Raw genomic sequence first — 144179 nt, forward strand, 5'->3', positions numbered from 1 at the left:
CTTCTTTATATTGTTAATAAAAATCTATTTAAATTAAAAAAAAAAAAAATCGGATAGCACTTTTGTTCAGTATTTATTCTGGTAACTTTCAATAGAGCATGCGGTTTGAGCCTCCATTTCGTCATCTCGCTGAAGTTGTTATAATTATAAATTGTTGACTTCAATATTGAAATTCTTCATAAGATGATGTTTTGAAGTTAGTGGAGGTATTTTCTCAGCATGCTCTATTATTGAAAAATCTTATTTATCATCTCTTGCTCCCTTGCGACTATTAGATTTTGCTTTACGCTTACCTGCTATTATATATATCTGTTTGGTTTTGAGGCATTGTTTTATTTTTTGTATTTGTCTGTATTTGTTTGTGTTAATAAAGCTATAACTTTTTATTGAAAAGAATCCAAACACTCTTTGATTTAGCACGCAGTTTAAAAATTGCCTAGCTTATCAGTATGTTTAATGATTGAGTAGGGTGTTACCCATCCCACAGGTAGGGAAATGGGTCAGGGTTATATGTTTACATAATAAAAAACAAGTACAATAATCTTGAACAAAACAAGTCACCAACTGTGGTACAGGAGGAGAGAGGACCCTGCCCACGAGGGCTCACAATCTATAAAGGATGGGTGAGGATACAGTAGGCGAGGGCATACCTGGTCGTGCAGTGGTATTGTGAGGCGAGGGTTAATATAGGTTGTAGGCTTGTCGGAAGAGGTGGGTTTTCAGGTTCCATTTGAATGTTTCCACGGTAGGAGACAGTCTGATATGTTGGGGTAGAGAGTTCCAGATTAGGGGGGATGCACGGGAAAAATCTTGTATGCGATTGAGGGAAAAGGAGATAAGAGGGGAGCAGCAGAGTTTTGGATAGATTGCAGGGGTACGAGAGTTTTATAAGGGAGGCCACAGAACTGGAGGTTGCAGTAGTCAAGGAGGGAGATGTTGAGGGTGTTTTTGCAGTTTCTTGATTAAGGAATGTGTGGAACTAGGAAATGTTTTTAAGTGGAAGTCGTCAGGAAGTGGAAAGGGCTTGGATATGTGGTTTGAAGGAGAGATAAGAGTCAAGTATTACCCCGAGGCAGTGAGTTTGCAGGACTGAGCAGAGTGAGCAGCCATTGACTTTGATGGATAGTCCTATTGGGGGTGAGGGTAAGTGAGATGGGGGAAAGATAATCAATTCTGTTTTTGTCCATGTTAAGTTTTAGAAATCTAGTAGAGAAGAAGGATGAGATAGCGGACAGACATGGGATTCTGGTTAGTAAGGAGGTGATATCTGTTCCAGAGAGGTAGATCATTGGTAGATTTTTCAGAGGTTGTACTATACATCAGTACTGATGACCTCTCCTTCGGACAGATCATCAATATCAGACCAGAGAGGCTCAGACACTTGGCACCCTTACTGATTAGCTGTCTGCTTCTGCATTGGCTGGATGTGAATAGTGTAAATTAAAGTGAATGGGAGCTGATCTTAAGTACCCGAGAAAGGCACTACACAGTGTACCAAACTGCGTGAGTCTAATAATTTAGACTTATACTTACCCTCCGTTCTTCTGGCTCTCACTTCATCCATCACTTCACAGCCAAAAAAGCAATCATACTCAGAGTAGAATGTGTATGTCACGACACAGCTGTTTGGTGACCCGGGACCAGGGGCTCCTTCCCTGTCCCTAACACTAGGGGGCGCCCTAGCTCGCCCTTCTCCCCGGTGATACTTCTGAAGGTGAAGATGCCAGGGCCTCCACCCTTGCCTTATCTCTTCAGTTAGCCCTCCGTCTGTTCTCTTCCATAGTACACCAACCCGACAAGGCAACACAAACAACGGTTAACAGAAAACTCCAGGCATACAAAATATTCACTCACATATAACAGAGGAAAGCAGCGGGGAGTGGAGGTAGGGGAATAAACTAAAATAAGGAAGGATAAGGAATAACCACACATACAAACTGTTACATTCACGCCCTGACTGATGGGCGTGAGCTCTGGGGGTTTGTGGCCCCACTGTGCCATGAATCAGACTACCCTGGAAGCAGCGTGACTATGACAGCTGCCTTGGTCTTTTCTGGAGCCTCTGACGGCGAGGTCAGACTTGTGCAGCAGGCAGCTGCAGGCAGCTGCCAGGTGCTACTCCAGGGTGGTGTCTGGCTGTGGCTGCTGATCCCACTTGGAGAACAGGAACTCTAGGACTGGTGCGGGCATCAGGCAGGACTAGCAGATGAGCACGGATGAAACTCAGACGAGTAGGCTGGCACAGCTGAGACACAGAGCTGGCAGAGTCACAGAGCTGGCAGGAACGGCAGAGACACAGGGCTGTCAGGAACGGCAGAGACACAGGGCTGTCAGGAACGGCAGAGACACAGGGCTGTCAGGAACGGCAGAGACACAGGGCTGGCAGGAACGGCAGAGACAGGGCTGGCAGGAACGGCAGAGACACAGGGCTGGAAGGAACGGCAGAGACACAGGGCTGGCAGGAACGGCAGAGACAGGGCAGGTTGGTGTGGTGTATAAAGGAACAGGTAGAGACCTGCTCACACAGTAGATGCTAGTACCGGAACAGGCAGGAAAGAGTGGTGCATGACGGAACAGGTTTGGACCTGTTCACACAAGAGGTGCAGGTACGGATGCAAGCTGGAAGGAACAGGTTGGGACCTGTTCACACAGAAGATGCAGGTACAGAAACAAGCCGGAAGGAAAGGAGTTTGAAGGAACAGGTTGGGACCTGTTCACACAGGAAGAGAACCGCAAGGCTGTGGATAGGAGCGGTAGAGCAGCAAGAGAGCAGCAACAGAAGGTAAGCAGAGCAGAACTGCAAGGAATGCGGAGAGGAGCTGCAGCAAGAGATTTCTGCAGCAGAAGCTAAGCAGAGCGGAACCGCAAGGAATGCAGAGAGGAGCTGCAGCAAGAAATCTCTGCAGGAGCGGAGCAGAACCGCTTGAGTGCGGAGCAGAGGTAAAGCTGCAAGAGAGCGGAGCACAAGCAAAGTCACAAGAGCCACAAGGGTGTGGAGCATAAGCACACAGAGGACACGAGGTAAGACACAGCAAGGAAAGGAGCCACAGACAAGAAGACAGAGGTAGGACTAAGTTCAGACAAGGTAATGAACGAGACAAGGTGCAAGAACAAAGATACAGCAACCAGGATATTCTGCCTCCTGGAGGGCGGACAGACCAAAGCAAGGACACAGACACTGAGACCAGGATATACAGCCTCCTTGAGGGCAAACCAACAAGAACAAGGCAAAGCTAAGAGTAGAGCCTCCAGAGAAAGAGTAACACAGAGCAAGGCCTGGCAGCTCAGAAGCTAGACACTAAGTTTACACATTGCACAGGCCCAGTCCACAGGGTGGAGCTACCCTAAATACTGGAGGCCTCTTGGTAATTGGTCAAAAACACATTAGACAGGTGCGCCCTGATTCTATAAGAACCAGAGAGTTCTGGCACAGCCCCCCTATGCACACAGCCAGGAAGCATGCAGAGAGCAGGCAGAAATCAAGAGACACACAGCATACAGCTGGCAGCAGACAGAGACCACAACATGACCTGGAGCAGTGGGTAAGATGGTGTGAGAGATGAGAGGCCATGCTGTGATGCTAGCAGAGTTGTTACACAAACCAAGCAATAGTCACAAATAACATCCTGCAATAATCCTCAAATTTACACCTCTCCCTCCTTAAGCCATGCAGCAAAGGCTAGCTCTCACAAGGATTTGTGTTACAGCCCAGATTATAAAGGGGAAAGGAGTGGCTAACTGAGCTCAGCTGCGAACACAAACATTTCCAAAATGACTGATTAATCCCTGTTGTGTCAGAAGGAATAAACACCATTAAAATGAAGAAGTGCTTCTTAGCGCCAGAGTTAAGGTACCGTCACATATAACGATTTCTTTAACGATATCGTTGCTTTTTGTGACGTAGCAACGATATCGTTAATGAAATCGTTATGTGTGACAGCGACCAACGATCAGGCCCCTGCTGTGAGATCGTTGGTCGCTGGGAATGATCAGGACCTTTTTTTTGGTCGCTGATCACCCGCTGTCATCGCTGAATCGGCGTGTGTGACGCCGATCCAGCGATGTGTTCACTGGTAACCAGGGTAAACATCGGGTTACTAAGAGCAGGGCCGCGCTTAGTAACCCGATATTTACCCTGGTTACCATTGTAAATGTAAAAAAAAAAACAGTACATACTCACAGTCCGGTGTCTGTCACGTCCCTCGCCATCAGCTTCCCGCACTGACTGTGAGCGCCGGCCGTAAAGCACAGCGGTGACGTGAATCAAAACAAAACGAGAATCGAAGATCTTCGCAATCTGAAACTCATTGACAATGACAGGAGATGGTGGTAGAGGTGATGGTACTGAAAATGCAATGTATTTTTGAGGAGAGTTCGATGAAATACATTATGGATCCTAAAGGTAGGCGGTAAAGCAAGCCAAAATGCTACGGGATTGACGATGACTGCGATCTTATAAGGACCGATAAACCTGGGACTCAGTTTCCAAGATGGAACCTTCAGCCTAATGTTCCTAGAGGACAGCCCCACCAAGTCACCAACACACAGGTCTGCACCCACCAAACGTCTCCGATCAGCCACACTCTTATGTTTGGATCCCATCTTTCTCGCATTATTAGTAACCCCCTGCCTTATGGTAGTAATAGAAGATGAAAACCGTTCTTCTGGTAATCCAGAAGGACAATTACTATTAAATGAACTTAACTGAGGATGGAACCCATATGCCCCAAAAAACAGGGACTTGTCGGTCGATTCCTGACACGATTATTTACAGCGAATTTTGCCAATGGTAAATAGGTAACCCAGTCCTCCTGATTTTCAGATACATAACACCTGAGATATATCTCTAGATTTTGGTTAACCTAGACTGCGGGTGAAATGCGGAAGAAAATGACAAATGGATCCCCACGGGTGCAAAATTCCCTCCAATACTTGGAGACAAACTGCACCCCCCGATCAGAATCAATATCGGTTGAGATCCCATGTAATCTAATTATTTCCCTTATGAAAACTTGCGCCAAGGATTTGGCATTTGGTAAAGTGATAAAAATTTTTTTACTGAATTCATTCATTCATTTTACTGAATCTATCTACCACCACCAGTATTACAGTATACCCTACCGACACGGGAAGATCCGTGATAAAGTCGATCGACAAGTGAGTCCAAGGTCTGCTGGGAATATCCAATGGTTGGAGAGCTCCAGACAGGCGAGTATGAGAGGTCTTAGAACGCGCACAGACACTGCAGGCAGCTGCATACTCTCGGACATCCTGATGAGCACCAGACCACCAAAAATGCAAAGTAAGCAGATCAGCGGTGGCTTTATTACCAGGGTGTCTGGCCAACACAGAATCGTGATGTTCGCTAAGAACTATAAGACTGAGTTCACATTACGTTATAGACAGTCCGTTAGACGGACTACGTTACACCGTGGCATAACGCGGTGTAACGCAGTCCGTTAACCCCGCCATGAAGCCCTATGTCGAACGCATCGCTAGCGCACGCCCACAATGGGCGTGCGTTAGCGATGTGTAGTCATTGAGTGAGGGACCCTCGGATGCGGGCTGCAGCATTTCCGGGTCCGTCACCACTAGCGCAGATAGAGCATCTGCTAGCTCTATCTGCGCTAGCGCGATCACATTTCGGCACTTGCGTTAACGCAGACCGTTTCACGCATGTGTTGAACGGGCTGCTTTAATGCAATGTGAACTTAGCCTTAGATGGAGATTAACAGGAACACACAGTTTACCAAGTGGACAGGCAGCAGGAGAAGCCCCTGAGCGTCAACAACCTCTCTTTCCAGATCGGAGCATATAGATGACATAATCACCCCTTTTTGAAGAATTGGTACCAGTTCACACTTATTTCTTCCCCCAGGAAATCAAGGAGATAAGGCATCTGCCTTAATGTTTTTGTTCCCTGGCCTATACAGTTCAGACCAAAAGTTTGGACACCTTCTCATTTAAAGATTTTTCTGTATTTTCATGACTATGAAAATTGTACATTCACACTGAAGGCATCAAAACTATGAATTAACACATGTGGAATTATATAGTTAACAAAAACGTGTGAAACAACTGAAAATATGTCTTATATTCTAGGTTCTTCAAAGTAGCCACCTTTTGCTTTGATGACTGCTTTGCACACTCTTGGCATTCTCTTGATGAGCTTCAAGAGGTAGTCACCGGGAATGGTTCTCACTTCACAGGTGTGCCCTGTCAGGTTTAATAACTGGGATTTCTTGCCTTATAAATGGGGTAGGGACCATCAGTTGTGTTGTGCAGAAGTCTGGTGGATACACAGCTGATAGTCCTACTGAATAGACTGTTAGAATTTGTATTCTGGCAAGAAAAAAGCAGCTAAGAAAAACGAGTGGCCATCATTACTTTAAGAAATAAAGGTCATTCAGTTTGAAAAATTGGGCAAAGTTTGAAAGTGTCCCTGTAATGTGCTGCTGCAGTGCAGTATAGTGCAACCTCCACCAGGGGGAGCTGGTTAAGGAAAATAGGTTGTACACACAGAGCAGCAATACTGAACTAATACACAGGTGTCATAGGTAATGAAAGAGAAATCAGGCAAGCCAAAATCATACACAGAGAGATAAGCATAAGCGTAGTACTCAGGGGGAGTCAGAAGAATGGTCGGGGACAAACAAGTCAGAACCTACCGGGAACGTGCTAACCAAAACGTGAGACGCAAGACGAAGTCGGGATACAAGCCAAAGGTCAGAACAGGTCATAAAAGGGTACAGGCAGTCAGAGGCAAAAAGGAACACTAGTACAAGTGAACAGGCCAGGTGCTCAAGCCATGCAACATGAACTATAGCTGACACTGGTCCACAGGCTGCAGCGGACTTAAATAGCTCAGCCAGATTCAAAGTGAGGCAGAGGGGATTAACTCCCACATGCCCAGTCCAGAAACAAGACAGCTGAACATAAACTCACAACTGGTCATGACAGTCCCCAAGTACAGTGGCAAAAACTATCAAGTGTTACAAATAAACTGGCTCACATAAGGACCACCCCAGGAAAGGAAGACCAAGAGTCACCTCTGCTTCTGAGGATAAATTTATCCGAGTCACCAGCCTCAGAAATCGCAGGTTAACAGCAGCTCAGATTAGAGACCAGGTCAATGTCACACAGAGTTCTAGCAGCAGACACATCTCTAAAACAACTATTAACCCTGCTGTTCTGTTGGTCAAAAATGACCGACTTTGAACTTCAATATTCTTTAAAATATTCAAGATGCGGCTCTGAAACCCGTGGCCGACCGACCCATCCTCATTTAAGTCAATCAACCACAAGTTTCAGAACCGCATCTTGAACACCCCAAAAAATACCAAAGTTCAAAATAGGTCTCCCCAGACCAAACAGAACAGCAGGGTTAAGAGGACACTTTGTGTCCACTGCTAAGGACAGGCAACAAGCAGAAGAGACTTGTTTGGGCTAAAGAACACACGGAATGGACATCAGACCAGTGGAAATCTGTGCTTTGGTCTGAGTCCAAATTTGAGATCTTTGGTTCCAACCACCGTGTCTTTGTGCGACGCAGAAAAGGTGAACGGATGGACTCTACATGCCTGGTTCCCACCGTGAAGCATGGAGGAGGAGGTGTGATGGTGTGGGGGTGCTTTGCTGGTGACACTGTTGGGGATTTATTCAAAATTGAAGGCACACTGAACCAGCATGGCTACCACAGCATCTTGCAACGGCATTCTATTCCATCCGGTGGGCAGCACAGTGGCTCAGTGGTTAGCACTGCAGGCTTGCGGCACTGGAGTTCTGGGTTCTAATCCCACCTTGGACAACATCTGCAAGGAGTTTGTATGTTCTCCCCATGTTTGCGTGGGTTTCCTCCGAGTACTCCGGTTTCCTCCAACATTCCAAAGACATACTGATAGGGAATTTAGATTGCGAGCCCCATCGGGGACAGTGATGATAATGTGTGCAAAACTGTAAAGCGCTGCGGAATATGTTAGCGCTACATAAAAATAAAGATTATTATCCGGTTTGCGTTTAGTTGGACCATCATTTATTTTTCAACAGGACAATGACCTCACACACACCTCCAGGCTGTGTAAGGGCTATTTGCACAAGAAGGAGAGTGATGGGGTGCTACGCCAGATGACCTGGCCTCCACAGTCACCAGACCAGAACCCAATCGAGATGGATTGGGGTGAGCTGGACCGCAGAGTGAAGGCAAAAGGGCCAACAAGTGCCAAGCATCTCTGGGAACTCCTTCAAGATTGTTGGAAGACCATTCCCGGTGACTACCTCTTGAAGCTCATCAAGAGAATGCCAAGAGTGTGCAAAGCAGTCATCAAAGCAAAAGGTGGCTACTGTGAAGAACCTAGAATATAAGACAAAATTTCAGTTGTTTCACACTTTTTTAAGTATATAATTCCACATGTGTTAATTCATAGTTTTGATGCCTTCAGTGTGAATGTACAATTTTCATAGTCATGAAAATACAGAAAAATCTTTAAATGAGAAGGTGTGTCCAAACTTTTGGTCTGTACTGTATATGATAAAAAAGTTAAACCTGGTACAGAATAATGCCCATCTTGCCTGTCGAGGTGTTGCGACGTTTCGCCAATTCCAAATATACCAGATTCTTATGATCTGTGATTACAAAAAAAAAATGTGATTCTACCACTCTCTTATATTAGTGTGCAACACAAGGTGAAGGAAGTCATATCTGGACTTCATCAAAAAGACTGATTCACAGGACCCTGGACCAGCAGCCACAGCAAACTTCCTACTACCTGCCAGCTTCTTGGGTGCTTCTTCTGATCAGACTTTCCAGCACGACACACATCTGTCATGGTTGTGGACAGGGTTCCTTCCCTGTCCCCTCAGGGTTAATATTGTATGGCCTCCTTTTGGTTTGGGGAGGGCTATATTTATCCGCCTTCGACTGGGGATCCTTGTCAGTGATACATCTGTTCTGGCTGTGTGTCTGACCCAAGCACACCCCCCCTCCCCCCGGTGTGCTTGCATTCTGTGTAGTCCGTTTGCCTTCTTCTCGTGTATGATCTGGTCTGTTGTGAATTCTGTGGCTGAATTCACTCCTGTGGTCACAAGTGGTACTGCAGCTTCTGAGCTTCCTCCCTCAGGTGTTCTGGTGAGCTCGTTAACTGCTTCATTACTTAACTCCGCCTGATGCTGCTATCCTTGCTCCTTGTCAATGTTTCAGTGTTGGATCTGAGCTCCTGATTGTTCCTGTGACCTGCTGCTCTGTATAGCTATGTGCTTTTTGCTTTTTTGTTGCTTTTTTTCTGTCCAGCTTGTCTTTTGTTTTGCTGTAAGCTCTGAGACGCAAAGGGTGTACCGCCGTGCCGTTAGTTCGGCACGGTGGGGTTTTTTTTGCCCCCTTTGCGTGGTTTTGCTTTAGGGTTTTTTGTAGACTGCAAAGTTCGCTTTACTGTCCTCGCTCTGTCCTAGAATATCGGGCCCCACTTTGCTGAATCTATTTCATCCCTACGTTTTGTCTTTTCATCTTACTCACAGTCATTATATGTGGGGGGCTGCCTTTTCCTTTGGGGAATTTCTCTGGGGCAAGTCAGGCCTATTTTTCTATCTTCAGGCTAGCTAGTTTCTTAGGCTGTGCCGAGTTGCCTAGGTAGTTGTTAGGCGCAATCCACAGCCGCTTTTAGTTGTGTTTAGGATAGGATCAGGTGTGCAGTCTACAGAGTTTCCACGTCTCAGAGCTCGTTCTTGTATTTTTGGGTATTTGTCAGATCACTGTGTGCGCTCTGATCGCTAAGCACACTGTGTTTCTGGATTGCCTTCATAACACCTGTCATTAGCAAACATAACAGTACAAGGAGCCCTAACTAATGATTCTCAATAGAGGGAAAGAAAAAGTTCTGACATCATTTTTTTTTTTTTTTTTCTGCTCTGTGTTCACTTTTTTTTTTTCCCCTAGACATTTGGGTGATTCTGGACACAGGTGTGGACATGGATATTCAGGGTCTGTGCTCTTCAATGGATAATCTCGTTTTAAATGTACAAAAAATTCAAGATACTATTGATCAGAAATCTATGTTAGAACCAAGAATTCCTATTCCTGATTTGTTTTTTGGAGATAGAACTAAGTTTCTAAGTTTCAAAAATAATTGTAAGCTATTTCTGGCCTTGAAACCTCATTCTTCTGGTAATCCTATTCAACAGGTTTTGATTATTATTTCTTTTTTGCGCGGCGACCCTCAAGACTGGGCATTTTCTCTTGCGCCAGGAGACCCTGCATTGAGTAGTGTCGATGCGTTTTTCCTGGCGCTCGGATTGCTGTACGATGAGCCTAATTCAGTGGATCAGGCTGAGAAAAATTTGCTGGCTTTGTGCCAGGGTCAGGATGATATAGAAGTATATTGTCAGAAATTTAGGAAATGGTCAGTACTCACTCAGTGGAATGAATCTGCGCTGGCAGCTTTGTTCAGAAAGGGTCTCTCTGAGGCTCTTAAGGATGTCATGGTGGGATTTCCTATGCCTGCTGGTTTGAATGAGTCTTTGTCTTTGGCCATTCAGATCGGTCGACGCTTGCGCGAGCGTAAATCTGTGCACCATTTGGCGGTACTGCCTGAGGTTAAACCTGAGCCTATGCAGTGCGATAGGACTATGACTAGAGTTGAACGGCAGGAATACAGACGTCTGAATGGTCTGTGTTTCTACTGTGGTGATTCCACTCATGCTATTTCTGATTGTCCTAAGCGCACTAAGTGGTCCGCTAGGTCTGCCGTCATTGGTACTGTACAGTCCAAATTCCTTCTGTCCATTACCTTGATATGCTCTTTGTCGTCGTTTTCTGTCATGGCGTTTGTGGATTCGGGCGCTGCCCTGAATCTGATGGATTTGGATTATGCTAAACGTTGTGGGTTTTTCTTGGAGCCTTTGCGGTGTCCTATTCCATTGAGAGGAATTGATGCTACACCTTTGGCCAAGAATAAACCTCAATACTGGGCCCAGCTGACCATGTGCATGGCTCCTGCACATCAGGAAGTTATTCGCTTTCTGGTGTTGCATAATCTGCATGATGTGGTCGTGTTGGGGTTGCCATGGCTACAAACCCATAATCCAGTATTGGATTGGAATTCCATGTCGGTATCCAGCTGGGGTTGTCAGGGGGTACATGGTGATGTTCCATTTTTGTCGATTTCGTCATCCACCCCTTCTGAGGTCCCAGAGTTCTTGTCTGATTATCAGGATGTATTTGAAGAGCCCAAGTCCGATGCTCTACCTCCGCATAGGGATTGTGATTGTGCTATCAATTTGATTCCTGGTAGTAAATTCCCTAAAGGTCGATTATTTAATTTATCCGTGCCCGAACACGCCGCTATGCGCAGTTATGTGAAGGAATCCCTGGAGAAGGGATATATTCGCCCATCGTCATCACCACTGGGAGCAGGGTTCTTCTTTGTAGCCAAGAAGGATGGTTCGCTGAGACCGTGTATTGATTACCGCCTTCTTAATAAGATCACTGTTAAATTTCAGTATCCCTTGCCATTGTTATCTGACTTGTTTGCTCGAATTAAGGGGGCTAGTTGGTTCACTAAGATAGATCTTCGTGGTGCGTATAATCTGGTGAGAATCAGGCAAGGAGATGAATGGAAAACTGCATTCAATACGCCCAAGGGTCATTTTGAGTATCTAGTGATGCCGTTCGGACTTGCCAATGCTCCATCTGTGTTTCAGTCTTTTATGCATGACATCTTCCGTGAGTATCTGGATAAATTCCTGATTGTTTACTTGGATGACATTTTGATCTTCTCAGATGATTGGGAGTCTCATGTGAAGCAGGTCAGAATGGTTTTTCAGGTCCTGCGTGCTAACTCTTTGTTTGTGAAGGGATCAAAGTGTCTCTTCGGTGTGCAGAAAGTTTCATTTTTGGGGTTCATCTTTACCCCTTCTACTATCGAGATGGATCCAGTTAAGGTCCAAGCCATCCAGGATTGGATTCAGCCGACATCTCTGAAAAGTCTGCAAAAGTTCCTGGGCTTTGCTAATTTTTATCGTCGCTTCATCTGTAATTTTTCTAGCATTGCCAAACCATTGACCGATTTGACCAAGAAGGGTGCTTATTTGGTTAATTGGTCTTCTGCTGCTGTGGAAGCTTTTCAGGAGTTGAAGCGTCGTTTTTGTTCTGCCCCTGTGTTGTGTCAGCCAGATGTTTCTCTTCTATTCCAGGTCGAGGTTGATGCTTCTGAGATTGGAGCAGGGGCGGTTTTGTCACAGAGAGGTTCTGATTGCTCAGTGATGAAACCATGTGCTTTCTTTTCCAGGAAGTTTTCGCCCGCTGAGCGTAATTATGATGTGGGCAATCGAGAGTTGCTGGCCATGAAGTGGGCATTCAAGGAGTGGCGTCATTGGCTTGAAGGAGCTAAGCATCGCGTGGTGGTATTGACTGATCATAAGAACTTGACTTATCTCGAGTCTGCCAAGCGCTTGAATCCTAGACAGGCCCGTTGGTCGTTATTTTTTGCCCGCTTCGACTTTGTGATTTCGTACCTTCCGGGCTCTAAAAATGTGAAGGCAGATGCTCTGTCTAGGAGTTTTGTGCCCGACTCTCCGGGTTTATCTGAGCCAGCGGGTATCCTCAAGGAAGGAGTCATTGTGTCTGCCATCTCCCCTGATTTGCGGCGGGTGCTGCAAAAATTTCAGGCGAATAAACCTGATCGTTGTCCAGCAGAGAAACTGTTCGTCCCTGATAGGTGGACTAATAAACTTATCTCTGAACTTCATTGTTCGGTGTTGGCTGGTCATCCTGGAATCTTTGGTACCAGAGAGTTAGTGGCTAGATCCTTCTGGTGGCCATCTCTGTCACGGGATGTACGTACTTTTGTGCAGTCCTGTGGGATTTGTGCTAGGGCTAAGCCCTGCTGTTCTCGTGCCAGTGGGTTGCTTTTGCCCTTGCCGGTCCCAAAGAGGTCTTGGACACATATTTCGATGGATTTCATTTCTGACCTTCCCGTTTCTCAAAAGATGTCAGTCATTTGGGTGGTCTGTGATCGCTTTTCTAAAATGGTCCATCTGGTGCCCTTGGCTAAATTGCCTTCCTCCTCTGATTTGGTACCTTTGTTCTTTCAGCATGTGGTTCGGTTGCATGGCATTCCTGAGAATATTGTTTCTGACAGAGGTTCCCAGTTTGTTTCAAGGTTTTGGCGAGCCTTTTGTGGTAGGATGGGCATTGACCTATCCTTTTCCTCGGCTTTCCATCCTCAGACTAATGGCCAGACCGAACGAACCAATCAGACCTTGGAAACATATCTGAGATGTTTTGTTTCTGCAGACCAGGATGATTGGGTGTCCTTTTTGCCGTTGGCTGAGTTCGCCCTTAATAATCGGGCCAGCTCGGCTACCTTGGTTTCTCCATTTTTTTGCAATTCTGGGTTCCATCCTAGTTTCTCTTCAGGACAGGTTGAGTCTTCGGACTGTCCTGGTGTGGATTCTGTGGTGGATAGGTTGCAGCAGATCTGGACTCAGGTAGTGGACAATTTGATCTTGTCCCAGGAGAAAGCTCAACTTTTCGCTAATCGCAGACGCCGTGTGGGTCCCCGACTTCGTGTTGGGGATCTGGTTTGGTTATCTTCTCGTCATATTCCTATGAAGGTTTCCTCTCCTAAATTTAAACCTCGTTTTATTGGTCCGTATAGGATTTCTGAGGTTCTCAATCCTGTGTCTTTTCGTTTGACCCTCCCAGACTCCTTTTCCATACATAATGTATTCCATAGGTCGTTGTTGCGGAGATACGTGGCACCTATGGTTCCATCTGTTGAGCCTCCTGCCCCGGTTTTGGTGGAGGGGGAATTGGAGTATATTGTGGAGAAGATTTTGGATTCTCGTGTTTCTAGACGGAAACTCCAGTATCTGGTTAAATGGAAGGGTTATGCTCAGGAAGATAATTCCTGGGTTTTTGCCTCTGATGTTCATGCTTCCGATCTTGTTCGTGCCTTTCATGCGGCTCATCCTGGTCGGCCTGGGGGCTCTGGTGAGGGTTCGGTGACCCCTCCTCAAGGGGGGGGTACTGTTGTGAATTCTGTGGCTGAATTCACTCCTGTGGTCACAAGTGGTACTGCAGCTTCTGAGCTTCCTCCCTCAGGTGTTCTGGTGAGCTCGTTAACTGCTTCATTACTTAACTCCGCCTGATGCTGCTATCCTTGCTCCTTGTCAATGTTTCAGTGTTGGATCTGAGCTCCTGATTGTTCCTGTGACCTGCTGCTCTGTATAGCTATGTGCTTTTTGCTTTTTTGTTGCTTTTTTTCTGTCCAGCTTGTCTTTTGTTTTGCTGTAAGCTCTGAGACGCAAAGGGTGTACCGCCGTGCCGTTAGTTCGGCACGGTGGGTTTTTTTTGCCCCCTTTGCGTGGTTTTGCTTTAGGGTTTTTTGTAGACTGCAAAGTTCGCTTTACTGTCCTCGCTCTGTCCTAGAATATCGGGCCCCACTTTGCTGAATCTATTTCATCCCTACGTTTTGTCTTTTCATCTTACTCACAGTCATTATATGTGGGGGGCTGCCTTTTCCTTTGGGGAATTTCTCTGGGGCAAGTCAGGCCTATTTTTCTATCTTCAGGCTAGCTAGTTTCTTAGGCTGTGCCGAGTTGCCTAGGTAGTTGTTAGGCGCAATCCACAGCCGCTTTTAGTTGTGTTTAGGATAGGATCAGGTGTGCAGTCTACAGAGTTTCCACGTCTCAGAGCTCGTTCTTGTATTTTTGGGTATTTGTCAGATCACTGTGTGCGCTCTGATCGCTAAGCACACTGTGTTTCTGGATTGCCTTCATAACACCTGTCATTAGCAAACATAACACCAGTCCGTGTTCTCTTTCTGTACATTACTTTGTGATTCCGTGCTTACTGTCTGTTTCTAGCTCTGACCTTCGGCTTGGTACTCTTACTAATCTGTCTCCCCCGTTTGAACTGCACTGCTATCTCCGGCTACCTGACCTTTTTGCTACGTCCTGACCACTCTCAGCATCTCATCCTTTAGTACTTCATTGACCTCCTGGCTTGACTTCGGCACGTTCAGACTACTCTCCAGTGTCGCCGTTCACCGCCTCTACTCGGCGTCTGGTTCTGCCTCCGGCCCCTCCCCCGATGGTCAGATGTTTCAGGTCCTGCGCTCCAGCAGGTAAGCTCACCGCAGCGCTCCCCTCTCACCCCCCTGACCTTCTGTATCTCGTGCACAGACTCCTGCTGTACGTCTGCAGCAGGGTTCTTGATAACATCATGACATCTTGGTAGCCTCCTAATCAGAAGAGGCGCCCAGGATGCTGGCTGGTAGTGGAAAGTTTGCAGTGTTCTGACTCAACTGCCACAGAGTACCAATGTGACTGTTGTACCAGGGTCCTGCAAATCCTTTTGGTTAACTTTAGTCATTCCCATTAATTTGTGATGATTTATGGTAAGGATAGCACAGCTAACGTCTTCTGCTTCCGTTGTGACAATATAATTGAATAGTTTTAAAACTATTGCCAAACCATATAGCCTTAATCCTTTATGTAAGAAAATGCAATTATATTATCATCTCTACATTATATTATGCAGCATGCTAGGCAATTAATACTACAGCACCCTCCAAGGTTTATTGAACAGTTGGAATCTTCACCCTTGACATTTCCTCTTTCCCACTCAGTGTCCGCAGCATTTTGTCCATGTCTTGAACATGATGTACTCTAGGTTTTTACTACTGAAGTGAGATCTCCATGATTATGGTGTCATTCTGACCCGCAACCTGCAAATAAGGATCCATGACAGAAAGGTTCCATCGTGCATTGACTGGCACTGCTGCACTGCATCATCACCTGAGCCGTGGGTGTGTAGTGAAGGGTCTCTTCCTGCACTGTGTGGCCTGGTAAGGGAGGCTGAAAACGGTGACTCCTTGTAAAACTGGGTTAGCTTTAAGAATTACTACACATACTGACTTTCATTTTTGTCCTATTTTTTGTCCCATATATTTTGTCTTGGCCTGCCACTTCTGGCCTTAACAAGAACTGTACCTGTGTTCTTCCATTTCCTTACTATGTTCCTCACAGTGGAAATTGACAGGTTAAATCTCTGAGACAGCTTTTTGTATCCTTCCCCTGAACAACTATGTTGAATAATCTATGTTTTCAGATCATTAGACAGTTGTTTTGAGGAGCCCATGATGCCACTCTTCAGAGGAGACTCAAACAGGAGAACAACTTGCAAGTGGCCACTTTAAGTAGCTTTTCTCATGATTGCATACACCTGGCTATGAAGTTCAAAGCTCAATGAGGTTAGAAACCAAAAAAAGTTATTTAGTAAGTCAGTAAAAAGTAGGTAGGAGTATTTAAAACAAGAAAATGATAAGGGTGCCCATACTTATGCACCTGTCAAATTTTGTTTGAATGCAGATTGCACATTTTCTTTTAGTACAATAAACCTAATTTCAAGGCAGAAACATTACTGTGCCCAACAGTTATTAGATATATGAAACTGAAATAGCTGTTGCAAAAAAAACAATTTTTATAAAACATTAAGCTTAAGATTAACAGGGGTGCCCAAACTTTTTAATATAACTGTATCTATAAGAATGAACGATCAGTCCCGGAGGTGAAAGATGCTTATTCCTGTGATAAGATATAGTACAAAGTCTCTTATTTTCATGTGAACTGTTGATTTGTGAAATATAAGTGAAAATAACAGTTACTCTATTAGCTCTTCTAGTAAAGTTAGTATAATGTGATAATGAATCAATTGTCACTATGTGTCACGCTATGTCAAAGTCAGTGTGTAGCGTTGTCCCTGAGCTCACACCAGGTTAAGGTACAGCTGTGCTGCTTCTCATTAGTAGTCTCCACAGTATACATCACATGTGTTGTGCATGCATGCTAATGATATAATCAGATGTGTTTTCATGATAGGCTCAGCAGAAAAATATATTTGGCTATTCAATGTACCGTAAATAAAAGAAGATACATTCATATGTATCTTTGCTTTTTTTCATATGTTACACCTTCAAAATATAAAGTAGTATTTTATAAACTTTAAGAACAGAAATTTGTTTATGTTTTTATGTGAAAGATAATTCATACCTTAGAAAATCAAAGGTTTTTCACACTTCATAAGACCCTGACTCTGATATACTGTATCTAAGACCTCATTTAGATATCTGTATTGCACGTATGTATTGTTTCTTTTTTTTTCACGGATACAACACTTATCTATTATAATCTACAGTATGGTGCTGCTCACATAGCCATGTTTTTTAATGGACCGTCTGACTGTGCAAAACACAAGGAGACATGTCTGCTTTTTCCGGCAGCACGGATGACATGGGCCAATGTAAGTCTGTGCATCTGTGAAAAAAATGTGCAGAACATGGATGACATCCGTATGCCGTCCGTACTTAACATTGCTAAGTATAGGAGAAGCTTTTTCTTTATCCATTGGTGAAGAACACTGATGGTAAAAACGGACACACGGACTGTACACTGATGACGCTGGTCTCTTTTTTTTCACGGACATGTGAATGAGGCCCAACGCTACAAGGTCCCCAAAGTCACGGACAAGAGGCAAGCATATTTGGAACTCAATTTCAGCTCAATCATTTGGGTTTAAGTCATTAAGATTGAGATTAAGGGCTCACGCACAAGAATGTATACATCAGACGAGTGGTATCCAATGTTTTATCGGATAGCACTAGGACCAATGTTATACTATGGGGCAGTGCAGATCTGCGTTTTATTCTCATACCGATTTGGCATTAAAAAAATTGCAGCATGCTATCGTTTGCAGCGCAAATTGGATGTCACGCATCCATTCGGATTTCTGCAGTCATTCAATGGAGAAGATGGACAAATTTTGCTCTCCAAATTCTCTTCACCGGTGCTATTATTCTCTACTCGGAGAGCATCAGATCACAGTAAGCTGACATTTGAGCAAACTCAGCACAATGTTTGATCTGAGCATCATTAACATGATCGATCCGATTCTGTAACATGAGAGAATCTACGCCCGTGTGAGCGAGTCTAATAGATGAAAGCTGAATCATTTCTTTCACAATTAACTTGTTTTATTTTAGCTCAAGTAACCACAATGCAATGATACCATCACAAGTCTATATGTTGTACCAAACGCACCACACACTAATGATTATAATGGCATAGGATCCAATGAAAATCAAGTACAGACGATACAACAATGAGTCCAGGATGTAGCCAACTTGAACCCACTCTTCTTCTTGTGCCCGCAGCTGCTTCCTACTCTCCAGCATTTCCCGCACCATACGCAAGTTTTGACTGATAAGGGCGAGTTGTCTCTCTGCCCCTGGACACAAGGCCTCTGGGGGAAGAAGCTCCAGGACTGACGGTACAAACTCCTTTCGTTCTAAGAGAATATATATAACACATGATTTGTCATTAACGTATAGCTTTATCTATTTATTATACTACATGCATGGACTTAAAATGGGGATAAACAAAACTATAAATGTGTTCTAATATGAATTATGGATGTAATTGGTCTATCAAATATGTATTTTCTAAGTTACCCTTTTGTTTGCCGTGTGATCACTGGAGCTTTATGTGTTGAAGAAATGTAAATAAATGTTCTTTATAATAGTAGACGGAACTTTTATCAGGGCAGCACAGTGGCTCAGTGGTTAGCACTGCCGTGATGGGGTCCTGGGTTCAAATCCCACCAAGGACAATATCTGCAAAGATTGTATGTGCTCCTTGTGTTCGGGTGGGTTTCCTCTGGGTTCTCCAGTTTCCTCCCACATTCCAAAGACATACTGATAGGGAATTTAGATTGTGAGCCCCATTGGGGACAGCGATGATGATGTGTGCAAACTGTAAAGTGCTGCGGAATATGTTAGGGCTATATAAAAATAAAGATTATTTATACTAAGAAATAAATGAATAGAAGTGTTTTATTGTCTCATTAACAACTATGGTAATCCATGCAAGGCCAAAGATTAATTTGAAATAAAAAACCAGGATGAATAAGAAATTTTTTTGTTTAGCTATCAATTCAGGTGCAACAAAGCAATATATTTTTGTATTATTCAGTACTTCATTATCATATATTGCTTTGTTCTATCTCAAAAACTATGCTGCAGTGCTGTCTCACATTGCCAGTTCATGCACCTTTAGATGCTTAGTTGGGTAATCCACCCCCCCACCCTCCCGCCGAGTCTTGATGACAGTGTTTTCCGATCCTGGATAAACAGGGGTTACTTTAGAATTTGTCATTTTGGAGCAGGACACCTCTGGCCTTCAAAGTCCCTTCTGCCTGGTGATTCTTTGCCATCCACACTGGACATCTGGAGAATAGGTCAGCTGTTGCATTTTTCCCAGTCTCTCCCTCCTAGATCCTTCTATAATAATGATAAAACAACTTTTGAGACAGCTTGCTCGAGTGCAGGACTTCTGAGGCACACTTTGCCTTTCACCTATTTTCTGTTGATTGACCCTCCAGACCTTCCTGCCCCCAGGTTATAGATGTAGTAGGAGAGGGTTTTGGGCTTCTCCCTATCGAAAGGTCAATGGAGGCAAATTTTATAACTAACACATAAAGTGCCGATCTGTTCTCGTTTTCATGAGGCCACTTATACATTGTTATCTTGATGGAATAAAGTGCCAACTCGACTATACTCTATTTTTCCTACAGTAACTCTATGTCTTGGAGATGTGGTGATGAGGAAGGTGATCTACTACACATTTTATGGTCATGTAAGTTAATCACTCCTTTTTGGGACAAAGTACAATCAGTATTATGAAGGTTCACAGATCTCATGCTTAAACTGTCACCTGCTTTTTGTCATTCTCCATCACTGCAACATCCCACTAAAAATATATAGGCATTCTATACTGAGGCAAGTCATTGTGATGGTTCAGGTGTGTATCCCCCTTCTTTGGAAAAAAGATACTGCTCTGACAATTGCTCTTTGGTTCTCTAAAATAAATGAAATGATGTTGATGGAGGAACTGATTGCTACAGCTAATAATTCTTTTGACCATTTTTATAAAACTTGGTTTTAGTGGCTCGATTTTAGACCTTCTGTCAAATATTGGGCATATATTGAGAATCACTGAACATAGGACCCTTAGGGTATGTGCACACGTTGCGGATTTGGCTGCGGATCCGCAGTGGATTTGACGCTGCGAATTCGCAGCAGTTTTCCATGCATTGTACAGTACCATATAAACGCATGGAAAACAAATTCTGCAGTGCACATTCTGCGGAAAATACCGCACGGAAACACTGCTGTTCATTTTCCGCCGCATGTCAATTCTTTGTGCGGATTCCGCAGCGTTTCACACCTGTTCCATAATTGGAATCCGCAGGTGTAAAAACGCAGATGAAAACCGCACAAAAACCGCAGTAAATCCATGCTAAATCCTGTGGATTTTTCAGTATATGCGCGGAAAAATCCGCACACGAATCCGCAACGTGTGCACATACCCTAAGTCTAATTAACATTCCCCTCCCTGCCCTACTTCCCTTGTGTCTCCTCCACTTTTCTCTCCTTCTCTTTCCTCTATCTGCTTCTCTCTTGGCTTAGATATTACATTTGGTTCATGTTATGAAGAAACTTTACAGTATGTTTTATTGAATAATTGTTGATAAGAATTTAGCATGACTAATGATTTTGATGTCATGATGTTACGTCACATTCCTTACAATAATCTTTTTATTGTGCTATGTTACTTGCAGTTAATTACCAATGTGGCACACTCAATGCCTTAGGTCTTTGTTGTTTCTTATACAAGAAAGAAAGAAAAAAAATGAAGCTACTTAGTCCTCATTCAGATGTCAGTGATTTTTTCACATACACAAAAAATGGTCTGAGTACCATCAGAGTTTCATCAGTAATTTTCACGTAAAGGAAAACAAATACATTTCAAGGCATCTCCTCTCCATTGTTAGTTTAATCACAGAAAGCACAAATACTGCACACCGATGTCATCCGTGTGTTGTCCGTGAGTTACACTGACCCATAGACTTGAATGGGTGATTTTCATTTGTCACGCAACTGACACAACTCCATGATTTTTTGCACACACGCAGTCCATAAAAAACAGATATGTAAACATCCCATACACTTTTAAGGGTATATGTTCTAGCAATGAAAACCATAGATAGAACATGTACATGAAAAACGGACATCTGAATGGGGCCGTAAATTATCACACAGCCAAGACCCATCTCTACTTATAAACAATGAGTTGGGGAATTCTCAGGAAGGGAATTCCCTTACTAATTGTTTGTAAATAGAGAAGGGATCTTGGCTGAGCTGCAGTTGAAAGCAGCTTCTAAAGAAGCATGAATTGGCCATGTGAAACAGCACTACATCACAGTTTGTTAGAGAGAAAGATGCAAAATATGGTAATACAAATATCCATGATTTTGCAATGCTTGGAAGATATCTGAAAAATAAAAAAAATATTTAGCTACTCTTTAAGTCTCTGCCTCTTTTTAGCCATAAAGTGGATTTCTAACCAAAATGCAAAATGTTTGATATATAATCAGAAGTTCAGGCAGTAGCCACATTTTTTGGGTGCCATTATACTTTACTTTTCATCATTTCTGTGTTCAGGTGTGGCAGCCATTTTTGCAAAATTAACAAAAGGAATTGCTGGTTTATTGGTTGGCATGTTTGAATTAAAGCCCCCAAAACAGATTGTAAAATGTGCTTGTTATTGTCCATGATAACAAAATGATTGTAAAGCTATCATTCTGTCATATCATGTGAAGGTTATGTTTCTGGAAACATGGATATTACCTGTGATGCCAGCTTTGTCATGAGAGGGGCTTGGTGGTGGCAAGCTTGATGCATCTTCATTGGTTGGAGGCACAGTAACATTATTATTGGAGGATGTGCTATCATGATTGACATTTGGATCACTGTAACATATCAGCTGGGCTAGAAAACACAGGACAAATTTTCGGACCCAGAAAGGCACCGAGCCGTTCTGCAGAGTCCCTCTATGTAGCACATGGGTGATTATTACTGTCTCCAATAAACTGAGTACAAGTAACGCAAGGCAGACAGAGAAGTAAATACCTGTAGATGGTAAAATAAATATACCATACTCTAGATAACAAATATATATATACAAGTCAAGCAAAAGAATAAGTATTCAAGTATCAGTCAATTAGTTACAAAGCACAAAGAAACTTATGATTTAGATCAATATCCTTCCTCCTGATATATTTGCTTAGATCAATATGGTTCCTTAGAAAAAGAATGCACCATGTGTGCATACATAGGAGATATGAAAATGGGACTGTGAGTTTCACAGAGGACAGGGATATAAAGAGAAGTGTAGAAATTGTCTTTATGTAATAACAGGTAAAGAAAAGAAGAAATGTAATACTTGTGGTGTCAAACAATAATATGAAGTCCTACGAAGTGACTAGCAGTATATACAAAATTGTAAGAAGAGTCTTACCAATCAGAGGAGTCCCATTGGCTGTACTAGGGAGTAAGTCATTCATAATAAGTAGGAACACTGTGTATCCTAAGAGCAAGGTCATCTTGAAGGAGGCACGGTCAGTGCTGTGTGGTGGAAGGAAGAAGCTCAGTATGTCAATCAGCATAAGGAAGGCACTAGGGATAATAAGATTCACCACATAGAGGACAGGACGACGTCTAATCACCACCTGCAAGAAATAGAAGGGGGCAAAATTGGAGCTGTAAAGTTTTGTTGAAATTTACAGGACGTTTATTAATAAAAATATATATGTCATGCTGCTGCGGTGCAGTATAGCGCAACCTCCACCAGAAGGAGCTTGAGATAGAAGGGAGACTGCATACACAGAGAAGCACCACAGAGCAGCAGCACAGGTGCCACCAAGTGGCGAGAGAGTGGTCAGACAAGCCGAGTCAAAAAACAGAGGTAGAAGTACTAAAGGGATCAGAAGTACACGTGGTCAGGAACCAGCCAGGAGGTTCAGCAATGGTCAGGAGCGGATAAGACAAAGTCAGAAGGCAGAAGCAAGTCCGAATACAAGCCAAGTCAGAAACCAGAGAACAAACCGACAAACAAAGAGGGAAACGCTGGGAAAAGGGCAGACAGAGGGAATCAATAGACACGGGGCAATGTTGTGAATTCTGTGGCTGAATTCACTCCTGTGGTCACAAGTGGTACTGCAGCTTCTGAGCTTCCTCCCTCAGGTGTTCTGGTGAGCTCGTTAACTGCTTCATTATTTAACTCCGCCTGATGCTGCTATCCTTGCTCCTTGTCAATGTTTCAGTGTTGGATCTGAGCTTCTCCTGATTGTTCCTGTGACCTGCTGCTCTGTATAGCTAAGTGCCTTTTGCTTTTTTGTTGCTTTTTTTCTGTCCAGCTTGTCTTTTGTTTTGCTGGAAGCTCTGAGACGCAAAGGGTGTACCGCCGTGCCGTTAGTTCGGCACGGTGGGTTTTTTTTTGCCCCCTTTGCGTGGTTTTGCTTTAGGGTTTTTTGTAGACTGCAAAGTTCGCTTTACTGTCCTCGCTCTGTCCTAGAATATCGGGCCCCACTTTGCTGAATCTATTTCATCCCTACGTTTTGTCTTTTCATCTTACTCACAGTCATTATATGTGGGGGGCTGCCTTTTCCTTTGGGGAATTTCTCTGGGGCAAGTCAGGCCTATTTTTCTATCTTCAGGCTAGCTAGTTTCTTAGGCTGTGCCGAGTTGCCTAGGTAGTTGTTAGGCGCAATCCACAGCCGCTTTTAGTTGTGTTTAGGATAGGATCAGGTGTGCAGTCTACAGAGTTTCCACGTCTCAGAGCTCGTTCTTGTATTTTTGGGTATTTGTCAGATCACTGTGTGCGCTCTGATCGCTAAGCACACTGTGTTTCTGGATTGCCTTCATAACACCTGTCATTAGCATACATAACAGTACAAGGAGCCAGACTAATGATTCTCAATAGAGGGAAAGAAAAAGTTCTGACATCATTTTTTTTTTTTTTCTGCTCTGTGTTCACTCTTTTTTTTTCCCCTAGACATTTGGGTGATTCTGGACACAGGTGTGGACATGGATATTCAGGGTCTGTGCTCTTCAATGGATAATCTCGTTATAAATGTACAAAAAATTCAAGATACTATTGATCAGAAATCTATGTTAGAACCAAGAATTCCTATTCCTGATTTGTTTTTTGGAGATAGAACTAAGTTTCTAAGTTTCAAAAATAATTGTAAGCTATTTCTGGCCTTGAAACCTCATTCTTCTGGTAATCCTATTCAACAGGTTTTGATTATTATTTCTTTTTTGCGCGGCGACCCTCAAGACTGGGCATTTTCTCTTGCGCCAGGAGACCCTGCATTGAGTAGTGTCGATGCGTTTTTCCTGGCGCTCGGATTGCTGTACGATGAGCCTAATTCAGTGGATCAGGCTGAGAAAAATTTGCTGGCTTTGTGCCAGGGTCAGGATGATATAGAAGTATATTGTCAGAAATTTAGGAAATGGTCAGTACTCACTCAGTGGAATGAATCTGCGCTGGCAGCTTTGTTCAGAAAGGGTCTCTCTGAGGCTCTTAAGGATGTCATAGTGGGATTTCCTATGCCTGCTGGTTTGAATGAGTCTTTGTCTTTGGCCATTCAGATCGGTCGACGCTTGCGCGAGCGTAAATCTGTGCACCATTTGGCGGTACTGCCTGAGGTTAAACCTGAGCCTATGCAGTGCGATAGGACTATGACTAGAGTTGAACGGCAGGAATACAGACGTCTGAATGGTCTGTGTTTCTACTGTGGTGATTCCACTCATGCTATTTCTGATTGTCCTAAGCGCACTAAGCGGTCCGCTAGGTCTGCCGTCATTGGTACTGTACAGTCCAAATTCCTTCTGTCCATTACCTTGATATGCTCTTTGTCGTCGTTTTCTGTCATGGCGTTTGTGGATTCGGGCGCTGCCCTGAATCTGATGGATTTGGATTATGCTAAACGTTGTGGGTTTTTCTTGGAGCCTTTGCGGTGTCCTATTCCATTGAGAGGAATTGATGCTACACCTTTGGCCAAAAATAAACCTCAATACTGGACCCAGCTGACCATGTGCATGGCTCCTGCACATCAGGAAGTTATTCGCTTTCTGGTGTTGCATAATCTGCATGATGTGGTCGTGTTGGGGTTGCCATGGCTACAAACCCATAATCCAGTATTGGATTGGAATTCCATGTCGGTATCCAGCTGGGGTTGTCAGGGGGTACATGGTGATGTTCCATTTTTGTCGATTTCGTCATCCACCCCTTCTGAGGTCCCAGAGTTCTTGTCTGATTATCAGGATGTATTTGAAGAGCCCAAGTCCGATGCTCTACCTCCGCATAGGGATTGTGATTGTGCTATCAATTTGATTCCTGGTAGTAAATTACCTAAAGGTCGATTATTTAATTTATCCGTGCCCGAACACGCCGCTATGCGCAGTTATGTGAAGGAATCCCTGGAGAAGGGACATATTCGCCCATCGTCATCACCACTGGGAGCAGGGTTCTTCTTTGTAGCCAAGAAGGATGGTTCGCTGAGACCGTGTATTGATTACCGCCTTCTTAATAAGATCACTGTTAAATTTCAGTATCCCTTGCCATTGTTATCTGACTTGTTTGCTCGGATTAAGGGGGCTAGTTGGTTCACTAAGATAGATCTTCGTGGTGCGTATAATCTGGTGAGAATCAGGCAAGGAGATGAATGGAAAACTGCATTCAATACGCCCGAGGGTCATTTTGAGTATCTAGTGATGCCGTTCGGACTTGCCAATGCTCCATCTGTGTTTCAGTCTTTTATGCATGACATCTTCCGTGAGTATCTGGATAAATTCCTGATTGTTTACTTGGATGACATTTTGATCTTCTCAGATGATTGGGAGTCTCATGTGAAGCAGGTCAGAATGGTTTTTCAGGTTCTGCGTGCTAACTCTTTGTTTGTGAAGGGATCAAAGTGTCTCTTCGGTGTGCAGAAAGTTTCATTTTTAGGGTTCATCTTTACCCCTTCTACTATCGAGATGGATCCAGTTAAGGTCCAAGCCATCCAGGATTGGATTCAGCCGACATCTCTGAAAAGTCTGCAAAAGTTCCTGGGCTTTGCTAATTTTTATCGTCGCTTCATCTGTAATTTTTCTAGCATTGCCAAACCATTGACCGATTTGACCAAGAAGGGTGCTGATTTGGTTAATTGGTCTTCTGCTGCTGTGGAAGCTTTTCAGGAGTTGAAGCGTCGTTTTTGTTCTGCCCCTGTGTTGTGTCAGCCAGATGTTTCTCTTCCGTTCCAGGTCGAGGTTGATGCTTCTGAGATTGGAGCAGGGGCGGTTTTGTCACAGAGAGGTTCTGATTGCTCAGTGATGAAACCATGTGCTTTCTTTTCCAGGAAGTTTTCGCCCGCTGAGCGTAATTATGATGTGGGCAAATCGAGAGTTGCTGGCCATGAAGTGGGCATTCGAGGAGTGGCGTCATTGGCTTGAAGGAGCTAAGCATCGCGTGGTGGTATTGACTGATCATAAGAACTTGACTTATCTCGAGTCTGCCAAGCGCTTGAATCCTAGACAGGCCCGTTGGTCGTTATTTTTTGCCCGCTTCGACTTTGTGATTTCGTACCTTCCGGGCTCTAAAAATGTGAAGGCGGATGCTCTGTCTAGGAGTTTTGTGCCCGACTCTCCGGGTTTATCTGAGCCAGCGGGTATCCTCAAGGAAGGAGTCATTGTGTCTGCCATCTCCCCTGATTTGCGGCGGGTGCTGCAAAAATTTCAGGCGAATAAACCTGATCGTTGTCCAGCAGAGAAACTGTTCGTCCCTGATAGGTGGACTAATAAACTTATCTCTGAACTTCATTGTTCGGTGTTGGCTGGTCATCCTGGAATCTTTGGTACCAGAGAGTTAGTGGCTAGATCCTTCTGGTGGCCATCTCTGTCACGGGATGTACGTACTTTTGTGCAGTCCTGTGGGATTTGTGCTAGGGCTAAGCCCTGCTGTTCTCGTGCCAGTGGGTTGCTTTTGCCCTTGCCGGTCCCAAAGAGGCCTTGGACACATATTTCGATGGATTTCATTTCTGACCTTCCCGTTTCTCAAAAGATGTCAGTCATTTGGGTGGTCTGTGATCGCTTTTCTAAAATGGTCCATCTGGTGCCCTTGGCTAAATTGCCTTCCTCCTCTGATTTGGTACCTTTGTTCTTTCAGCATGTGGTTCGGTTGCATGGCATTCCTGAGAATATTGTTTCTGACAGAGGTTCCCAGTTTGTTTCAAGGTTTTGGCGAGCCTTTTGTGGTAGGATGGGCATTGACCTATCCTTTTCCTCGGCTTTCCATCCTCAGACTAATGGCCAGACCGAACGAACCAATCAGACCTTGGAAACATATCTGAGATGTTTTGTTTCTGCAGACCAGGATGATTGGGTGTCCTTTTTGCCGTTGGCTGAGTTCGCCCTTAATAATCGGGCCAGCTCGGCTACCTTGGTTTCTCCATTTTTTTGCAATTCTGGGTTCCATCCTCGTTTCTCTTCAGGACAGGTTGAGTCTTCGGACTGTCCTGGTGTGGATTCTGTGGTGGATAGGTTGCAGCAGATCTGGACTCAGGTAGTGGACAATTTGATCTTGTCCCAGGAGAAAGCTCAACTTTTCGCTAATCGCAGACGCCGTGTGGGTCCCCGACTTCGTGTTGCGGATCTGGTTTGGTTATCTTCTCGTCATATTCCTATGAAGGTTTCCTCTCCTAAATTTAAACCTCGTTTTATTGGTCCGTATAGGATTTCTGAGGTTCTCAATCCTGTGTCTTTTCGTTTGACCCTCCCAGACTCCTTTTCCATACATAATGTATTCCATAGGTCGTTGTTGCGGAGATACGTGGCACCTATGGTTCCATCTGTTGAGCCTCCTGCCCCGGTTTTGATGGAGGGGGAATTGGAGTATATTGTGGAGAAGATTTTGGATTCTCGTGTTTCTAGACGGAAACTCCAGTATCTGGTTAAATGGAAGGGTTATGCTCAGGAAGATAATTCCTGGGTTTTTGCCTCTGATGTTCATGCTTCCGATCTTGTTCGTGCCTTTCATGCGGCTCATCCTGGTCGGCCTGGGGGCTCTGGTGAGGGTTCGGTGACCCCTCCTCAAGGGGGGGGTACTGTTGTGAATTCTGTGGCTGAATTCACTCCTGTGGTCACAAGTGGTACTGCAGCTTCTGAGCTTCCTCCCTCAGGTGTTCTGGTGAGCTCGTTAACTGCTTCATTACTTAACTCCGCCTGATGCTGCTATCCTTGCTCCTTGTCAATGTTTCAGTGTTGGATCTGAGCTTCTCCTGATTGTTCCTGTGACCTGCTGCTCTGTATAGCTAAGTGCCTTTTGCTTTTTTGTTGCTTTTTTTCTGTCCAGCTTGTCTTTTGTTTTGCTGGAAGCTCTGAGACGCAAAGGGTGTACCGCCGTGCCGTTAGTTCGGCACGGTGGGTTTTTTTTTGCCCCCTTTGCGTGGTTTTGCTTTAGGGTTTTTTGTAGACTGCAAAGTTCGCTTTACTGTCCTCGCTCTGTCCTAGATTATCGGACCCCACTTTGCTGAATCTATTTCATCCCTACGTTTTGTCCTTTCATCTTACTCACAGTCATTATATGTGGGGGGCTGCCTTTTCCTTTGGGGAACTTCTCTGGGGCAAGTCAGGCCTATTTTTCTATCTTCAGGCTAGCTAGTTTCTTAGGCTGTGCCGAGTTGCCTAGGTAGTTGTTAGGCGCAATCCACAGCCGCTTTTAGTTGTGTTTAGGATAGGATCAGGTGTGCAGTCTACAGAGTTTCCACGTCTCAGAGCTCGTTCTTGTATTTTTGGGTATTTGTCAGATCACTGTGTGCGCTCTGATCGCTAAGCACACTGTGTTTCTGGATTGCCTTCATAACACCTGTCATTAGCATACATAACAGGGCAAGTCAGGGATCACAGGACAAATCAAGGGCTACCAGATTCAGGTTCACACAATGAAGGCAGAACTATAGCTGACACTGCCAGCAGGATGCATAGGACCTAAATAACAAACCTGAACCCAAAATAAGGCAGAGCAAAGTTAACCCTTGACATGATCCGCCCGGAAAAAGGGCAGACAGGATTAAACCCTGGAATGGATCATGACAATACATAACTTCTTTACCCTGCAGATTTTTTGCATCCCATTTGTATCTCATTCTGATGTAATCATAGGCTACTGAGTATTTTTTTAAGTATTGGATTTTAGGGGATTAAACGTCAGTATTCACATCTGATATTTTCATGATGAAAAAACACGAATAATCACTTTGAACCCCACTGCTACCTTCTTCCATGGTGATCAATGAGCAGCACGGTGGCGCAGTGGATAGCACAGCAGCCTTGCAGCGCTGGAGTCCTGGGTTCAAACCCCACCAAGGACAACATCTGAAAAGAGTTTGTATGTTCTCTCCGTGTTTGCCTGGGTTTCCTCCGGGCACTCCGGTTTCCTCCCACATTCCAAAGACATACTGATAGGGATTTTAGATTGTGAGCCCCAACGGGGACAGCGATGATAATGTGTGCAAAACTGTAAAGCGCTGCGGAATATGTTAGCGCTATATAAAAATAAAGATTATTATTTATATACTGTCCTGTCATCCAATGTACCATTAATCTACATGTGCTGGTTGCCCGTTTCCTGTTATTTATTTGTGCAATTTATCAGATTGCAAATACACAATAAATCCAATTACTTGAATTATATGCAAATGAGGCTAAAGATCTATTTGTAGATCTAAAGCCACTATCACTCCAGCTCTATTAACTCCTTTGCCTGAAGTCGCAGCATACAGCCTTTCAGGCAAGCAGAAGGAAGCAGCACTCAACACGGAATAGAGCTGGAGTGACATAGGTTTCAGATCTACAAACAGTTCCTCAGCCTTATTTGCATATCGATTCAAATGCTAATTTTTATATAACTGAGGAATGGACTGGCCATGTAAAGATATTGCTGGACTTGTCTTTGAAAAAGCTACATGAATATATAATTAGTGTTGGTGGGGTGAAATTTTGCTGACGTCAGTGACGTCAGGGAGAGTGAGGAGGTCACAATTCTCATCGCCATTTTGACATGCCATAAATGCATGAGATGGAAATAGCTTTTTAATATAGTATTTTAATTTTGCTGACCAAACAACCCCTGTAATATTTTATTTTTGGGAAATAGATATGTATTTTTAAAAGCAGATAATCTGTTTGCACAGACAGAAATGTAGGCACTGATAGACAAGTAGAATAGAACACTGCAGCAGGAGGCATAAGCAGGGTGGTCCAAAAGTAGGTGGACAGTATGTGTAATAGGGTTATGAAGGGGGAGATTTATCAAACATGGTGTAAAGTGAAACTAACTCAGTTGCCCTTAGCAACCAGATTCCACTTTTCATTCTTCATTGACTCTTTGGAAAATGAAAGGTGGAATCTGACTGGTTGCTAAGGGCAACTGAGTCAGTTTCACAGATCCAGTTTTCACAGTTAAATTCCCCCAAATCTGTTTTCTTTTCAGATAATTCAGATAACCCATAATGGCAAATAATTTAAATACAGATCAAAGAAAATGGATTTTAAGAGTATTGGAAATCTCAAAATGCTGAAACAGTTAGAGCAAATTGGGTTGAAACATTTGGTACTCAAGCCCCAAAGAGACAAACCATTTACTACATTCGTGACAAATTTGATGACACTAGCTCAATACTTAACGCTCCAAAAACTGGCCGACCCAAAACAGCCTCTACAGAAAATAATAAACAACTTGTTGCTGAAACATTTGTTCAGAGTCAAAAAAAAGTCCACCAGAAGAGTCTCTTTAGAAATGGGAATTTCATGAGCTTCCATCATCCAAATCCTGAAATCTATTGGGTGGAAAGCTTATCGTCCACGTCTAATTAATTGTTTATTGGAGGATGATGCAGACAGCTGCAATTTAGTGAGATTATGCTTAACGAAAATTAAGAAAATCCAGTAATTTTAGATGACAGTATGTGGAGTGATGAAGCTTCTTTCAAATTATCTGGCCATATTAAGTCATAATTGTATTTACTGGTATAATGAGATCATGCATTTAACATTAGAGCTGTGCAAATTGTGATGGAAAACAGTTTGAGCACCTGCGTTGATAAAATTAAGGCTTTTGTATTATTGTTCAGAATAAAATTTAATTGTCAATGTTATGCTTGTGTTAGTAAATATAATTTTATATATAATCAAAATAAATGTTAATATTTTCTGTCCACCTACTGTCACGCTCACGCCCTGACTGGTGGGCGTGAGCTCGGGGGTTTTGTGGCCCCACTGTGCCACAAACCAGACTACCCTGGAAGGGGCGTGACTATGACAGCTGCCTGGGTTTTCACTGAAGCCTCTGATGGTGAGGTCAGGCTGGTGCAGCAGGCAGCTGCCAGGAGCTACTCCAGGGTGGTGTCTGGCTGTGGCTGCTGATCCCACTTGGAGAACAGGAACACTAGGACAGGTGCGGGCATCAGGCAGGACTGGCAGAAGAGCACGGCTGAAACTCAGACGAGTAGGCTGGCACGGCTGAGACAGGGCTGGCAGAGACACGGCAGAGAACACAGGACTGGCAGGCATGGCAGAGAACACAGGGCTGGCAAGCAAGGCAGAGAACATAGGGCTGGCAGGCACGGCAGAGAACACAGGGCTGGCAGGCACACAGGACTGGTTGGTGTGGTGTATGAAGGAACAGGTAGGGACCTATTCACACAGGAGGTGCAGGTATGGATATGTAGTATGAAGAAACAGGTAGGGACCTGTTCACACTGGAGGTGCAGGTAAGAAAACAAGCAGAAAGGAATGAAGTATGAAGGAACAGGTTGGGACCCGTTCACACAGGAGATGCAGGTACGGTAACAAGCCAGAAGGAAAGGAGAATGAAGGAACAGGTTGGGACCTGTTCACACAGGAGATGCAGGTACAGAAACAAGCCAGAAGGAAAGGAGAATGAAGGAACAGGTTGGGACCTGTTCACACAGGAGAAGAAGTGCAAGACTGCAGATAGGAGCGGAAGAGCAGCAAGCGATAGCGTAGCAACAAAGGCTAAGCAGAGCAGAACCACAAGGAATGCGGAGAGGAGCTGAAGCAAGAGATTACTGCAACAGCAGAAGCTAAGCAGAGCTGAACCACAAGGAATGCGGAGAGGAGCTGCAGCAAGAGGTTTCTGCAGAAGCTAAGCAGAGCGGAACCGCAAGGAATGCGGAGTGTAAGCAGACTGAGAACACAAGGAAAGACACAGCAGGGAAGGAAGCCACAGACAAGGAGACCGAGATAAGACAAAGTACAGACAAGGCAATGGAACAAGCCACAAAGACACAGGGACCAGGATATTCTGCCTCCTGGAGGGCAGACAACAAGATCAAGGCAAGAACACAGCGAAAGACCACTAGAGAAGGAGAAACACAGAGCAAGGCCTGGCAAGCTCGGAAGCAAGACACAAACTGAGCTAACACATTGCACAGGCCCAGTCCACTGGGTGGAGCTGCACTAAATACTGGAGGCCTCTTGGTAATTGGACAGGAACAGATTAGACCGATGCACCTGATTCCTAAAAGTACCAGAGAGTTCAGGCACCGCCCCCCTATACACACAGCCAGGAAGCATGCAGAGGGCAGAGGCACAGAATATGGAGCTGGCAAGAAATAGAAACCGTATCATGACCTGGAGCAGTGGGTAAGATAGTTTGAGAGATGAGAGGCCATGCCGTGATGCCAGCAGAGTTGTTACACCTACTTTTGGACCACCTTGTATATAGTACTGTATGACCCAAGCAGTCACAGCGTTAAATTTAGCAGACAGGCAGGCTTTTTTGGAAGCCTGTAAACATTGGCATTTTTATATTCCAAGAACCCTTCCTTCTGTCTAAACAGTCATCTTGTTTAAAAAGCATGCTCACCCAGAATGTAATTATATCCCATTCATCAATGCCAAATTTCAGAATATCAGGGCCGCCTTCAATTCTTAGAAGCTCCCACTCTCCGCTTGTCTCCAAGTATTGTAGAGAGTTCTGAAGGATCTGTTCCACAGGAAGGGCCAAACCTAGGCGCACATCCCGTACTGCAAGATGAACAAAGAACACATTTGCATTGCATTACAATAAATATGGCCGTGTAATTATCTCTCATGTACAGATAAGTACCGAGCTGGAATATCAAAATTCAAGCACTCTTCCAAGCTTCTACATCGGGATGTTTCCTAAAATAAACATTATTTATCAGCTTGTTGGTTATATTTATCTGGAATACAGCAATAAAAATGACACTTGATTTGTAGTAGTCCAATTTTCTTCAGAAGGAACATATGGAGAGGTCTGTCTGTTGGACTATGGATAGTTAGGCTAATCCCTACTCCATTAGTATGCCAAGCTCTTATCACCTTATCAACTTACCTTATCAACTTACCACCCTGTTAGGCCGGGTTCACCTTTGCGTATGTTTGTGCAGAGTATATCTGCGTACCGATCCACATGCGTCTTGCGTACATAAATTTAACATTGTGCACGCAGTGACATGCGTTTGCATCAGTTCGCATGCATTTGCGTACATATGCGTCGTTTTGCAGGTGTGTGGCAAACACAACATGTTGCATTTTTTTAGGTGTCAAATATGCGCAGGCTTGCCCATGCGGATGAGTGAGTCAAAACAATGCATTACTGTCTATGGGAACACTTTGTCATGCTAGGACTGCGCATGTCCAGGAAATGATTTGACCACCTCCAACATGCGCATAAACAACGCAAACACATGCCAAATGCATTTAAATGCATGCACACACAGCATTTTTTTTGCGTCATGCGTAAGATCATGCAGAGTAAAACAGCCCATATCTGCAAGTTAATAGCGTTTTTGCTGGTGACAGGTTCCCTTTAACTCTGTGATGAAGAAGACAGACAGGTTTACAAAACTAAACTCTCGTTTGATGAAGAAGACAGAAATTTACGAAGCTCTCTTTTACTGGGTTTGAAACAAATGTGCAATGGATAACAGGAATAATGCGTAAGATTTTCATCTTTACAGGAGGACACTTGACGCTTGCTGACGGCACATTACTTGTGTAGAAATTTGCAAATGATCAACTGACTATGCTGAGAGCCTCCATCTTGCCAGTACAGGGTCACACAGGTCGATGTATTGTGCTATAACCACTGTACCTAGACTCTGTGGATTATGTGAAGGAGGTCTCCCAGCTACCAAACCTAGTGGACGTGCCCCAGCCTGGCTGAAACTGTATTTCTTCATAAAGACCTTCAGGTCTGGCTAATACTGAGACTTGCTTAAAAATTCTCTTTTCAGTAGGTGCCCCAACTTGCCTGTGATATGGAGAACTGCCACCACTGTTACTTGAATGTTGAAACGTGGTGTCTTGCAGGTCTGCTTTTCGCACACATCCAGTTATCGCTAGAACTGACTGGGGGTGTCCTTTCTTCTCTGTAGTTCTACTTAGACTAACTATAACATCAGGAACTAACTCCTACTGCCCACTTACTCCTGCACAACTATGGGTTGGCCCCACAGTTAACCATATCCACACCTGTACACAGGAAAATTTAAGCCTACATAAGGGTAAAACACATAAAACCACAGGTCACATTAACTTTATACAGTCAGAAGTCTTCATAGATGGTGTTCAGACATCTTCTCCACCTTTACACATTTGTGATTGAGTTGTGATTTCCCATGGCTTTTGGGATCACACGGTAGTTAAATTACTATACACCATCAGACTATTGCCTTCCAACCTCATACAGTGGTTTGTGAAAGTATTCACCCCCTTGGCATTTTTCGAGTTTTGCTACCTCATAATCTGAAATTTAACTGTTTTTTTTTTTTGAGGGTTTGTATCAGTTCATGTAAAGAACATGCCTACAACTGTGAACACTTGGTTTTCTTTTTATCGTGAAGCAAACAAGAAATAGGACAAAATAAGAAATAAAGTTTACTTAAACAAAATCACAGTACATAAACAGAACATAACGATGACAAGCTCCCGATTCCGCACATCAAGGAAGGGTACACGTCTCAGGATAACAGACTAAGGCAGGAGGACATCACGGGTTGATGAAGTCCTGGGTTATCTGGCATGGGCATACTAGGACGGCCTCTCTCTCGGGCCTCAGGCGTAGCACAGGCTCAGCAGGAGAACATCAGACACCGACCTCGGACAGACTTCAGACAAAGGCAAGGGTCATCACGGGTTGATGCAGTCCAGGGTCATCTGCCACGGGCATACTAGGATGGCCTCTCACTCAGGCCTCAGGCGTAGCACAGGCTCAGCAGGAGAACATCAGACATCGACCTAGGACAGACGTCATCACAGGGTGGACCCCGGGGAACCAGCGGAACATCAGGACACAGGCTGAACATCAGGACACAGGCTGGACATCAGGACACAGGCTGGACATCAGGACACAGGCTGGACATCAGGACACAGGCTGGACATCAGGACACAGGCTGGACATCAGGACACAGGCTGGACATCAGGACAAAAATGGATCTGGGTACTCAGCCCCCAGAGCAGGTGGAAGAACAGGCATCAGCTTTCCTAGAACTGAATGTAGGCAGAACAGGAGCTGAACACCTCACACACATGGCAAGACTCAGAAACTTAATGCGAAGCTCTGGCAACGCCCAACAAGAAAGAGGGAGTTTATATAGGCGCTGCCCCTCAGAAATAGGCTGGGGAAAGCAACTCAGGTGCACACACAAACCCTAGTAAAAGCAGGGAACTGTTGCTTAAGGCACCTGGCAGTGGCTGCAAGCCTGGGCACATGTGTAAAGTCATGCACCAGCTGCATAGGATCTCGCAAACCACGGTTAGCTTCCACAGCGGCAGCCAGAGACCACACATGCAGATGGTCATGCAGCGGAGCAAAGACATCACAACACATGTACAGCTACACAGCGGAGCAGGGAACTGAGCAGCATCAATACAGGTAACAGACAACAGTATCCCTGCTAGTTAGGGGGAGAGGAGCAAAGGGTTAAAGCAGAGACATGCAGAGTAACGCCAGAGAAACAAGGTACAAACCCACCGGCGTTACACATATAATGCTCCATACAGTATAATGGGTCCCATATAATGCTCCTTACAATATAATGGGTCCCATATAATGCTCCATACAATATAATGGGTCCCATATAATGCTCCATACAATATAATGGGTCCCATATAATGCTCCATACAGTGTAATGGGCCCATATAATGCTCCATGCAGTATAATTGACACCTTATATTGCTCCATACAATACAATAGCTCTATATATTGCTTCATACAGAATAATGGCCCCATATAGTGCTCCATACAGTATAATGGGCCCTATATAGTGCTCTATACATAAGAAAATAGATAATAAAATATTCACCTCTTCTCATTCCACGCAGCACCATTCTCCTTAGCGTCTTAATGCACTCTGCACTGCTCGGCAGAGGGCACACTGTAGCGACATCATTGCGCCCTGTGCCCTGAGACGTCCCAGAGAGTCAGAAGACGCTGAAGATACCAGAGCTGCAGGGAATCGGGAGAGGTGATTATTTGAAGAGGCCGGTGCCGGGCTCCCCTAACTCAGTGGCCCCATAGTGTGCTGGTGTTGGCGATGGCCCTGCTGACAGACCATATGACAGACCATATGACACTTATAGATTGCACAATGGTGGACTTCCTGTCACTAAGCATGTTACTTATAAAGGTAATTGCTTGCACCAGAAAATTTTAGGGGCTTCAACGCAAAAGTGATGAATACATATGCACATGCCAATTTTTAGTTATTTGATCACATAAATTTGATTTATGCCTATATTTTTCTCACTTCACCAAATTAGACTATTTATGGCTGATGCATCACACACAAATCAGATTACAAAAATATTTAAGCACAGGTTGTAATGTAACAGAATAGGTAAAACGCCAAGGGGGTCAATACCTTTTCAAGCCACTGTATGCCTGAAAAGAAGCCACTAGTTTTCCCCAATAATTTAATATGATTTACAGTGTAACCTGAGGTCCTTCATCAGTGGCAGTCAGAGCATATTTACAGGCAGAGATTATTTTCTCTTGTGTTGAAAAGGAAGGCGCTTGCAATGGCAGAATCACCTGTTTGTTAAGGGTAGAGATAAGCGCGGGACCCCACGTTGCCATATAAAGGGGGTTGCCTGTGGTGAGACAATAAGATTCATTGTCATATTGCTCTGACCATAACCAGTGGAAGTGGGATTCTGACAACCCCACAATCAGCTGCTTTAGCTCCAGGGTCTGAAGAATAGAAGCTGGTCTGCCATTCTCAGTTGTAGCTGTTGAATGGAGTTGTGATTTCAGCACAATTCACCCAATGTCCCCTGGAACTAACAACAGCTGATTATTGGTGGTTAAGGGTGTCTGACCCCTCTCCTCACCCTACCCTCAATCTGATATTTATGACCTATCCTGCAGATAGACCATCAATATGGTATGCACTGATAACCCTTTTAACACCCTCCGGGGAAAGTCAATTTGGTGACCTATCCTACCGTACATTATTTAACTTGATGTGTTCATTCTTTTTTTATCTATTTTTTAAACTTTGAGCTACATTTTCGTTTTTCCATGCCATTTCCCACATTCATAGGTTTGTGCATTAAGTCTTATTTGAATATATGATCCTGTAATACAAACCTGTGTGCATGTATGAACCAAAGGTCAAAGAGCAGTTTTGAACATCAAATGGGAAGTTGAAGATGCCTAGGTTGCATGAGCTGACCACTCGAAGCATTTTGTCATATCGCACACGTCCAGTGTGATTGACATATACAAAGGGAGTACGCTGTGACTTATCCTCATCTATGCTGAAGAAAAGGACAAGTACATATAAACATAATATATAAACAATGGAGTTTTACTTACAATACTTATTTCCATTATTCTCCGTCCTTCCCATCAGTGCCGCTACATTTTCTTTATCTACTGCCTTGTATGAACATTTTCAGCTCTATATAAAACATTCTTATTTGTCAAATCCGCACATAGCCTTTTCAGCTGGTTGATCTTTTTCCCAAGAATAGTACTTTAAGAAACTGTAGACTATTAATCAAAAAGTGTTTTGCCATTTTAGCTTTCTGTATAAGCCGGGAGGCTTGTAAGAACCCAGGGAGGACCAAATCTGAGACCATTGTGGGTCAGTAAGGGCAGAGCCGATATGAGACTCCCAGTGAGAGGTAGAAGTTAAATTACACCTGTGTGAGGTGTAATTGATATGTGAGTAGAGGAGTGAGATGGTACCTGGGGCGTGTGGATTCTGATAACACCTTTGTTCCAAAGGAGTGAACGTGTAAGGGTGGTATGGTTTTTCAGAAGTGCGGTAATAAAGCTCTTCAATTGTAAATAGCGGAATAATCTAATCAGTTTTTATGAAGAGGTAAGCTATAGGCTGGACCACGGTGAGTCATTGGACGTGGTATATCTCGATTTTTCCAAAGCGTTTGATACCGTGCCGCACAAGAGGTTGGTACACAAAATGAGAATGCTTGGTCTGGGGGAACATGTGTGTAAATGGGTTAGTAACTGGCTTAGTGATAGAAAGCAGAGGGTGGTTATAAATGGTATAGTCTCTAACTGGGTCGCTGTGACCAGTGGGGTACCGCAGGGGTCAGTATTGGGACCTGTTCTCTTCAACATATTCATTAATGATCTGGTAAAAGGTTTACACAGTAAAATATCGATATTTGCAGATGATACAAAACTATGTAAAGCAGTTAATACAAGAGAAGATAGTATTCTGCTACAGATGGATCTGGATAAGTTGGAAACTTGGGCTGAAAGGTGGCAGATGAGGTTTAACAATGATAAATGTAAGGTTATACACATGGGAAGAGGGAATCAATATCACCATTACACACTGAACGGGAAACCACTGGGTAAATCTGACAGGGAGAAGGACTTGGGGATCCTAGTTAATGATAAACTTACCTGGAGCAGCCAGTGCCAGGCAGCAGCTGCCAAGGCAAACAGGATCATGGGGTGCATTAAAAGAGGTCTGGATACACATGATGAGAGCATTATACTGCCTCTGTACAAATCCCTAGTTAGACCGCACATGGAGTACTGTGTCCAGTTTTGGGCACCGGTGCTCAGGAAGGATATAATGGAACTAGAGAGAGTACAAAGGAGGGCAACAAAATTAATAAAGGGGATGGGAGAACTACAATACCCAGATAGATTAGCGAAATTAGGATTATTTAGTCTAGAAAAAAGACGACTGAGGGGCGATCTAATAACCATGTATAAGTATATAAGGGGACAATACAAATATCTCGCTGAGGATCTGTTTATACCAAGGAAGGTGACGGGCACAAGGGGGCATTCTTTGCGTCTGGAGGAGAGAAGGTTTTTCCACCAACATAGAAGAGGATTCTTTACTGTTAGGGCAGTGAGAATCTGGAATTGCTTGCCTGAGGAGGTGGTGATGGCGAACTCAGTCGAGGGGTTCAAGAGAGGCCTGGATGTCTTCCTGGAGCAGAACAATATTGTATCATACAATTATTAGGTTCTGTAGAAGGACGTAGATCTGGGTATTTATTATGATGAAATATAGGCTGAACTGGATGGACAAATGTCTTTTTTCGGCCTTACTAACTATGTTACTATGTTACTATGTTATTTCTGTAGGTGGGAGTTTGTACTTTTCTTGGATGGCTGGGAATGGAATAATACCATCAACGTTAAATAGATGGTGGACTCTCGTAAACCCTGCAGCAACCGAAAGATGTAAGCTCCAGAGAGACTAATTTCCAGGGGGAAACTGCGAATTTCCCCATAGTGGGGCGAGAGGTAGGATGGGGGAAATTAAGTTCGAGGAATATTTTAGGGAATCCCATATTTTGAGTGAATGTGATAAAATTGGAATTATAATTTGTTTGTGTTGTGCTGGGATCCACTTAACTGACATTTTTGATCTGAAGGGCATTTTTTTGTTTGACAAGGACATTATATGTTTCTTATTGGACTGTTAGGGTTTTTTCAGGTCAGATTGTTGAAAAATATTGATTATATAATTATACTGTCTAAAGAACCCCTCTGCCCACTAGTATCTATATTGTATATATTTATATATGTTCATAACATTATCTGATCACCTATCGAGAATGCCTGGTCAGTCAGAGTATCCCATAGTATTTACGAATAGTAGGGTCACCTGTTTATCTACCATTGGGCACATGGTACCACTGCTAAAACTGCTATGTAACCCTGCTTTGAGCACAGTAGCCTCTGTACTAGTTCAGTTTTATATATTTACATTTTGTTCAAAATCACAAATGTTTTAATTGAGTTAAATATACTCCTTTGGTGTTTTACCCTTCTTTCTAGTGCTATTTATTTGAGTTTTTGCCCTGTTACTTGCCATGTTTAATATCAATAGGTATCCTGCTATACATACTGGTATTAGCCGCAGAATGTACACATACAAGCACAATTAGGCCGGCATCACACTGGCGTTATAAACGGCTGAGTGCAATGCGATTAAAAAAAAAAAAAAAATAGAAAGGCACTCGGACCAATGTTAACATATGGGGCAGCTCCCTGCAGCCGACTTTTTGTGGGCTGTTTTCCTCGGTCCGAGACAATCGCAGCGTGCTGCGATTGTCTCGGACCGAGGAAAACGCTCGGCTCACTCGCACCCATATAAGCCTATGGGTGCGAGTGAGACAGCGCACACCACTCGGATATCATCCGAGTGATGTGCGTTATAAGCGGACCCCCAGCAATGGAGGAGATGGAGAAATTAATTTCTCCGCCTCCTCCGCAGCTGTGCTCTGATCCTCCCTGTGCGAGAGAATCGGAGCACAGACGCATGACACTCGGCTCCTGCTCTGCTGCGAGCAGGAGCCGAGTGTCATTAGCATATCGCATCCGATGATCTCGCATCGGATGCAATACGCCAGTGTGACGCCGGCCTTAAATACACAACTGACAACACATACAACTCATAGACAATTATGTCAGGTGTCCAGATGTCCTCTATTGGCAGTGAAATTTTCTCAACTGATCCACATTTTGCTGGGGTCCAGGTCAAAAACTCATGCTGCCAAAACTGGACAAAATGAGAAAAAAATATTAAATGTTAAAACAGTAAAATATATATATATTTTTTCCCTTTTTTAATAAGAAGAAATTACAAAATGATATGCATGTATGAGAATGTCCCTCACATGAGACACAAATTAATGAGGATGTATGGGAGGAAAAAGAGGGTCTGTTTTTTGTTTTCTCAAAATTAGCCCTATGCTTGCTGATGTTTAACAGTTCTGAAAAAGAAATGCAGGCTGTGTTATATAGCTGCGACAAAAAATTTGCCATACCCTAGGTGACATTTCATTAGTAAAACACAATAATATGAAAATTATTTAAAACCGTAAAGCGCCGGCCTCCCTGCACGCTTCTCTCCTCCCCTGGCCGGGATGCCGATCAATCACTGCCACAGCGCTCGTCCCGCACTTCCTCCTTCTCCTGTTCCTACTGCTGTCCGAGATCTGTGCATGGCGTGCAGATCCTCAGACACTGTGCTTAGGGAGCGAGCACCGATGCTCCCTCCCTCTGAGGCTATGTGCACACGTTGCAGAATTGCCGCTGAAATTTCCGCGGCAATTCTGCAACTCCCTTCCGCGGGTATAACGCATGCAGAATTGGCATGCGTATTCCCGCTAAACACTAGCGTTTTGCAAGCGTAATTAGCTTGCAGAATGCTATCGTTGTCCAAGCGATCTGTAGCATCTCTTGGAAAACTGATTGACTGGTTGGACACACTAGTCAAACATAGTGTTTGACAAGTGTGACCAACTATTTATTATTGATGCTGCCTACGCAACATCAATAGTAAAAAGATATAATGTTACGAATAAAAAAAAAAAAAAAATCGTGATATTCTCACCTTCCGGCGGCCCCCGCAGCCTTCCCGCTCCTTGCGATGCTCCCATTCCCAGTGATGCTTTGCGACAATTACCCCAGATGACGTAGCATCACGCGAGACCGCTACGCCATCACAGGTCATTGTCGCAAAGCATCACTGGGAACGGGAGGGTCGCAAGGAGCGGGAAGGCTGCGGGGGCTGCCGGAAGGTGAGAATATACCTATTTATTATTTTAATTCTTTTTTTTTTTTAACAGGTATATGGTTCCCAGGGCCTGGAGGAGAGTCTCCTTTCCTCCACCCTGGGTACCATCCACAGATGATCCGCTTACTTCCCGCAAGGGGCTATGCCCACCATGCGGGAAGTAAGCGGATCAATGCATTCCTATGTATGCGGAATCGCCGCTATTCCGCACAAAGAATGAGCATGCTGCATATTTTTCACCGCGGAAAAATACACAGCATTAGCACAGCATTGTGGAATCTCATTGATTTAAATGGGCTGTGTTGTGTATGCGTTTTCGCCACGTTTGAGGCGAAAAAACGCGGCAAAATCGCATTCAATCTGCAACGTGTGCACATAGCCCTAAAGGGGCCAATGACTGGGAGACATTTATTATTTAAGGCACCTCCACCTGAATTGAGGTGCCAGTGCAATGTGTAGTGTTAGCCCCTGCATGCTTGCAATTTGTCAGGTCCCCAGTATCTGCCAGTCAGTCTTACTGTCCAGTGCCTGTGTGCACATACTTGCCTTGTCTCCCTGTATTTCAGCCAGACCAGCCTGCACCTGCCAGTGGTTATCTGTATACTAGCCAAATTAGTCAGCACCTGCTAGTGCTTATCTGTATACAGCCGTGAACCAGTCCACACCTGCCAGTGCATATCTGTATACCAGCCGAACCAGTCTGCACCTGCCAGTGCCTGTCTGTAGACCAGCTGGACTAGCCTGCACTTGCCAGTGCCTATCTGTATACCCGTCAGCATCCGTGGTTCCTGTGTTCCTGCCGTGCCAGCCTGTATCAGCTGTACTCTCCTACTTGGCCTTTCCAGCTTCTTGTCCCCTGGGGGTCAGCTGCCACGTGTCCGAGGTCTGTCCTTAAGTAGCACCTGGTGTTCATCGGGCTCTATGGGCGCTCTGGCCCCAACTCACTTACTCAGGAAGTCATCCCAAATTACCCAAAGCAAACCCCTCCTATAATTAACTATTTACACCACTGTGTGCTAGTGTACTATTGTGCCCCCATCTAGTGGACGGACGTGAAAACTGTACTTTCCCCATAATGCAACAATATACATTGTGCAGCAGCAGCTAGAATACTATACATGTGTACAAATACAAGTCACACAAATATGAATAATAATATGTACAACATTAATACTTAACCGGGACAGGTTTAGGGCACACAACAGTCCTTGTTACCCCTTACATATCAATATATATTTTTTAGATTGAAACCAAATACGTGCTCCTCCAAACATCCTAAAGTGGGTTTACCTCCCATGTGTAATTCCATGAGTGGGAGCTTCCAATTACTATTGTGTTTTGTAAACGGGACCACCAGATTACTAATCTCATAAAACATGTAATAACTAATATATCTACGGTAAATTAGAATGATTATGGCAACTTACCAGCCGTAGCCAAAGAAAGGTAGTTAGGATCTGAGTTTTTTCATTCTAAAGTGAAGAAATATAGAAATAGGTTGAAAAAGAAGAAACAAGAGGTGGTTGTTTCCGCTCTACATAGCACAAAAATTACTTTTTATCAAAACTATGAATTAACACATGTGGAATTATATACGGTACTTAACAAAAAAGTGTGAAACAACTGAAAATATGTCTTATATTCTAGGTTCTTCAAAGTAGCCACCTTTTGCTTTGATGACTGCTTTGCACACTCTTGGCATTCTCTTGATGAGTTTCAAGAGGTAGTCACCGGGAATGGTTTTCACTTCACAGGTGTGCCCTGCCAGGTTTAATAAGTGGGATTTCTTGCCTTATAAATGGTGTTGGGACCATCAGTTGTGGTGTGCAGAAGTCGGGTGGATACACAGCTGATAGACCTACTGAACAGACTGTAAAGTAAAGAAAAACGAGTGGCCATCATTACTTTAAGAAATGAAGGTCAGTCAGTCCTAAAAATTGGGAAAACTTTGAATGTGTCCCCAAGTGCAGTGGCAAAAACCATCAAGCGCTACAAAGAAACTGGCTCACATGAGGACCGCCCCAGGAAAGGAAGACCAAGAGTCACCTCTGCTTCTGAGGATAAGTTTATCCAAGTCACCAGCTTCAGAAATCGCAGGTTAACAGCAGCTCAGATTAGAGACCAGGTCAATGCCACACAGAGTTCTAGCAGCAGACACATCTCTACAACAACTGTTAAGAGGAGACTTTGTGCAGCAGGCCTTCATGGTAAAACAGCTGCTAGGAAACCACTGCTAAGGACAAGTAATGTCATGCTGTGACTGTCCTGGTGTGACACGACCTGGTGGGTGGTCGGTCACAAAACGGCGGTACACACAAGGGTACACTTTAACAACGGTGGGCCCTGTCGGTGGGGAACGGGGGAATGGGCACCTCCTGCACTAACCTGAGGCTGTGCCCTGATCTTGCTACCGTCCCTATATGGGTTATTTCAACCTATCGCCGACCAGGATGCCTAGTCCCTCACTTGCCCTGCTCTAATCCCTATGTAGGGAACTGGCAGGTGAGAGCACTGGTCCCACCGCTGCACTAATACAACACTGGGAAAGTTACAAACAACAAAGGGACAAAGAAACAATAACACCACACTTAGCTTTCTCTGCTGCAATGCACCGCACAGCAGAGTAAGGCACAAGGAATAAGTATTCAGCTGTAGAACAACAGCACTCAGCAAGCTCCTATTTCAGCAAGGTTGGTATCCATAGGACCTGTATAACCAAACTTCAGCTGATGCACCAGGTGACCTTTTAAAGGAAGGTGGGAGTGGTCACCACCCACAACAGCAGAGCAAGCTGCAATGCAATTACACCAGCGGCCACCGGGGAAAAACTGCATTAACCCCCGATGACCTGAAAGGAAAAAAGGTTTTAATCTGAAGGAAACCAGATCTGCCACAGATCCAAACCTGGATCGTGACAGGTAACAAGCAGAAGAGACTTGTTTGGGCTAAAGAACACAAGGAATGGACATTAGACCAGTGGAAATCTGTGCTTTGGTCTGATGAGTCCAAATGTAAGATCTTTGGTTCCAACCACCATGTCTTTGTGCGATGCAGAAAAGGTGAACGGATGGACGCTACATGCCTGGTTCCCACCGTGAAGCATGGAGGAGGAGGTGTGATGGTGTGGGGGTGCTTTGCTGGTGACACTGTTGGGGATTTCTTCAAAATTGAAGGCATACTGAACCAGCATGGCTACCACAGCTTCTTACAGCGGCATGCTATTCCATCCGGTTTGCGTTTAGTTGGACCATCATTTATTTTTCAACAGGACAATGACCTCAAACACACCTCCAGGCTGTGTATGGGCTAAATGGCCAAGAAGGAGATTGATGGGGTGTTACGCTAGATGACCTGGCCTTCACAGTGACCAGACCTGAACCCAACCGAGATGGTTTAGGGTGAGCTAGACCGCAGAGTGAAGGCAAAAGGGCCAACAAGTGCTAAGCATCTCTGGGAACTCCTTCAAGATTGTTGGAAGACCATTCCCGGTGACTACCTCTTGAAGCTCATCAAGAGAATGCCAAGAGTGTGCAAAGCAGTCATCAAAGCAAAAGGTGGCTACTTTGAAGAACCTAGAATATAAAACATAATTTCTGTTGTTTCACACTTTTTTGTTAAGTATATTATTCCACATGTGTTAATTCATAGTTTTGATGCCTTCAGTGTGAATGTACAATTTTGATAGTCATGAAAATACAGAAAAATCTTTAAATGAGAAGGTGTGTCCAAACTTTTGGTCTGTACTGTATATACGGTATATTTTTTCAAATTTCCTTCCTTTGTACCTGTGCATCATTTTTTACCATTTGTGTCAGTGTGTAGCTGTTGTGCCTCATTATTTCTGACCATTCTCTGACCTTCACCGTGCATTTTTTTTATGTCCTACCTTTTAACATATTTCTAATAAAATTGGTGGCAGGTTTCTTTTAAATACTAGAACGTACATACAAGAATTCTTACCACTCCAAGCACTGCATAGATTGTGAAGGAGATGTTCACACTAGTTGGACGGCTGTAATTGAAGGTTGGACGAAATGAGTTCGTATTAAACACACTCTGCAATGATTCATATGATGGTCCAGCTTCAGAAGCAGAACATTGTAACTCAGCACTTTCAACTGAAAAAATAGCAGGATATAAGGAAACACGTCAAACATTTTTTAAATTATGCAACACTCATTTTCCCAATTAATATAACAATTACGGTAAATCGGTTTTCCACTTCTATGATACTCATGATGACCTATTACTGGGATAGGTTATTAACATCAGAACCGTGTTGGTCCTCATCGTTCAGATGTTATCAGCTCTCTCAGTAACCTGATGTAAACAGTATATGAAACAGAACACCACTAGTTCGTCAAGCTGGTTAGTGGCTGCTGCCATGTCTGCAAATAAACTCCTATTCATCCCACCATGTTAATAGCAGCTGATCTGCAGTACCTAGTGGTGGCCACTACACAGTGAGTTGGACCGGTAAGTGTTCTGCTCCATAAACCGTTTACATTCAGCCTCTGCTGGAACATCTACTATAGGTATGCCGCTGTAGCTGTTCCATCAAGCCTGTGGAATTTAGGAAGTTTGATGGGATGTAAATGATATGAAATAGTAGACTTGGTAGCGCATATACATAGATAATACAGGGTTATTCTGATCACAATATGTGATGGCTACAGCTCACCTTCCCCTCCCTGCATTATGACCTTTGCATGCCTAGTATATTCTTTCATAGAAGTCAATGAGTTATCCACAGTCTATTTTTTCCAGTGGTTTGTGTGTCTGCTGTTAACAGAAGCTTGGGCAAGATTACAGCTCCTATGAACATATAAAGAAAATTGAATATACATTCAGAAATAAAAACAAATTCGAAAAAATTAATCTATTTCTACTTGGGTTCAGCTGTTAACATCTTCACGACCAGAGGTTTTTTTGTTTTTGCGTTTTCGATTTTTGCTCCCCTTCTTCCCAGAGCCATAACTTTTTTATTTTTTCAAACAATATGACCATTGTGAGGGCTTGTTTTTTGCGGCACAAGTTGTACTTTTGAACAACATCACTGACTTTATGATATCATGTACTGGAAAACGGGAAAAAAATTCCAAGTGCGGCGAAATTGCAAAAAAAGTGCAATTCCACAGTTGTGGGTTTTTTGTGTTTTTTTAACATTTTCACTAAATGCTAAAACTGACCTGCCATTATGATTCTCCAGGTTATTATGAGTTCATAGACACCAAATATGTCTAGGTTCTTTTTTTACTTAAACGGTGAAAAAAAATTCAAAGTTTGGCAAAAAAGGAAAAAATGGCTCCATTTCCTGAGACCTGTAGCGTCTCCATTTATTGTGATCTGGGGCTGAGGGCTTATTTTCTGCTTGTCGAGCTGCTGTTTTTATTAATACCATTTTGGTGAAGATTTGATCTTTTGAATTCCCGTAATTGCATTCTATTGAAATGTAGCGGCGATCAAAAAAAACGTAATTCTGAAATTTTGAATTTTTTTCTCGTTGCGTTGTTTAGCGATTGGATTTATTCTTTTTTTATATTGATAGATCAGGTGTTTCTAAACACTTCGTTAGCAATATGTGTATATTTGATTTTTGTTATTGTTTTATTTTGAATGGGGTGAAAGAGGAGTTTTGTATTTTTTGTATTGTTGTACTTTTGTATTTTTTTATACATTTTTAAACTTTTTTTTTTTTACTTTTTCCATGGGAAACTAGAAGCTGCACGACTTTGATCTCCTCTGTTACACACAGGTGATGATCAGATCACCTGTGTGTAGCAGAAATGCTAACTTGCTATGAGCGCTGATCGGTGTTCGGCGCTCTTAGCAGTCTGGCAATGACAAACATAGAGGTCTGCTGGAGACCCATCGGTGACCCGTGATCATGTGACGGGGTCACCGATGGGCGAGATTTAAAACGCACTTCTGGTAAGCGCAAATTAAATGCCACTTTCAGAAATTGACAGTGGCATTTAACCCCTTTACCCCCAAGGGTAGATTGTGAGCCCTATCGGGGACAGTGATGATAATGTGTGCAAAATGTAAAGCGCTGCGGAATATGTTAGCGCTATATAAAAATAAAGATTATTATTATTATTATTAAGGGTGGTTTGCACGTTAATGACCGGGCCAATTTTTACAATTCTGACCACTGTCCCTTTATGAGGTTATAACTCTGGAACGCTTCAATGGATCCTGGTGATTCTGACATTGTTTTCTCGTGACATATTGTACTTCATGACAATGGTAAAAATTATTTGATAGTACCTGCGTTTATTTGTGAAAAAAACGGAAATTTGGCGAAAATTATGAAAATTTCGCAATTTTCCAACTTTGAATTTTTATGCAATTAAATCACAGAGATATGTCACACAAAATACTTAATAAGTAACATTTCCCACATGTCTACTTTACATCAGCACAATTTTGGAACCAAAATTTTTTTTTGTTAGGGAGTTATAAGGGTTAAAAGTTGACCAGCAATTTCTCATTTCTACAACACCATTTTATTTTAGGGACCACATCTCATTTGAAGTCATTTTGAGGGGTCTATATGATAGAAAATACCCAAGTGTGACACCATTCTAAAAACTACACCCCTCAAGGTGCTCAAAACCATATTCAAGAAGTTTATTAACCCTTCTGGTGCTTCACAGGAATTTTTTGAATGTTTAAATAAAAATGAACATTTAACTTTTTTTCACAAAAAATGTAGTTCAGCTCCAATTTGTTTTATTTTACCAAGGGTAACAGGAGAAAATGGACCCCAAACATTGTTGTACAATTTGTCCTGAGTATGCCAATACCCCACATGTGGGGGTAAACCACTGTTTGGGCGCATGGCAGAGCTCGGAAGCGAAGGAGTGCCATTTGACTTTTCAATGCAAAATTGACTGGAATTGAGATGGGACGCCATGTTTCGTTTGGAGAGCCCCTGATGTGGCTAAACATTGAAACCCCCCACAAGTGACACCATTTTGGAAAGTAGACCCCCTAAGGAACTTATCTAGAGGTGTGGTGAGCACTTTGACCCAACAAGTGCTTCACAGAAGTTTATAATGTAGAACCGTAAAAATAAAAAAACATATTTTTTCACAAAAATTATCTTTTCGCCCCCAATTTTTTATTTTCCCAAGGGTAAGAGAAGAAATTGGACCCCAAAAGTTGTTGTACAATTTGTCCTGAGTACGCTGATAGCCCATATGTGGGGGCAAACCACTGTTTGGGCGGATGGGAGAGCTCGGAAGGGAAGGAGCGCCGTTTGACTTTTCAATGCAAAATTGACAGGAATTGAGATGGGACGTCATGTTGCGTTTGAAGAGCCACTGATGTGCCTAAACATTGAAACCCCCCACAAGTGACACCATTTTGGAAAGTAGACCCCCTAAGGAACTTATCTAGAGGTGTGGTGAGCACTTTGACCCACCAAGTGCTTCACAGAAGTTTATAATGTAGAACCGTAAAAATAAAAAATCATATTTTTTCACAAAAATTATCTTTTTGCCCCCAATTTTTTATTTTCCCAAGGGTAAGAGAAGAAATTGGACCCCAAAAGTTGTTGTACAATTTGTCCTGAGTACGCGGATACCCCATATGTGGGGGTAAACCACTGTTTGGGTGGATGGGAGAGCTCGGAAGGGAAGGAGCGCCGTTTGACTTTTCAAAGCAAAATTGACAGGAATTGAGATGGGACGCCATGTTGCGTTTGAAGAGCCACTGATGTGCCTAAACATTGAAACCCCCCACAAATGACACCATTTTGGAAAGTAGACCCCCTAAGGAACTTATCTAGAGGTGTGGTGAGCACTTTGACCCACCAAGTGCTTCACAGAAGTTTATAATGCAGAGCCGTAAAAATAAAACAAAATTTTTTTCCCACAAAAATTATTTTTTTAGCCCCCAGTTTTGTATTTTCCTGAGGGTAGCAGGAGAAATTGGACCCCAAAATTTGTTGCCCAATTTGTCCTGAGTGCGATGATACACCATATGTGGGGGGAACCACTGTTTGGGCACATGGGAGGGCTCAGAAGGGAAGGAGTGCCATTTGAATGCAGACTTAGATGGAATGGTCTGCAGGTGTCACATTGCGTTTGCAGAGCCCCTAATGTACCTAAACAGTAGAAACCCCCCACAAGTGACACCATTTTGGAAAGTAGACCCCCTTAGGAACTTATCTAGATGTGTGCTGAGCGCTTTGACCCACCAAGGGCTTCACAGAAGTTTATAATGGAGAGCCGTAAAAATAAAACAAAAATTTTTTCCCACAAAAATTATTTTTTAGCCCCCAGTTTTGTATTTTTCCGAGGGTAAAAGGAGAAATTCGACCCCACAATTTGTTGTCCAATTTGTCCTGAGTGCGCTGATACCCCATATGTGGGGGGGAACCACTGTTTGGGCGCATGGGAGGGCTCGGAAGGGAAGGAGCTCCATTTGGAATGAGGACTTAGATGGAATGGTCTGCAGGTGTCACATTGCATTTGCAGAGCCCCTAATGTACCTAAACAGTAGAAACCTCCCACAAGTGACACCATTTTGGAAACTAGACCCCCTAAGGAACTCATCTAGATGTGTTGTGATAGCTTTGAACCCCCAAGTGTTTCACTACAGTTTGTAACGCAGAGCCGTGAAAATTAAAAAAAAAAATCTTTCCCCCCAAAATTATTTTTTAGCCCCCAGTTTTGTATTTTCCCGAGGGTAAGAGGAGAAATTCGACCCCAAAAGTTGTTGTCCAATTTGTCCTGAGTACGCTGATACCCCGTATGTTGGGGGAAACCAACGTTTGAGCGCATGGCAGAGCTCGGAAGGGAAGGAGCGCCATTTGGAATGCAGACTTAGATGGAATGGTCTGCAGACGTCACATTGCGTTTGCAGAACCCCTAATGTACCTAAACAGTAGAAACCCCCCACAAGTGACCCCATATTGGAAACTAGACCCCCCAGGGAACTAATCTAGATGTGTTGTGAGAACTTTGAACCCCCAAGTGTTTCACTACAGTTTATAACGCAGAGCCGTGAAAATAAAAAATCTTTTTTTTTCCCACAAAAAATATGTTTTAGCCCCGAGTTTTGTATTTTCCCAAGGGTAGCAGGAGAAATTGGACCCCAAAAGTTGTTATCCTATTTGTCCTGAGTACGCTGATACCCCATATGTTGGGGTAAACCCCTGCTTGGGCACACGGGAGAGCTCGGAAGGGAAGAAGCACTGTTTTACTTTTTCAACGCAGAATTGGCTGGAATTGAGATCGGACGCCATGTCGCGTTTGGAGAGCCCCTGATGTGCCTAAACAGTGGAAACCCCCCAATTATAACTGAAACCCTAATCCAAACACATCCCTAACCCTAATCCCAACAGTAACCCTAACCACACCTCTAACCCTGACACACCCCTAACCCTAATCCCAACCCTATTCCCAACCGTAAATGTAATCTAAACCCTAACTGTAACTTTAGCCCCAACCCAAACTGTAGCCCTAGCCCTAACCCTAGCCCTAACCCTAGCCCTAACCCTAACCCTAGCCCTAGCCCTAACCCTAGCCCTAACCCTAACCCTAGCCCTAACCCTAGCCCTAACCCTAACCCTAGCCCTAACCCTAGCCCTAACCTTAGCCCTAACCCTAGCCCTAACCCTAGCCCTAACCCTAACCCTAGCCCTAACCCTAGCCCTAACCCTAGCCCTAACCCTAGCCCTAACCCTAGCCCTAACCCTAGCCCTAACCCTAGCCCTAACCCTAGCCCTAACTCTAACCCTAGCCCTAATGGGAAAATGGAAATAAATACATTTTTTTAATTTTTCCCTAACTAAGGGGGTGATGAAGGGGGGTTTGATTTACTTTTATAGCGGGTTTTTTAGCGGATTTTTATGATTGGCAGCCGTCACACACTGAAAGACGCTTTTTATTGCAAAAAATATTTTTTGCGTTACCACATTTTGAGAGCTATAATTTTTCTATATTCTGGTCCACAGAGTCATGTGAGGTCTTGGTTTTTGCGGGACGAGTTGATGTTTTTATTGGTAACATTTTCGGGCACGTCACATTTTTTGATCGCTTTTTATTCCGATTTTTGTGAGGCAGAATGACCAAAAACCAGCTATTCATGAATTTCTTTTGGGGGAGGCGTTTATACCGTTCCGCGTTTGGTAAAATTGATGAAGCAGTTTTATTCTTCGGGTCAGTACGATTACAGCGACACCTCATTTATATCATTTTTTTATGTTTTGGCGCTTTTATACGATAAAAACTATTTTATAGAAAAAATAATTATTTTTGCATCGCTTTATTCTCAGGACTATAACTTTTTTATTTTTTTGCTGATGATGCTGTATGGCGGCTCGTTTTTTGCGGGACAAGATGACGTTTTCAGCGGTACCATGGTTAGTTATATCTGTCTTTTTGATCGCGTGTTATTCCACTTTTTGTTCGGCGGTATGATTATCAAGCGTTGTTTTTTGCCTCGTTTTTTTTTTTTTTTTCTTACGGTGTTTACTGAAGGGGTTAACTAGTGGGCCAGTTTTATAGGTCGGGCCGTTACGGACGCGGCGATACTAAATATGTGTACTTTTATTGTTTTGTTTTTTTTATTTAGATAAAGAAATGTATTTATGGGAATAATATTTTTATTTTTTTTTCCATTATTTTGGAATATTTTTTTTTATTTTTTTTTACACATTTGAAATTTTTTTTTTTACTTTTTTACTTTGTCCCAGGGGGGGACATCACAGATCAGTGATCTGACCGTTTGCACAGCACTCTGTCAGATCACTGATCTGATAGGAGTGCAGGCTGCTTCACAGTGCCTGCTCTGAGCAGGCTCTGTGAAGCCACCTCCCTCCCTGCAGGACCCGGATCCGCGGCCATCTTGGATCCGGGGCTGGAGGGAGCAGGGAGGGAGGTGAGACCCTCGCAGCAACGCGATCACATCGCGTTGCTGCGGGGGGCTCAGGGAAGCCCGCAGGGAGCCCCCTCCCTGCGCGGTGCTTCCCTGTACCGCCGGCACATCGCGATCATCTTTGATCGCGGTGTGCCGGGGGTTAATGTGCCGGGGGCGGTCCGTGACCGCTCCTGGCACATAGTGCCGGATGTCAGCTGCGATAAACAGCTGACACCCGGCCGCGATCGGCGGCGCTCCCCCCGTGAGCGCTGCCGATCGCATATGACGTACTATTGCGTCCTTGGGAAGTAAAGCCCACCCCACATGGACGCAATAGTACGTCTAATGGCAGAAAGGGGTTAACTAGTTAACAGCTGCAGGTGGATTGCAATTCCACCTGCGGCTGCTGCGGGCACATGTCAGCTGTATATATCAGCTGTCAAGTGCCCAGAAAGATGCGGGCTCAACGACAGAGCCCGCAACAAACAGGGGGAGTCCGACATTAGCATGCTTACGCCCGATGTCGGAAAGGGGTTAAATGTCAAACAGTTGTTATATCCCCTTTAAAGAGAACCTGTCAGCAGGATTTCGTCTTATAATCTAAAGGTATGGCCATAATGACGCTGTGATGCTGATCAATCTGATACCTGGTGTAAAGGGATCAGCTTAGTGGCTGATGAATACTCACCTTGTGAAGTTTTCATAAAATTATGTGCTTTGGAGATTTGGAGAGCAGGATATTGGGGCAGGGTCTCCTGGTTCTCCCTCCCCCCACCAACCTCTTCTGGTTCTTTTACAAGTCACTGATTATTCAGTGACCTGCCTGCTTTTTAAAATTCTGCGCCATCCATTGTGCGGACAGTGCATACGCAGCGTGAGTTGGTGTCCGGTGTTCAGGACTGCAATAAAATGGCTCCAGAGGCGATCAAGATTTTGGCTCAGTAAATTTTACACTGAGCCAAAATCTCGATCGCCTCCGCCACCATTTTATCGAAGTCCTGCACACAAGCCAACTCGCACAATGATGGCGGTGTGGAATTTTAAAAAGGTAGGTCACTGAATCATCTGTACAAGAAGCAGAGATGCGGGGGGGAGAGCCAGAAGAAGACCCTGCCCCCACAAAAATGTCTGCTGTCACAGTATCAAACAATCTGATAATCCAGAGCCACAAAAGTAATAATGATCATGTTAACATACTACTTTATACAGAGTAAATAAGCTTTTGTGGATGGAAGTTAAATGCATATGTTGTTTCTATCTGACACATATGAGATAATGAATGGTCACGGTATCATAGTCCTAAAACATAGTGAGTAGATGTCTTACAACTAGCTATTACATCAACATATTTTCAGAAAGTGCCAGAAGGAGAGTCAGCTAGGAGAGCACCCCCAGAGTGCATGGGGTAGAAGACTCTGAATTTCTCCTTTCATAAACATAACCTAGAGAACATAAACAAATACCTTTTTCATGTCTAACAGAAGTTACCTAATGTATCATGGAAAAAAAATAATGGCCATGTGAAAAATTCCAAATTGTCTTACACAACTTATAGAATTTGCAAAAAAAAAAAAATATTTACAGGCCGATAAGAACAGCTGAAACTTGATGCTTATGTCATTGATTATCTCTATCTGAGGCCAGCTGAAAATCCACTCCTGTTTTAGGCCTCATTCAGATGCATGTTTTTCATAGATAGAACCTGTACCCATTATAGTCTACGGGGCTGGTCTTGTTTTTTTGCAGACCAAGTGGGAAGCAACAAAATACTAGAGTCTTTTCTGTTTTTGACCCAAGTCATTGATCAAAATTACTCATACAAGTCTATGAATCTGTAAAATCTATGTGTAACGTGCATTGTCATCTATGTGCTGTCTATTTTTAACATTGTAATGTATTAGAGAAGCTTTGCTATATATATATATATATATATATATATATATATATATATATATACCAAACAAAAAACGGAAGGCAGCACTCCAATGGATAATGAAGGTGAAAAAAGCTGTGAAGTTTATTTCAGACCCACATCCCTATATATATATTGTAGGGATTTCACTCACTCAGCTGCGACGGCTGACACTCAGGAGACGTGTTCCTTTAAAGTTCACTGGGTTTATTGCTTCATAAACCATGTGGCAAACAACAGAAAACAAATAGCCTTTGGTTCAGGTAAAGAAAAACAAGTGTCCAGTTCATCCGGCTCAGTCCTGAAGCCGTAACACACTCAGGAGGGTTTCACCTCCACACATACCTACCTGTGTTAAGCATTAGGCTTTCTTTTATATGTCTAACCACACCCAGAACCCATCACATGACCAGACATGTGGTTGTGACATCACCACAGGTCCTGAAACACATATAGGTAGCCATGGTTACATCACAGCAACAAGCCATCTATAAGACACATATCTCCCATCGATTAGACATCCTTTAGCCACGCTACATACCTCCCCCCTCTGCCTAAAGCCGTGGGGCTTGGCACTTTCTCCCACTAGACAAGGGATTCTTGACAGGGCATCAGCATTACCGTGCAGCTTTCCGGCCCTATGTTCCACATGGAAACAGAAGTCCTGCAGGGCTAAGAACCAACGGGTGACCCTAGCATTTCTACCCTTCGTTTCCCTCATCCACCTAAGTGGGGCATGGTCGGATATCAGTCTAAATTTACGTCCCAGCAAATAGTACCGTAATGTGTCGACTGCCCATTTTATGGCCAAGCACTCCTTTTCAACGACTGAGTAGTTCTTTTCAGACGAGGACAGCTTCCTACTCAGATAGAGAACAGGATGCTCCTCTCCATGTAGTTCTTGGGAAAGGACTGCTCCCACCCCAACATCTGAGGCATCTGTCTGAAGAATAAACTCTTTCTTGAAGTTTGGGGCCATCAGAACGGGTTGCTTACATAAAGCCTCTTTCATTTCTTGGAAGGCTGAATCTGTTTCTTCGGACCACTTAACCATTACTGATTTTGTCCCTTTTAGCAGGTCAGTCAGAGGCGCCGCCATTGTGGCGAAGTTTGGGATGAACCTCCTGTAATATCCCACGATTCCCAGGAATGCTTTAACTTGCTTCTTGGAAACTGGTTTTGGCCATGTTTGAATTGCCTCCACTTTACTGATTTGGGGTTTTATTTCTCCATGACCCACTATGTATCCAAGGTACTTAGCTTCTTCTTTACCCAATGCACACTTCTTCGGGTTTATTGTAAATCCGGCCTCTCTTATAGCATCAAACACCGCTTGGACTTTCTCCAGATGACTCTCCCAGTCCGGGCTAAAGATGACGATATCATCTAGGTACGCAGCAGCGTATGCCTTGTGGGGTGCAAGGACTCTATCCATAGCCCTTTGGAAGGTGGCCGGAGCTCCCTGTAGGCCAAATGGCATCCGGACATACTGGAAGCATCCATCTGGTGTAGAAAACGCCGTCTTCTCCTTGGCTTCCTGTGCCATGGGGATCTGCCAATACCCCTTCGTCAAATCCAAGGTGGTTATGTACCTGGCGGGCCCAAGCCTTTCGATGAGCTCATCAACTCGGGGCATGGGATATGCGTCGAACTTGGAGACCTCATTCAACTTCCTATAGTCGTTGCAAAATCTCCACTCCCCATCAGGTTTTGGGACCAGGACAATTGGGCTCGACCAACCGCTCTTGGATTCCTCAATGACTCCAAGCTTCAACATACGCTCCACTTCCTTGGAGACTATTTCTCGACGGGCCTCAGGAATTCTATAGGGCTTCACGTTCACGCGCACATGGGGCTCTGTCAGGACCTCATGCTCTATGACCTTCGTGTACCCAGGCAACTCGGAAAACAGGTCCCTGTTTTTCTGGAGTAACTCCCGGCATTGCTGTTTCTGGGACTCCGATAGCGTCTCCGCTATAGTAACCGCTCCAACCTCATCTTCTGGGTTGCTTAACAACGATGGAGTTACTGTCGGCTCTCTATCTTGCCACGGCTTGATAAGGTTGACATGGTATACTTGGAATGGTTTCTGTCTTCCTGGTTGGTGAATTTTATAGTTTACTTCACCAAGTTTCTCGACAACCTCATATGGCCCTTGCCATTTGGCCAAGAACTTGCTTTCCACTGTCGGAACTAACACAAGAACTCGGTCTCCCGGATTGAATTGCCTCACTCTTGCAGACCGGTTGTAGACCCTGGCCTGAGCTTCTTGTGCTTGGAGAAGGTGTTCTTTCACGATAGGCATCACCTTTGCAATCCTCTGCTGCATCAGGGCCACATGTTCAATGACGCTTCTGTGGGGCGTAACTTCGGCTTCCCAGGTTTCCTTGGCTATATCCAGGAGTCCTCGTGGATGTCGGCCATACAGAAGCTCAAACGGTGAGAAACCTGTGGAGGCCTGTGGAACTTCACGAATGGAAAACATCAAATAGGGTAAGAGACAATCCCAGTCTCTACCGTCTTTCTCTATAGCTTTTCTCAGCATGCTCTTCAGTGTCTTGTTAAATCTCTCAACAAGGCCATCTGACTGGGGATGGTACACCGAGGTCCTCAACTGGGAGATTTTCAGGGCTTTGCATAGTTCCCTCATCACCTTGCTCATGAAAGGAGTCCCCTGGTCAGTCAGGATCTCCTTCGGCAGACCTGTCCGGGAAAAGACATGGACCAACTCGCGAGCTATACTCTTTGAAGAAGAATTTCTCAAGGGAATTGCTTCAGGATAGCGTGTGGCGTAGTCCAGGATGACTAATATATACTGATGGCCCCGGGCTGATTTAACTAAGGGACCGACCAAGTCCATGGCAATTCTCTCGAATGGCACCTCAATAATGGGCAGTGGCACAAGGGGGTTCCGGAAATGAGGAGTGGGAGCAGTTAGCTGACATGTAGGGCAGGACCTGCAATAGTTCACTATTTCCCGGTGGCACCCAGGCCAATAGAACCTCTGCACAACCCGTTCCTGCGTTTTTTCCACCCCTAGGTGTCCACCCAAGATGTGTGAATGGGCCATGTCCAACACCTTCTGTCTATATGGACCCGGCACTACCAACTGCTCTACCAACTCCTCCCTTATTTTCGTGACCCGGTACAACAACTCCCTGCTCATTAGAAAATGGGGAAATCTTGTGTCTGCCCCCGGCTCCTGTACCACCCCGTCAATAACTGTGACATTATTAAAGGCTTCCCTCAGAGTGGGGTCCCTATGTTGGGCAGTCCCAAAATTTTCACCGGATACCTCTAACTCCAGAATGTCAGATGCAGGGGACACTTCCTCCTCATCTCCAGCCAGGACACAAAAAGGAAACCTGTCTGACTCTGGGTGTGGCACCACCCTTCCCGGGTTCACTGGTTCCCTACTCTTGCTAGGGAGCTCAGAACCTTTCCCCCACAAATCCCAAAACAAACAGAAATCCCGGCCAATAATTATAGGGTGCAACAAGTCCTGAACGACGCCGACTATGTGGGACTCCGTGCCACATGTCGTTTCAATGTTCACACTGGCCACAGGGTAGTCCTTTGCATCACCATGTATGCACCGCACTCCGACCTTCTTTCCCGGGAGCAGGTGGAGAGGAAAAGTGGCCCTCACCAGGGTCACTAGGCTCCCCGAGTCTAACAGTGCCGTTACTGCTTGACCGTTCACCTTCACGGGACATGCTTGAGGTCCCTCGTTGGGCGGAGAGTTCACACTGCAAGCTGGATACGCATAGTATGAACAACGGCGTCCCATGCTGCAGTCCATCTGCTCAGTGGTTTGGGAACAACGGGCAGCTATATGTCCTGGCTTGTGGCACCTCCAACAAATAATATCACCCGTGGGGAACTTGGGCACCACCTCCCCCGCCCTTTGTGACCTTGGACGCACCACCCCTTTTTGGGACTCAGCTGCCTTCTGGGATCCCCAGTACGGCATGGGCTGCCTCCCGAAGGAGCCTTCCAACCCTTGGTATCTCTCAACCAGTCCGATCAGCTCGTCGGCATTCTGGGGATCACCCTGGGCAACCCAAGACTGTATAGGCCTCGGGAGGGAATGGACAAACCGATCCATCATCACCCGTTCTACCATCTGTGCAGGCGCAGAGGACTCTGGCTGCAGCCATTTCTGGACCAGGTGCAATAGATCAAACATTTGGGAACGAGGTGGTTTGTCCCGGTGATAGCCCCAGGAGTGAACTCGCTGTGCCCTGACAGTCAGTGTCACCCCCAAACGTGCGAGAATCTCGGCTTTCAATTTGTGATACTCTTTGGCATCCTGCAAGGTCAAATCATAGTACGCCTTCTGGGGTTCTCCCGTCAGGTATGGCGCAAGTACCTCTGCCCACTGCTCTGGCGGAAGTTTTTCCCTCTCAGCGACCCTCTCAAACACCGTCAGGAAGGCCTCAACATCATCCCCGGGAGTCATTTTCTGCAATGCGCGTCTTACCGTTTTCCGGACGTGGGTGTCATCAGCCAAACCTGGGGTTGGGGCGCTCGCCTTTCCCTGGATGGCAGTTGCCAGAAGCTGCATCTGCTGCTGATGCTCCTGCTGGCTCTGCTGCATCTGCTGCTGGCTCTGTTGTAACTGCTGCCGTTGCTCCTGCTGGCTTTGTTGCATCTGCTGCCGTTGCTCCTGCTGGCTCTGTTGTATCTGCTGCATCAACAGCCTGTTGGTCTCTTGCTGCCTTTTCTCCTGCTGTGACTGCATCTGGACCAATTGTTTCAGCAGGTCCTCCATTTTCTCCGGCAATGCTTGCTGGCTTGCAACAGCCTTGACCCAGGACATTCAAAATAAACTCACGTCTCCGCTGGGAACGCTGCCCGCATTCTCCACCAATTGTAGGGATTTCACTCACTCAGCTGCGACGGCTGACACTCAGGAGACGTGTTCCTTTAAAGTTCACTGGGTTTATTGCTTCATAAACCATGTGGCAAACAACAGAAAACAAATAGCCTTTGGTTCAGGTAAAGAAAAACAAGTGTCCAGTTCATCCGGCTCAGTCCTGAAGCCGTAACACACTCAGGAGGGTTTCACCTCCACACATACCTACCTGTGTTAAGCATTAGGCTTTCTTTTATATGTCTAACCACACCCAGAACCCATCACATGACCAGACATGTGGTTGTGACATCACCACAGGTCCTGAAACACATATAGGTAGCCATGGTTACATCACAGCAACAAGCCATCTATAAGACACATATCTCCCATCGATTAGACATCCTTTAGCCACGCTACAATATATATACCATCCACCTCTCGTGTCTCCCCTTTTCCTCATAGTTTGTAAGCTTGCGAGCAGGGCCCTCATTCCTCTTGGTATCTATTTTGAACTGTATTTCTGTTATGATGTAGTGTCTATTGTCTGTACAAGTCCCCTCTATAATTTGTAAAGCGCTGCGGAATATGTTGGCGCTATATAAATAAGTAAAATTATTATATATATATATATATATATATATATATATATATTTATATACAGGGTGGAGCGCGGTAATTTGCTTTTTTGCACTGCATGCTGTGGCGGCACTGTCGGTCGAAGAGAGGGGAGAGTGGGTGTGGCTTACAGTGGCTGATGGGAGATTTGTATTCCTCTGCCTTTCAGTTGCCATCATGCAGTGGACACGTGAGGAGAGGTCATTTTGTGTTGAAGTGTATTTTTCAAATGCCCACTCGATCATTGCAGTGCAGCGTGCTTTTCGTTTACAATTCGCTGTTCCTCCACGTGGACGTGTTCCTGGACGGCAATCAATTGTAAATTGGGTGAATGCATTCAGAACAGCAGGGAATGTGTCATGTGTACGAAGGGGACCTGAGAGAAGGATTACAACACCACAAAACATCGAGAGAGTTAGAGCAGCAGTACTGCAATCTCCGAAACGCTCTGCTCGGAAGCAATCATTTGCTCTTGGCATTTCAAGACGTTCTCTCCACCGGATTCTTCATGATGAACTGAATTTTCACCCGTATAAAATGTGCGTGGTCCAACATTTGTCAGCATGGGACTATTTGACACGGCGGACCTCTTGTGAAGACATGTTAGCAACGATACCCCGTGACGCAATTGTGTTTTTTTCTGATGAGGCACATTTTCACCTCAGTGGGTGTGTAAACAAACAAAATATGCGTTACTGGAGTGAAACAAACCCCAGAGAAGTTCACGAGAGACCTCTGCATTCGGACCGCGTCACTGTGTGGTGCGCCATATCACGAGTAGGCATCATTGGTCCTTACTTTTTTCAGGATAATGGTCGTGCCATAACTGTGAACTCCGAACGGTACTTGTCTATGATACAGGATTATTTTCAGCCGGCTCTTGAGGCAATGGAACTAGAGGATACATGGTTCCAACCGGATGGTGCCACTGCACACACAGCGAGGGTTACCATGAATTGTTTGAGGCAAATGTTTCCTGGACGGCTTATCTCTTTGAGGGGAGATGTGAACTGGCCAGCACGCTTACCAGATTTAGCCCCATGTGATTTTTTCCTTTGGGGTTACCTGAAGTCTAAGGTGTATATCAACCGTCCCAACACCTTGGAAGACCTAAGGAACAATATTGAAGCTGAAATTGGCAGAATACCAGTGGACATGCTTGTTAGAGTTCATGAAAACTTCAGAAAACGTATGCAGCAGTGTGTGGATAGCGAAGGTCGACATTTGCCAGATACACTATTTAAAACCATGTAATTTAAAAATTCCATTACTGTTCAGTATAATTAAAATATAAAATAGATTTTTCTAATGATCATAATTTTTTTATTTCATTCCCAAATCAGCAAATTACCGCGCTCCACCCTGTATATATATATATTTGAAATTTTTTGGGTCACAATGTACATTTTTACCATAAGTGTGGTTTTTGTTTGAAAGGATTGAAAAAGATCAACATTTTCCAACTTCTACCTTTTTGACAGTGAAAAGTGGACAGCATTATGATGCCACACGGATAGCGTCAATTTATCTATAAAAAGCTGGACATGTGAGCATGCCCACAGTCTATAATGAGTACTTGTTTATAAAGGATAGAACACTATGAGAGTATTGGATGAGTGAAAATGATCTAATAATTCTTTATCTTATACTCATCATCGATTACAGGCTGTTAATAGCCAACTGCTGCATTCACAATTTTACAGAATAAATAACATTAATCTGCCAGCATTAATTTCTGACTCAGTGCCTTGAGGTTTAGATTATTGATACTTAGAATAGGCCAGTATTATCAGATCAGTGGGACTCTTCACACCCCATAAAGATCAGCACAAGTGTTGCTACCGTCGTTCACAAATTTACCTATATCTCTATAGAATAATAAACTGGGTAGCTTGTTTAAAGAATGATGAGATGCTTTTTTCTGTACAGAGTGAATCAAGTGAATTATGCCAAGTACTGCCCATACAGTGGGGCTGGGGGCCCAGATCAGTGGGGCTGGGGGCCCAGATCTACACAGGGGCCCACCGGGGGATTCCCCTGTGGGCCAGTCCAAATATATATATATATATATATATACTAGATGGTGGCCCAATTCTAACGCATCGGGTATTCTAGAATATGCATGTCCATGTAGTATATTGCACAGCCCACGTAGTATATTGCACAGCCCACGTAGTATATTGCCCAGCCACGTAGTATATTGCCCAGCCACGTAGTATATTGCCCAGCCACGTAGTATATTGCCCAGCCACATAGTATATTGCCGTCATGTATATTGCCCAGTCACGTAGTATATTGCCCAGTCACGTAGTATATTGCCCAGTCACGTAGTATATTGCCCAGTCACGTAGTATACAGCACAGAGCCACGTAGTATATTGCCGAATCACGTAGTATACAGCACAGAGCCACGTAGTATATTGCCCAATCACGCAGTATATTGCCCAGCGACGTAGTATACAGCACAGAGCCACGTAGTATATTGCCCAATCACGTAGTATACTGCCGCATAGGCAGCATCAATAGTAAAAAGTTGGGGACACACAGGGTTAATAGCGGCGGTAACAGAGTGCGTTACCTGCGGCATAACGCGGTCCGTTACCGCCGACATTAACCCTGTGTGAGCGGTGAACGGAGGGGAGTATGCAGGCGCCGGGCACTGGGCACTGACTTCGGGGAGTAAGGATTGGCCATTTTCTTCCGGACTGTGCCGGTCGCTGATTGGTCGTGGCTGTTTTGCTGCGACCAATCAGCGACTTGGATTCCATGACAGACAGAGGCCGCAACCAATGAATATTCGTGACAGACAGAAGGACAGACAGATGGAAGTGACTCTGAGACAATTATATAGTAGATACATACAGTATATGCACATACACATATACATTCTTATTGAAGAAAATTACTGTTGAAGCTGCTGGTAAAAATGTCATTGACCAAACACTGATGAAAATAGGACATTTTTTTGTGTACCAAAACAATCTGATATCTGATTGAGGCCGTATTCTCACAACTTTTCTGCTAATGACAGAATTTGCTGAATTTTTCATGCTGGAATATAATCTCATGCATGAATATATTAATCTTTTGTGATTCATACTGTAAATACTTCTCTTGTAGCAATAGCTCATTCGGGATGTGACCTGAAATACTTTCCATGCCTTTTTAGTCTTTATGTGCTGTTTGTACCAAGTATGTGCTTTTTTTATTATATTTCTGTAGGGCTTGGCCAAATCTATATATATAATTGTCTAAGGGTTTAATTGTCTGTCTGTCCTGGAAATCCCGCGTCGCTGATTGGTCGAGGCCCCCAGGCCTCGACCAATCAGCGATGGGCACAGTCTGCCGCGAATTCTGGAATCATCATTGTCCTCCACTGCTGTCAAGTACCGCCATTGTGTTGTCTAAGGGTCTAATTGTCTGTCTGTCTCGGAAATCCCTCCTTGCTGATTGGTCGAGGCCAGTATGTGCCTTTTTTATTATATTTCTGTAGGGGTTGGCCAAATCTACTATATAATTGTCTAAGGCTCACTTCCGTCTTTCTGTCTGTCCTTCTGTCATGGATATTCATTGGTCGCGGCCTCCGTCTGTCATGGAAATCCAAGCCGCTGATTGGTCGTGGCAAAACAGTCACGACCAATCAGCAACGGGCACAGTCCGGAAGAAAATGGCCGTTCCTTACTCCCCGCAGTGAGTGCCCGGCGCCCGCATACTCTCCTCCAGTCACCGCTCACACAGGATTAATGCCGGCTGTAACGGACCGCGTTATGCCGTGGGTAAGGCACTCCATAACCGCTGCTATTAACCCTGTGTGTCCCCAACTTTTTACTATTGATGCTGCCTATGTGGCATCAATAGTAAAAAAATGTAATGTTAAAAATAATAAAAACCTGCTGTTAGTGGTCGAGTTCCTGCCTCTGCACAGGGGGAATCTCGGGCCATCTCCGCTGCGGTCTCCCATTCTTCTCCTGCCGCAGTGGAGCCTGCTCAGCGGAGATGTCGGTCCCAGCATCTCGCTCAGTCTGACTCTGTACAAAGGGTTACTGCTGCTTTTCCAGCTTCTGCCATTGAAGCCAGTGTTGGGCAGCGGCGAGCAGATGCTTTTTGGGACTAACTCCCCTTCTGAGCATGCCCAGGGTAAGATCTCTCATTGGAGATCGAGGGTCACATGCTTAGATACTGCAGCAAGACCCATTGGTTCTCCAGGAAGGTCATGAAGTTCCTCAGGCTCTGTGGCAGTCTCTCATTGGTCCTTCTAGGAAGGTCCTGTACGTGCTGCAGCTACATAAGGTTCGCATGGCCGCACAGCCATGCGCTAGTATCAATGCATGACATGAGTTTTGCGTCAGTGTGGTCACACTTGTGTGTATTCAGGGACCCGGCTGAAATAAGCCACTAGAATACCGGCACCTCCGGTGAGGAGACTGAGTGTTTGGTTTCAGGGCCCCGGCTGAAATAAGCCACTAGAATACCAGCTCCTCCGGTGAGGAGATTGTATCTTTGCCTCCTGGACTGCGTGACCACAAGCTGCTATCTGCTCAGCAGTTACTGTGTATTCCTGTGGAGTTTAACAGGACACAGTCCTTTCTTTATAGCGATTCTGTGAAGCAACAAGGTTCGCTTCTACCGCCATATTGTGCTGCCGTTTGCCAGCAGCAGGTTCTTTTCGTGCACGGTGGACCCTGGGCTGCGAACGCACCAAATAGCATCTCTATATTTACTCGGTGCGTTCCGCCAGCCCTAACACCTGCTATTCTCACCCTCCGTAGTCCGCCGAGCCGCTCGCGCCAGCCGCCATTTTCCGTTCCTGGTGATGCTTTGCAAAATTACCCAAAAGACTTAGCGGTCTCGCGAGACTGCCAAGTCATCTGGGTAATTTTGCAATGCATCCTGGGAACGGAAGATGGCGGCAGCCGCGCGCGTATCGCCGGAGCTTCGGTGGAACCCAGGGGGTGAGTATATAACTATTTTTTATTTTAATTATTTTATTAACAGGGACATGGTACCCACACTGCTGTGTGCTATGTGGGCTGTGTTAGATACCACGTGGCTGCTATATACTACATAGGCAGTGTAATATACTGCGTGGGCTGTGCTATATATTACGTGGTTACTGTTATATACTACTTGGCTGCTATATACTGCGTGGGCAGTGTTATATACTACGTGGCTGCCATATACTGCGTGGGCTGTGTTATGTACTACGTGGTTGCTATATACGGCGTAGGCAGTGTTATATACTACGTGGCTGCTATATACTGCGTGGGCTGTGCTATATATATATATATTACGTGGCCAGTGTTATATACTGCATGGCCTGTGTTATATACTAAGTTGCCTGTGTTATATACTGCGTGGCTGCTATATACTGCGTGGGCTGTGTTATATAGTATGTGGCTGTGTTATATACTGCATGGCCACTGTTATATATTGCATGGCCTGTATTAATGCATCAGGTATTCTACAATATGTATGTATATAGCAGCCGCATAGTATATAGCACAGGCCACGTAGTATTTGTCTGCTATATACTACATGGCTCCTATATACTACGTGGCTTGTGCTATATACTATGTGGCTGCTATACATACATAAATACATACATATTCTAGAATACCCGATGCGTTAGAATCGGGCCACCATCTAGTAGTCCTATAAGAACAGATGTGTAATTGTTCCAGAGCCACTTGAGTGGTCTGTGGATTCAATAACGGAATAGAAAGATGTCAGGAAACAGAAACCAGGCTTATGTGAGGGGTCAGTGATATGGTAGGTGAGAGGTTAGGAAGAAGGTCACATATTTATAGCAAAGCAGAAGCGGATTTAAGATTAGACTTGGAGGATGCAGTTATCACCACACAAAGGAAGAGCTGGTCACAGCAAAAGTGGTGGACAGGATACAACTAGAAGCTTGTAGTAGAAGAGCAATACTTAGAATAACAGTGTGTCTACTGGTTTTCAGATGTGAAGAGCAGTTTGCAGATCAGTGAATACTACAAATGAATAAGTTCGGTATATAGCTTGCCAAAAGGGTCAAAGCATTAGCAGGCAAGTTAGAACCAAAGGTAGAAAGCAAAATCTATTTTGTTCAAAACTAAAGGTGTAACATCTGTGCTTATTCGTGTCTCCCTTGTTTCCACTTTGGTCACTGGACAGGCTTCACCTTTATTGTTTGAGACACATGATAGCGAAAGTCCTATTTTTTCTCCTGGGACCTTTCGTGCTGCTTAATTAGGGAACTAGGTGGTTAATTTTGGTCTAGGTTTGATTACTCTTTCCTGAGAGCCCAGCTATTTAAACCCCTTAAGCTCTGACTTTCACTGCCACTCAATAGCTTTGCTATTGTGGCACCCCTAGGGGTATTTGCCACAAAAATAGTTACTGACAGTAAGTACAAATACTAAAATAGCAAGACTGCACTACCACCTCCGGCCAGAAGGGGGAGCTCCAGAGACTCCCCTTGATCCATTCTGGTCTGAGAGAAGAAATGGCAGTTGGGCCAAGGAGCTAATAGTGAGAGGTCATACAGCTGAATCTCTAACAGCCCTGTGACTGTTACCAGGCCTAAATCACCGGCCTGAGGAGAAGAGGGATAGAGAAAAAGGACATTGTGAGAACCGGGTAGCATTAATCACTACCCAGAACAGGCGCAAAGACGGATACCGGATCCGTGGCTGTATTCATTATATATAATACAGCAACCGGAAAAACGTGAGGTGATATCAGCTTCACTAGGGCCGGACGCAGCAACAGACACAGAGTTCAGCGGTACTCCCAGAGGGGGTAAACCGATAAAAGGACTCGGGTTGCCCGTCGAACCAGGACCCGGAGGGGACAGATTGGGCCGGCAGCCAGTTCACATACAGCAGCAGGGCCACACAGAAATTGCGCACAATAAGAGGCGAAGACCCCGGCAGGGTCAAAGTAACTCAGAGTTCCCATACAGACTCCGGTGACAGGACTGGTTGTAAATCCTTTTATGTTAAAGTAAACTGGTTAAACGTTTCAGTGCCTCAGTCTTTCATTTGGACAATAGCCATCTATCCAGGATCGGGATCGTCACCGCTGGGAGAACCTGCTGCTGATCAAGTAAGTGCCTGTCCCCTCATGATACCCCTTACACTGTGCATTGCCTGAGGCCACAGCACCGGGTCAAGCCACCCGTGACATCCCCCTCAAGAGACAGACTCCATTGGTCCGGTGCTGGGTATCCCGGTCTCCTGGGCGTCACAATTGGCGTCACGAACAGGATCTAGCCAGCCCGTATACCGGGTATTGTGTGCCGTGATTGGAGCCCAAAACTGTGAAAACTGGGATGAAAAATCTTGAAAATTGACTTTATTAAAGAAAAATCCATTCCCCATTGAAAAGTATTGAAAGTGACTTTTCCCCATTGGTTATAATGGAGTAAAGATGGCCGCCATCCCCTGAGGTAATCACTTCATAACCGTTAGGCACGAGACTGTTAATTGAGCTACGCCATCACCTGAGCCCCAGTCTAACTGAAAAACTTCAGAATCCGCCATTACAGAGCGCGGTGGGTGGGAGCAGCAGGGGGCGTGTCATTGTGGGCGGCACCAAGCTGAGCGCTCTGACATCAGAGCAAGGGGAAAATCGATCCTGCTGCACAGCGGAACGAATCTACACTATCCCGACGGAAGCGGAGGACCGGAAGGGTCCGGATTAACTAAGGGGGCACAGTATGTCGCAGCACGGAGACGCCGCAGCACCCGGCAACGCTAATGCAGCTAAAAGACAGAGTGTCAATAGAGAGTCCGGCAGCGCAGCGGTGCAAGGAGTGGCGCCCATCATGCCGGTGCTGATGCCATATACCCCGGGTGGCCCATGGCTTCCAATGTATGAAGGTGAGCCTAATACCCTTGACGATTTCAGAGAAAAGATGCTGGCCCATTTTGACATGTTCCCTGTGGGTGAAGTTCAGCGTGTTAGTCTCCTGATGATGCAGTTAAGTGGCCATGCTAAGCGAGAAGTCACAGCTTGGGCAGCTGATCTAAAAGGCACTGTTGAACGCATATTTGCTGGATTAAAAGCTACATTTGAAACCACGGCCAGCAGCAAAGCTAAAATACGATTCTTTAATTGCAAACAAAAAGCTAATGAGGGCGTGAGAGACTTTGCCTTAAACCTGCAGGAAGCCCTTAAATCACTTACACTGGCTGAACCCATTTTTAACACCGGAGCGGATAAACTGCTAAGAGATCAATTTATTGAGGGACTCTACACCCCTTCTCACCGGGGGCATGTGAGCATGCTTGTTTTTAAGAACCCTGAATTGACATTTGCCCAATTAAAGGAGAGCACTATACGTCTCCAGCTGGCAGAGGCACCTCGGGATCAGGATCCTGCGCAACCCATGGCAGAGGCACCTCAACAACAGGGAGTGCCAGTGACATCAGCTATGTCTGGGGCCATTGCTAAGCCCCTGGGGCCCAGTACTAATGAGGCTCTTCAACAAAAGCTTGACTCTTTAGCTGATGTTGTTGCTTCAATGGCTAAAACCATGCAGGAGATGAGAGGACACAAGATGGAGTTGGCAAACTGTAGAGAGGATGTTCCATGGATGAGACCCCGGAGATACCCGACATGGAGAGGACGACCCCGCAACCGCTACCAACCGGATGGACAGCCCATTTGCCACCGTTGCCAGCAGCCGGGCCACTTTGCACGAGATTGTGATTTAAACGGGAATCCCCTGGGAATGCGGGCCGCTTCGCAGGAATGAACTTTCAAGGCCCAACACCCTGGCACGACAGGTACATCGGAGGACGACCCATTATCCCTATCGTGCTGGACGGAATTCCCCTCAACGCTTTGCTGGACACAGGTTCCCAGATTTCATCTATACCGTATATCCTTTATAAGAGGTACTGGGCTGATGCAGATATTGATAAAGGGCCCTCTGATGTTGAACTAGATATATGGGCCAGTAATGGTAAGTTGGTACCGAAACTAGGATTCAGGGAGATGACCATAAAGATTGGTAAAGTAGAACTGAAGAAACAGGGTATAATTGTTGTTGATGTCGACCGGCGGAACTGTGAACCAACTGTATTGATAGGAATGAATGTGTTAGAGAACTGCTTTTCCGAAGTCATTTCTGTCTTACAGCAAATTGCTGAAACTGCCCAATCCTGCCAGCAGAGAGTTCTCCGGAGGGAAATAAAAGTATTGATGTTAAGGCAACAGGTAGAAGTTGCAGGTGGAGAAATCGGCAGTGTGAGGGTAAGTGATCCAACGTCTATTGTAATCCCACCAAAAACAGAAATGCTGGTATGGTGTAGAGCAGCCATTGGTACTAAGGGACGAGATTATCAAGCCTTAATAGAACCAGTGTACACCGACAGCAGGCCCACTATACTCACAGCACGAGGGATAGTCGAGGTACACCGGGGACGAGTGCCGGTACGACTTTTGAACTGTGGAGAGGAAGAGGTCACTTTGCCAAGGTATGCTACAATGGCAAAGCTATATACTGTTGACAACAATGCCATCACAACCATTGAGCCCTTAGAACCAACCTGTCAGGTGGAAGGCAATGGCTCAGATGGAGGATTGGTGCCAACAGCTACACGTGGGCATAAATTCAACACCTACCCATCAAAAACAAGGGGTGTATAGGCTAGTGACGGAATATGAACAAGTCTTCAGTAAACACCCATTGGACTTCGGACGGATAGAAGGGGTAGAACACACAATCCCCACAGGTGACCATCCCCCAATAAAAGAAAGATATAGACCCATACCGCCCGCTCACTATCAATGTGCAAAAGATATGCTGAGGGAAATGAAACAGGCCGGGGTAATAAGAGACAGCTGTAGCCCCTGGGCGGCCCCTCTAGTGATTGTCAAAAAAAAGGACGGAACCATGAGAATGTGCGTAGACTACCGGAAGATTAATAACATCACCCATAAAGACACCTACCCCTTGCCTAGGATAGAAGAGTCCTTAACTGCTTTGAAATCTGCTAATTATTTTTCCACCTTGGACTTAACAAGCGGGTATTGGCAAGTCCCTGTGGCTGAGAGAGATAGGGAGAAGACGGCATTCACCACACCAATGGGTCTATGTGAATTTAATCGCATGCCGTTCGGACTCTGCAACGCATCCGGTACCTTCCAGCGGCTGATGGAATGCTGCCTCGGACACAAGAACTTCGAGACCGTCCTCCTGTACCTAGATGATGTGATCGTCTACTCAAAGACTTACGAACAACACTTAATAGACCTGGCAGAAGTGTTCGAAGCCTTATCCAGGTATGGCATGAAAGTCAAGCCATCCAAATGTCACCTTCTCAAGCCAAAGGTACAGTACCTGGGACACATCGTGAGCTCGGAGGGAGTAGCACCAGATCCCGAGAAAATAAGCGCCATAAGGGATTGGCCAAGACCTACCAGCGCAAAAGAAGTGAGACAATTCCTGGGATTGGTGGGTTACTATCGCAGATTTATAAAAGGATTTACCAAGTTGGCAGCACCCTTGCAAGACACCTTGGTAGGGCAGACGAAAAAACCTTCAAACCGAAACCCTCCTTTTCAGTGGAACGACGAAAGGGAAGACTCCTTTGAACAACTAAAGAAGGCACTAACTGGAGAAGAGGTTCTGGCATACCCAGATTACCATCAACCTTTCATCCTCTACACCGATGCCAGTAATGTGGGACTAGGAGCGGTGCTGTCACAAAAGCAAGAAGGTCGGGAGAAAGTCATCGCCTTTGCAAGTAGAAAGCTCCGGCCTACTGAAAGAAATTCAGAAAATTACAGCTCCTTCAAATTGGAACTACTGGCAGTAGTTTGGGCTGTGACGGAGCGTTTCAAACACTATCTGGCCGCTGCAGAATTTATTGTCTATACTGACAACAATCCGTTGACCCACCTGGACACAGCCAAATTAGGTGCGTTAGAACAGCGATGGATAGCCCGGTTATCTAATTACAACTTCATAATCAAGTATCGAGCAGGTCGCAAGAATGGAAATGCCGATGCCCTATCCCGGATGCCACACTTGAGAGATGTAGAAGAGGAAACGGGGGAGCTTGAAGAAATTGAACTACCAGCCTTCCATCGTCCCAAGGCAAAACATCATCAGTCAAGTACCTATCAGAAACAACAAGAGGTGAATTTTAATCCGTTAGCACACCATAGATGGGCTGACACCCAAGACAGCAATCCGGCTGTGAAGTTGGTGAAGGAACTGTTGACTGAGCAAAGTGCATATCCCGATGAGGATGCCCCAGAAGAGACGCATCAACTCTGGAAAGAGAGAGGCAAAATGTTCCTGTATCAAGGGAAGCTCTGTAGAAGATACACCAATCCGAAAACACATGAATTGGTTTGGCAGATTATTGTGCCTAAACAAGATGTGAAGATGGTCCTCGAAGCTTACCATAATGGTGCTGGTCACTTCGGTTGGAAAAAGTTAGAAGTACTTCTAAGAGAAAGATTTTATTGGGTCGGGATGAGAAAATCAATCGAACAGTGGTGCAGAAATTGTGGCCCGTGCAACCTCAGAAGAAACGATCAAAAGAACCAAAGAGCACCACTGCAGCCCATAATCACCAAACAACCACTTGAACTTGTAGCCATGGACCACGTGAAGTTGACACCAAGCCGGTCCGGCTATGTCTATGCCTTGACCATCGTGGACCATTATTCACGTTTCTTGGTAGTAGTACCCGTAAAAGATCTGACAGCAAAAACAGCAGCCAAAGCGTTCCAAACGTACTTTTGTAGACCCCATGGATATCCGGAACAGGTTCTCACCGACCAAGGTACAGCCTTTGAATCAGAGATCTTCAGAGAATTCTGTAATATGTATGGTTGCAAAAAGATCCGGACGACGGCCTATCATCCACAAACAAACGGCTTATGCGAGAAGATGAACCATATTGTAATAGACCTACTAAAGACTTTACCTGAGACAGAAAGGAATCAATGGCCAGAGAAATTGCCTGACTTGGTGGATCTGTATAATCATGTCCCGGTGAGCTCCACCAACTGCACCCCAGCTTACCTTATGCGTGCAAGACCCGGCCAATTACCAATCGATCTAGAAATGGGAATTCTGAAACCAGACGCAGAAGTTCAAGACTCCAATTGGGATATCATACGGCAAAAGCAGTATCGCCAAGTGCAAGAGAGTGTGGAAAGAAGCCTTCAGCAAACTAGAGAAAGACAAGAGCGAACTTTCAACCAGAATGCTCTAGCGACCCCATTAAGACCGGGTGACCAAGTGCTCAAGAGAAATCGTCGAACCAATAAACTGGACAATCAGTGGGAAGCCGTACCCTACACAGTTTTACCAACAAGAGTGGATAATCCTAAAATGTGTCTCATTAGCAAAAACGGAGGCTTAACATCTGTACTAGTGTCAAGAGACAATCTTAAATTGTGTCCGGAAGCATTGAAAGAGCCAGACGTTGTCCAGCCAGAACCAGAAGTTATTCAACCCATACAGGTTCAACCAGTAAAGGAAAAAGAAGAGGAAGTGTATCACACCTGTATAGGAGACTTTCCCAAAACCCTACTAACATACCATGGTGCAGTAGTGGTTCCCATGGTGGCCTTTTACCCAACACCGAACCCAATACCAGAAGTCCCAAGACAGGAAGAGGCTGACCCCGTACTACAGGAGGTTCCAGGCCAGGAAGAACAGATTCCTGGTCAGAGTAATCCCATTCACGGTGGACTTGCCAACTCCATAGTCGTGGAATTATCTTTAGCAGAGCAGGCAGATACTACATCCGCAGTAGACAGTAGTACACCACATGAAGAGACACCGCTATTACGTAGATCACAGCGTAGTACCCAGGGTCAATTACCGGCCAGGTATGCAGATTACCAACTATAAAGCTCATAATGTGAATTGTATATATGTTATGCTGTATATAGTTAAACAGAAAATGTAGTATAGTCATTGTTATCAGTCTGCAACGTTTAAGCCCAGTGCCTACAGAGACTTGTCTGTATGAACTTATTGCATATTCTTGAACTTTTTATCAGCCCGGAGGCACTAAATCAAAGCTCCGGAAAGACTGCTTTTTGAACTTTGCTTTTTGCTCTTTTTGAACTTTCTTTAGACTTTATATTGATAACTCCGTTGGAAAAATGGAACTAAATTCCTGGACACTAAGTACAGTGCCTTTCCTAATACCTTCAAGGATAGAACTGTATTAATGGACGCTATTTGAAGTGACTTTTTCAGAACTCTATTTTTGTTTCCTTGAGTGGTTTTTGTAACTTTTCATTTTTAAGACTCTGTACATATTAATTGTTATTTCAAAATGTTATTGTCCCACAGTCCCGGAGTACTGTTCTTAACTAAGGGGGAATGTGGCACCCCTAGGGGTATTTGCCACAAAAATAGTTACTGACAGTAAGTACAAATACTAAAATAGCAAGACTGCACTACCACCTCCGGCCAGAAGGGGGAGCTCCAGAGACTCCCCTTGATCAATTCTGGTCTGAGAGAAGAAATGGCAGTTGGGCCAAGGAGCTGATAGTGAGAGGTCATACAGCTGAATCTCTAACAGCCCTGTGACTGTTACCAGGCCTAAATCACCGGCCTGAGGAGAAGAGGGATAGAGAAAAAGGACATTGTGAGAACCGGGTAGCATTAATCACTACCCAGAACAGGCGCAAAGACGGATACCGGATCCGTGGCTGTATTCATTATATATAATACAGCAACCGGAAAAACGTGAGGTGATATCAGCTTCACTAGGGCCGGACGCAGCAACAGACACAGAGTTCAGCGGTACTCCCAGAGGGGGTAAACCGATAAAAGGACTCGGGTTGCCCGTCGAACCAGGACCCGGAGGGGACAGATTGGGCCGGCAGCCAGTTCACATACAGCAGCAGGGCCACACAGAAATTGCGCACAATAAGAGGCGAAGACCCCGGCAGGGTCAAAGTAACTCAGAGTTCCCATACAGACTCCGGTGACAGGACTGGTTGTAAATCCTTTTATGTTAAAGTAAACTGGTTAAACGTTTCAGTGCCTCAGTCTTTCATTTGGACAATAGCCATCTATCCAGGATCGGGATCGTCACCGCTGGGAGAACCTGCTGCTGATCAAGTAAGTGCCTGTCCCCTCATGATACCCCTTACACTGTGCATTGCCTGAGGCCACAGCACCGGGTCAAGCCACCCGTGACATCCCCCTCAAGAGACAGACTCCATTGGTCCGGTGCTGGGTATCCCGGTCTCCTGGGCGTCACACTATCCTGGTATATACCTCTGTGCTTTGTACTTGTGATGTGTGCTGATTATTCCCATTCTTTGACCTTAGCTTGACATTTGACTATCTGCTTGCTTTATGATTTTGTCCCTGACATTAGCTCTTGGATTGGACCCGGCTTGGCAACCCTTCCTGGTTTGCTCCTCTGGATGGCAGCCCTTCCATGGAAGCAATCCAGTGGCCCCCGTTGTAAGACCAGATCCCTGTATAGGGGTTAAAGGGAATCTGTCACCCCAAAAATCGTATATGAGCTAAGGCCACCAGCATCAGGGGCTTATCTACAGCATTCTGTAATGCTGTAGATAAGGCCCCGATGTAACCTGAAAGGCAAGAAAAACAGGTTATATTATAGTCACCCAGGGGCAGTCCCAATGCGATCCGGGTCCGATGGGCATCGCGGTCCGGGTCCGGCGCCTCCTATCTTCATACGATGACGTCCTCTTCTTGTCTTCCTGCTGCGGCTCCGGGCAGAGCAAAGTACTGCAGTGCGCAGGCGCTGGGCCTCTCTGACCTTTCTTGGCGCCTGCAGTACTTTGCTCTGCCCTCAACAGGGCAGACAAAGTACGCCTGCGCCAGAGCCGTGGCAGAAAGACAAGAAGAGGCGCCGGACCTGGACCACCTCGAATGAAAAGAAAACTCCATGTCGTGTCCCTGTAAGAGGCTGCCAGGGCCGTAGTCATGGCCGAGCACTCCGGTATATCTGTGCCCTTGCCTCCTCTCACATTAGAACAGCATTCATTAACCGGCGTACCTGTGTCTTCTCTTAGGCTGGTTTCACACTTGCGTTTTAAAACGCAGCGTTTTTAACGCAAACGCATTTGATGCAAAAACGCGTTTAAATGCGTTTTTCCCTGCGTTTGCGTTTTTGAAACGCATAATGAGAAGTGTTTGACAGCTGCCAATCATCAAAATCAACTAGAAAACCCACTATAAACAGAAATACTTAGGGTTAGGGTTAGGATCCCTAGTAACCCTAGGGATACTAGCCCTAACACAAACTCTAACCCTAACACAAACCCTAACCCTAACCCTAGGGATCCTAACCCTAACACAAACCCTAACCCTAGGGATCCTAACCCTATCCCTAACACAAACCCTAACCCTAGGGATCCTAACCCTAATACAAACCCTAACCCTAACACAAACTCTAACCCTAACACAAACTCTAACCCAAACTGTAAAACAAACTCTAACCCAAACTCTAACCCAAACTCTAACCCAAACTCTAACACAAACTCTAACACAAACTCTAGCACAAACTCTAGCACAAACCCTAACACAAACCCTAACCCTAACCCTAGGGATCCTAACCCTAACACAAACCCTAACCCTAACCCTAGGGATCCTAACCCTAACACAAACTCTAACCCTAACCCTAACACAAACCCTAACCCTAACCCTAGGGATCCTAACCCTAACCCTAACACAAACTCTAACCCTAACACAAACCCTAACCCTAACCCTAGGGATCGTAACCCTAACACAAACCCTAACCCTAGGGATCTTAACCCTAACACAAACCCTAACCCTAACACAAACCCTAACCCTAACCTTAACCCTAGGGATCCTAACGCTAACCCTAACACAAACTCTAACCTTAACCCTAACACAAACCCTAACCCTAACACAAACCGTAACCCTAACCCTAGGGATCCTAACCCTAACACAAACCCTAACACAAACCCTAACTCTAACCCTAACCCTAGGGATCCTAACCCTAACACAAACCCTAACCCTAACAAACCCTAACCCTAGGGATCCTAACCCTAACACAAACCCTAACCCTAGGGATCCTAACCCTAACACAAACTCTAACCCTAACCCTAGCACAAACCCTAACCCTAACACAAACTCTAACCCTAACACAAACCCTAACCCTAACACAAACCCTAACCCTAGGGATCCTAACCCTAACACAAACCCTAACACAAACCCTAACCCTAACACAAACCCTAACCCTAACCCTAGGGATCCTAACCCTAACACAAACTCTAACCCTAACACAAACCCTAACCCTAACACAAACCATAACCCTAACCCTAGGGATCCTAACCCTAACACAAACCCTAACCCTAACACAAACCCTAACCCTAACACAAACCCTAACCCTAACCCTAGGGATCCTAACCCTAACCCTAACACAAACCCTAACTCTAACCGTAACCCTAACCCTAAGGGATCCTAACCCTAACCCTAGGGGTTAGGGTTAGGATCCCTTAGGGTTAGGGCTAGGTTTAGGGTTAGGGCTAGGGTTAGGGTTACCGTTTGGGTTAGGGTTTGTGTTAGAGTTTGTGTGAGAGTTTGTGTTACAGTTTGTGTTACAGTTTGTGTTTTAGGGCTAGGGTTTGTGTTAGGGTTAGGGTTAGGATCCCTAGGGTTAGGGTTTGTGTTAGAGTTTGTGTTAGAGTTTGTGTTACAGTTTGTGTTACAGTTTGTGTTACAGTTTGTGTTACAGTTTGTGTTTTAGGGTTAGGGTTAGGGTTTGTGTTAGGGTTAGTGTCATGCCATTGCTGCCGCCGCCACTCCCCACTGCAGCTCGCCGGGTGCGCGCGCGCGTCGCATTCAGCTCTGCGCGTGCGCACATCTGATTCCTCTGTTGGCGCTCTTTCCTGTCCTCTCCGTCATCCTGGAGGACTGTAACCCGGAAGTAGCTCCCATGCTGCTATGTAAACTGCTTCCTGCTGCTTCTCTGTGCCTGATGTTCATTTGTGTTTACAAGTGCTTCTGGTCACCTGTGATCTCTGTGCGTTCCTAGCTCTCTGACTTTGGGTCTCCCCCGCCCTCTGCAGTGCCTGCCTGTTTCCTGTGTTCCTGCCTTGTTCCTTCAGTTCCTGTTCCTCTGCGGTACCTGCCCGGCTCCTATATCTTTTCCTTGCTCCCGTCAGCCTCAGTGTCTCCATATTGTCCTGCCAGCCTCTTTGCCTCCGTAGCGTTCCCATCTTCTCCCTTGTCTCAGTAGTTCCTTTCTGTTCCCTCTTTCCCTTTGTGCCTGCTGTGTAACCATCTGATCTCAGTCGACCCTCCAGCTTCCGTGGCGATAGTCCCTCACGGGCCTGCCCCTAACTCTCCCTGTATAGGGGGCGGTCCACCTGGTCAGCTCGTCTGAGAGGGGTTCGTCATCACGGTCCAGTGGGTCCACTCTCCGTTTTTCACTGTTTGAATCTACATGCTCTATAGGACTGCACTCGGGTGACATCCGAGTGCAGCCAGATTCTTACAGCGTCACAGTTAGGATCCCTAGGGTTAGGGTTAGGGCTAGGGTTAGGGCTAGGGTTAGGGCTAAGGTTAGGGTTAGGGTTTGTGTTAGGGTTAGGGTTAGGATCCCTAGGGTTAGGGTTAGGGTTAGGGCTAGGGTTAGAGCTAGGGTTAGGGTTAGGATCCCTAGGGTTAGGGTTAGAGTTTGTGTTAAAGTTTGTGTTAGAGTTTGTGTTACAGTTAGTGTTTTAGGGTTAGGGTTTGTGTTAGGGTTAGGATCCCTAGGGTTAGGGCTAGGGTTAGTGCTAGGGTTAGGGTTTGTGTTAGGGTTAGGGTTAGGATCCCTAGGGATAGGGCTAGGGTTAGGGTTAGGGTTAGGGCTAGGGTTAGGGTTAGGGTTTGTGTTAGGGTTAGGATCCCTAGGGTTAGGGTTTGTGTTAGAGTTTGTGTTAGAGTTTGTGTTAGAGTTGTGTTACAGTTGTGTTACAGTTTGTGTTTTAGGGTTAGGGTTAGGGTTTGTGTTAGGGATAGGGCTAGGGTTAGGGTTTGTGTTAGGGTTAGGGTTAGGATCCCTAGGGTTAGGGTTAGGGCTAGGGTTAGGGTTTGTGTTAGGGTTAGGATCCCTAGGGTTAGGGTTAGGGCTAGGGTTAGTGTTGTGAATTCTGTTGTCGGGCTCCCTCCTGTGGTCATGAATGGTACTTCGGCTGTTTCTATCCATGGAATTCCTCTGGTGGCTGTGGGTGTTTCTGAGTTTCCTTCCACAGGTGACGAGGTTAATTCGTTAGCTGGCTGCTCTATTTAACTCCACTTAGATCTTTGCTCCATACCACCTGTCAATGTTCCAGTATTGGTCTTGTTCACTCCTGGATCGTTCTTGTGACCTGTCTTCCCAGTAGAAGCTAAGTGCCTGCCTGTTTTTCTCTGGTTTGCTATTTTTCTGTCCAGCTTGCTATTTTGTTGTTTTCTTGCTTGCTGGAAGCTCTGGGACGCAGAGGGAGCGCCTCCGCACCGTGAGTCGGTGCGGAGGGTCTTTTTGCGCCCTCTGCGTGGTCTTTTTGTAGGTTTTTGTGCTGACCGCAAAGCTACCTTTACTATCCTCTGTCTGTTCAGTAAGTCGGGCCTCTCTTTGCTAAATCTATTTCATCTCTGTGTTTGTATTTTCATCTTTACTCCCAGTCATTATATGTGGGGGGCTGCCTTTTCCTTTGGGGAATTTCTCTGAGGCAAGGTAGGCTTTATTTTTCTATCTTCAGGGCTAGCTAGTTTCTTAGGCTGTGCCGAGTTGCATAGGGAGCGTTAGGAGCAATCCACGGCTATTTCTAGTGTGTGTGATAGGATTAGGGATTGCGGTCATCAGAGTTCCCACGTCCCAGAGCTCGTCCTTTATTATCAGTAACTACCAGGTCATTCCGTGTGCTCTTAACCACCAGGTCCATTATTGTCCTGACCACCAGGTCATAACAGGTTAGGGTTAGGGCTAGGGTTTGTGTTAGGGTTAGGATCCCTAGGGTTAGGGTTAGGGTTAGAGTTTGTTTTACAGTTTGTGTTACAGTTTGTGTTTTAGGGTTAGGGTTAGGGTTTGTGTTAGGGTTAGGATCTCTAGGGTTAGGGTTACAGTTTGTGTTAGAGTTTGTGTTAGAGTTTGTGTTAGAGTTTGTGTTACAGTTTGTGTTACAGTTTGGGTTAGAGTTTGTGTTTTAGGGTTAGGGTTAGGGTTGGGGGATGGCTTATAAGTGTGTATTCTTGTGTTTTTCTATAAAAATGCATGCGTTTAAAAACGCATGCAAATGCATGTGCTTAAAAACGCATGCGTTTACATAGACATCAATGGGGTTTTTTTACCACGAAAAAACGCATGAGTTTTTTTCGCGGCAAAAAAACGTCGCTAAACGCCACTAAAATTACTACATGTTGCATTTCTGCAACAAAACGCATGCAGTGAAAAAACGCATGCGTTGCAAAAACGCGTCAAAACGCATGTAAAAAAGCATGCGTTTTTAATGTTAAGTATAGGGGAAAAAAACGCATGCGTTTTTTTGCGTTTTTTACCGCAAAAACGCAAAAAAAACGCAAATGTGAAACCACCCTTACTGCGCAATCAGGGATACCACTGTGGTGCTGAGGCCTTTCTGCAATTGGCTTCACAAGAATTGAGACACAATCCAGTTCAAATATAACATGTGAAACTTTACTTAAATATCTTGGCAGCACATTCTTGTCAGTAACAACATCAACATCAAAGTCCCATGCAGTTCTCATGCAGCTCTTTCCCTGCACTCAGTTCCACATCCTCCAGTTCATTACGGGGTAATAGCACCTTAGGCGGTACCGCAGTGTTCTCCCTGTTCAGACTCACTGTGCCTGGAGATTCTCTAGTTCGTTTCGCACCGGTTCTGAGAGCATCGGTACATGCATTAATCTGCCACATGTTGAACAATCTGCGCCTTGTGCTATTCCGGACCGCTTCCTTTCTCCAGCTGTGAACTGCTGCAATCCTGCTGCTTAATACCATACTTCTGTCCTATAGACAACGAATCGCTAAGCTTCCCTCTTAATAACGTTGCGTGGCTGCTGTGGTGTCCTGGGCCTACAGCCCATGTGGACTACTCGGGCACCCGGGCCCTTCGCTACATACCAGGAAACGTTCCTAACCTTATCACACAGCAGCCCCTCCTATGTTAGCCATTTCCCACACTACTCACTAGCTGAAAGCTCTGTATACTATAATATGGCCAGTCCAATAGCTGCACTTACACTATACACTATACATGGCAACACAAATATACAATAAACATTTAGCAAGAATGGTAATACACATAGTAGTGTAGCAGTACCAATATAACATTATACATATATATATATTGTAGGGATTTAGCTCACTCAGGTGCGACGGCTGACACTCAGGAGGCACGTTCCTTTAAAAGTTCACAGGATTTATTGCTTCATAAACCATATGGCAAAAATAACAGAAAACAAATAGCCTTTGGCTCAGGGAAGAAAAGCAAGTGTCCAGTCCTTCAGGCTCAGTCCTGGAGCCTTAACACACTCAGGAGGGTTTCACCTCAACACATATCTGCTGTGTAAAGCATTAGCCTGTCTTATATAGAGCTAACCACACCCAGGAACCCATCACATGATTAGACATGTGGTTTGACATCACCACAGGTCCTGAAACACATATATATACATGGTTATGTGAAATAAAGAAAACACTCTGGGCTACATCACAGCGACAAGCCACCTATGTGACACAAAATTCCCGTCGACTACACACCCTTTAGCCATGCTACAATATATAAAACAGACAGTTCCGGGAACAAGAGAAAAAGGCTAGGCACAACAGAAACATTGTCTACTCTACACCCCTGCATTGCTCCTCCCCTAACAAGGGTAGTACCCAAGTATGGAGTGGCAAGTAAACCCCAGCGAGTTGACAGGTTATGTTAGTACCCCTATATTGGGAAAAAAAGGTTTACCACTGCAGGAGCCCTTATTTACATTTTGACCCAATCTCACCCTGATGAAGGGAGGGAGGGACCGAGGGAGAAATGCATTGGCAGGCTACACAAATCTTTATGGGTAATCTTTGAACATATCCTTACTTGGGTACTGTCTTTGTTAGGACAGGAGCAACACAGGGGCACAACATGGAGTATTAAGAGATCAGAGCAACTTCATTCTACCCCCTCTATTGTCTATACTTCCCCATTGCTTTTATGTGGTGAACATGCTACTGAAAAATGAAGCAAGAATACAACTTTGGTGAGATCAAACCAATTTTTTATCATGAGCACTGTTAAATTTGAGCACTAGCACTTATGTATACTTTGTATTGTCTGTCTAAGTGTAGTTTTTGGACACTAGCCTTTTAGGGTAACTAGTAAAAGTTATGTTTTAATTTAATTCCTTGCCCTGCTGAAACGTAATTGTACTTATTGGGAAGGTTCATTGTGAGCAGTCATATTTGCTGTACCTTTGCTGATATTTGTTCCAATGAAAATAAGTTATCACAGGATAGGCGATAAGTTGCAGACTGTTGAGGTGCGACCGCTGGGACCCTTTCATTCAGCAGACCGGGGCACTTTTGTCCCTATTAGAATGGAGCATTAGCACACATGCTCAACCACTGCTCCATTTATGGCTGATCAGGCTCCTGAGCACTGCACTCAGCTTTTTCTGAAGGCCATAGAAAATCAAAGAAGAGTTGATCAGACATCCAACCTACCTCTCCATTTTTTTAACGGTAATTAAAGTTCTCAGTCGGGGATAAAAATTTCCCGGTCTTCCTGTCGATGTGGGACACCCAATGATCAGCAAGTTATCACTGGTTAGACCCTTAAAAAATTAGCTACTATTATCTTTAGTCAGAAAAAGATCGATCTTTTTAGCCTGATTAAAATTCAGAGCAACGTCTAGAACTAATTAACAATATTGTTGAACCTGATTAGTAAAGTGATGCTTTTTCCCAGCATTTACCCTGTTCTTTTTTGCTGCTCTATGTTAGCTTGAAGTTAATCGATAAATATGACATGCATATAAATAGTGTATTTCTGTTGTATTTTTTTATCCTTTAAAACATAGATGTCAAACTCAGCCCCACGGGTCAAATCTGCTCATAGTGTACTTGTATCCGGCCCATGAGAAAGTACCAAATGTCTACTAGAGTACCCGCTAATACTACAAATCCCATGTTTCCGGTCCTCATGTCACGTGTTCATAGTATTAAACTTGTTCCAGATTCAATGTTTAAGCCAATCTTAAAGGGACTCTGTCACCTGAATTTGGCGGGACTGGTTTTGGGTCATATGGGCGGAGTTTTCGGGTGTTTGATTCACCCTTTCCTTACCCGCTGGCTGCATGCTGGCTGCAATATTGGATTGAAGTTCATTCTCTGTCCTCCGTAGTACACGCCTGGGCAAAGCAATCTTGCCTTGTGCAGGTGTGTACTATGGAGGACATAGAATGAACTTCAATCCAATATTGCAGCCAGCATGCAGCCAGCGGGTAAGGAAAGGGTGAATCAAACACCCGAAAACTCCGCCCATATGACCCAAAACCAGTCCCGCCAAATTCAGGTGACAGGTTCCCTTTAAGTGTGTTTCCATATGAAAAGTGTCATTGTAATATTTTGATGAGAAAAAAAACTTCTTCAATTGTAGACATTTTTTCAAAGCATATAAAAGGTTGGCTGCAACTTTGTCCAGGTTTTTCAATTTATGGCCCACTGTATATTTCAACTTGGGGATGTGAAGCTGTCACCAGAAAAATGCTATTAACCTGCAGATATGAGGTTAATAGCTTTCCGGTTTCAGTCATGAGGGCGGCGCCCGCACTGGTTCAATCACTGCTCTGAGTATACACAGTGGCGGCTGTAACTGCACCCCTTATCCTAATTGGCAGTCGGCCCTAATGCGGAGCGAGTGACTGAAACCGGAACGCTGCTGGGGGAATCAAGTGCTGGCGACGCTATTGACCTGCAGATTAACCCCCATATCTGCAGGTTAATAGCGTTTTTTCTGGTGACAGGTTCCCTTTAAGCTCATTTTTAGAGTTGTTTGCATTTTCTCAACCTCAGTATGCTTTAGGTACAGTGTTTTGTTCATTCATTTTACAATAAGCTTCTCTACTGGAAAGCAGGTACATAAAAATGCATGAAAAAAGCATGAATATTGGGACTTTTTTGTAACCTGAAAAATAAGCACTATAAAAAATGTATGTTTGAAGGAAGCATTGTGGTTTTGAATAGAGACTGTTTTAGGACAATGTTCTTGGAAATATTTCCATGGAAAAGCACATAGCATTAATCCTGTAAAAAAATTAAATCCTGGCCATAATGCGCTTCGAAAAAGTGCTAAATATTCCATTAACATGATTTATTATGTAATATATATATATATATATATATATATATATATATATATATATATATATATATATGTCTATATTGAAACGATTGGATATGTAACAAATATACAGTAGGTCTAAATGGAAAAAACAGGATGTGCTCTATAGCTATATGTATAGCACCGTCCATTATTACTCTGTCTTTACGTATTATATCTAGTGCCATCAATAGTGTCCTCCTTTGTTATTTACAGTAAGTGATGCCTCTGTAAAGTCAAATGCAATAGCTAGTGCAGTGAAAAAGGAAAATAATGTTTCACCATCTAAAGGTACCGTCACACTGAACGATATCGCTAGCGATCCGTGACGTTGCAGCATCCTGGCTAGCGATATCGTTCAGTTTGACAGGCAGCAGCGATCTGGATCCTGCTGTGCCATCGTTGGTCGGAGCAGAAAGTCCAGCACTTTATTTCGTCACTGGTAACCAGGGTAAACATCGGGTTACTAAGCGCAGGGCCGCGCTTAGTAACCCGATGTTTACCCTGGTTACCAGCGTAAACGTAAAAAAAAAAAAAACTACATACTTACATTCCGGTGTCTGTCCCCCGGCACTGTGCTTTCCTGCACTGGCTGTGAGCGCCGGCCAGCCGTAAAGCACAGCGGTGACGTCACCGCTGTGCTCTGCTTTACAGCTGGCCGGTGCTGACAGTGCAGGAAAGCACAGCGCCGGAGGACAGACACCGGAATGTAAGTATGTAGTGTTAGTTTTTTTTTACGTTTACTCTGGTAACCAGGGTAAACATCGGGTTACTAAGCGCGGCCCTGCGCTTAGTAACCCGATGTTTACCCTGGTTACCAGGGGACCGGCATCGTTGGTCGCTGGAGAGCTGTCTGTGTGACAGCTCTCCAGCGACCACACAGCGATGCTGCAGCGTCGCTTAATGTGACGGTACCTTTACTGTTTCTAAGAGGCACACTTGTGGGTTCATAATCTGACCTTATCATATGACATGTCACCTATCTTGTAACCTCATCCCCTGCCACATGACACTTCAGGGAACCAGGCGGGGAGGGGGATACAGTCTGAACAGCCTTGCACCAAGGGTTCCCTTAAGCCACCCCTGTGGACAAATGTTCAGGATACCCACTAGGTAAATTCAGTTAAAAATTTGAAGCTGAAGTTTTGATTTCTGCTATTGATTGACACATTAATTCACATTAGGATAAGCGTAAGTGCAGTTCAAATAAGGTAATCTGTGGCCTCAAGAACAGAATTTATACTAATAAGTTGATAATAAGTTACAGGTGGCACTAGAGTTCTAGTCTTCTTCTCTGAAGAGACAATTTTGCATATTTCCCAGTCTCCTCACCTCGGCATGTCAGGCTTGACATGTTGCACTCCACAGGGAGAAACGTTACCCCTTGGATACCAGTCAGACGCCTCACACAGCTAAACTAAATCTCACTCTTTGCACTGACGATGGGCAGAACTCCGAAAAAACAGTGTCTGCAAATTGAGATTTTGGTTTTGGCTTTTATCCTAAGTCATGTGACAAGGCTCATTAAAGGATTGATATTGACTTTTAGGATTGCTACTTCCTATAGGTAGCAGACACAAAAGCGCACAGAGAGGTAAAAAAATACAATTATAAAACCAAAAACACATGGGCCACCTGCATAGCGAACAAGTCTGTAGAAACCTGTTCACCTGTGCGCTTTTGTGTCTTCAAGTTCTTTGGTGGTGTGAACAGGTTTCTACAGACTTGTTCGCTATGCAGGTGGCCCATGTGTTTTTGGTTTTATAATTGTTCTCTTGTTTCTACAAGACTGGGGAGTTCACCACTCTTCTGTGGGTCATTTGCATTGTGGCTGTTCCATCTCGCATGTTCGACGTGGATATTTTCTCTCTGAGCCCTGTTCATACAGGTACTATACAGATGATCAGGTTTTTAAATACATCAGATAGGGATTATATACATTGGACAGGACTGCTCTATTATGGGTATACCTTGGCGATTGGTGGAGCAGCTTAACATACTTTTTTTGCAAAAAAACGTATTAACTAAATACCCTGTATTTTTTCATTTTTTGACTAGCACTTGCTTATTTACTGTGACTTTTTTACAACAGAGTATTTTTTGACCTCTCTGTGCGCTTTTGTGTCTTCAAGTTCTTTGGTGGTGTGAACAGGTTTCTACAGACTTGTTCGCTATGCAGGTGGCCCATGTGTTTTTGGTTTCCTATAGGTAGCACTAGAGTTCTAATCCTCTTTCTCTCTGAAGAGACAATCAATAAGTTGTTATTAATTTTACAATCCATGAAATCATAATTATTCTGCATTGTTGTTTTTCTTTGATCATGTGGATGGGACATAAAATGCTCCATTCAGTTGCATTATTAGTGAAATGTTTGCAGATTATGTTCAGATTTGGGCACAGAATCCACTAGGTGCCAATGCTCACTTAAAGAGGTTGTCCACTACAATATAAATTGGGCAGATCGATATAAACCTTTGAAATAAGCCTTTCTACAAATACCTTGCGTTTTCAAATGTGCCTGTTAGCAGCGCTATTGCAGTCTGCTCATCCCCATCACGTGACCCCCGAATGCAGCTACCTCTGATGCCCGGTGATGTCATGCCAACTTCCGGATCTGGAAGCTGACTCAGCATCACCAAGGTAGGAACCAGCCTCCCTGAGCTGTAGGTGGCGCTTCACTGGACATCACAGTCCAGCATCCCACTTGCTTGTTGCACTCTGTTAATGAAAAGCAATGCAGGAGAGCGTGCTCATGGTGCTGGGCTGTGAAGTGCGGTGAAGCTCAGCCAACAGCCCAGTCACTCAGGGGGGCTGATGCTGAGTCAGCTGCCGATTTTTTGTCGGCCGTTTTCCTCGGTCCGAGACAATCGCAGCATGCTGCGATTGTCACGGACACTCGGGCGACTCTTGGCTCACTCGCACCCGTATAAGCCTATGTGTGCAAGTGAGACAGTGCACATCACTCCGATATCATCCGAGTGCTGTGCACTAAACGCGGACCCCGGCAATGGAGGAGATGGAAAAATTAGGTTCTCCGCCTCCTCAGCAGCTGTGCTCCGACCGCTCTGTGCGAGAGGCTCGGTGCACAGACGCATGACACTCGGCTCCTGCTCGCAGCAGAGCAGAAGCCGAGGGTCATTAGTATATCACATCCGATGCTCTTGCATCGGATGCAATACGCTAGTGTGACACCGGCCTAATTCTTCAATACCTTACAAAAGTGGATTAACTCTAACTAATCCCAAAAGATATCTAGGTTTTTTGGCAGTGCCAATACTATGAAGAAATGGTTGGAATTAGTGCATTCAGATTAGAAGGAACCCTATATATACCATCTATAGAGCAATTTACAGATAACATACTTAAAGTGGTTGATAGTCAAGGAACTAAACAGTATAGTTTGACTGTCTAGAACTCAGAAGACAAAATATTTGAGTTTCTCCCTGAATTCTCCAGAGAGGAGAGGAGAGTGGGGACTGAGCTGGGAGAGCCACTACATTTTTTTAAACTAATTTTCCATTGCAATTAGAGATTTCATTATATATATATATACAGTGGGGCAAAAAAGTATTTAGTCAGTCAGCAATAGTGCAAGTTCCACCACTTAAAAAGATGAGAGGCGTCTGTAATTTACATCATAGGTAGGCCTCAACTATGGGAGACAAACTGAGAAAAAAAAATCCAGAAAATCACATTGTCTGTTTTTTTAACATTTTATTTGCATATTATGGTGGAAAATAAGTATTTGGTCAGAAACAAAATTTCATCTCAATACTTTGCAATATATCCTTTGTTGGCAATTACAGAGGTCAAACGTTTTCTGTAAGTCTTCACAAGGTTGCCACACACTGTTGTTGATATGTTGGCCCATTCCTCCATGCAGATCTCCTCTAGAGCAGTGATGTTTTTGGCTTTTCGCTTGGCAACACGGACTTTCAACTCCCTCCAAAGGTTTTCTATAGGGTTGAGATCTGGAGACTGGCTAGGCCACTCCAGGACCTTGAAATGCTTCTTACGAAGCCACTCCTTCGTTGCCCTGGCAGTGTGCTTTGGATCATTGTCATGTTGACAGACCCAGCCACGTTTCATCTTCAATGCCCTTGCTGATGGAAGGAGGTTTGCACTCAAAATCTCACGATACATGGCCCCATTCATTCTTTCATGTACCCGGATCAGTCGTCCTGGCCCCTTTGCAGAGAAACAGCCCCAAAGCATGATGTTTCCACCACCATGCTTTACAGTAGGTATGGTGTTTGATGGATGCAACTCAGTATTCTTTTTCCTCCAAACACGACAAGTTGTGTTTCTACCAAACAGTTCCAGTTTGGTTTCATCAGACCATAGGACATTCTCCCAAAACTCCTCTGGATCATCCAAATGCTCTCTAGCAAACTTCAGATGGGCCCGGACATGTACTGGCTTAAGCAGTGGGACACGTCTGGCACTGCAGGATCTGAGTCCATGGTGGCGTAGTGTGTTACTTATGGTAGGCCTTGTTACATTGGTCCCAGCTCTCTGCAGTTCATTCACTAGGTCCCCCCGCGTGGTTCTGGGATTTTTGCTCACCGTTCTTGTGATCATTCTGACCCCACGGGGTGGGATTTTACGTGGAGCCCCAGATCGAGGGAGATTATCAGTGGTCTTGTATGTCTTCCATTTTCTAATTATTGCTCCCACTGTTGATTTCTTCACTCCAAGCTGGTTGGCTATTGCAGATTCAGTCTTCCCAGCCTGGTGCAGGGCTACAATTTTGTTTCTGGTGTCCTTTGACAGCTCTTTGGTCTTCACCATAGTGGAGTTTGGAGTCAGACTGTTTGAGGGTGTGCTCAGGTGTCTTTTTATACTGATAACAAGTTTAAACAGGTGCCATTACTACAAATAATGAGTGGAGGAAAGAGGAGACTCTTAAAGAAGAAGTTACAGGTCTGTGAGAGCCAGAAATCTTGATTGTTTGTTTCTGACCAAATACTTATTTTCCACCATAATATGCAAAAAAAATGAGAAAAAAAACAGACAATGTGATTTTCTGGATTTTTTTTTCTCAGTTTGTCTCCCATAGTTGAGGTCTACCTATGATGTAAATTACAGACGCCTCTCATCTATTTAAGTGGTGGAACTTGCACTATTGCTGACTGACTAAATACTTTTTTGCCCCACTGTATATATATATATATATATATATATATATACATATATATATATATATATATATATATATATATATATATATATAGCACAGAAGAAATGTTGCTCTTCAGCAAAATTGTGCACAGTAGCTAAGTTGGGCTTTAAAGGGGCACTATCAGTGTGTGGAGTGAAAAAAGACATGACTAGTGTGTAAAGCTTAAAAAGAGGCTCCTCACATTGTGGGGCTAAAAAAGAGGCACTATTATTGTCTGATGCACAATCAAGGACTTATTGTTCCTGGTGGGGATCTTAACTTAAGGAAGCATTATTAAAGCATGGGGAAAACAGGTATATTTTGTACTAATGTTGTGGACTATTATCATCTAGTTCAATATTACATTTTGAGTCACTATCTATCTGGCACTAATGTTTTCTGAGGCATTATTAAGTCATGCTTGAAAAAGATAATCTGAGTCAGACAGCAAAGAAAAGGGTTAGCACACAACTCCAAAGTCTATCAAATGCTGGAAAGATATATATCTTGGTACCGTGTTAGCTAGTGGATAGAAAAATATTTAGAATTGAGAGTCCTCAGTGGTTGATACTTTTTAATGGTTAACTGAAAAGATGGTAGTCTCGAAAGCTTGCAATTTGTTACCATCTTTTCAGTTAGCCCTTAAAGGGACTCTGTCACCTGAATTTGGCGGGACTGGTTTTGAGTCATATGGGCGGAGATTTCAGGTGTTTGATTCACCCGTTCCTTACCTGCTGGCTGCAATATTGGATTGAAGTTCATTCTCTGTCCTCCATAGTACACGCTTGCGCAAAGCAATCTTGCCTTGTGCAGGCGTGTACTATGGAGGACAGAGAATGAACTTCAATTCAATATTGCAGCCAGCATGCAGCCAGCGGGTAAGGAAAGGGTGAATCAAACACCCGAAAACTCCGCCCATATGACCCAAAACCAGTCCCGCCAAATTCAGGTGACAGGTTCCCTTTAAAAGGCATCAACCACTGAGGACTCTCAATTCCAAATATTTTTCTGTCAGATGCCGTTAGCTCAAAAAGACTTCCTTGGCCAGACACTGCATGCAGCAGATCTCGCCTTTACCCTTTAAACTCCTTTACAAAGATTTGGACTTACAATTTGGTCCCCAAGATTGACCTTTACACAAGCTCTGCTGGCCGGGGGAACAAACCCGAGGCGAGAAAAATCAAATGAAGCTGGGACAAAATAATAATACTTAGAATCAGGGGCACACACTGACAGCTTGGGGCCCCTATGCAAGAAATGTGTCTGGGTCCCCCTCCTTTTATGGCAACAAAGCTACATATACAGTATATTGCTCAAAAAAATAAAGGGAACACTTAAACAATAGAATATAACACCAAGTGGGTCAAACTTCTGTGAAATCAAACTGTCCACTTAGGAAGCAACACCGTTTGACAATCAATTTCACATGCTGTTGTGCAAATGTAATAGACAACAGATGGAAATTATTGGCAATTATCAAGACACACTCAATAAAGGAGTGGTTCTGCAGGTGGGGACCACAGACCACATCTCAGTACCAATGCTTTCTGGCTGATGTTTTGGTCACTTTTGATTGTTGGTTGTGCTTTCACACTCATGGTAGCATGAGACGGACTCTACAACCCACACAAGTGGCTCAGGTAGTGCAGCTCATCCAGGATGGCACATCATTGCAAGCTGTGGCAAGAAGATTTGCTGTGTCTGTCAGCGTAGTGTCCAGAGGCTAGAAGCGCTACCAGGAGACAGGCCAGTACACCAGGAGATGTGGAGGGGGCCGTAGGAGAGCAACAACCCAGCAGCAGGACCGCTACTTCAGCCTTTGTGCAAGGAGGAACAGAAGGAGCACTGTCAGAGTCCTGCAAAATGACCTCCAGCAGGCCACAAATGTGCATGTGTCTGCACAAACGGTTAGAAACCTACTCCATGAGGATGGTCTGCGTGCCTGACGTCCACACATGGGGTTGTGCTCACAGCCCAACACCATGCAGGACTCTTGGCATTTGCCACAGAACACCAGGATTGGCAAATTTGCCACTGGCGCCCTGTGCTCTTCAGAGATGAAAGCAGGTTTACACTGAGCACATGTGACAGACATGACACAGCCTGGAGACGCTGTGGAGAGCGATCTGCTGCCTGCAACATCCTTCAGCATGACCAGTTTGGCAGTGGGTCAGTAATGGTGTGGGGTGGCATTTCTTTGGAGGGCCGCACAGCCATCCGTGTGCTAAACAAAGGTATCCTGACTGTGATTAGGTACCGAGATGAGATCCTCAGACCCATTGTGAGACCATATGCAGGTGCAGTGGGCCCTGGGTTCCTTCTGATGCATGACAATGCTAGATCTCATGTGGCTGAAGTGTGTCAGCACACACACACTATTGAGAATCATTTCCTTGTCTTGAGGCATTTCTACTGAAGTTGGGCCAGCCTGTAATTTGATTTTCCACTTTGATTTTGAGTATCATTCCAAATCCAGACCTCCATGGAATATTAATTTTGATTTACATTTATTCTTTTTATGTTTTATTATTCTCAACGCATTACACTATGCAATGAATAAATATTTGCAACTGGAATATTTCATTCAGTGACATCTAGGATGTGGCATTTTAGTGCTCCCTTTATTTTTTTGAGCATTGTATATAGCTACATACATGTATATTTATTTGTCAAGGACGTGGTTTGTGGAACCACTGTACCATGTACCGCGGAAAGCCTGGAGGGGCATGACTAAGCGAGCATCAAACTGTTCACTAGAGCCTCTGATGGTGAGGTTAGTAGTGTTGGCTCCACATGAACGCCAGGTGCCACTCCACGACAGACCAATGGACACGCAGCAGCTGGATGCAGAGGACAGACTGGATGGTGCAGCAGGCAGAGTTGGTATCAGAGTGTAGCAGGCAGGATCTGCACCAGAGTGTAGCAGGCAGGATCTGCACCAGAGTGAGTGACGACTGAGGGGCGATCTAATAACCATGTATAAGTATATAAGGGGACAATACAAATATCTCGCTGAGGATCTGTTTATACCAAGGAAGGTGACGGGCACAAGGGGGCAATCTTTGCGTCTGGAGGATAGAAGGTTTTTCCACCAACATAGAAGAGGAATCTTTACTGTTAGGGCGGTGAGAATCTGGAATTGCTTGCCTGAGGAGGTGGTGATGGCGAACTCAGTCGAGAGGTTCAAGAGAGGCCTGGATGTCTTCCTGGAGCAGAACAATATTGTATCATACAATTATTAGGTTTTGTAGAAGGACGTAGATCTGGGGATTTATTATGATGGAATATAGGCTGAACTGGATGGACAAATGTCTTTTTTCGGCCTTACTAACTATGTTATTATGTTACTATGAGTGCAGCAGGCAGGATCTGCACCAGAGTGCAGCAGGAACTGGTACGCAACTTAGACTGCAGAACAGGAAGGTTGCTCAGGCACCTCCCCAGTGAGGAGTAAGCAATATATACATAATGCCCCACAGCCATTGGCTGGAGAGGAAATAGCAAGTGCACGCGCTGGCCCTTTAAGAGGGAGGAAGCGCACATGCACGTGCCCTAAGGACATGGCTGGGAGTCCGGCTGGAAGCTCTGCTTGACGCATGCAGAGCATGGAGAAGGAAGGAACCAACCTCAGCGCGGGTGAGTGAAGTGGCACGCCGGAGACCATACCTGTTGTGAGTTCTGTTTTTGGGCTCCCTCTGGTGGTTACTGATGGTACTGGGTGACTTGTCTTTCCTGGGTTTCTGGGTTCCACCTGTTCCATCAGCATATGGGAGTTTCCTATTTAACCTGGCTTTGCTGGCAGTTCCTCGCCGGTTATCAATGTATCCAGTGTGTCTTGTTACCTCTGCTCCCTGCTCCTAGAACCTTCTGGTCAAGCTAAGTTTGGATTTTCCTGTTTTGGTGTTTTGCTTTATTTGGTTTTTAGTCCAGCCTGCAGATATGTGATTCTTGCTGCTGGTTGCTCTAGTGGGCTGAAATTGCTCCTCATGTACCATGAGTTGGCACATGAGTTCAAGTAATTTCAGGATGGTTTATTGAAGGGTTTTTCGCTGACCGCGCAGTTCACTTTTGTATCCTCTGCTATCTAGCTTTAGCGGGCCTCATTTTGCTGAAACTGTTTTCATACTGCGTATGTGCTTTCCTCTCATTTCACCGTCATTATATGTGGGGGGCTGCTATTTCTGTGGGGGATTTCTCTGGAGGCAAGAGAGGTCTGTGTTTCTTCTAATAGGGGAAGTTAGATCTTCGGCTGGAGCGAGACGTCTAGGATCATCGTAGGCACGTTCCCCGGCTACTTTTATTTTTGTGTTAGGTTCAGGGTCGCGGTCAGCTCAGGTTCCATCGCCCTAGAGCTTGTTTGTATCTGTGCTTGTCCTTTAGTGATCCCCTGCCATTGGGATCATGACAGTATAACCGGCCCACAAAGTGTTAATTGTATTGGCTGAAGTAGGAGGATAAGTAGTCTGAGGAAGTTTTTTTTTTTTTTTTTTCCCCTCAGAGTTTGCTGCCTAGCCTTATTGCAGCCTGGCTACTTCCTCCTCCTCTTAATCTTTGAATGGCTCTGATCCCAGCTGTATATCATGGACGTCCAGAGTTTGGCTTCCAGCCTGAATAATCTTGCCACTAAGGTTCAAAATATACAGGATTTTGTTGTACATGCTCCTATGGCTGAACCTAGAATTCCTGTCCCAGAGTTTTTTTCTGGAGATAGATCTCGTTTTCTGAATTTTAGGAACAATTGCAAGTTGTTTCTTTCTTTGAAATCTCGCTCCTCTGGAGACCCTGCTCAGCAAGTCAAGATAATTATATCTTTCCTGCGGGGTGACCCTCAGGATTGGGCATTTGCATTGGCACCAGGGGACCCTGCGTTGCTTAATGCGGATGCGTTTTTTCTGGCATTGGGTTTGCTCTATGAGGAACCTAACCAAGAGATTCAGGCTGAAAAAGCTTTGTTGGCCCTCTCTCAGGGGCAAGATGAAGCAGAAATTTATTGTCAAAAATTTCGAAAGTGGTCGGTACTTACTCAGTGGAATGAGTGCGCTCTGGCTGCAAAGTTCAGAGATGGCCTTTCTGAGGCCATTAAAGATGTTATGGTGGGGTTCCCTGCGCCTGCTGGTCTGAATGAGTCTATGACTATGGCTGTTCAGATTGATCGGCGTTTACGGGAGCGCAAACCTGTGCATCATTTGGCGGTGTCGTCTGAACCGTCACCTGAGATAATGCAATGTGATAGAATTCAGTCCAGAAGTGAACGGCAAAAGTATAGGCGGAAAAAAGGGTTGTGCTTTTATTGTGGTGATTCAGCTCATGTTATATCAGCATGCTCTAAACGCACAAAAAAGGTTGATAAGTCTGTTGCCATTAGTACTTTACAGTCTAAGTTCATTCTGTCTGTGACTCTGATTTGTTCATTATCATCCATTTCCGTCGATGCCTATGTGGATTCAGGCGCTGCCCTGAGTCTTATGGATTGGTCATTTGCCAATCGCTGTGGGTTTAGTCTGGAGCCTCTGGAAGTCCCTATTCCTTTGAAGGGAATTGACTCTACACCTTTGGCTATGAATAAACCTCAGTACTGGACACAAGTGACCATGCGTATGACTCCCGTTCATCAGGAGGTGATTCGCTTCCTGGTACTGTATAATTTGCATGATGTTCTAGTACTTGGTCTGCCATGGTTACAAACTCATAATCCAGTCCTTGACTGGAAATCAATGTCTGTGTTAAGCTGGGGTTGTCAGGGGGTTCATGATGATGCACCTCCGATTTCTATCGCTTCATCTACTCCTTCTGAGATTCCTGTGTTTTTGTCTGACTATCGGGATGTTTTTGAGGAGCCTAAGCTCAGTTCGCTTCCTCCTCACAGGGATTGCGATTGTGCTATAAATTTAATTCCAGGCAGTAAATTTCCTAAAGGTCGTTTGTTCAATCTGTCAGTGCCAGAGCATACTGCTATGCGGGATTATGTTAAGGAGTCCTTGGAAAAGGGACATATCCGTCCATCTTTGTCCCCTTTGGGAGCAGGTTTTTTTTTCGTGGCCAAAAAAGATGGTTCCTTGAGGCCTTGTATAGATTATCGTCTTTTGAATAAGATTACCGTAAAATATCAGTATCCTTTGCCATTGTTGACTGATTTGTTTGCTCGCATTAAGGGGGCTAAATGGTTCACTAAGATTGATCTTCGGGGTGCGTATAATCTTATACGAATAAAGCAAGGTGATGAGTGGAAAACCGCATTTAATACGCCTGAGGGCCATTTTGAGTATTTGGTAATGCCTTTTGGACTTTCTAATGCTCCTTCAGTCTTCCAGTCCTTTATGCACGATATTTTCCGTGAATATCTGGATAAATTTATGATTGTGCATTTGGATGATATTTTGTTTTTTTCTGATGACTGGGAGTCTCATGTTCAGCAGGTCAGGAAGGTGTTTCAGGTTCTGCGGGCCAATTCCTTGTTTGTAAAAGGCTCAAAGTGTCTCTTTGGAGTCCAGAAGATTTCTTTCTTGGGGTATATTTTTCCCCTTCTACTATTGAGATGGATCCCGTCAAGGTTCAGGCTATTTGTGACTGGACGCAGCCTACATCTCTTAAGAGTCTACAGAAGTTCTTGGGCTTTGCTAATTTCTATCGTCGTTTTATAACTAATTTTTCTAGTGTTGTTAAGCCTTTGACGGATTTGACTAAGAAGGGTGCTGATGTTGCTAATTGGTCTCCTGCGGCTGTGGAGGCCTTTCAGGAACTTAAGCGCCGGTTTTCTTCTGCTCCTGTGTTGTGTCAGCCAGATGTTTCGCTCCCTTTTCAGGTTGAGGTTGATGCTTCCGAGATTGGAGCGGGGGCGGTTTTGTCACAGAGAAGCTCCGATGGCTCAGTGATGAAGCCATGCGCGTTTTTTTCTAGAAAGTTTTCGCCGGCTGAGCGGAATTATGATGTTGGTAATCGGGAACTTTTGGCCATGAAGTGGGCATTTGAGGAGTGGCGTCATTGGCTAGAGGGTGCTAGACATCGTGTGGTGGTCTTGACTGATCACAAAAATTTGATTTACCTTGAGTCTGCCAGGCGTCTGAATCCTAGACAGGCTCGTTGGTCACTGTTTTTCTCTCGTTTCAATTTTGTGGTTTCGTACCTGCCAGGTTCAAAGAATGTGAAGGCGGATGCTCTTTCTAGGAGTTTTGTGCCTGACTCCCTTGGAAATTCTGAGCCCTCTGGTATCCTTAGGGATGGGGTGATTTTGTCTGCTGTCTCCCCAGACTTGCGACGTGCTTTGCAGGAGTTTCAGGCGGGTAAACCTGATCGTTGTCCGCCTGAGAGACTGTTTGTTCCGGATAATTGGACCAGTAGAGTCATCTCCGAGGTCCATTCTTCTGCGTTGGCAGGTCATCCTGGAATATTTGGTACTAGAGACTTGGTGGCCAGGTCTTTTTGGTGGCCTTCCTTGTCGAGGGATGTGCGTTCTTTTGTGCAGTCTTGTGAGGTTTGTGCTCGGGCTAAGCCTTGCTGTTCTCGGGCCAGTGGATTGTTGTTACCTTTGCCTATCCCGAAGAGGCCTTGGACGCACATTTCCATGGACTTTATTTCGGATCTCCCTGTCTCTCAAAAGATGTCCGTCATCTGGGTTGTGTGTGATCGCTTTTCTAAAATGGTTCATCTGGTACCCTTGCCTAAGTTGCCTTCCTCCTCTGAGTTGGTCCCTCTGTTTTTTCAGAATGTGGTTCGTTTGCATGGGATTCCTGAGAACATCGTTTCTGACAGGGGATCCCAGTTTGTGTCTAGATTTTGGCGGACGTTCTGTGCTAAGATGGGCATTGATTTGTCCTTTTCGTCTGCATTCCATCCTCAGACGAATGGCCAGACTGAACGAACTAATCAGACCTTGGAAACTTATTTAAGGTGTTTTGTTTCTGCTGATCAGGATGACTGGGTTACCTTTTTGCCGCTGGCCGAGTTTGCCCTTAATGATCGGGCTAGTTCTGCTACCTTGGTTTCTCCTTTCTTTTGTAATTCGGGGTTTCATCCTCGTTTTTCCTCTGGTCAGGTGGAACCTTCTGATTGTCCTGGAGTGGACATGGTGGTGGATAGGTTGCATCGGATTTGGAGTCATGTGGTGGACAATTTGAAGTTGTCCCAGGAGAAGGCTCAGCAGTTTGCTAATCGCCGTCGCCGCGTGGGTCCTCGACTTCTTGTTGGTGACTTGGTGTGGTTGTCTTCTCGTTTTGTTCCTATGAAGGTCTCTTCTCCTAAGTTCAAGCCTCGGTTCATCGGTCCCTATAGGATCTTGGAAATTCTTAACCCTGTGTCGTTTCGTTTGGATCTCCCGGCATCGTTTGCTATTCATAATGTGTTCCATCGGTCGTTGTTGCGGAAGTATGAGGTACCTGTTGTTCCTTCGCTTGAGCCTCCTGCTCCAGTGCTGGTGGAGGGAGAATTGGAGTATGTTGTGGAGAAGATCTTGGATTCTCGTGTTTCCAGACGGAAACTCCAGTATTTGGTCAAGTGGAAGGGTTGGTATCAGAGTGTAGCAGGCAGGATCTGCACCAGAGTGTAGCAGGCAGGATCTGCACCAGAGTGAGTGACGACTGAGGGGCGATCTAATAACCATGTATAAGTATATAAGGGGACAATACAAATATCTCGCTGAGGATCTGTTTATACCAAGGAAGGTGACGGGCACAAGGGGGCAATCTTTGCGTCTGGAGGATAGAAGGTTTTTCCACCAACATAGAAGAGGAATCTTTACTGTTAGGGCGGTGAGAATCTGGAATTGCTTGCCTGAGGAGGTGGTGATGGCGAACTCAGTCGAGAGGTTCAAGAGAGGCCTGGATGTCTTCCTGGAGCAGAACAATATTGTATCATACAATTATTAGGTTTTGTAGAAGGACGTAGATCTGGGGATTTATTATGATGGAATATAGGCTGAACTGGATGGACAAATGTCTTTTTTCGGCCTTACTAACTATGTTATTATGTTACTATGAGTGCAGCAGGCAGGATCTGCACCAGAGTGCAGCAGGAACTGGTACGCAACTTAGACTGCAGAACAGGAAGGTTGCTCAGGCACCTCCCCAGTGAGGAGTAAGCAATATATACATAATGCCCCACAGCCATTGGCTGGAGAGGAAATAGCAAGTGCACGCGCTGGCCCTTTAAGAGGGAGGAAGCGCACATGCACGTGCCCTAAGGACATGGCTGGGAGTCCGGCTGGAAGCTCTGCTTGACGCATGCAGAGCATGGAGAAGGAAGGAACCAACCTCAGCGCGGGTGAGTGAAGTGGCACGCCGGAGACCATACCTGTTGTGAGTTCTGTTTTTGGGCTCCCTCTGGTGGTTACTGATGGTACTGGGTGACTTGTCTTTCCTGGGTTTCTGGGTTCCACCTGTTCCATCAGCATATGGGAGTTTCCTATTTAACCTGGCTTTGCTGGCAGTTCCTCGCCGGTTATCAATGTATCCAGTGTGTCTTGTTACCTCTGCTCCCTGCTCCTAGAACCTTCTGGTCAAGCTAAGTTTGGATTTTCCTGTTTTGGTGTTTTGCTTTATTTGGTTTTTAGTCCAGCCTGCAGATATGTGATTCTTGCTGCTGGTTGCTCTAGTGGGCTGAAATTGCTCCTCATGTACCATGAGTTGGCACATGAGTTCAAGTAATTTCAGGATGGTTTTTTGAAGGGTTTTTCGCTGACCGCGCAGTTCACTTTTGTATCCTCTGCTATCTAGCTTTAGCGGGCCTCATTTTGCTGAAACTGTTTTCATACTGCGTATGTGCTTTCCTCTCATTTCACCGTCATTATATGTGGGGGGCTGCTATTTCTGTGGGGGATTTCTCTGGAGGCAAGAGAGGTCTGTGTTTCTTCTAATAGGGGAAGTTAGATCTTCGGCTGGAGCGAGACGTCTAGGATCATCGTAGGCACGTTCCCCGGCTACTTTTATTTTTGTGTTAGGTTCAGGGTCGCGGTCAGCTCAGGTTCCATCGCCCTAGAGCTTGTTTGTATCTGTGCTTGTCCTTTAGTGATCCCCTGCCATTGGGATCATGACACATACCTGTCAGAGCAGGGATCCGGCATGGTGCTAACAATATTGGATAGTCTCCTTTATTATCAATATTGCCGTCCCTTATTACACAGTGCCCTCTCTTGTTATTAACAGCATCGGCCCTTACATATTGGATTATATGGAGTCCTGTCTTTATTTCATACCGTACTGTCTTGTTAGTTGTATAATGCAATAGCAGCTGATGGAGTATGGGAAAGCTTCTTTTCTAATAGAGGAGCTGATGGGACTGGTCGTCTTGTCACCTGCTCCATCAGCAGTCAGACTGCTCCATCAGCAGGACTATGTAATAAAAGAGGGCGTTGTGAACTACAAAAATAACAAGAATACACTATCTAAGAGACAGCACTGTACATAACAGCAGAGGAAGCTATGTAATAAGGGACGGCACCATATATTACTAGAGAGGATGGTACACAATAAGGGATGGTTTTATACATAATAAAAGAGGAAACTATGTAACTAAGGATGGTTTACACATAATAAGTGAGTACCCTATATAATAAGGGACTGTGCTATACATAATAAGTGAATACACTATATACTAAGCGACTGTGCTATACATAATAAATGAGTATCCTCTATACTAAGGGACTGTGCTATATATAAGTGAATACATTATATACTAAGGGACTGTGCTATACATAATAAGTGAATACACTATATACTACGGGACTGTGCTATATATAATAAGTGAGTACACTGTATACTAAGGGACTGTGGTATACGTAACAGGGCTACATCCCTGTATCTGTGTGCAGTGTTGGTGTGGTGCCCGTTTTTACTAATGCAAATGCATATAGAAAAGCCATCACGTGTTTCTCAATGCAAGCAATAAATAGCCAGGTCTTTCACCGGGAAGGAACAACCACAGGAAGGGCAGCATCCAAAAAGGAAAACCACCTATGCCAAAACATGGTATCCATCCACATAGCCAGTTTCCTACTCCACACTGATGAGGGGCAAATACCTCGAAACAGCTGTCTGTGGATGAATACCATGTTTTGGCATAGGTGGTTTTCTCCTGCAAATCCTGAACGTGCGCACATAGCCTTAGTTCCTGTCCTGTGTCCCCATCATTCAGTATCAGTACTTGATAGCATCAAAATTAATTTGGAAGTGAGAGAAGACATTATTAGGTACTGAGCATCCTCTGCCACCTCCCAATTCATTACAAGTTCATGACAGCGTCTTCTCCCATTTTTCATTATAAAGGGTCCTATGTACCTTATCGCCTCTTCTCCCAATCCCCAATAACGTTTAAGTCCCCGATAGCATCACAATCAATTTTGAGATGGGGTAGGATGCTAACAGGGGCTTATCACCTTCATCCACCACCCAATTCATTTTACATCCATATCTAACGTCCTCCTCCCCTCCTCCTGTTTCTTAAGTCCATTATAAGTCCTCCTTCCTTCCTCCGATCCCAATCCCCCACACCCCTTATTGTCCCCCTTCGCATCCCATCATTGTCCTCTCCCCCACCTCCATCATTGTTCTCTCCCTCACCTCCATCATTGCCCTCTCCACCACCCCAATCATTGCCCTCCCCATCACCTCCATCATTGCCCTCTCGATCACCACCTCCATCATTGCTCTCCAACATCTCCATCATTGCCCTCTCTACCACCTTCATCATCGTTCTCCCCTTCCACGCCATCATTGTCCTCGTCACCACCTCCATCATTTCCTTCTCCCCACCACCCCTATTATTGCCCTTTCCACCACCTCTATCATTGCTTTCTCTCCCACCACCCCATCATTGCCCTCTCCATTACCTCCATCATTGCCCTCTCCACCACACACACCTATCTGCATGTTCCACCGCAGCCACACACACATACACCAGTGTCCTCTCCGCACGTTCCCTGCAGCATCTTTGACGCCGGCAGCTTCCTCTCTCTGGCACAGCCACATGCTAAATGCTGAGATCATCCAGCTGATCTGCTCTGTCAGACAGGAAGCGCGAGTAGGAAGCAGGACGGATCCCTGCAGCCATTTTCTCCTGCAGGCAGGATTGCTCCCTGCCCTCCTCACATAAGGTCAATCTGGCCAGGGACCCCTTGGGGCCAGATAAACAGGCCAGATTGCCTTCAGTGTTATCTGTCCTGCAGGGGCCCCCCTCCACCTCCGGGCCCTGGTGCAGCGGCTGCACATGCGGTATGTCCGCTCCTGCTTAGAATAGCCATGGGTAGAATAGCCAAAGTCAGTAACTAGATGGACAGACAAAAAACAAAGTCAAACAAACCAAAGTCATAGTCAAGAGGGATCACAGACTAGACAGGGTCAGGAAAAACTCGGGTCAGTAACATTATATCAGGTAAGCAAAACACTAGAGTATAGGGAGCTTCAAGCAACTGGAAGCATCTGGCAACTACCAGCAGAATGTTCTGAGCTTAAATAGGATGTGGTTCTGCCCAACAGCAAGATGATTAAACCTGCTGGACACACCACAACCATTTAGATGAGAAGAAGTACAGATCTCATTTAGACTGATCCCTGCAGACTGAAACTGATGTAAAAATGTGACAATCAATAAGAGAGGACGTCATCTGTAAGTTCAAACCTTTCCTATTAATGTATCAAAAAATGTCTCCAAATAGATATATATGTTCTTATAATGTTTGATTGTGTACATAAGTGAATACTGTTTGGGAGGTCCATAATCCTTCTTTTCCCAAACATCTCCTGTTAGGAGTCATGAGACCCCTATAAGGATTAGATAGTTGGGCTGTCCTGCCAAAATCAGCAGGCTTACCCAACTTTTATCTAATTTGTTGTACCAAGAAAACTACATCTGTTCAGTGCTAGTTCATAAGACTGGATTGAAAATCCTGTAGAATGTTTGTTGTAAAGTAGAAAATGCTCCTAATTTATTTTGCCCTATGGTGAACTAAGACAAATACAAGCTAATGTCGAAAAGCTAAAATTTGTCACAGGCAAATGCCAAATTTCAATACAAATCCGAGGGCAAGTTTCTCTTTTTCATTTACAGAAATATTTAGTATTTCTTACCATGGATTAAAACTTGCCAGATGATACCAAAAAGAATAGTCTTCATGTCTCCAGTTATTGCCTTCATAAAGTGCCTAGATGAGTGTTACAGGTCTCCAAGTATGCTGCTGGTACAATCTCTTCAGCTCAGCTAATCAATGCAAATCTTCTTACAGTTCTTGTACCTCCAGTAATAGTCTCCATATGATGCCAACATTGAGGTCCCTACCTGCTTTTAGCTCTATGACTTTTTTGGCACCATCTCTTCTTTTTTAGACAACTTATGGCCCTAGCAGTCCACTGAGTTTGGATATTCTTGTAATTCTATAAGTAGAGAAAGGCAGGTGGGCAGTTCCAGATAATGCTATTCAATATGTTCAATTTTAGTTTTTGTTACTTCTCTCTTTTCTCCAAGGATTTATTAGAAGTGAGAGAAAGGTCACTGACATTGCTCCATGTTCATTTAAGTTACCGTATATGATAATTTCACAGTCCCAGTGGTCACACAGTTGTCACTACAGCTGTACAACCTACAGAGTCAGCCAATTGGAAAGTGTGAAAGCCTATTTTAAACTTAACAGAAGAAATTAGCACTTTAACCCAATTGCAATTTTTTTTATATTGTTACTTTTTTACATTGCTTAAAGAGAACCTATTAGAACGATTTTGTAATGTAAAGTAAAGACATAGCTGTAAAACTGATTAAATTGATACCTTGGGAGAAGAAATGTGCTTTGTGGTTCTTCTTTAATCATCATTTAAAATCTTCTGCTACTTAGATTTTGGTGCATAGGGACTGGAATATACATTGGGTCTTCTCGTCCATGTCTGTGATTCCCTTGCCTCTTTGCCTGCCTCCGGTCTGTGAACTGTGAGCTGTCTGAAGGCCGCCCCCCTAAAAGAGGGGATACTATCATGATTCCTCCTCTCAGTGTGTCTTGGACGCAGTGAATGACAGCTTAGGCTACGTTCACATTAGCGTTCCGCTAATGTGCGTCTCTGTTGCGTCGGCGACGCAGCGACGACGCGCCCCTATGTTTAACATGGGGGACGCGTGCGTTTTTTTTGTTGCGTTTTCCGACACGTGCGTCGTTTCCGACGCTAGCGTCGGACGCAAGAAAATGCAACAAGTTGCATTTTTCGTGCGTCCGATTTTCGTCAAAAAACGATGCACGCGTCACAAAACGCAGCGTTTTTGCGTGCGTTTGCGCGCGTTTTTTGTGCGTCGTGCGTTGCGTCACCGACGCAGCGGCGCGCAACGCTAATGTGAACGTAGCCTTAGTTGTCCAATCTAGTGCAGGGGTGTGCTGAGCAGTCCTTAAAGAAATGTCCAGCACCACCATAATAGAGGCAGAGTCAGAGATTGCACGGACATATTCTCTTAACGGCCCGAGAGCTAACAGCTCCAACCTACATTGGTTCCGCCTCAGGTAAGTGGACAGACTCAGGAAGAATGACCAAAACCCCTTGTCCCTCATCACATATCTCCGAACTTCTTTAATCCATTCGAATGGTCAGAGTCATGGCCTTCCCCAAGTAACTAGATGGAGTACACAGAGCCAGAGCATCCTTTAGTGTCAGAAAGACCTTTGTGGAGCTTGCACTAGAGAGCTGCATCATTCCACAGAACTGCGGATAACTATTACCGGAACTTGGAACTATAAACCTTAGCAGGGCAACCCCCCTGTGTCATTTTCATGATCTTTGTCTCCGCAACCTGAACCTTCTCAGGTTCATCATAGATCATCCCTAAGGCATCAAAAAAGATGTCAACAGAAGACCGTTCTGGGTCTAGTGGGGACAAAGAAAATGTCCAAGTCTGAGGGCCCCCTCACAGTAGGGACATGACTATTCCCACCCGCTGGAACTCACCCCTGAATATCGGGGTCGTAAGGTAAAAATTGGTCTACAGCTCTCCCTGAATACCATAAACTGGTCTTTCTTCCTCGAAACTTTATCAGGAGTGCAACTACTGGTTAAGCAGACACCAAGTGCATGTCAGAATGTACAGAAGTCATAACTACAGTAGGTAGCGGAGAGCTTTGGAAAACACCCATAGTACTAGATAGCTAACTGTGCAGCTGTGACTGTGAAGATTCTAGCTTCTGGTGCTCTCTGGCCAGATCCTGGACCATCAGGGTCAGATTCGCCACTTGATCAGAGTGTGCAAACAGGATCCATTGATGGCAAAAGAAGGATATGGCCAGTTGTACTGTGACGCTAGTCACTATTCATGAACAAGCCATCAGTCAGGATAGTCAAATGTTCCAGGATCAGTTAAAAAGAGAGCACGACGTAAACTAAAGGCAAATAAAAAGGCGTAGTCAGGTCATGGTCAGAGGTCAGAATACCAGGAAGATAGCAAATCAGGGCAAAGAGGCTAGGCAAACGGATGGTGAGAACGAGGTCCAAGGTCAGGCAGGAATAGATCAATATCACAGGAATACAAGGCAAAAATGCACCACCAAGCAAATGCTACAACTGGAGGAGATCTGGGACTGACAGTTTAGCTAAGCAGCTGTGTAATCACTTAGAACACCTGAAGGAAGCTCAGCACCTCCTTGAATCAGATTGGACGACTAAGCTGTCTATCAAAATAGTGACAGCTCAGCACGCCCCTGCAATAGGTTGGACGACTGCGCTGTCTACTAAAATTGTGAAAGCTTAGCATGCCCCTGCACTAGATTGGACGACAAAGCTGTCACTCACTGCATCTAAGACACACTGAGAAGAAGAATCGTGACAGAGATGCTATCCTGGAGTATCTCAATAAGAATAATCTCATGAACCCACGTCAACATGGTTTAATAATGGATTGGTTATGTCATACTAATTTGATAAATGTTATGAACGTGTACACACTTGGAGTGCGCCCAGGGCCATGGGGATACTTAGTACTGGGCCAGTTCTTAAAGGGATGTGTCACGGCAGCAGTGACCCGGTCCGTGGCCCTGGGTGTCCAATGAAAAATGATCATCAAAGGGGAAATAAAGTTTATAAGAGATGAGTCGTGATGCCACCTGTGGTACTCGGCTAGAAATGACTGACACTGCTTAAAGAGACTGCTGGGGCTAATGGTGATGCAGCAGAGTTGTTACAGCTCTCCACAGATAGAGCTAAGTCCCAGGGCATTTATATTGTTAAAGATGGTGATGATGGATATTGTGCAAGGTGAATGGCACAGTAAATAACTCCGAGGACACAGCAGGGTGCAGTTTCCACACTTTTACTCACGGTTTGAAGTGCAGGCCAGGGTACTAGTTACAGATGACAATGGAGGTCCGGGGAGCCTGGAAGCAACTTGGGATTCACTAAGCCAGATGGGTTTTGAGGCCTCATTATTGCGCTGTCCACTGAGGTCCTTGCTGCCTAAAGCTATGCTCAGGCCTCTGTTCCTTATTGTTCTGAAGTACTTGCCCATATGGCGCGCAACTTGAGCCAATTCCAGGTATCGCTCCTTTATGGTGGCTCCAGGCTCTGGTCTACTGCTGTGCCTTCGGGTGTCTGCTGGGCCAGGAGACTTGCAATCCCCTGCCCTCCGGATTTAGCTGCTGGGGCTATTGCATCCGTCAGCCACGGACTCCAGTGTCCGGCTTCTAGCGCTGTACTCTGGGGTGAACTTGGTCACAGATCCACTTCCCAGGTTGTGTTTTACTGCTCTCCACTCTCCTCTATTCCAGACACTGACTGCCTAACCCCTCCTCCAGGCCAGAACTTATAGAGAAGCTTCCCAGAGTCTGGGTTTAGAGCTTCCCCTTCTGGTATGGAGTCAGTAAAACGTGTTGGATGTAAGTGTTATCTAGTCAGGGAAACCCTCCTTGCTTCCAGGAATGTCATCATCCCCTTGTGAGGGAGGCAATGCCACTGTGGCAGCCAGACTCCTGGGGTGCCACACACTCACACTAGGGTGACGGAAAAAAGGAACTTCAATTACAGGGAAATTAATTAGTCACTGTACAGACTGGCCCTAGCCACACAATTAGAATTAAAAAGGTTATTGAGGGTTTTGCGTACCTCCTGAGGAACCAGAGGGAGGCAGCAACACACAGTAAACAAGGGAAGAGGAAAGTATGAAGTACAATATAAAAACCCAGAGTGAAAAACTAAAACACGTTCATATTGGGTAGTGAGAGAAAACTAAGGAGAGCCCAAATAAAAGGAACAAATAATCTCCCAGAAACCTAACAGTGGCAAAAGGAAAAAATGCTGGGAAGCAAAGTAAACAGACTCAGATAAACCCCTTTGCTGAAGGACTGGGACTCCTGAACACACTGTTATGGATCTGCAACACAGGAATAAGGTAGAAGGGGAAAAACTGACCCTGCACTATGACTAGGCTGAAACCCTAAGTTGGAGTGGACGACCCATTTCTTGCCAATAGACCCACCGATAATCTCAAGCGAAGACCTATAGATAAGGGGAAGGGGTTCCCTAAAAGAACTAAGGACTGGGTACAAAAACGGGTCACCTCCTAATAGAAAACAGAAGAGAAGGCTGCATAAACCAATAGAAAACAGAAACTAAAGCTAGCAGAACCAGAGGTACCAGCACTGCACAAATAACACACACAGAAGACAAAGCAAAGCACCAAGCTTGAGCTGAAGCAGATTAACACTGTTGTCCAGCAAGGACTGGGAGGCAGGGGCTGGTTGATAAAGAGTGATACAAACACCTGACCCAAGACAAACCCAGCACCAGAGAAAAAAGACCAGCAGCCAGAACTCCACAAGAAAATGGCGGATAGTCACAAACTAAACAGATTCTAACAGTACCTCCCCTTTAACGAGGATCCCCCGGATCCTCTAGGCCTGGCCTTATTCAGAAAACTCCTGTGAAAAGCCTTAATAAACCTTGAGGCTGAGACGTCCACAGCTTTCACCCAGGAATTGTCCTCGGGACCGAAACCCTTCTAGGACACAAGGTACTGTAACCCTCCTCTATGCCACCTTGAATCAAGAATGCGTGAAATCTCAAACTCGCAGTCCTCATCAATTGGAGTAGCAGACGGCATAGCCACCTTATCTGGCGTGTCAACTTTCTTCAGCAAAGATGCATGAAAAACTGAATTAATTTTCCAGTACGAAGGAATGTCTAATCGCACCGCGATTCTTCCCTTTCAGTATTAACTGCTGGGGCGAAACTTCGAGACAAAGCATCAGCTTTAACATTTTTTGTCACAGGGATATATGTCACAGAGAAATGGAACCGGGCAAAAAAACAATGCCCACCTAGCTTGACGGGCATTCAAACGTTTAGCAGCATCTAGATAGATCAGGTTCTTATGATCAGTAAAGACTTGTATAGGATGTCTAGCGCCCTCCAAAAAATGTTGCCAATGCTCAAACGCAAGCTTAATAGCCAGCATTTCTCAGTTCCCAACATCGTAGTTGAGCTCCGCCCCCATCCTCTCCCTCCTGGGGCAGAACAGCCCCCACTCCTACTGATGAGGCGTTCACTTCTACCAGAAAGGGCTTAGTCTCATCTGTCTGTATCAAAACAGGAGCAGAGCTAAATCTCTCCTTGAGATGCTCCAAAGCCTTAACAGCCTCAGGGGACCATTGGACAGTATTGGAACCCTTCTTAGTAAGATCAGTAAGGGATTTTGCGATAACAGAAAAATTCTTTATGAATTTTCTATAATAATTAGTAAACCCCAAAAATCTCTGAATTGACTTCAAACATTCAAGTCTAGGCCACTCCAATACCACCTAAACCTTCACCGGGTCCATCTCAAAGCCATCACTGGAAACAAAGTACCCAAAAAAACTAATTTTCTGTACCGCAAACTCACATTTCTCCAGTTTAGCAAAGAGTGAGTTTTCGCTCAGAATCTGCAGAACCTCACGGACTCTCTGCCAATGCGAGTCCAGATCGGGCGAATAGATCAAAATATCATCCAAATAAACAATCACACTCCTACCGATCAACGGCCTCAGGAAGTCGTTAATGAAATTTTGAAAGAACGCTGAAGCATTTGTAAGGCCGAAAGGCATAACTAGACTCAAAATAACCTTCCGGGGTATTAATGGCTGTCTTCCATTCATCACCTTTTTTAACCCGCAGCAAATTATATGCCCCACGGAGATCGATCTTAAAGAACCACTTGGCTCCAACTAATTGGTTAAACAAATCCGAAATTAGCGGCAAGGGGTAAGGATTGCGCACAGTGATCTTATTAATCTCCCTGAAATTCAGGCACGGCCTAAGACCCCCATCTTTTTTTTTACAAAAAAGAACCCCACAGCCACAGGGGACTTAGAGGGTCTTATATGACCTGCAGCAAGACTAGTCTGCAGGTATTCCTTTAAGGCCTCTCTCTCGGGAATCGTCAGATTGAATAAACGACTCTTAGGGAGAGTAGCACCTGGGAAGAACCCAATAGCGCAATCGTAATCTCTATGGGGTGGTAGAGCCTGTGACTCCACTTTTGAAAATACTTTCCAGAATTCCTGAATGGCTTCAGGTAGCTCAGTTTTCACAACAACAGCAATGTGTACATCACAACATTTCCCATAACACGCCTGACCCCAGGATCTTATCGTACTTGATGACCAGTCCAGTACAGGATGGTGCATTTTTAACCAGGGTAACCCCAGGACAACTGGAAAAGGCAATTTATCAAGTACAAACAAATCTAAAGATTCCTGGTGTTCCATATTCACAGTGAGTGGAAACCCGGTGTAACAGGCCCAGAATATACCCGGAGTTAAAGTGGCCTAGGCCAGATTATACCCCGGGTATATTCTGGCGTAGCCCAAACTATACCCTGGGGTATAAATTGGACTAGTCCAGTTTATACCCCTCTGGGCCAGAATTTACCCCGGGTATATTCTGGCGTAGCCCAAACTATACCCTGGGGTATAAATTGGACTAGTCCAGTTTATACCCCTCTGGGCCAGAATATAGCCCGGGTATATTCTGGCCTAGCCCAAACTATACTCCGGGGTATTAATTGGACTAGTTCAGATTATACCCCTCCAGGTCAGAATATACCCCAGCTGCTGTAGATCAGATTTTTCAGCCTTTTTTAGAACCATTGAGTGATATAATCATTAACAGAGCCCCAGGCAGCGCACAGGGCCCAAGGCAGGGCACAAGGCCCCAGGCAGCGCACAGGGCCCCAGGCAGCGCACAGGCGCCCCAGGCAGAGCACAGGGCCCCAGGCAGCGCACAGGGCTCCAGGCAGCACAAAGGGGCCCCAGGCAGCACATGGAGCCCCAAACAGCGCACGGAGCCCCAGGCAGTGCACAGGACCCCAGGCAGTCCACAGGGGCCCCAGGCAGCCCAAAGAGCCCCAGGCAGCCCACAGGGCTCCAGGCAGCGCATAGGGGCCTCAGGCAGCACACTGGGCCCCTGGCAGAACACAGGGGCCCCAGGCAGCGCACGGAGCCCCAGGCAGTGCACAGGACCCCAGGCAGCCCACAGGGCCAGGCAGTCCACAGGGCCCCAGGCCGCCCACAGGGCTCCAGGCAGCCCACAGGGGCCGCAGGCAGCGCACAGGGGCCTCAGGCAGCACACAGGGCCCCTGGCAGAGCACAGGGCCCCAGGCAGCGCACACATCCCCAGGCAGCGCACAGGGCCCCAGGCAGCCCACAGGGACCCCAGGCAGCCCATAGGGCCCCAGGCAGCACACAAGGCTCCAGGCAGCCCACAGGAACCCCAGGCAGCCCACAGGACCCCAGGCAGCCCAGAGGGGGTCCCAGATAGCGCACAAGGGGCAGAGACAGTGAGCAAGGGGGTAAGAGATAGCGCACAAGGGGGGGAAATAGACAGAGCACATGTCCCCTGTGTGCTGTCTGGGACCCCCTGTGCGATGTCTGGGGCCCTGCTCTTGAGTATATCACTCAATCCTGTAAGGCAAGTTTCACATTTGCGTACAGCTGTGCATGCGTACGCTCTCAGTGAAGCCTTGACCACTGCTGCGCCCCGCCGGTTAAGTTCCGCCCACATTCTTTTGACGGTGCCGCGGCGAAGGTAACAAGTTGGATTTTCTTGCGTTCACCGAATCATCAAAACAACGCATGCGGACGCAAACGTAAACATCCACAGGGCCTGCGTACCCAATGATAAAGATAGGATACGCAGGCCGCATGCGGCCGCATGCGTACCTGGGCGGAGCTTAACTGCCAGGTGCGGCAGTGGGCGGGGCTTCACTGAGAGCATACACAGCCATGCGCAAATGTGAAACTAGCCTAAGATGTCTAGGGCCTCTGTGCGATGTGCGATGTCTGGGGCCCCTGTGCAATGTCTGGGGCCCCGTTCTTGAGTACATCACTCAATGGTTCTCATAAGCGTGAAAAATCGAATCTACAGCAGCAGGGGTATATTCTGGCCCGGAGGAGTATAATCTGGCCTAGGTATAATATACCCATGGTCTATACTCCTCTAGGGCAGAATATTAGTGTGTTTTTGCTGCATTAGTGCTACAGTATATATAGATGCACATACACAAACCATATACCATTTCATGAGGCTTTTGTCAGATTTTCATGCAGTCTGCAGCAGATTTCCCTCTTCCACGTGACACGGAGAAATCTGCTGTGCTTCTGCACAAAAAAATCCACATCGTTGGGATGCGGATTTTGATGCAGATTGACTGCTGATTTTTTCCCTGTTGAATATCAGCAGCAAATCTAGTGCAAGGGAATGGGTGGACTAGACTTATAGAATGTGTTGGAGGCATTACATTGAACTGACAGTAGATGGTGCATCAGTGCATAGTTAATGTTATGTGTTGTAACTTGTTATGTATGTTTCTCCCTGTTCTCTATGATATGCACCTTAAGTTCTCCAGTGTGAGTTCCTATTATATCCTGATAAGGTATATAAAGTGAACTTGGAACACCTCCAACAAAAAAAAAAAGTTTTCCAATTTTGACAAAAATGGAAGACCAACTATATGATCAGCTTTTGAGATTCTACACTGCAACAGAACAAAAGTACCCCCAGTGGATCTACGATCTACCTCCAGAGAAACGTTCAAATGCCAAGTCCCAGTTTAGACAAACATCTAAGCTATATCGAGCAGAGAAAGGGATAATTTACTATGGAAAAAAGGAGGTTCTCACTAAAATCCGACTGCCAAATATCCTGAAGGCCTGTCACGACAACCCAACTTCTGGTGGCCATTTTGGCAGAGATAAAACATTTGCCATTATTACTGGAAGGGAATGAAGAATGATGCTTACCAAAATGTCAAAGCCTGTCAAAAATGTTTTGTCACATCTTCCAAAATCAGCAAAGAAGCTCCACCGCTCAACAGTATACCAGTGCCTCGAAAAGTATGGAGCTTAATTGGGATTGATATGATCGGTCCTCTTCAGGAAACATCAAACCGCAACAAATATATAGTTGCTGTCACTGATCATTTCTCGAAGTGGACTAAAGCAACAGCTGTTCCAGACAAGAGTGCCATGTCAGTAGCAAAATTTTTGTATACCATTATTTGCCGCTTAGGCTGTATGGACACTCTGATTAGCGACCAGGGAAGAGAGTTTGTGAACTCGATCATCGACAACCTGATGGATCATTTTCAAACAGATCACTGCATTTCATCTGCCTTCCACCCACAAACAAATGGCCAGCGGGAACGTGACAGTCGAACACTAAAAGAATCTCTTTGCAAGCTTGTCAATTACCAAGGAACCAACTGGGACCAGTTCATCCCTGGTGTTTTGTTGGCCTATCACACATCTGTGCATGCCTCAACCAAGTGCACTCCATTTGAGGTCATGTATGGACGAAAGGCTAAGCTACCTATTGACCTCAATCCATCAGCAAATGACACTGTGGACGTCATGTCTCTTTCAGATGATGCCAACCCTGATGTGCTAAATACATTCACAACCATTCATAGCAGGATCCTCTCAACTGTAAGTACCAACATCCATTCTGCTCAGGAACACCAAAAGTGTGCCTTTGATCACCGACACAAGAGCAACAAAGAAATCACTGCTGGCACCATTGTTTATATCAAGAATCAATGTCGTATTCATCGCATGGGTTCAAAGATGGCACCATGCTGGGTTGGACCCTACTTAGTTGTGGAACCCTTAACCAAGGGATGAGTAAAACTTAAGAACAATAAGACTGGGAAGATACTAATCAATGATATTGTTCTATGGGTTGGAGACCCTACTTGAGCACCTACAAAAAAACTTTTTTCTATTGAGTGCCCTGTTTTCTTCTACTAAGATACTAAGCAACACCTACCATGCCAGCAACCTTAAGATTTACCAGGATGAAGAGACTTCTCTACCACCCCAGTCTCCTGGTGACTGTCCCAGTGACTCTGCCACACAAAAACACCAGCAAACCAAGACTTTCAACCCACTTCCAAGTTCAGGAAGGAAGTATCTTACCACCACTAGTCTTGACCTTACGTTTTAGAGGGTTGTGTACGTTGGAGGCACAAGAGATCTTGGACAACCACGGCGTACATATAAAACTAAAGGTGATGGAAACTGCTATTTTCGGGCCATCAGCTATTTCCTGACAGGAACAGAGGACAACTACTCCCTTTTCAGAGCTAAAGTCATCCACCACATGAAAACTGACTTGTCCAAAAAACGACAGGGCTACTGTAATCAAGATGTGAATGAATATGTGAACACCTCTGGCATCTCTCGTGATGGAGTCTGGGCAACTGTTGCTGAAATCATGGCCACAGCAAATCTGTTGAGTTGTGACATCATCATCCACACCAAAGTTGGTGACACCATGGATTTGTTGACCTATCCCGCAAGCTTCAATCTACAGTCTACAACAGAACATGCACTTTTTCTTGAAAACAATCATGATCATTTTAATGTTGTTATCAGGGTTTACTAATCATTTTAATGTTGAATGTTGTTGAACTGTTCTTCAACTATATCAATAGTAAAAGAATAAAAACTGAAAATGTAGGCCCCTTAAAAAATAGTGAGGAAAGAATGGTTGTAGATGACGAGGAAAAAGCTAACATATTAAACACCTTCTTCTCCACGGTATTCACGGTGGAAAATGAAATGCTAGGTGAAATCCCAAGAAACAATGAAAACCCTATATTAAGGGTCACCAATCTAACCCAAGAAGAGGTGCGAAACCGGCTAAATAAGATTAAAATAGATAAATCTCCGGGTCCGGATGGCATACACCCACGAGTACTAAGAGAACTAAGTAATGTAATAGATAAACCATTATTTCTTATTTTTAGGGACTCTATAGCGACAGGGTCTGTTCCGCAGGATTGGCGCATAGCAAATGTGGTGCCAATATTCAAAAAGGGCTCTAAAAGTGAACCTGGAAATTATAGGCCAGTAAGTCTAACCTCTATTGTTGGTAAAATATTTGAAGGGTTTCTGAGGGATGTTATTCTGGATTATCTCAATGAGAATAACTGTTTAACTCCATATCAGCATGGGTTTATGAGAAATCGCTCCTGTCAAACCAATCTAATCAGTTTTTATGAAGAGGTAAGCTATAGGCTGGACCACGGTGAGTCATTGGACGTGGTATATCTCGATTTTTCCAAAGCGTTTGATACCGTGCCGCACAAGAGGTTGGTACACAAAATGAGAATGCTTGGTCTGGGGGAAATTGTGTGTAAATGGGTTAGTAACTGGCTTAGTGATAGAAAGCAGAGGGTGGTTATAAATGGTATAGTCTCTAACTGGGTCGCTGTGACCAGTGGGGTACCGCAGGGGTCAGTATTGGGACCTGTTCTCTTCAACATATTCATTAATGATCTGGTAGAAGGTTTACACAGTAAAATATCGATATTTGCAGATGATACAAAACTATGTAAAGCAGTTAATACAAGAGAAGATAGTATTCTGCTACAGATGGATCTGGATAAGTTGGAAACTTGGGCTGAAAGGTGGCAGATGAGGTTTAACAATGATAAATGTAAGGTTATACACATGGGAAGAAGGAATCAATGTCACCATTACACACTGAATGGGAAACCACTGGGTAAATCTGACAGGGAGAAGGACTTGGGGATCCTAGTTAATGATAAACTTACCTGGAGCAGCCAGTGCCAGGCAGCAGCTGCCAAGGCAAACAGGATCATGGGGTGCATTAAAAGAGGTCTGGATACACATGATGAGAGCATTATACTGCCTCTGTACAAATCCCTAGTTAGACCGCACATGGAGTACTGTGTCCAGTTTTGGGCACCGGTGCTCAGGAAGGATATAATGGAACTAGAGAGAGTACAAAGGAGGGCAACAAAATTAATAAAGGGGATGGGAGAACTACAATACCCAGATAGATTAGCGAAATTAGGATTATTTAGTCTAGAAAAAAGACGACTGAGGGGCGATCTAATAACCATGTATAAGTATATAAGGGGACAATACAAATATCTCGCTGAGGATCTGTTTATACCAAGGAAGGTGACGGGCATAAGGGGGCATTCTTTGCTTCTGGAGGAGAGAAGGTTTTTCCACCAACATAGAAGAGGATTCTTTACTGTTAGGGCAGTGAGAATCTGGAATTGCTTGCCTGAGGAGGTGGTGATGGCGAACTCAGTCGAGGGGTTCAAGAGAGGCCTGGATGTCTTCCTGGAGCAGAACAATATTGTATCATACAATTAGGTTCTGTAGAAGGACGTAGATCTGGGGATTTATTATGATGGAATATAGGCTGAACTGGATGGACAAATGTCTTTTTTCGGCCTTACTAACTATGTTACTATGTTACTATGTTATCAGTGATTAACTTTGAACGTTTATATTGTAGTGTCCTGTCACCAGCCATGTGTACGATTATCAGCCGAAAGCCTCTCTGGAACGAATAATCGCCCCATGTAAAAGTACCTTTATAAGTTGAAGATTCAGAATGTTATAACTTTTATTATATCCTGAACAGTTTTTTTTATGAACAGTCAAGGTTTTCAGGTTGAAGTAAAAAAAAGTCTGTGTGTTTAGCGTTTTAAACAATAAAATGTTGAAAAATTATGTAATTTTTGAGTATATCACTCAATGGTGCTCATAAACGTGAAAAATCTGATCTTTAATATGCTTTAATCTTTAATATACTCAAGAACGGGGCCACAGACATCACACAGGGGGTCCCAATCAGCGCACATGGTATCCCAGACAGCGCACACGGGGCAGAGACAGCACACAGGGGCCCTGTCTCTTCCCCCTTGAACGCTGTCTCTTCCCCCTCCCTTGTGCACTGTCTTTGCCACTCCGTGTGCTGCCTGGGGCCTCATGTGCTGCCAGGGACCCCTGTGTGCTGGCTGGTGCCCTGTATGCTGCCTGGGGCCCCATTCGCTGTCTCTGCCCTGTGCGCTGCCTGGGGCCATGAGCGCTGCCTGGGGCCCGTGTGTTGCCTGGGGCCCTGTGCGCTGCCTGGGGCCCCGTACGCTGCCTGGGACCCCTGTGCTCTGCCTGGGGCCCCATGTGCTGCCGGGGACCCCGTGTGCTGCCTGGGGCCCCTGTGTGCTGTCTGGGCCCCCGTGCACTGTCTGGGCCCTTGTGGTCTGCCTGGGCCCCCATGCTCTGCCTAGGGCCCCGTACTCTGCCTGGGGCCCCTTGTGCTGCCTGGGACCTCGTGTGCTGCCTGGGGCCCCTGTGTGCTGCCTGGGACCTCGTGTGCTGCATGGGTCCCTGTGCGCTGCCTGGGGCCCCTGTGTGCTGCCTGGGGCCCTGTGCGCTGCATGTGGCCCTGTGTTCTGTCTGGGGCCTGGACTGCCTGGGGCCCTGTACATTGCCTGGGGCTCTTGTGCACTGCCTTGGGCCCCTTTGCACTGCCTGGAGCCCTGTGCGCTGCCTGAGGCCCCTGTTCGCTGCCTGGGGCCCCGTGCGCTGCCTGGAGCCCCCCTGCACTGCCTGGGGCCCCTGTGCACTGCCTGGGGCCATGTGCACTGCCTGAGGCCTGTGTGCTGTCTAGGGCCCCTGTGCGCTGCCTGGGGTCCTGTGCGCTGCCTGGGGCCCCTGTGCACTGCTTGGGGCCCTGTGCACTCCCTGTGGCCCCTGTGCGCTGCCTGGGGCCCCTGTGTGCTGCCTGTGGCCCCGTTATTAAGAATGTCACTCAATGGTTGTCAAAAGCCTGAAAAATCTGATCTACAGTAGCTGGGGTATATTCTGACCTGGAGGGGTATAAACTGGACTAGTCCAATTTATACCCCGGGGTATAGTTTGGGCTAGGCCAGAAAATACCCAGGGTATAATCTGGCCTAGGCCACTTTAACCCTGGTATGTTCTGGGCAGGGGGTTAATCTGGTCTGTTACATCGGTGAGCTTTCGAGAAACGCACCCATGCTCTAGAGAAGTGTTATCAATCGCCACTACAGGAAAAGGGCGTGATAAAAGCTACAGAATCAATCTTATACTTGTCTAGAAATTGTTGATCAATCAAATTAAGTGCAGAACCACAGTCCACCATCAATTGAAAATCAATCGAATGACCACGACAGGTAGAACTGAAACTCCTGCCGACCGTAAAAATGCAATGCGAAAGGGAGAGTTATTCTGATTGACCTTTCTTTTTTCTCTTTTCCTTATTTATGCGTCCTTCACATTGCTTAGGCTAGGCTCCCATTGCGTTAGGGCAATCCGTTTAGGGCATAGTGCTAGCGGATTGCGCTAACGCAATGTATTTTTCGGGGTCACGTTTAACGTCCCCGCTAGCGCAGATCCCCGATCTGCGAGAGCGGGGAAAGGACCTCGGGCGCACCTCAGATGCTGCAAGCAGCGTCCGAGACGCGTCACAAAAGAACGGCACATCGCTAGCGCGTGCCATTTTCGATTTAGCGATGCGCGTTAACATTGCTGCCAATGGGTGCGCTAACAGACGTGTTGCACGGCGTTAATTTCGCCATGCAACGCTGTCCGTTAGTGCTGTCCCATTAACGCAATGGGAATCTAGCCTTAATAAAATGGTCAGCCATACCACAATAAAGGCATAGCCCCTCAGAGAATCTTCTCTGCCTTTCCTGGGATGATCATATAATACCCCCATAGCAGAAAAAAACACTTCAGACCTCAAACAAGGGTCATCCGGACACAATGAAAATGCCCAAACTTGCGGCTCATCTCGCAATAATGACATAGTAAGCCCCGCACGCTGTAATTCAGCCGCTGAAGACCTGGGTCTAAGCCAAAAATAAAGTAAACATGCATTTTTAAATGAAAAAAATTCCTTCCGTTTACCAGAAAAACATTCAGGCAAACCCACCTTAGGTTCTTCAGAGCAGATGCCAGGGCAATTACTCACGTGCTGTTGTAAGCTGGCAACTTCCAACGTTAACCCTTGCAGACGCTGAGCAAGATCTTGAATGCTGTTCATATTGCAGAAATCCAGGAGGTTTTTTTTTCCTTATACTTCTTTCTGGCTGGACAAACTGTTACGGATCTGCAACACAGGACTAAGGTAGAAGGAGGAAAACTGACCATGCACTATGACTAGGCTGAAACCCTATGATGGAGTGGGCGCCCCATTCCTTGCGAAGACTCACAGACGATCCTAGGTTTATCTCAAGCGAAGACCTATGGATAAGGGGAAGGCGTTCCCTAAAAGAACTAAGGACTGGGTACAAAAATGGGTCACCTCCTAATAGAAAACACAGAGAAGGCTGCAGAAACCAATTGAAAACAGAAACTAAGGCTAGCAGAACCAGAGGTACCAGCACTGCACAATTAACACACACAGAAGACAGAGCAAGGCACCAAGATAGAGCTCAAGCAGATTAACACTGTTGTCCAGCAAGGACTGGGAGGCAGGTGCTGTTTAATAAAGAGTGATACAAACACCTGACACAAGACAAACCCAGCACCAGAGGAAAAAGACCAGCAGCCTGAACTCCACAAGAAAATGGCGGATAGTCACAAACTAAACAGATTCTAACACACACATCCACAAAGAGGTATAGCCAGCAAGGAAGTGGAGTGAAGAGTGAAAATATAGAACACCACCCAGAATTTGATATGGCAAACCAAAATGGGAAAATGAGAAACATCTGGAGAGGAGCAAACAAGAAGGGAAAATAAAGACAATAGAAACCATCAGCATTTGGACAGGGAAGAAAGGGCAATAGCGCAACAGACATTTAGTGAACTTAACAAAAAAACCAAACAAAAAACAAGTGTGGGATTGCACTTTTTTTGCAATTTCACCACGCATGGAATTTTTTTCCCATTTTCTATTACACGACATGCTAAAACCAATAATGTAGTTGAAAAGTGCAACTTGTCCTGCAAAAAAACAAGCCCTCACATGGGCATATTGACGGAAAAATAAAAAAGCTATGGCTCTGGGAAGGAGGGGAGTGAAAAACAAAACCGCAAAAACAGAAAAGGGCAAGGTCGTGAAGGGGTTAATATTAGAGGAGACTTAATGTAAGCTGGAGGCCTGGGCTGAAAAATGGCAGTTGAAGTTTAATGTAGATAAATGTAAGTTTATGCACATAGGCAGAAGAAATAAAATGTATATGTACTAAAATATTGGGTAAAACTGAAAAAGACTTGGATGTATGGATGGATGGCAAACTCTACTTTAGTGATCAGTGTCAGGCTGCTTAAGCCAAGGTAAATAAAGTAATGGGATGCATTAACCCCTTCATCCCCTGGCCCTTTTCTGCGTTTCTGTTTTTTGCTCCCTTTCTTCCCAGAGCTATAACTTTTTTGTTTTTCTGTCAATATGGCCATGTGAAGACTTGTTTTTTTGCAGGACAAGTTGTACTTACTCCTTTTTGTTTTACCATATAGTGTACTGGAAAACTGGAAACAAATTCAAAGTGCGGTGAAATTGCAAAAAAAGTGCAATTCCACAATTATTTTTTTTTGGATCACCCATTATTGCACTTTAATCCAATGTTATGGCGACGCAAAAAATGTAATTCTGGGATTTTTACTTTTTTTTCCCGTTATGCCGTTTACCGATCGGATGAATTCTTTTAATATATTGATAGATCGGGCCATTCTGAATGTGGAAATACCAAATATGTGTATCTTTTATTTTTTTTAATTGTTTTATTTTGAATGGGTCAAAAGAAGGGTGATTTAAACTTTTAGATATTTTTTATTTGTTTTTAATATTTTTAATAACATTTTTTTTTTATTTTTACTGTTTCAATAGTCTCCATGGCAGACTAGAAGCTGCGATCATCCAATCACCTGTGCTACATACAGCAGGGTTTCAGCCCTGCTCTGTGTAGCAGAAATGCTCACATGTTATGAGTGCCAACCGCTGGGGGGCGCTCATAGCTATCCAGCAATGACAACCACAGGGGTCTCCTGTGGACCCAGGGTAGTCATGTCAACCCATCAGCAACCCATGGTCATGTGACATGTGCGGTGATGGACGGGATTAGTGACGCAGTTCCGGCATGATCAAGTTAAATGTTCCTGTCAGAAATTGACAGCAACATGTTAACAGCCGCGGGTGAATCGCGAAACCACCCGCATCTGTTAGGGGCACATGTCAGCTGTTGAAATCAGCTGACATGTGGTGGAAAAGATGTTGGCTCAGCGCCAGAGCCCACATCAAAGGGAGAGACCCGACATTCACCGTACATGTGTAAGAGGAAGAACCAGAACGTGGGTACCTTTCTCAAGCTGCCTCCAACTACCGGGGCTGTCACCCATGTTGCAACGGGGAAGACTTTCATTCCAGGAGAACCCTTGCATGTGACTATAGTAGGCGGGGCTGAGATAAATAGCACTGCATGCGGGAAAGAAGCCAGAGCCTGGGCGGGAAAGGTGAGTCAGATGCTGTGTCCGCTGTGAGGGCAGAGCGATCCGTTTTTGCAGACCGACTCGACAGTACCCCTGCATACAGGTCCACCACTGGTGGACGACCAACCGACAATCCCTCGCTATCCTCCCAGCCTGGAGGTGACTCAGACTTGACGCCGGAGACTGCACCAGGTGTGCGACACCGTGAGAGACAGCCGTATATGCCCATGCTCTACAACCCAGGATTCGTGTACCCCACTGAGCGTTCCGTCTTGTTCCGATGGTTTCATACATTGGACTCAGTACCGTGCCAGACACACGTGGGCACGGGAAAGCTACTCTCTCTTCAAAGACTAGGTCGAGACGTTACGCGCCGCTGTTGTCGGTGTCACTGTTGGATCCCCGTTCGTCACAGACTTCATCGAGACATCACATGCCGCTGTTGTCGGTGCCACCTGTGGAACCCTGAGACACCGCACACAAGAAGACTACAGTCTGATAAGTTTCTCCTCCTTAGTTACTGAACTATTGTTCATCCCTGTCCTAACCTGCCACTCTCCCAGTTCTGTCCCCATTCCCTATCACTACCCTGCAACTTAATGCTCCCTGCGTGGAGTGCATTTATTGTTAAATAAAACCTTTAACTCTTGACCTGCCTCCTATCCATGATGACATCCCGCATTCCTGCGATTTCTACACATGTACGACACGTCGTGAAGGAGTTAAAGCAGACATAGATAGATTCTCATGACAACAACATAGTTTCGCCTCTATACAAGTCATTAGTGCGGCCAAGCTTAGAATACTGTGCACAATTTTGGTCTCCAGTGTATAAGTAAGACAGCTCAACTACAGAAAAACAAACCAAGGTTAATAAGGGAACGGGTGGACTGCAATGCCAAGATAGGTTATTAAAATTTAGGTTATTCAGTTTGGAAAAACTTAGGGTTGATCTTATTATAATGTACAAGTATATAAAGGGACATTATAGAATTCTAGAGAGCTTTCTAAGGATCCTTTTACACTTAGATCTGCAGTGAGGCAAGGGGGCATCCTCTACGTCTAGAAGAAAGAAGGTTTATACATAATCATAGACGCAGATTCTTTACTGTAACAGCAGTGAGACTATGGAACTCTCTGCCACATGATGTTGTAATAGTTGATTCACTACTAAAATTCAAGAAAGGTCTGGATGCTTTTCTTGATTAATATAATATTGCATGTCATGGGCACTAGATTCGGCGATGGTTCATTGAACCAGGTTGCTAGTCTGATTGCCATATGTGGAGTTGGGAAGGAATGTTTCCCCTAATTTGGAGCTATCAGTGTCTGCCCGTTTGGGTTTTTGGCATCCCTTGGATCAGCATGTTAAGCCGTAGGTTGACCTTGTAGGTGGGAAAACTGGTATGTGTCCCATTTCTGGTATAATGTGCCCCATCCTAGTCCAATTCATGGTATACTGTGTACTGTGTCCCATCCTGGTTTAATGTGCCAATCCTGGTCCATTTCTTGGTATACTGTGCCCCATGCTAGTGTAATGTGCCCAATACTGGTCCATTTGCTTGTATACTGTGGCCCATCATGGTCTATTTCCTGATATACTGTGTCCTATCCTGGAATATGTTATGCCCAACAGTGGCACATGTGGGTTTGTGGACCCACTGTGCCACAAGACCGGGCCTGCCTATCATTTATTCTTCAATTTATTTGGGCACACAAAAGGCATAGGATTTAAAATCAAATTATGCTTGCGAGTAAATCTAAAGGAGGACTGGGTGTCCCTGATATCATCAAGAATTATTGGGCGACTCATCTTCGGCATATACCTGGGTGGTCTAATCTCAGAGCATTTTCTAGATGGATGGAGGTTGACAAACTCTGGCTAGCCCCAGTACACTGTAACTCCTACCTTTTGGGGAACCTCCTTTCAATAAGTTAGATTCTCACATGCTGGACCGTATAACCTTTACCAAAACGATTTGGGATCAATGCTCCAAAAAAACTCCCACTAATATAAAAACATTCCCCTTTGACTTCATTCCTATTTAATCCAGCGATACCGGATAGTCTGAGTGGTAATGGGACAAAGCCATGGTTTAACAAGCAGCTATTCTGCTTTGCAGATATAGTGGATATGCACTCCCGAACCTTATTACCTTCAACACATTATACGCCAGGCAAAATCTACCGGATAACTCTCACTACAGATACTTCAGATCAGACACTGCATGCATTCTCTTTACTCCACCTTTAAAGTCTCTTACCCCACACATTTTGAAAGATTGTGTAAAGCAGAGGTTTCAACCAAGGGCCTTATATCAGAAATTTACCAGACATTAATGAATCCTTATCCAGATGAGCACCCCCAAATACTCTTACATGAGTAAATGGGAAATTATTTGGGAGAACCTCTTCCACCCTGTATTTAGCAGGAGATCTGGAGAAATGCAGTCAAAACTTCAACATGTTACACCTACAGGGAAAACCAGTATAAACTACTCATGTTCTGGTATAATAGTCTTTCTTTTCTACATAAACTCAAGCCAACCATCCCTAGTTGTAGTTGGAGATATGGGAATATAGAGGGTGACCTACCCCATTTGTTTTAGTCATGCCCAAATATTCTAGTCTTCTGGGAATATGTCAAGTCCTTGATTAATAATGTCACCTGCCATCAGATCCTCTTGGGTCCAAATTTTATTTACTCAATATGTCACCATTTCAACTAGATCGTAAGCTTTTATTACATATAATAACGGCTGCCAGATGTTTGATAGCCTGTAACTGTAAATGGAAGTCGATTCATCCCCCATCGAACACTGAACTCCAGTCGCAAATACTGCTACATTGAATAATATTATTGATCGTTTCAATGCAATTTGGACTTTTTGGGACACGTATTGGGTTCAGAAAGACTACTAATAAAGGCAGTGATAATTAGTTGCTATGGATCATATAATAAATGTAGGTTTCCCTTCCCCTCTCTGTCTGTGTTTTGTAGGGTCAGTGTTTTTGTGTAACCCCTTAATGACCAGGTCTTAATTTTGAAATCTGACCACTGTCACTTTATGTGGTTGTAACTCAACGGATCCCGGTGATTCTGAGATTGTTTTTTCAAAATTAAATTTTCATTGAAAGGTTAAATCATTTTCAATCACAAAAAAATACAACAAACAGAAAAGAATAACTAGGACAATATCAGCATCAATATATCATAGATTAAAAGTATAACGTCCAATAAAACATCAAGTTATGGGAAGAAAAAGGAGGGAAGGGAACATTTTAGGCCATCAGTATTAAAATTATGAAGTTACTAAAATCCAATGGAAACCATGCATAGCGTAGCCAGGCACGAACCAATGCGGAGCACAATCCGGACAGAGAAGAAACGCACCAGAGAAAAGGGTGGGTCGCATCAGTCTGATGTAAGACGGTAAATTTTAAAAAAACTGACCGTCAAATCCAAACATAGACTAAGTGTGAACAGGTGCTGAACCTAGAGTCACCAACTCGTATACAGTCAAATAAATAAGGCAGCACACTGTAGCGCCAACACCTGCAAATATGAAGCATGAAAATTGAATTGCTTTACTGCCCTAGAAATATGAAAAATTGAGAACGTTTTTTTAAATTTGCATTCATTAGCCTTCTGACTGAGCACTCCTCCTTTTAGCCACAGGTGTTTTTAATCACAGCAGGACCACTACCCCTCCTTTTAGCCACAGATGTTTTTCATCACAGCAGGACCACTACTGTTGTGAATTCTGCTTTTAGGCTCCCTCCAGCAGTTGTAGGTGGTAATGCAGTTGTCTCTGGGCTGCAGTCCTGGACAGGTGTATCTGCTGATTGCAATTCTGACTGGGGTATTTAGGTTTGCAGTACTCATTAGTCCTTGCCAATTGTCAATGTTTCTTGGGAAGTGTTGGATCTCTGTCTGGCTTCTCCTGCTTAGCTGCCAATTCAGCAAAGATAAGTGTCTGTTTTTCTATAGCACACAAGCTGTGTGCTTGTTTTTTTATTGTATTCCTGCTCTGAGTTTAGTAGTCCCTGGAGTTGCAGATATACGTTCCACGTCTTTAGTTAGATGGAGGAATTTTTTGTATGATCTGCTGTGGATATTTTTGGAAGGGTTTTAATACTGACCGCTTAGTATTCTGTCCTATCCTTTCCTATTTTAGCTAGAGTGGCCTCTTGTGCTAAATCCTGTTTTCTGACTGTGTGTGTCTTTCCTCTCCTACTCACAGCCAATATTTGTGGGGGGCTGCCTATCCTTTGGGGTTCTGCTCTGAGGCAAGCTAGTATTCCTAATTCCATCTTTAGGGGTATTTAGTCCTCCGGCTGTGATGAGGTGTCTAGGGCTTGTTAGGTACACCCCACGGCTACTTCTAGTTGCGGTGTTAAGATCAGGATTTGCGGTCAGTATAGTTACCACCTACTCCAGTGAAAGTTTTCATGCTGCTCCAAGGTCACTGGATCAAAACAGTACAACTGGCCTATAATGAGTTAAATGCATCTCAAATTTTTGAGTTTTAAAAACAACTGTAAACTATTTTTTGCTCTGAGACCTCGATCCTCTGGTGATTCCATTCAGCAGGTTAAAATCGTCATCTCCCTGCTGCGTGGCGACCCGCAGGATTGGGGGTTTTCCCTGGAATCTGGGAATCCGGCTCTGCTTAATGTAGACTCCTTTTTTCAGGCTTTAGGATTATTATATGATGAACCTAATTCTGTGTATCAAGCTGAGATGACCTTGTTGACCCTGTCTCAGGGTCAAGAGGCGGCAGAATTGTATTGTCAGAAATTTAGAAAATGGTCTGTGTTGACTAAATGGAATGATGATGCTTTGGCGGCAATTTTCAGAAAGGGTCTTTCTGAATCCGTTAAAGATGTTATGGTGGGGTTTCCCATGCCTTTCGGTCTGAGTGATTCTATGTCTCTGGCCATTCAGATTGACCGGCGCTTGCGGGAGCGCAGAACTGTGCGCGCTGTGGCGTTGTCCTCAGAGCAAATTCCTGAGCCAATGCAGTGTGATAGGATTCTGTCTAGAACGGAACGACAAGGTTTCAGACGTCAGAATAGGTTGTGTTATTATTGTGGCGATGCTTCTCATGTAATTTCTGTCTGCCCTAAGCGGACAAAGAGGATCGCCAGTTCATTTACCATCAGTACTGTACAACCTAAATTTCTGTTATCTGTGTCCTTGATCTGCTCATTGTCATCATTTTCTGTCATGGCGTTTGTGGATTTAGGCGCTGCCTTGAACTTAATGGACTTTGAATTTGCCAGGCGTCGTGGTTTTTCCTTGCAGTCTTTGCAGAACCCTATTCCTTTATGGGGCATTGATGCTACACCTTTGGCTAAAAATAAGCCCCAGTTTTGGACACAGGTGACCATGCGTATGGCGCCAGCCCATCAGGAAGATTGTTGATTTCTGGTGTTGCATAATTTGCATGATGCCATCGTGCTGGGTTTTCCATGGTTGCAGGTACATAATCCTGTGTTGGACTGGAAGTCTATGTCTGTGACTAGTTGGGGTTGTCAGGGGATTCATAATGATGTTCCTTTGATGTCAATCTCCTCTTCTTCCTCTTCTGAAATTCCTAAGTTTTTGTCTGATTTTCAGGATGTATTCGATGAGCCCAAGTCCAGTTCCCTTCCACCGCACAGGGACTGTGATTGTGCTATTGACTTGATTCCAGGTTGTAAGTTTCCTTAAAGGCCGACTTTTCAACCTGTCTGTGCCTGAACATACCACCATGCGGAACTATATTAAGGAGTCTTTGTCGAAAGGGCATATTTAGCCATCTTCTTCACCGTTGGGAGCGGGATTTTTTTTTGTTGCTAAGAAGGATGGCTCCTTGAGACCCTGTATTGATTATCGCCTCTTGAATAAGATTACGGTCAAGTTTCAATACCCTTTACCTTTGCTTTCTGATTTGTTTGCTAGGATCAAGGGGGCTAGTTGGTTTACTAAGATTGACCTTCGGGGGGCATATAATCTTGTTCGTATTAAGCAGGGTGATGAATGGAAAACTGCGTTTAATACATTCGAAGGTCATTTTGAATATCTTGTGATGCTATTCGGGCTCACTAATGCTCCATCTGTTTTTCAGTCCTTCATGCATGATATCTTCCGGACTTATCTTGATAAATTCTTGATTGTATATTTGGACGATATTTTGATTTTTTCCGATGATTGAGAGTCTCATCTGCAACAGGTCAGGATGGTGTTTCAGATCCTTCGTGACAATGCTTTGTTTGTGAAGGGGTCTAAGTGTCTCTTTGGGGTGCAGAAGGTTTCTTTTTTGGGCTTCATTTTTTCTCCCTCATCTATGGAGATGGATCCGGCTAAGGTTCAGGCCATTCATGATTGGATTCAACCCACATCCGTGAAGAGCCTTCAGAAATTTTTGAGTTTTGCTAATTTTTATCGCCGTTTCATTGCTAACTTCTCTAGCGTGGTTAAACCCTTGACCGATTTGACGAAGAAAGGCGCTGATGTGGCGAATTGGTCCTCTGCGGCTGTCTCTGCCTTTCAGGAGCTTAAACGCCGATTTACTTCTGCTCCGGTGTTGCGCCAACCAGATGTTTCTCTTCCGTTTCAGGTTGAGATTGACGCTTCTGAGATTGGGGCAGGGGCCGTTTTGTCTCAGAGGGATCCTGTTGGTTCCTTGATGAAACCGTGTGCCTTCTTTTCTCGTAAGTTTTCGCCTGCTGAACGCAATTATGATGTCGGCAATCGGGAGTTGTTGGCTATGAAGTGGGCGTTTGAGGAGAGGCGACATTGGCTTGAGGGAGCTAAGCACCGTATTGTGGTCTTGACCGATCATAAGAATCTGATTTACCTCGAGTCTGCCAAACGGCTGAATCCTAGACAGGCTCGATGGTCCTTGTTTTTTCCCATTTTGATTTCGTAGTTTCGTATCTTCCGGGTTCTAAGAATATTAAGGCTGATGCCCTCTCTAGGAGTTTTTTGCCTGATTCTCCTGAGGTCCTTGAACCGGTCGGCATTCTGAAAGAAGGGGTGGTCCTTTCTACCATTTCCCCTGATTTACGACGGGATCTTCAGGAATTTCAGGCTGACAGACCTGACCGCTGTCCAGTGGGGAAACTGTTTGTTCCTGACAGATGGACTAGTAGAGTGATTTCTGAGGTTCACTGTTCTGTGTTGGCTGGTCATCCTGGTATTTTTGGTACCAGAGATTTGGTTGGTAGGTCCTTTTGGTGGCCTTCTTTGTCATGTGATGTGCGTTCTTTTGTGCAGTCCTGTGGGACTTGTGCGCGGGCCAAGCCTTGTTGTTCCCGTGCTAGTGGGTTGCTTTTGCCATTGCCAGTCCCTGAGAGGCCCTGGACGCATATTTCTATGGATTTTATTTCGGATCTTCTGGTTTCCCAGAAAATGTCTGTTATCTGGGTTGTTTGTGACCGGTTCTCTAAGATGGTTCATTTGGTGCCTTTGCCTAAATTGCCTTCCTCTTCAGATTTGGTTCCATTGTTTTTTCAGCATGTGGTTCGTTTGCATGGTATTCCGGAGAATATTGTGTCCGTCAGAGGTTTCCAGTTTGTTTCTAGGTTTTGGCGGGCCTTTTGTGCTAGGCTGGGCATTGATTTGTCTTTTTCTTCTGCATTTCATCCTCAGACAAATGGCCAGACCGAGCGAACTAATCAGACTTTGGAGACTTATTTGAGATGCTTTGTGTCTGCTGATCAGGATGATTGGGTGGCCTTCTTGCCATTGGCCGAATTTGCCCTTAATAATCGGGCTAGTTCGGCTACTTTGGTTTCACCTTTCTTTTGTAATTTTGTTTTTCATCCTCGTTTTTCTTCTGGGCAAGTTGAGCCTTCTGACTGTCCTGGTGTGGATTCTGTGGTTGACAGGTTGCAGCAGATTTGGGCTCATGTGGTGGACAATTTGGTGTTGTCTCAGGAGGAGGCTCAACGTTTTGCTAACCGTCGTCGGTGTGTTGGTTCCCGGCTTCGGGTTGGGGATCTGGTCTGGTTGTCTTCCCATCATGTTCCTATGAAGGTTTCTTCCCCTAAGTTTAATCCTCGGTTTGTTGGTCCTTATAGGATTTCTGAGATTATTAATCCGGTGTCTTTTCTATTGGCGCTTCCGGCCTCTTTTGCTATCCATAATGTCTTCCATAGATCTTTATTGCGGAAATATGTGGTGCCCGTTGTTCCCTCCGTTGATCCTCCGGCCCCTGTGTTGGTTGATGGGGAGTTGGAGTATGTGGTTGAGAAGATTTTGGATTTTCGTTTTTCGAGGCGGAGGGTTCAGTACCTTGTCAAATGGAAGGGTTATGGCCAGGAGGATAATTCTTGGGTTTTTGCCTCTGATGTCCATGCTGCTGATTTGGCCCGTGCCTTTCATCTAGCTCGTCCTGATCGTCCTGGGGGCCCTGGTGAAGGTTCGGTGACCCCTCCTCAAGGGGGGGGTACTGTTGTGAATTCTGCTTTTGGGTTCCCTCCAGTGGTTGTAGGTGGGAAGGCAGTTGTCCCTGAGTTGCAGTCCTGGCCAGGTGTATCTGCTGATTGCAGTTCTGACTGGGATATTTAAGTGTGCAGGATTCATTAGTCCTTGCCAGTTGTCCATGGTTCTGGGAGGTTTTGGATCTTTGTCTGGTTCCTCCTTCCTTGCTGCCAATTCAGCAAAGATAAGTGTCTGGTTTTTGTTTCTGTGGCACACATGCTGTGTGCTTAATAATTCTGTGCTATTCATTTGTTTTCTCTTGTCCAGCTTAGATTGTGTCAGTGTTTTCTCAGTCTTGTTGGATTCTCTGGAGTTGCAGTGGCCTCTTTTGCTAAATCCTGTTTCCTGCCTGCGTGTGTCTTTTCCTCTACCACTCACAGTCAATATTTGTGGGGGGCTGCCTATCCTTTGGGGTTCTGCTCTGAGGCAAGGTAGATTTCCTATTTCCATCTATAGGAGTATTTAGTCCTCCGGCTGTGTCGAGATGTCTAGGATTTGTTAGGCACACCCCACGGCTACTTCTAGTTGCAGTGTCAGTTCAAGATTTGCGGTCAGTATAGTTTCCACCTACTCCAGAGAAAGTTTCATGCTGCTCCAAGGTCACCGGATCATAACAGTTGTGTATACATGGGGACTTAAAAGACTATCCTACCGCACTAGTGGCGATAAACACACCAGCGGGGAGGCGGTGCCACGATGTGGGGGTTGTGTTTAACTTACATTATGAATTGATACTTGGAAGGCATTTTCCTTTAATTTTTGTGCTTTGGCCAACAGTTGTCTCACCCAGTGGACAACTGCCGACACTGGTGACAACCAGGTTACATTCTCCAGAAGTGGGGCATGAACCTGGTGGCCCAGAGGAAGAAGTGTTGGCGGTAGGGGTGACCTCCCCTTCGGTGGAGGAGGGGGAAAATTCTCCCATAGAAGTGATGGCTGGCGGTGTGGAAGACTTACCGCCAGGACCTGAATTATCAGACTTAAATGTGTCAAGTGATCATTTTGGTACGGCGCATGTTGTGAATTCTGTTGTCGGGCTCCCTCCTGTGGTCATGAATGGTACTTCGGCTGGTTCTGTCCATGGACTTCCTCTGGTGGGTGTTTCTGAGTTTCCTTCCACAGGTGACGAGGTTAATTCGTTAGCTGGCTGCTCTATTTAACTCCACTTAGATCTTTGCTCCATGCCACCTGTCAATGTTCCAGTATTGGTCTAGTTCACTCCTGGATCGTTCTTGTGACCTCTCTTCCCAGCAGAAGCTAAGTTCCTGCTTGTATTTTCTTTGGTTTGCTATTTTTCTGTCCAGCTTTCTATTTTTATTGTTGTCTTGCTTGCTGGAAGCTCTGGGACGCAGAGGGAGCGCCTCCGCACCGTGAGTCGGTGCGGAGGGTCTTTTTGCACCCTCTGCGTGGTCTTTTTGTAGGTTTTTGTGCTGACCGCAAAGCAACCTTTCCTATCCTCAGTCTGTTCAGTAAGTCGGGCCTCACTTTGCTAAATCTATTTCATCTCTGTGTTAGTATTTTCATCTTTACTCACAGTCATTATATGTGGGGGGCTGCCTTTTCCTTTGGGGAATTTCTCTGAGGCAAGGTAGGCTTTATTTTTCTATCTTCAGGGCTAGCTAGTTCCTTAGGCTGTGCCGAGTTGCATAGGGAGCGTTAGGAGCAATCCACGGCTATCTCTAGTGTGTGTGATAGGATTAGGGATTGCGGTCAGCAGAGTTCCCACGTCCCAGAGCTCGTCCTTTATTATCAGTAACTATCAGGTCATTCCGTGTGCTCTTAACCACCAGGTTTATTTTTGTCCTGACCACCAGGTCATAACAGGCGCAACTCCGAGACCCTACTTTGACTCAAGCCAGGGAAAATGTACAGTTTATTAATGGGGAACCTGTTGTGAATTCTGTTGTCGAGCTCCCTCCTGTGGTCATGAATGGTACTTCGGCTGGTTCTGTCCATGGATTTCCTCTGGTGGGTGTTTCTGAGTTTCTTTCCACAGCTGACTAGGTTAATTCGCTAGCTGGCTGCTCTATTTAACTCCACTTAGATCTTTGCTCCATGCCACCTGTCAATGTTCCAGTATTGGTCTAGTTCTCTCCTGGATCGTTCTTGTGACCAGTCTTCTCAGCCGAAGCTAAGTTCCTGCTTGTATTTCTTTGGTTTGCTATTTTTCTGTCCAGCTTGCTATTTTTATTGTTGTCTTGCTTGCTGGAAGCTCTGGGACGCAGAGGGAGCGCCTCCGCACCGTGAGTCGGTGCGGAGGGTCTTTTTGCACCCTCTGCGTGGTCTTTTTGTAGGTTTTTGTGCTGACCGCAAAGCAACCTTTCCTATCCTCGGTCTGTTCAGTAAGTCGGGCATAACTTTGCTAAATCTATTTCATCTCTGTGTTTGTATTTTCATCTTTACTCACAGTCATTATATGTGGGGGGCTGCCTTTTCCTTTGGGGAATTTCTCTGAGGCAAGGTAGGCTTTATTTTTCTATCTTCAGGGCTAGCTAGTTCCTTAGGCTGTGCCGAGTTGCATAGGTAGCGTTAGGAGCAATCCACGGCTATTTCTAGTGTGTTTGATAGGATTAGGGATTGCGGTCAGCAGAGTTCCCACGTCCCAGAGCTCGTCCTTTATTATCAGTAACTATCCGGTCTTTCCGTGTGCTCTTAACCACCAGGTCCATTATTGTCCTGACCACCAGGTCATAACAGTACAGGTGGCCCAAAGTACTAATGCATCTCAATAGAGGGATAAGAGAAGTTCTGAGACCATTTTTTTTTCTTTGCAGTGTGTTTTGTCTCTCTTTTCCCCTTTTCCTCTGGGTGGTTCAGGACACAGGTGTAAACATGGACATTCAAGGTCTGTCCTCTTGGATGGATAATCTCACTACAAGGGTACAAAACATTCAAGATTTTGTGGTTCAGAATCCAATGTCAGAGCCTAGGATTCCAATTCCTGATTTGTTTTTTGGTGATAGATCTAAGTTCTTGAATTTAAAAAATAATTGTAAATTGTTTCTTGCCTTGAAACCTCGCTCCTCAGGTGACCCTGTTCAACAAATAAAGATCATTATTTCTTTGTTACGTGGTGACCCTCAAGACTGGGCATTTTCCCTTGCGCCAGGAGATCCGGCATTGCGTGATGTTGATGCGTTTTTCCTGGCGCTTGGATTGCTTTATGACGAACCTAATTCAGTGGATCAGGCAGAGAAAATCTTGCTGGCTCTGTGTCAGGGTCAGGATGAAGCGGAGATATATTGTCTGAAGTTTAGAAAGTGGTCTGTGCTCACTCAGTGGAATGAATGTGCCATGGCAGCAATGTTCAGAAAGGGTCTCTCTGAAGCCCTTAAAGATGTCATGGTGGGATTTCCCATGCCTGCTGGTCTGAATGAGTCTATGTCTTTGGCCATTCAGATCGATCGACGCTTGCATGAGCGTAAAGCTGTGCACCATTTGGCGGTACTATCTGAGCATGGGCCTGAGCCTATGCAATGTGATAGGACTTTGACCAGAGCTGAACGGCAAGAACACAGACGTCGGAATGGGCTATGTTTTTACTGTGGTGATTCCACTCATGCTATCTCCGATTGTCCTAAGCGCACTAAGCGGTTCGCTAGGTCTGCCACCATTGGTACGGTACAGTCTAAATTTCTATTGTCCGTTACTCTGATTTGCTCTTTGTCATCCTATTCTGTTATGGCATTTGTGGATTCAGGCGCTGCCCTGAATTTGATGGACTTGGAGTTTGCTAGGCGCTGTGGTTTTTTCTTGGAGCCCTTGCAGTATCCTATTCCATTGAGAGGAATTGATGCTACGCCTTTGGCCAAGAATAAGCCTCAGTACTGGACCCAATTGACCATGTGCATGGCTCCTGCACATCAGGAGGATATCCGCTTTCTGGTGTTGCATAATCTGCATGATGTGGTCGTTTTGGGGTTGCCATGGCTACAGGTTCATAATCCAGTATTGGACTGGAAATCTATGTCTGTGTCCAGCTGGGGTTGCCAGGGGGTACATGGTGATGTTCCATTTTTGTCTATTTCGTCTTCCACTCCTTCTGAAGTTCCAGAGTTTTTGTCGGATTATCGGGATGTATTTGATGAGCCCAAAGCCAGTGCCCTACCTCCTCATAGGGATTGCGATTGTGCAATTAATTTGATTCCTGGTAGTAAGTTTCCTAAGGGCCGATTGTTCAATTTATCTGTGCCAGAACACGCCGCTATGCGGAGTTATATAAAGGAATCCTTGGAGAAAGGCCATATTCGCCCGTCGTCATCACCGTTAGGAGCAGGGTTCTTTTTTGTGGCCAAGAAGGATGGTTCTTTGAGACCTTGTATTGATTACCGCCTTCTTAATAAAATTACAGTCAAATTTCAGTATCCTTTGCCGTTGCTGTCTGTTTTTTTTGCTCGTATTAAAGGGGCTAGTTGGTTCACCAAGATAGATCTTCGAGGGGCGTATAATCTTGTGCATATTAAACAAGGCGATGAATGGAAAACAGCATTTAATACGCCCGAGGGCCATTTTGAGTACCTGGTTATGCCATTCGGGCTTTCCAATGCTCCATCAGTATTTCAGTCCTTTATGCATGACATCTTCCGAGAGTACCTGGATAAATTCCTGATTGTGTATTTGGATGATATTTTGGTCTTTTCGGATGATTGGGAGTCTCATGTGAAGCAGGTCAGAATGGTGTTCCAGGTCCTTCGTGCGAATTCCTTGTTTGTGAAGGGGTCAAAGTGTCTCTTTGGAGTTCAGAAGGTTTCATTTTTGGGGTTCATTTTTTCCCCTTCTACTATCGAGATGGACCCTGTTAAGGTCCAGGCCATTTACGATTGGACTCAGCCGACATCTGTGAAGAGCCTGCAAAAGTTCCTGGGCTTTGCTAATTTTTATCGGCGCTTCATCGCTAATTTTTCTACTGTTGCTAAACCGTTGACTGATTTGACCAAGAAGGGTGCTGATGTGGTCAACTGGTCTTCTGCGGCTGTAGAGGCTTTTCAGGAGTTGAAGCGTTGTTTTTCTTCTGCCCCTCTGTTGTGCCAGCCAGATGTTTCGCTCCCGTTTCAGGTTGAGGTTGATGCTCCTGAGATTGGAGCAGGGGCTGTTTTGTCGCAAAGAAGTTCTGATGGCTCGGTGATGAAGCCATGTGCTTTCTTTTATAGAAAGTTTTCGCCTGCTGAGCGTAATTATGATGTTGGTAATCGTGAGTTGTTGGCCATGAAGTGGGCATTCGAGGAGTGGCGTCATTGGCTTGAAGGAGCCAAGCATCGCGTGGTGGTCTTGACAGATCACAAGAATTTGACTTATCTTGAGTCTGCCAAACGGTTGAATCCGAGACAGGCTCGATGGTCGTTATTTTTATCCCGTTTTGATTTTGTGGTTTCGTACCTTCCGGGCTCTAAGAATGTGAAGGCTGATGCCCTGTCAAGGAGTTTTGTGCCTGACTCTCCGGGTGTTCCTGAGCCGGCGGGTATTCTCAAAGAGGGGGTAATTGTGTCTGCCATCTCCCCTGATTTGCGGCGGGTGCTGCAAAAATTTCAGGCTGATAGACCTGACCGCTGCCCAGCGGAGAAACTGTTTGTCCCTGATAGATGGACTAGTAGAGTTATCTCTGAGATTCATTGTTCAGTGTTGGCTGGGCATCCTGGAATCTTTGGTACCAGAGATTTGGTGGCTAGATCCTTTTGGTGGCCGTCTTTATCATGGGATGTGCGTTCTTTTGTGCAGTCCTGTGGGACTTGTGCTCGGGCTAAGCCCTGCTGTTCTCGTGCCAGTGGGTTGCTTTTGCCCTTGCCGGTCCCGAAGAGGCCCTGGACGCATATTTCTATCGATTTTATTTCGGATCTCCCCGTCTCTCAAAAGATGTCGGTCATTTGGGTGGTTTGTGATCGCTTTTCTAAGATGGTCCATTTGGTACCTTTGTCTAAATTGCCTTCCTCCTCTGATTTGGTGCCATTATTTTTCCAGCATGTGGTTCGTTTACATGATATCCCGGAGAACAGCGTTTCTGACAGAGGTTCCCAGTTTGTTTCGAGGTTTTGGCGATCCTTTTGTGCTAGGATGGGCATTGATTTGTCTTTTTCCTCGGCTTTCCATCCTCAGACAAATGGCCAAACCGAACGAACTAATCAAACTTTGGAAACATATCTGAGATGCTTTGTTTCTGCTGATCAGGATGATTGGGTGTCCTTTTTGCCGTTAATAATCGGGCCAGCTCGGCTACTTTGGTTTCGCCGTTTTTCTGCAATTCTGGTTTCCATCCTCGTTTCTCTTCAGGGCAGGTTGAGTCTTCGGACTGTCCTGGTGTAGATACTGTGGTGGATAGGTTGCAGCAGATTTGGACTCATGTGGTGGACAATTTGACATTGTCCCAGGAGAAGGCTCAACGTTTCGCTAACCGCCGGCGCTGTGTGGGTCCCCGACTTCGTGTTGGGGATTTGGTTTGGTTGTTGTCTCGTTATGTTCCTATGAAGGTTTCCTCTCCTAAGTTTAAGCCTCGTTTCATTGGTCCGTATAAGATTTCTGAGGTTATCATTCCTGTGTCATTTCGTTTGGCCCTTCCTGCTTCTTTTGCCATCCATAATGTGTTCCATAGGTCATTATTGCGGACATACGTGGCGCCTGTGGTTCCATCCGTTGATCCTCCTGCCCCGGTGTTGGTTGAGGGGGAGTTGGAGTATGTGGTGGAGAAGATTTTGGATTCTCGTGTTTCGAGACGGAAACTCCAGTACCTGGTCAAGTGGAAGGGTTATGGTCAGGAAGATAATTCCTGGGTTTTTGCCTCTGATGTTCATGCTGCCGATCTGGTTCGTGCCTTTCATTTGGCTCATCCTGGTCGGCCTGGGGGCTCTGGTGAGGGTTCGGTGACCCCTCCTCAAGGGGGGGGTACTGTTGTGAATTCTGTTGTCGGGCTCCCTCCTGTGGTCATGAATGGTACTTCGGCTGGTTCTGTCCATGGATTTCCTCTGGTGGGTGTTTCTGAGTTTCCTTCCACAGCTGACGAGGTTAATTCGTTAGCTGGCTGCTCTATTTAACTCCACTTAGATCTTTGCTCCATGCCACCTGTCAATGTTCCAGTATTGGTCTAGTTCTCTCCTGGATCGTTCTTGTGACCAGTCTTCTCAGCAGAAGCTAAGTTCCTGCTTGTATTTCTTTGGTTTGCTATTTTTCTGTCCAGCTTGCTATTTTTATTGTTGTCTTGCTTGCTGGAAGCTCTGGGACACAGAGGGAGCGCCTCCGCACCGACTCATGGTGCGGAGGGTCTTTTTGCGCCCTCTGCGTGGTCTTTTTGTAGGTTTTTGTGCTGACCGCAAAGCAACCTTTCCTATCCTCGGTCTGTTCAGTAAGTCGGGCCTCACTTTGCTAAATCTATTTAATCTCTGTGTTTGTATTTTCATCTTTACTCACAGTCATTATATGTGGGGGGCTGCCTTTTCCTTTGGGGAATTTCTCTGAGGCAAGGTAGGCTTTATTTTTCTATCTTCAGGGCTAGCTAGTTCCTTAGGCTGTGCCGAGTTTCATAGGTAGCGTTAGGAGCAATCCACGGCTATTTCTAGTGTGTTTGATAGGATTAGGGATTGCGGTCAGCAGAGTTCCCACGTCCCAGAGCTCGTCCTTTATTATCAGTAACTATCAGGTCTTTCCGTGTGCTCTTAACCACCAGGTCCATTATTGTCCTGACCACCAGGTCATAGCAGGAACCCCAACAACCTGGGGCAGCCACTGTGTTGCCACGCTTTGAGATAAACCGAGACCTGTTGTATCGAGTCGAGAAAATACATGGGGAAATGGTAGAGCAGTTATTGGTACCTCAGGCATATCGTAGGCTGGTAATGGACCTAGCGCATGCGCATGTACTCGGAATCCTTTGGTGCCTCTACCTATTATAGAGGTGTCTTTCGAAAGAGTGGCAATGGATCTGGTCGGTCTTGTCAATAAGTCAGCAAGGGGGCACCAACACATCCTAGTAGTTCTAGATTATGCCACCCGGTATCCTGAGGCCATTCCGCTTCGCCATACGTCAGCAAAGCTCATAGCGAAAGAAATCATGGGTATGTTTTCTAGGGTGGGGATTCCGCAAGAGATTTTAACAGATCAAGGAACCCCATTTATGTCAAAAGTTATGAAAGAGCTCTGCCGTTTGTTAAATGTTAAACAGTTGCGCACATCCGTTTATCATCCCCAAACAGATGGGCTGGTAGAAAGGTTCAATAAGACGCTAAAGAGTATGCTAAAAAAAAGCCATTTCTAAAGATGGGAAGGATTGGGATCTCTCACTACCATATTTGTTGTTTGCAGTGCGGGAGGTGCCCCAGGCATCTACAGGGTTCTCGCCCTTTAAACTATTGTATGGCAGACATTCCCGGGTTTTACTTGATATAGCCAAAGAGGCTTGGGAGAACCAACCCCCCACAAGAGTGTGATAGAACATGTTGCAAAAATGCAGGTAAGAATGGAGACAGTCCTACCGTTGGTCTGGGAACATATGGAAGCAGCACAACGGTCTCAGAGTCGGGTCTATGACCGGGAGGCTCGGGTAAGAACCTTTAGTCCTGGTGATCGGGTGTTGGTACTTGTACCCACAGTTGATAGCAAATTTCTTGCAAGGTGGCAGGGGCCCTATGAGATTATGGAGAAGGTGAAAGCAGTAGACTATAAGGTACACCAACCAGGACGGAGGAAGTCAGAGCAGGTTTATCATATTAATTTGCTTAAACCATGGAAAGATAGGGACTACCTTGGCGGGGATAGTCCGTTGCCTGCATTTCCTGTGGAGAAGGCTCCATTACCTTTAAGCGAGTCAGGAGAAGCCTTCTCCATAGTCAAAATAGCAGATACGTTGTCTACTAAACAGGTTTAGGAGGTCCGGGAGTTTGTTAGCCAAAATACAGACGTTTTCTCTGAGCTCCCTGGACGTACTTCCATAGTCCAACATGACATTGTCACGGAGCCACAGGCCAAAATCCGATTAAAGCCGTATCGGGTGCCTGAGGCCCAGCGACAAGCCATATCGCAGGAGGTGGAAAATATGATACAGTTAGGGGTCATTGAAGAGTCCCAAAGTGAGTGGGCCAGTCCAATAGTCATAATACCTAAGCCTGATGGGACGCTAACGTTCTGTAATGACTTCCGAAAACTTAATGAAGTTTCAATATTTGATGCTTACCCCATGCCCCGGGTGGATGAATTGATAGAGCGGTTTGGGCAGGCACGGTATTTTTCAACCCTTGACCTCACAAAAGGATACTGGCAGGTGCCCCTAACAAAGGCAGCTAAAGAAAAAACGACCTTTGTAACGCCAGAAGGGCTGTTTCAGTATAAGGTGTTACCCTTTGGTCTGCATGGCGCGCCAGCGACGTTCCAACGGTTAATGGATATTGTTCTCCGTCCCCATCGCCGTTATGCCTCAGCCTATCTGGATGATATTGTGTACAGTGCAGACTGGGAAAGTCACTTACCCAAGGTACAGGCAGTGATAGATTCTCTCCGACAAGCAGGGCTAACTGCCAATCCAAAGAAGTGTTCCATAGGGTTGGAGGAAGCTCAGTACTTGGGTTATGTCACTGGGAGAAAAGTCCTCAAACCCCAAATAAACAAAGTAGAGGCAATTCAGAACTGGCCCCATCCCCTCACAACAAAGCAGGTAAAAGCCTTTTTGGGCTTAGTGGGATATTACAGGCAATTTTTTCCCAACTTTGCAACATTGTCCGTGCCTTTTACAGACTGCTTGAAAGGGAGGAAGTCTGTTGTCAAGGTGAAAATATATGTCTTTATACACTTTTGTACTTTTATATATTCTTATGCTGTGAAACAATAAGTTTTTCCCCTTCGTTTGCTAATGCATATGTAATTGTATTTAACATGGCTGCCAATATTCACCTTTGCCCCAGATTCACTCTGCTGAAGAAACAAGTTTCACATTCCAGAAGCCAAGTATCATTTCTCTGGAAATCGAAACTTAACGTGACACCTTAGTTTTTGTTCTTGCCAAGAATCTACTTTCGTTTCTGAAGCTAAAGTATCGTTTCTGGAGAAATGGAAACTTAAAGTGACGTGGAGGAAGGAGGATCCATCATATGACGTCAGACCAACCAGAAGGACTGAATACTAGATACATTGCTTAAACCCTGCCTATCCCCGCCCTCTGCACACCTTCCCCCAATAGGTCATATAGTGTTGTGTATTAGAAAATAAAGTAGTTGCTGTGACGTTACCACTACGTGTGGAAGTACGAGCATGCAATGAGTTTGAACCAGCATTGTGTCTGACTCATTCTTATCCGGTACCAACATGCTCTTAATCTGATTTGGAATGACTGGTGGATGAAGGGTATTGTCGTGACGACCCCGACAATTTGGCGCAACCAACGTGGGGCGTGGCCCGAGATCCGAGACCCCCTGGACCCATGCCTGGACGTCCGTGGACGACACCCGTAGTGGCTGACCTCGAGGACTGATCACCCTCCAAACACGGTAAGTGGAGATCATACATTCTGTATGTGTCACACTTGCTAGTGTTTCAGCCATTATTGGTTAGTCCGTGGTCTCCTTGGGTCTGGGGAGTGACCGGTCGAGTGGTGAGACCGAGCGCGATCCCGTGCCACGCTTCGAACCAGCAACTGAGAGACGTCGCACTCTGCACGTCCTCGTGTACACCACACCTCCTCCACCGGTCATTGTACTCCATTCAACCACCCTACCCGTGACTGTTGCCTAGTAGTGATAGAGTGAAAGATTGAGGAAGTTTGTGGATTGGGGGCGGCTTTGAGAAAGGGATAGGAGACGCAGCCTCTGTGATATTGTCCAGATAGGTAATTAAGACGTCCCGAGAGGGGACCACCTGTTTTTCTGTGGAGGGCTCTCACTAGGAGACCGCCTCCCAACGTTTAGAATATCGTGACAGGGTAGACTGTTAATCACTGGTGTTCAGGGGTTAGGGACAGGATATCGAGCGCGAGGCTCTTTATTCATAACACGTCGAACGCGAGGCTCCGTGTTGTTTTTTGATGGGAATACAGTGTTGTTATCGCTGTCAGCGGCCTGCTGCAGAAGGGCGTAGTATTCTGTGAGTCATGTTGCGTCTCTTATAGCAGAAGAAGTCCGTGCCCCACGAGTTAAGTGAGGATGCTGTGGAAGTCAAGACAATAGTAGAGTCACGGGAGGGCAAGAAGGCAGTCAAGAATGTTGAAAGATGAAGGACTGTTAGAACAAGCGCAAGCTCATCTGCGAGTTGCGCGAGGTTTAAAGAAAGAGGAATGGAAAAAGGTTGATGGAGAGGAAAGATGAAAGGATGCAGAGCCCGTGTTTGGTTATAAAATACCTCAATCATTAGTTTTTCTAGGGTGTTCTGGCATATGAGTTGTGTGAAGGTTTTGTAGAAATGAATTAAGTCTGAGAACTGCTGTATTTCATTACTCTGTGTGGTTTTCCGAGACACCCGATGGGAGGGGTCAAACAGCTGCGCTGTGCCTTTCTTCTTTGTGTTGAGGAATGCTGTCATGTTCTTATCTGTTCCGTGTTTCTGGTATGGAGGGGGCGAGTCGCTGCCTCCTCTCCTTGTGTAGTAAGAATTATTGTAAGTTTAAAGTAAAATATGGTGTTTTGTTTTAGATTGTTACGTTGAAAAAAAAGGAAAAATTGTTTATTGTTATGACAAAAACTGGATGTTTTGTGGTGCGAGAAAGTGACTGAGATTAATGTGTTGGGAAAGCAAACAATAAGAAATTTGGTACAGGGGGGCTCCCTGTTAGGTAATATGGTCCCTCCCCAGGAAATTAAGTCTCTTTTCCCGACTGTAAGCTCTGTGCCCCTTAACCCCAAGGCACCAATATATCCTACACTGCCGAGAAGTTCTATGGGCGTCTTATGGTAGCGTTTAAAGATCTGGGGTTTTCACTGTATAATAAAGCCCATTCACATGTTTTTGTGGTAGCTTTGATGTCCGAGTTTTAAATCTGAATTGAAAGAGGCAATAATGTCAGTTAGACCTGACATCGAGAATTCCACTCCGGACGATGCATTAAAAGTAGTGCAAAGTTTCCAGAAGAACTTAACCCATTCTGTATCAGCAGCTGCAGCGATCTTTACTCGCTCTCTAGCCCCCACCGCTCTCAGCCCCCCCCACAGCTTCAAGGACACAGCTCGCAGCTCCATTCCTTATCAGTGGCCCAAGCAGAAGACTCCAGCTCCAGCCCCCCTCCCTTACACAAATCCAGTGTCATATTCCAATATTCATTTTAACCCTGTGTCTGGAAATCTCCCTCGCCATGTTAATTCTCAGACCAAGACAAGACAGATGGACTTGTAAATATTACGGTCAGACAAACCCAGACTGGAGAAATACTTGTATAATCTGTGCTGCAACCCAACCTAAGTGAATTACGCTGAATCCTGTCCAGATAAGATCACATGTAGTGATATAAGAAGCTGACACAGGATTGTGGTTAGTGGGGACATTAACTTTTGGGAGTAGGCTGACAGTAATCCTTTTGGGAAGGAGCTGTAGACCAGCATGTCATGTCACCCCCAACCGGTCATCTAGTCACCCCCACCACCAGAGAACCAACCACATCAGGTAGTGTAAGACAGATACAGGAGTATTATCCCTGGAAGCCCTCTGACTAGCTAGCTACGCTAAAATAATTGGCTGACCCTGAGAACAAACCTTTCCCATTTTACAGACAAAGATAATATGATGGATGTATAAGTGCACCTGAGCAGACCTAGAGAGTTGGTGAGCCAAGATGATGGTCAGATGGTCCTTACGTTATATAACCCCTATATAGATGAGTATAATGAGATGTGTATCTTACATGCCCTTTCCCAATCAGTTTGTAAAAAAAAAAAAAAAAAATAGGGGGGATAGTGTGTTTAACCCTGTCAGTTAGAATATCCCTATGTAACGCTGCTTCAGTATGTGGGTAATTTTTTGTTTTTTGTTGTGTGCACAGACAGAGCAGGAAGCCATTGTTGCCACTGTTAGTTTTCGCAAGTATCTGGCAGATCTGAACTGTCAGGTTTCGGCCTCGAAACTTCGGTTCTGCCTTGGTCAAGTGATATTTTTGGGTCACTGTCTCCTTCAGGGTGCCAGACACCTCACAGAAGAAAGGAAAATAGCCGTCCGCTACAAAGGATGAGACTGAGCTCCAGCGTTTCCTTGGACTATGTACTTATTGTTGTCAGTGAATACCGGACACATTTCACATAATGCTACCTCTCTACAAGGCCCTGAAAGACTGTTCAAGATATGCTTATGATTTTGGCAGATTCCACACCGGATACGCTGTTACTACGGAAGATACTGTATTGCACGCAGCTGCACTCCCTCCCTCCCTGTCAGCACAAGAAGCAGAACGTCAGGATCTGTCTACTGCATGTGTTCTGGCCAAAGACAGGCGGGCTAATAAATACACGGACTCACAGTATGCATTTGGTATTGCTCATGATTTTGGAGCCCTATGGGCCAATCGAGGATTTGTTACTACCGCCGGGACTCCAGTGAAGAATGTTGTAGCTGTTAAGACCCTCATGGACTCAATCGAATTACCTACTCAGGTGGCCATTATCAAAGTTAAGGAGCACGGTACTATGGAACAGTCCACAGACTGGTGGTAACGCCTTTGCGGATATGCAAGCAAAAGCCGCTGCTCTTCTGCCCGTTGAACAGACCATACCAGCTATGGTGACCACACGCTCTCAGCGTAAACAGTTACAAGAAACACTGACTCTACAGGAACCTGATGATCTATGCCAGACTGAGGTTTTCTGCCGGACCCCGCAAGACCGCTTAATGACGATGCAGAGAATATCTCCAAAGGAAGAGGTGAAGCAGTGGAAGGCTGATGGAGCATGTATGGACAATGGTCGCTGGAAAAAGGACCAACTTGTGTGTCTCCCTAAGCGGATGTACCCTGCTATTGCCACGTGGGCGCATGGGCCCACACATCGAGGTATCTGTCAGACCTGCAATCCCGGTCAACTTCAACGTGTAACCCCGAAGCACCTTGCTAAAGCCCGACTATCCTTTCCAAAGGCTCCAGGTGGACTACATCACGTTGCCTAAGTCTGGAAGGTATGAATATTGTCTGGTGGTTGTCGATATGTTCTCCAGTTGGCCAGAAGTCTTCCCCGTTACCAACGTGACTGCAAAGATCACAGCAAAGAAACTGGTGATGGAAGTTATATGCAGATATGGTGTTCCAGAAGTTGCTGAAAGTGACCAAGGCCCGGACTTTTCTTCTCATGTGTATCAGGAGGTTCTGGCAATGCTTGGATCCACTGTAGCCCTCCATACCATCCACAATCCAGTGGGAAAGTTAAGAGGCTGAACGGCACACTGAGGGGACAATTGACCAAAATGATGCAGGAGACTACGGCTCCATGGCCAGGGCTCTTATATATTCGTACTACCCCTATTGCAAAATATGGCCTGTTCCCATATGAGATATTGTTTGGTGCTAGGTTCTCAGTTGTAAATTTTCAGTCTCAGTAGTTGTCAGAAGAAACTTACCGTGCTGTTCAATATGTTATTCAGCTTAGTAAAAATGTTGCTAACACCCATGTTTTAGTTTTTTCTTCCCTTCCAGATTCAGCAGAAACCGATATTTGTCACAATTTGAAGTCTGGTGGTCTTATGGTCGTGAAAAGCTATGTCAGTAAAACTTGAAGGAAAGAGCACCTGGATCCACGCTTCACACTGTTAAAGAGACCGGACCAGCGCTTACTCAGAGTGATGATCGAAGGAAAATGTTGCTGTTGTTTTTGGTCCTGAGGCTGGGGGCCATCTTCGCCCCTACCTTTCCGGCCCCTATTGTAAATAAGAATTCCGGTGCCACTATTCTCTGGGTAAATCTAACGGCCCCGGTAAATATCTAGAGATTTGATTTCTGCAATGTAGTCAAGTGCCCCGAGACTCAACGGGTGGTAGAGTGTTATGAACAGGTAATTCAGAACCACAATGGACATTGAAGTTCAGAGCACACAAAGTGACCTGACAATTACCAAAAACATAGGACGAGCTCTGAGACGTGGGAACTCTGCTGACCGCAATCCCTAATCCTATCACACCACACTAGAGGTAGCCGTGGATTGCGCCTAACGCTCCCTATGCAACTCGGCACAGCCTGAGAAACTAACTAGCCCTGAAGATAGAAAAATAAGCCTACCTTGCCTCAGAGAAATTCCCCAAAGGAAAAGGCAGCCCCCTACATATAATGACTGTGAGTAAAGATGAAAATACAAACACAGAGATGAAATAGATTTAGCAAAGTGAGGCCCGACTTACTGAATAGACCGAGGATAGGAAAGATAGCTTTGCGGTCAACACAAAAACCTACAAACAACCACGCAGAGGGGCAAAAAGACCCTCCGCACCGACTAACGGTACGGAGGTGCTCCCTCTGCGTCTCAGAACTTCCAGCAAGCAAGAAAAACCAATATAGCAAGCTGGACAGAAAAAATAGCAAACAAAAATAACACAAGCAAAACTTAGCTTATGCAGGATAGGCAGGCCACAGGAACGATCCAGGAGGAAGCAAGACCAATACTAGAACATTGACTGGAGGCCAGGATCAAAGCACTAGGTGGAGTTAAATAGAGCAGCACCTAACGACTTAACCTCATCACCTGAGGAAGGAAACTCAGAAGCCGCAGTACCACTCTCATCCACCAAAGGAAGCTCATAGACTGAACCAGCCGAAGTACCACTCACGACCACAGGAGGGAGCTTGGTCACAGAATTCACAACAGTACCCCCCCCTTGAGGAGGGGTCACCGAACCCTCACCAGAGCCTCCAGGCCGACCAGGATGAGCCAAATGAAAGGCACGAACCATATCGGCAGCATGGACATCAGAGGCAAAGACCCAGGAATTATCTTCCTGACCATAACCTTTCCACTTAACCAGATACTGGAGTTTCCGTCTCGAAACACGAGAATCCAAAATCTTCTCCACTATATACTCCAATTCCCCTTCAACCAAAACCGGAGCAGGAGGATCAATAGATGGAACCACAGGTGCCACGTATCTCCGCAACAATGACCTATGGAACACGTTATGGATGGAAAAAGAAGCTGGAAGAGTCAAACGAAAAGACACAGGATTAAGAACCTCAGAAATCCTATATGGACCAATGAAACGAGGCTTAAATTTAGGAGAGGAAACCTTCATAGGAATATAACGAGATGACAACCAAACCAAATCCCCAACACGAAGTCGGGGACCCACACAGCGCCTGCGGTTAGCGAAACGTTGAGCCTTCTC

The 144179-nt window shown here is 45.1% G+C and overlaps 1 protein-coding gene across 1 annotated transcript; it reads right to left on the bottom strand.

Moving 5' to 3' along the window:
* Window positions 1–18071: 18071 nt before the first annotated feature.
* LOC138637777 (5-hydroxytryptamine receptor 3A-like) lies at window positions 18072–100437 on the bottom strand. Its single transcript, XM_069726697.1, has 9 exons — window positions 100356–100437; window positions 45968–46125; window positions 43435–43479; window positions 40878–40987; window positions 37576–37745; window positions 32824–32984; window positions 22411–22621; window positions 21741–22022; window positions 18072–18340 (listed from the first exon to the last, which is right to left on the bottom strand). The coding sequence occupies exons 1-9, from the start codon at window positions 100435–100437 to the stop codon at window positions 18072–18074; spliced, it is 1488 nt and encodes a 495-aa protein (XP_069582798.1).
* Between the last annotated feature and the right edge of the window lie 43742 nt (window positions 100438–144179).

The sequence above is a fragment of the Ranitomeya imitator genome, chromosome 5 (genome assembly GCF_032444005.1).
Source record: "Ranitomeya imitator isolate aRanImi1 chromosome 5, aRanImi1.pri, whole genome shotgun sequence".
Lineage (NCBI taxonomy): Eukaryota > Metazoa > Chordata > Amphibia > Anura > Dendrobatidae > Ranitomeya > Ranitomeya imitator.

What these genes read in the sequence shown, in the direction of transcription:
- LOC138637777 (XM_069726697.1), bottom strand. Translation starts at nt 100,437, where the DNA reads ATGATGAAGGTGGTAGAGAGGGCAATGATGGAGATGTTGGAGAGCAAT. An exon ending in CCTTTCTTTGGCTACGGCTG is followed by an intron (nt 40,988 to 43,434) that starts GTAAGTTGCCAT and finishes CATTTTGTCCAG; the next exon opens with TTTTGGCAGCATGAGTTTTT. An exon ending in GGGATATAATTACATTCTGG is followed by an intron (nt 22,622 to 32,823) that starts GTGAGCATGCTT and finishes TATTTCTTGCAG; the next exon opens with GTGGTGATTAGACGTCGTCC.